The 144179-nt window shown below is 40.0% G+C and overlaps 10 protein-coding genes across 11 annotated transcripts; 6 read left to right on the top strand and 4 right to left on the bottom strand.

Annotated features, from left to right (window-relative positions):
* Positions 1-2338: 2338 nt before the first annotated feature.
* LOC137287896 (uncharacterized) lies at positions 2339-3415 on the top strand. Its single transcript, XM_067820273.1, has one exon. It carries the CDS (start codon positions 2339-2341, stop codon positions 3413-3415), a length of 1077 nt encoding a protein of 358 aa, XP_067676374.1.
* A 1064-nt stretch (positions 3416-4479) lies between these two features.
* LOC137286829 (toll-like receptor 4) lies at positions 4480-11615 on the bottom strand. Its single transcript, XM_067818839.1, has 2 exons — positions 11556-11615; positions 4480-8165 (listed from the first exon to the last, which is right to left on the bottom strand). Exon 2 carries the CDS (start codon positions 8163-8165, stop codon positions 5655-5657), a length of 2511 nt encoding a protein of 836 aa, XP_067674940.1. The 5' UTR covers positions 11556-11615; the 3' UTR covers positions 4480-5654.
* Positions 11616-15003: 3388 nt separating this feature from the next.
* LOC137286830 (transmembrane protein 135-like) lies at positions 15004-22295 on the bottom strand. Its single transcript, XM_067818840.1, has 4 exons — positions 21906-22295; positions 18757-18880; positions 17266-17744; positions 15004-16082 (listed from the first exon to the last, which is right to left on the bottom strand). Exons 1-4 carry the CDS (start codon positions 22073-22075, stop codon positions 15635-15637), a joined length of 1221 nt encoding a protein of 406 aa, XP_067674941.1. The 5' UTR covers positions 22076-22295; the 3' UTR covers positions 15004-15634.
* Positions 22296-26284: 3989 nt separating this feature from the next.
* Positions 26285-35592, bottom strand: LOC137286831 (toll-like receptor 4). Its single transcript, XM_067818841.1, has 2 exons — positions 35462-35592; positions 26285-30912 (listed from the first exon to the last, which is right to left on the bottom strand). Exon 2 carries the CDS (start codon positions 30898-30900, stop codon positions 28420-28422), a length of 2481 nt encoding a protein of 826 aa, XP_067674942.1. The 5' UTR covers positions 30901-30912; positions 35462-35592; the 3' UTR covers positions 26285-28419.
* A 4972-nt stretch (positions 35593-40564) lies between these two features.
* On the bottom strand, positions 40565-52309 carry LOC137287050 (toll-like receptor 4). Its single transcript, XM_067819161.1, has 2 exons — positions 52297-52309; positions 40565-43059 (listed from the first exon to the last, which is right to left on the bottom strand). The coding sequence occupies exons 1-2, from the start codon at positions 52304-52306 to the stop codon at positions 40565-40567; spliced, it is 2505 nt and encodes an 834-aa protein (XP_067675262.1). The 5' UTR covers positions 52307-52309.
* A 9778-nt stretch (positions 52310-62087) lies between these two features.
* On the top strand, positions 62088-64586 carry LOC137287897 (toll-like receptor 4). The gene has a single exon (XM_067820274.1). It carries the CDS (start codon positions 62088-62090, stop codon positions 64584-64586), a length of 2499 nt encoding a protein of 832 aa, XP_067676375.1.
* A 4132-nt stretch (positions 64587-68718) lies between these two features.
* LOC137286866 (toll-like receptor 4) lies at positions 68719-86843 on the top strand. 2 transcript variants are annotated; one of them, XM_067818879.1, is made up of 2 exons: positions 68719-68775; positions 84287-86843. In XM_067818879.1, the coding sequence occupies exons 1-2, from the start codon at positions 68766-68768 to the stop codon at positions 86779-86781; spliced, it is 2505 nt and encodes an 834-aa protein (XP_067674980.1). In that variant the 5' UTR covers positions 68719-68765; the 3' UTR covers positions 86782-86843. The 2 variants fall into 2 exon arrangements, with proteins under 2 accessions (XP_067674980.1, XP_067674981.1); XM_067818880.1 differs by lacking the exon at positions 68719-68775 and adding an exon at positions 69375-69445.
* A 9252-nt stretch (positions 86844-96095) lies between these two features.
* On the top strand, positions 96096-104162 carry LOC137287898 (monocarboxylate transporter 13-like). Its single transcript, XM_067820275.1, has 8 exons — positions 96096-96209; positions 97090-97342; positions 98785-99033; positions 99608-99757; positions 101255-101623; positions 102378-102653; positions 103138-103263; positions 103951-104162. The coding sequence occupies exons 1-8, from the start codon at positions 96096-96098 to the stop codon at positions 104160-104162; spliced, it is 1749 nt and encodes a 582-aa protein (XP_067676376.1).
* A 9991-nt stretch (positions 104163-114153) lies between these two features.
* Positions 114154-118084, top strand: LOC137287446 (uncharacterized). The gene is made up of 3 exons (XM_067819739.1): positions 114154-114213; positions 117170-117455; positions 117930-118084. Exons 1-3 carry the CDS (start codon positions 114154-114156, stop codon positions 118082-118084), a joined length of 501 nt encoding a protein of 166 aa, XP_067675840.1.
* Positions 118085-139008: 20924 nt separating this feature from the next.
* Positions 139009-142591, top strand: LOC137286689 (uncharacterized). The gene is made up of 4 exons (XM_067818667.1): positions 139009-139085; positions 139534-139646; positions 141614-141926; positions 142437-142591. Exons 2-4 carry the CDS (start codon positions 139584-139586, stop codon positions 142589-142591), a joined length of 531 nt encoding a protein of 176 aa, XP_067674768.1. The 5' UTR covers positions 139009-139085; positions 139534-139583.
* Positions 142592-144179: the final 1588 nt, after the last annotated feature.

Genomic DNA, 144179 nt, shown 5'->3' on the forward strand with positions numbered 1-144179 from the left:
TTAAATCTCCGCAGGGACGTGCCCGGATGAAGGACTGTACCCCCGTACTACTGATATAAAGCGTTTGCTCGTCACGCTGAAGACCCGGTTTGTATACCCATCATTGGAAAAAATAGTTCAAGATACCATCATTTTATGATCTATAGTAAGTGAGTATAGTTTTACGCCGCACTCAGCCACACCCCAGCTATATAACGGCGGTCTATAATTAATCTGGGGTCTGGACTAGACAATCCAGTGATCAAGAGCATGTGCATCCATCTATGCAATTGAGATACGATGACATGTATCAACCGATCCTGACCACCCGATCCCTTTAGTTACCTCTTACGACAAGCATGGGTTACTGACGATCAATTCTAAATCCGGTTCTTCACGGATCTTGCGATATTCAAAGAAGTGGGCACTAACGGTAGAGGTGATAAATTTTGGATATAAACTGTGGTTCAAAATGGAAGTGTAAAGGTCACCGTCATTCGAGACAGGACTTTGAAGAAGCGAACAAGTGCGTATGTAGAGAGGAACTCTACATGTCAGGCTTTCGTAACGAGGGTATTTTGTGCAATCCCTTCGCGAACTCATTTAAGTTGATGTGTCTTGTTGCCCGTAGCAAATGAGTTCTGACGACAAGTGCCATCGAGTTTGCCCTGCTTTAATATGTAGCACTATCCAGAGAGAGGTATTTTGTCTTGAGTGGACACGTTGTCCTGAGCACCCTAAGCTTGTTTCATGCTTCCATATATTGGTGAGGTGGTTAGACTATGTCAAGTGTACCCGGCATGACACTTTGATGTTGATTATCTCAAGTATATCTCTCTGATAAAGAAAATAGATGATAACCTATTTACATAGCGGTTACACAAAACTGTGAAATCGCAGAGAAAAGACATATGTTTTTTGTTCTTGGCGGAATGCTTCAAGTCTAGGAGAAGACTTGATGTTGAATGGAAGATGGTAAAAAAGAATCGTGACAGCACACTGAAAAGGAGAACCAACAATATTATTTCTGGTTGGTTTCACGCAGAGGAGATAGTTGTCTTTTGTTCTGAGAGTTCTCAAAAGTGATCAGGAGAGATGAAGAATAGGATGGCTGTGAGTACGTCTTCAGACATAACTCACATTAAGGTTGTGCTTATACATTTTTGACCTTTGATTTAGTCCGTCTCAGTATGTTACAACTTGGGGGGGATGTGAATGTGCTTGACACGTCGAGACCTGATGGGCTTGCCGCTCAAGCGGCACTGGACACCCTTGGTGGTCGGTGAGTTCTAACCCTTGTATAAGGAAGAAGATTGCTTGATCTGTGATCTGTTCTGGACGGCTAATAGGCCATGAAGTCTTACAGTCCTTACATCACCTTTCATCCCTGATGGCAGAAATGGTTATCCCAGGGAACAGCAGTTGAACACTAAATATGTTAAACTGTAAAACTGTTATCTCTGCTCATTAGCTTCAAGTCGGAGACAATGACGGTAGGTTCGATGAGAGACCATATAATGGACTGGTTGGATGAACAAGGACACGAACGAAGGCATGTTGAAGGTCAAGACTCGCCATCCAAGTCTCCCTTTGGCGTCGTTATTGTCCTGTTGATCTCGTTTTGGCTGCCTTGATGAGGCTAGTAACGCCATAGCGTGACAAGCAGTCCAAACTATTTGAACTACAATTTCTGTGTTAACACGAGGACACACGGGGAAGAAAGGATGGTTTCCCGCTTTGCGGATGAGCCGTTGCATTTACTGCTCAGGGTATTTTTTCTCTCTATTAGATTGGTGAAGGTATATAAGTGATAGTCAGCACAAACGTAGCACCTTGTGGAGAATGGGATGACTGTAGACTGTTGGAGGTGGGTATGAGATGGCTGTAGGCTGCCGGAGCTGAGAATGGAACGACTAGGCAGCTGGAGCTGAGAATGAGAGAATGGGATGATTGTAGGCTGCAGGGGCTAAGAATGGGATGGCTTTAGACTGCTGGAGCTGAGAATGAGAGAACTGGATGACTGTAGGCTGCAGGGGCTGCGAATGGGATGACTGTAGACTGTTGGAGCTGAGAATGGGATGACTGTAGGCTGCTCAGGCTGAGGATGGGATGACTGTAGGCTGCTGGAGCTGGGAATGGGACGACTGTGGGCTGCTGGAGCTGAGAATGACAGAATGGGATGACTGTAGGCTGCCAGAGGTAAGAATGGGACGACTGTAGGCTGCCAGAAGTGAGAATGTTATGGCTGTAGGCTGTTGGGGTTGAGAATGGATGACTGTAGGCTGTCAGAGGTGAGAATGGGATGATTGTAGGCTGCTGGGGCTGAGCATGAGATGACTGTAGGCTGCTGGGGCTGAGAATGAGAATATGTCGGGACTACACAGCATTTATGGAAAATCTTATCTTGAAAGGCTATGCCTATAAGATACCCAACGATAAATTGACAGTAGAATCAGGAAAGGTGAGGTATCTACCCCATCATGGCATTTACCATCCAAAGAAGCCGACGAAGATACGTGTAGTATTTGACTGTAGTGCCAAGTATGATGGAACATCACTAAATGATATGCTCCTGCAAGGACCAGATCTCACCAATTCATTGATTGGAGTGCTGACCAGATTTAGAACAGAGCATATAGCATTCATGGCTGATATCGAAGCCATGTTCTACCAAGTAAAGGTTCCGCCTCACCAGCATGATCTCCTGAGGTTTTTGTGGTGGCCTAATGGCGATTTAAGTGCAGACTTACAAGAATACAGCATGACAGTTCATATCTTTGGAGCAGTGTCCTCACCTAGTATTTCTAACTTTGTTTTGAGGGCTGTAGCTGACAGAGCAGAAAAGGTTTATGGACTCCCTGTTGCTGACACTATTCGGAACAATTTCAATGTTGATGATTGCCTCAAATCAGTCAGCACTGAGGAAACTGCAGTAAAATTAGTAGACAATTTGAGATCTGCATGTGAAGAAGGTGGATTTCAGCTGACCAAGTTCACATCTAATAACAGAGATGTTCTCAATTTGATTCCATCAGAGCATCGCTCAAAACATGTTCAAACTCATGACTTGAATTACGATTTGCTCATCGAAAGAGCGCTTGGAATGCAGTGGCATATCAGTACAGATATGTTCGGGTTCACAGTTGACTTGAAAGAAAAACCGTTTACTCGGAAAGGACTACTTTCAACAATGTCTTCATTACATGACCCTTTAGGTATTGTGGCTCCTGTCATGCTGCCAGCTAAGAAAGTCTTACAAGATCTATGTACAAACAAGCAGCTTGGATGGGATGATGAAATACCAGCAGAACAGAAACAAGTGCGTCAAAAATGGTATGAGTCGAAACGCAGCATGCAAGTAGGTATTGTTCTGATCACGGACCAAAACACACCAAGACTGCAGTGGCCTATGGGTCGAGTGATCGCAACTGAGTAAGACAAACGAGGACATGTGAGAAGCGTGGTATTGAGAACATTAAAAGGTGAACTACGGAGACCAGTGCACAAACTTGTGCTGCTTCTATCGTCATGTGAATACGTGACATGTAGTGAACAATGTTTATCACACATTAGTCTGATACCAGACATTTTGCTGTGGTATATTGTGTTAATTCTGCACGTTAGAAGTTTTTGTTAAACAGGAATGTTTAAGAGGCCGAGTGTGTACGTGCAGAACACTGAACACTCAACTTGATTTAAGTAAAGAAGTAAAGGTTTATTTTGATATTTAAAATTGTCAACACATCTGTGCAACTGCCTGTGGTGTAAAGGATTGTTCACTGAATTATTACACCAACCATTTAGAAACACGCAGTTTATAGGTTCGAATCCAGGTTGCTGACTAAACTTATTCATATTTGTAACAATTTACATCCTGGCAATATGATCACATGATCAGAAGCACATGGGCTCAGGCAGTCAGAAGGCCTCCGTGTTGCCAGCGAAACACACCGAGTCATGGCAGAACACAGATGTGAGTAACGTCTTCAATTTTTCTTCCTTCTATGTCCAAACGAGACACCAGAAAACTTATTAAACGTAATTGCTTATTTGCTTATTTTGAAATTAACGATTTGAATACATGTACATTTCATTAGGTTCAGTTGTATTGTTTACTCAAAAGGTATTTCGTTTCTTTTTTGTAGTTTTTCTGAACCTCCCGTCCACTGTTTTACAACGGTTGAACGTATGCTACAACGGCGATAAATGAAAATAAACTTTGGTGAGAGTGTTTCAGCCCAATGTGATTCTTGCCACAACATAACAGACGCCACGTCGGAATTCGTTTAGCTGAGTTTTTGCCAGAGAAATACACAGTAGTACACTGACACATTTCAGTGTGAAATTCGAATAATACCCCGACCCTGTTCACGTGCTCACCATGAACTATGTTTGAAGGACATTGGCGTGTTAGCGCGAAATTCAAAAGTCTGGAATCCATTGATCATTTTCTTAATCACATATTTGTGTTGACAAATAATATCATTCCAAAACAGAATATCCCCTATATGTGTTTATTGGTATACTTAATGTACATAAACAAGAGCATGTATGAATGTTTTCAAGTTTGGAAAGTGACACTTGAACAAGTTGATTTCCTATTACATTTAACCACCCTCAGCTCAGTTGATATTGATTCTGTTACTGCTGACGCCTTCGTTTCTTCCAGTGGACAGAGCGTCTGCTCGTAAGGTCGACGGTTCCATCCCCGATCTCTTCATACCAAATGATGTTAAAATATGGCATTTGCAGTTACCTGGCGCTAGGTAGGGTATCGATTTCAAACTCTGGCATGGCATGTAACTAAAATAACGATAATAGCCCAAAATGGTACAAGCGGGAGCACGTTTAATAAGTGCAATAACGCGGAACACGACTTTAAAACCAATTTCAACTCGTCTCTGTTAAATGTCCCACCAAATTCCTGTCTTTCCATATATTTACAGAAAGTGTTTGAGAAAGATGGAATTAATACCACGTGAAGTCGATTAAATCCAAAAACGATTTGCTTGATGTCTTGCAAGCAGACTCTTGTCTACTAAAACATTCTTTTGTACACTATCATTCCTAACTTCGAAGTCAAAATATCCACGTTAAAACTGAGGGTAATACATTCAGGCGTGAATCCGGAAAGGACAGTATGGGCACCTTTTGTGTCCCTCTGTTTCTCGATCTGATTCTTCATGCATGAGTGAGTAAAGTTTTACGCCGGTTTTAGCCACATTCCAGCAATGTTACGTCGGCGGGCACCAAAAATTGGCTTCACACATCGTGTCTATATGCGGAATCAAACCCAGGTCTTCGGTTTTAACGGGTGAAAGCCTTTACGACAAGGCTACCTCACCGCCACTGAGAATAATACAATACCCCTTGTAAAACCCTTGGTAAAACGTAAGTAGCTGTAGTAGAGATTGAAACTAATTGTCTTTGTCTATCACAACACACTGACATACATCGTTCCACAGTATCAAAACCTCAAATGCGGTTATTCTGGGAAAACAATATATGATGAGAAGCACACTTTAGGTTTATATGCGGAGATTCAAACCGAAGTCTTCGGTTTTAACTGGCGAACGCCTTTACCACAAGGCTACCTCACCGCCACTGAGAATAATACAATACCTCTTGTAAAACGTAAGTGGCTGCAGATGAAAACCTTATGTTCGAGGTTGAAACTAATTGTCTTTGTCCATCACAACACACTGACAGACATCATTCCACAGTCTCTCTTCATCGCCCCTGTACTTCCCAATGTCGAAGATGTATCTCTGCTCCACAACGTTCAGTAAGGTGGGAGGAATGTCCCCTCGTCTCACATCCTCAAACAATACCAGAACAATGCTCCCTGCGGGCATTCTCGAAGACGAATACACAACCCGGTTGACAATGAAGCGGCACCACTGGTCCTCCAGAAATGATTGGCTGAGAGCAAAAACTACATTCCAGCTGGAATCTATGCCGTCGATGATGTCTTCAGCAATTTGTCCTCCAGGGATGGTGTCTCTGTCCTTGAGGAATAGCTTAAGCCCATTCTGGTTCTCTAAGATACGCCTAACAGTGTGACATACATACCTGTAGTCGTCCTCACTGTACGCGATGTAAGCATCATTAGGAAAATCATTTCTTTTCAGTACTTTCTTTGATGTCTTGAAACCAAACATCCGTAAGATAATATTTATAAGAAGCGTTCTTTTTCGATGAATGATAAATAATAATATGATAACCAATACAATAACAGCATAACAAACAACGCTGACGGAAAGCCAAAAGCTTCCAACGCATTGCTTCCAGATTTCATCGTAATGTTCGTGTATGTAGGACGCATTTGTCACTGATCCGTCGTCCCTGGAACATGAAGAGTTCCTTGCCCTTGTCTTCACATTTGTCTTAAACAACCACACGACGAAGTCTAACGTTTTACACCCGCACGACAGGAGATTGCCATCAAGGTTTAAAGAGATGTTGTTCCTGGTGGCCAGTTCATCGAGCTGTTTCATTTCCGTTAATGAAAGTGCAGCGATTGAGTTGGAGCTGAGGTCAAGGTGACCCAGGTGTGGTGTTGTGGAAAGGTCAAAAGGTATGGATGAAAATCTGTTGTTTGACAGAATGACAGACTTCAGTGGAGCTCCTTGAAAGGATGGAGCACTGAGCAGTCGAAGATTGTTCGAGCTCACGTCTAGTGTGCGTAAGTTAGGGAAATATGATAACCCATGTTGCACGTTAGATAAAGCCTCTCCCAGGTCAAGGTTGGTATCGGACATAATCAGGGTATCAAGCATAGGGAAGCTGGATAACATACCCGACGATATACCCGCACAGTTATTGCCGGATATGTCTAAATAGGTAAGGTTACGAAGCCCACTGACTGTACTGCTGAACCTGTCAAGACCCGCATATGTCAGAGACAGATATTTCAGCGACTTGGCGTTATAGATAGTTACATTAGCAAAACAGCCAAAGTTCTTACCATTAATGACCAAAGACACCAGGGTCTCTGGAAGGGTGAGGCCTAATGTCGGGATTGAGATACCACACACCTCTACAATTTTCTGTTTAGTAGACTCCTGTGCTTTGCTGTAGGTATCTGACAAATTGAGGGAGACAAGATTTGGCATCAGGGATATTTCAAACAATATTTTAGGATCTCCGAACCAATCGTTACCAGAAAGGTCAACAACCTTAACACAGGACGCAAATAGAGACTGGTCATTAATAACTGAACTGTCAAACCACAACAGTTTACAGTTGATCATTTCAAATCTCTCCACGCAGACATCTTTCAGATTTGCTACGATGTTTTTACCTAATATTCGCTGATTCATTAATCCTATTTTAAGATTAAACAATTGAAAGATGTGATTAATTTTGATGGAAGTTATGTTTTTTCCTCTGAGGCCATACATTGCAGATACTGCCTCAGTTGGAGTTAATGTAATTGCATTTGACAAGATGACGTTCTTTACTGATCCAAGGTATCGAAAGGCATTTGGTTGTATTCTGACGAGAGGACACAGGTGAAGATCCAGGGTTTCTATGTGCGCACTGTACTGAAATGACTGGAAGGTATCATTATGTAGAAATGAAAGTTTGCACAGGCTAAATCCAAACAGAAGGCGCTTCAAACTTTTAAGCTTTGAAAATCCCGGACCAAAGGTGGTTTCGGTGAAGGTGTCAATTTTCAGTTCTTGAAGACGTTCTAGCTTCTGTAGGGCCTTTTCGGGATACGATCCTTTATCTCGAGGATCGTTGTTGTGCAGGTGAAGGATACGAAGCTCCTGTAGAGGGTGGAATACATCAACTGGGTAGATGTTGGAATCAAGCATCAACTGGTTGTCATTCAGATAGAGTTCTTGTAAATCAGCAGTTTCCTTAAACGCTCCTTCGTCAAGTTGTATTAGTTTATTAAACGATATGTCTAGATATTTTAGGTTCGGCAAATGTAGGAATTTCCCCACAAGGACTGTAATGTTGTTGTGACTCATATCTAAATGTGTTGTGTTTTTGGGAAGATTTTCAGGGATGCTTTCCAAGTTTCTGTTCCTACAATCGACAGATGTTCCATGATGGCGTAGATCAGGAGACTGGATGCAGCCAGGTGTTGATTCGACAGTCAGTGATTCATGGAGCAAGACAAATACCAGCACCAACACCCATGGGTCGTACATATTTCTTCCGTATTGCAGCATCTATTGGTTAGAACACAGATATTTATATATCTATATATGTATATCTGATTAAATAAGAAAACAAAATACAGCGTGTGTACTTAACCCTGCAAAGCTGCAGACCCTTACGGGCCCAGAATCATGAAACATTGTGAATCCTGATCAGAATGTGTAGGCCCTATATTTTAGCTACAATATACGTAATTCCCCCCAAATGAGTCAACTAACAGAGTTACAGTGGAAGCCGACAAAACCGGCATCTGTCCAATCCAGCAAGTTGTCAACACCGGTATAAAATCTTAGTCCCATCCATAGCTTGTACATTTACCATCAGTTCGACAATCCAGTAATTTGTCTAAACCGGATGATTTCTTTAGTCCCAGTGAGTGCCAGTTTAGACAGCTTCCACTGTAAATAGTTTACTTTAACTGTGTTGAGTAACTAGCGTTCATTTACAACATAATCAACATTCATGTGAAGATCCAAGTCTTTTGAAAAGTCTGTAATCTAAATTGTTTACTGCAAATGATAGTCATTTCACATACACGAGGGAAAAAAACCTAGAAATTACAGAATGATATTTGCTGAAAAATAATACTTTTAGTTAATGGGAATGACGAAGCTCGTAGAATCAACTGACGCTTTGCAAATTCTGACAACGGATCCAAACCTTGAAATGCCTCGTCTCTCATCCTTTCACGATTGTTGTCTGTCATAATATCTGCCATACATACCTTACTTGCGGTTGTATTGTGTTCCCAGTTCTTTCATTATCATCATGCATCTATTACTAAAACATACATCCTTTACCTTTTTGGAAATCTTAAATTACTTCCGGGTCTCCCTTGATTTTTAAAAAGAGAATATTGGCAGTTTGGGGTTTAATCATATACATGTAATAGGATTGTTTGGTCTGTATATAAAGATTGGCTTTAAGATTATGCTTCGGTGAAGATGAGATTTTTAGCATATATTATGATCCAGTAGGTTGCCTTATCTTAGAGCAAAAGCAAGACAGGGTCGGGTAACAACCCCTGAGTTTTTATGAAATATGCTGCTTTTTGAGATACCTTCTGCGTAAACTATACCTGAAAAAAAAAACTATGGGATATTTTGCAAAATTTAGTTTGGAACAGTTGCCTGATGTAAGTGGCTATATTTACACTGGTGAGTGTAAACTTCTGATGAGAAGTATATATTGATACCATGAATAATATGGTGTGTTGCGGGTACCTTTTTCCTTGCATATATGTTAACAAGATATTTCTGCGCTAGTGTTAATTAGAGGATCTTTGAAATAAGAAAGAAACAAAAACAAGAAACCTTTTAAGGCGTTGCATCAGTATAGCGTCAAACTCTTTGAAAATCAGATTATATTTACCTTATAATATTGTCCGAAAATATTTCATCAACACTTGCAAAATAAACGGCATGAACAAGACAGTTTCCCGGTTTACATCTAAAACTGTGCGATTAACTCCCTTACATATTGAATTTAATAAACATGACATTCTACATTAACAGACAGATGCTACTTAAAGATTGCTGCTTGTAATGAATCGACACATGCTCATTGTCTTCCTCTATGTTTTGTCGCAAACTTTTAAATAAACGTCGTGCTTTTCGGTGTGTAAGTAAATACATCTGGCCAACTTTCAACATAAATATGCATAGTATAAACCATTAGAATGACTTCTAAAGTTGAGTTTAGAATTATAAAGTGGTGTGACATGTAAAAATAAGCTTTGTTACATGTTAATAGAACTGCTGTGAATAGTGTCAGGTATCTGAAATATAAGACACTTGTGGCAATTAACATCATATTTAGTCCCTTACTTGGGTTAAGAGATTTAACATGCGCTTCACGACCGACCTTACTTCGGAGACGGTTCTATGTTTAACCTTCAGTGTTTAAAGTCCGTTTTGCTTAAAAACTCGAAAACTAATAAACATATAATACTCATAAAACATATGAAAGGTTGATCATAATTAAGACATATCTGACTTTTTTGTAGAAATAATTTGGAAAAAAAACTCAAAAGTAGTTTAACAGAAATATTATTAAAATTTTGACACAGTTCACTACTTGTTACGAGGGAGGGGTGCAGAGACAGGGACAGCCAGATGTGCGAGAGTATTCCGTGACTATTTCCTTGATATAAGCATGACAACAAATGAAGGTAAATGTGACGACTTATTCAGATACGTAAAACCGATAATATAGACTCATTTACATATTCGATTTCTGGGTGGTAGGCTAATGGTTGCAAAGTGGAGGGAAACTGATCCTGCGTATTCCTGATGAGTTATTTCATACATTAATCACTCTTAATGGGTGAAGTGTCAGCTTACCACTAAAATGACTTATTTTTATCAAGGTAATGTTCTTTCGTAATAGGACTTTGTCCCGGGGCAATCTATTTATCAATAAATGTGCTCGAGCAGGTCCGAACCCAATTACCTCCAAGCCCCGGATATGCAGTTCACAACTTGAGTCGTCAAGCGGAACGTGGCTATGTACGAAAGGAAAGTTGAACGAACACATGACACACGCTCTCGGATGGCAAAGCTTTGTCACTATCTAGGAGCGGCTTATTCATCCTTACATAGGTTACCAAACAATGTTAGTTTTCAATATGTTAGTTAGTTACATATTATTTGGTTGTTCACTCTTCGGTCTTATGTGATGTTATCAACGAAACATCAACCATTTTCAGTGTTCTTGCCGGTTTGAACCCCAAAACAGCATTGAATGATATCCGCGCTTCGGAGTTTAACAAATACAATTATAGATGATAGTGGTATAACCTAAACTTTGTGAAAATTAGAATGCGTTACCTCAAGACGTTACTGAAAACACACACACGCACGCACGCACGCACGCACGCACGCACGCACGCACGCACGCAAGCACGAAACAACAAACACACAAACACGAAGCAAAACAACAAACGCGAAGCAAAACAACAAACACGAAGCAAATCAACAAACACGAAGAAAAACAACACACACAAATACATTTATATATGAAAGTGGTGTAACCTAAACTTTGTGAACATCAGAACGTGTTACCTCAAGACGCTGCTGAACACACATAGACACGCACAGCGACACAGACAGACGCTCAGACACACAGACACCAACCACACACACACTGACATGAAACAACAAACACAAAGCAAAGCAACACACACAAGAGAACAATAGACACACGAAACAGCACACCCATCACACGTACAAAACAACACACAAAATAACACACACACACGAAACAACACACACACACAAAAACAACAACGCACACACGAAAGAACAACGCACACACACACACATTCTCACTATATATTCGTGCACGCACACAAACACATGCACAACAACAGCAAACAACATAGAGTAGATCACAATACTTACATGGATGTTACTGCAGCTGTGTATCTGGAGTCGCAGCGTCCACGGTCTAGATGTCTGTATGAATCTGATCACTCACGACATCCTGTTTACATCTGTCATAGTACACGAAGATAAGTAGCATGACTCACTAGAACGTGCAACTATCACAGTTCATTTCTATGATTTCCTAAGGAACTGCCGGCGTTTCCTAAAACTCTTAAAACCACCAAATCATTATTAACAAGACGATCTCAATGGCCGAGCGATGGGTTGGAGTGTTCGGGACGGAGCAAGTAGTATCACATTTCCTTGTAAGCAATGTCACTTGCATGAATCATCAAAAAAACAAAACAAAAACAACAACAACAACAAAAAAAAAAAAAAAAAAAAAAGGAACACAAGGAATCTCGTCCTAGTTCGATAGTTTTAAGGATAATTGCCCCCAAACCGGAAGCTGCTTAAAAGAGGTATTGAAATACGTTTACTTCTCAAACAGTTGATGAGCGAATGACCACAGTCCTAAAACATGCACAGGGAAATTAGTCACTGTAACAGGAAGTTTAAAAGTTCTGTTATCTGAAATCCACTAATCCATTTAATTTAATATTCCCCCCAAACAGGATATAGCCAGTGATAAACTGGTCACGGTAGATGTTAATTGCGGCATTATTACCATCAATATGACAACACGTTTTCACACTACCTTAAATTTGAACCATCTGCAACGTTGATACATTTTACATTTGCCTCTTACTATCTTTTGCATTTTTAAACACTGAAGACTTCCGAACCTTCCTTCGAAAATTGGCTCAGTTACTACTGATACTATATAAACAAGAGGCCTGGTGACAGGTCGTGATTTCTTCCACAGTGAAAACAAAAGTTATGTTGCATTTACACAAACGACTATCAATGAGATTATGAGTATACGAACAGGTTTTTGAGAAAAATATTCTTCGCGGTTAACATGAGGAATATCAGTAATTAGACAAAGAATGTGAAGTTCCGTGCAAATCTGTGGGTAACGTACACTCTTTGTAAACATGAGAGATATTACACAACAATTACTCTTTATGAAATGCTAGCCAGTTTTCTGTGTAAACAATATTCTGTGCTCACTGTGAACATAAGGAATATCAGAAATAGAAACAGATGCTAATAAGATGAGTATATGGATGGCAACTTCTTTCTATTGTCTAACACGACGTTTCTGGGTTACTTCTTCAGATGACATATGTATGTAAGATTATGGCGACAAGGTTTCTCGGTAATACAATCTCTGTGGTTGTGTAACAGATTACAAAACATAACACACAATAAGCATCTCTCGAAACTTGCATTTTGTTTTCCTCATAAAGGTTGCCTCTTTTTGAAAAGTGAAAATCAGAAGTGACCCTTACATGGTCACATGATTGTCATGTTTGACAAGTGAAGCCTAAATTTAACAGTGTTGTATAAGCAGGGTAGGAATAGGTATTTAGCTTTAAAAAGCACTGCCATCATATCTTTTACAGCATTTCTGTTTACTGTAATTACAAATAATTATGATATTACTAAATCAGTCATTAGATGAACCTTCTCTAAATATGGATTGGTCTTCCCTTTTACTTTAGCCTAACATTTCCACAGCTTCACATCTTAGTTTTGAGATAGGTTGGTGCTTAACTTCATATTTTCCTTATACATCATACTGAGGAACTACACTGACGAGCGTCCTACAATATTGCTATAATGTACCGTGTTTAAAGGAAATAATGATGCTGTTCTCGGACATGGAGCATATAATTCTATAGTCCCTATCGTGATGAATATTTGTTGCTGAATGGTGTATATAAATACTGCACTAAGTCTAAACCAACATTCAGTCTCTGGAATCACCATATTATACATTTATAAAACAAAAAATTATCTTCATAATATTCGATACAAAGGATTACAGAGATGTTCTTCATTTTCCTGAAACTTCGATAAACTTTACATGCATGGACTGTGCAGGGTATATTCGTTTCGGGGTCCGTATGACAGACTAGTAAACCCCTTGTAAAATTCGGTGAGGTAGCGATTTGATTAGAGTCTAATTGATAGACATACGGGGTTCTAACGTAGGAAATACGGTATCCTTAATCTGTGCATGGGCACATTGCTGAACAGCCACCAGTAAAATCGAGGGAGGAAAAATATACTTTGGACCAGGACATGAGTTGGAATAGCTCAACATTACTGACACTAGGTCAAGAACGCACATGCACATGTCTACCGCATTATATTGTTGTTATAGTGCTACCCCACTGGAATCCCATGCAGTAGTTGACACAGTGTTAACAGGTTAAGAGACACCCAGCCCTTGTTCTGTCTTCTTTCTGCAGGATGCACTGTAACAACAATGTACACCGTTTAATGTGTTTTGTAGGAGTGCATGGTAATACCAATACGTCGTCATATGCATTTCAAACGGCACGTTTAGCAATAAGTTTCCTCAGAGACGGTACATTGGGGAAAAACACATGCAAAGATTTTGCACACAATTTCATTCATAACAAATGTTTTCCTTCGTTATTCAATGACATGACGACATACTAAGCAGGGTATAAAAAAGAAACAGAATTCCTAACTATATGCAGCCTAAGTTTGATATTGCTGTTATTAGAACCAAAACATATATGTTTAGGGACTTATAATGTAGAAAATGTATAGTCATGCACAAATAGTGCCACTCACAGTCACACATATTTGATATATTCCAAATATATAACAATGCGTATAGCAATATGGGTACCTGAATCGAAATATATGGCAGTACAATTTATTTGGAAATCCTCAGCCGTGGAGGTTTGGTATAATACCTATAATTATGATAAGTCTCTAACTTGAGTTAGTCACGATATGACTGAAATACTGAGGATGTTGCTTAAAATCTTAACTCACTCAATCAGTCACTCGTATGGAACTATCGACTTTCGCTCACCAGTGAGACGCTCGATTACAGTGATACTGCCGCAGAGATTACGCGCGCGTCCAAAACACGAACTGACTTTAGCTCATGCCACCCCGGTTAAGACGCTATCCTTTGCAGTGAATATTTGGGCGTTATAACGAGGACTGTGTTATAAGCTGACAAGCCACCGTAGTCGGTCAGCCACCATGGTTATAGTGTGTAAGTGAGTTTAGTTTTACGCCAAACTCAGCAATATTCCAGCTATATGGCGGCGGTCTGTAAATAATCGAGTCTGGACCAGACAATCCAGTGATCAACAACATGAACATCGATCTGCGCAATTGTGAACCGAAGCCACGTGTCAACCAGATCAGCGAGCCTGACCACGCGGTCCCGTTAGTCGCCTCTTACGACAAGCATAGTCGCCTTTTATGGCAGGCATGGGTTGCTGAAGGCCTATTCTACATCGGGACCTTCACGGGTCGTTTGCCTGGGTAAACAACACGCCAAGACATGGCAGAGGTACTTGATTCATGAGGATGAAACTTTACATTTTACTGGATACTCACGTCATTGTTTGACCAAGGACCAAGCAAAACAGTATACTGTTGATAAATACTTGGGTAGCCCACCTTATGTTAGGTGCAAGGTAGCAGGTATACATCTCGTTCGCAAGAAGCAAAATTCTCCTCTAGTCTCATAAATATTCCGTAGAAAAGGGAGACGAGATTGAAACTGGCACCCCTAACATGGGACTGCTGAAACTGCCTTCAATCAAAGTATTATTCTCCAATGTTGGACGAGTTTAATCTCAACGATGCAACGAACGTAGTGTGAAGCAAGCAACATTGCACAGTGTGAATGAATGTACATATACAAACGTGAGAGAATGGTTCCAGTTTCAATGTATTCAAACTGATATGTACGACCAATTGCAAGTGTCTGTCAACGTGAACATAACATTCATATTTGGGCAACAGGACAATATGCCCAGCCTTCCTGAGTTACATCAAGCGAATATAAATAAGTGTTACAACACACTGACGTACACACTTCGTAGCACATTTCACTGCTGTGAATAGGACCCTTCAAGATAACAACAGTTGTTGGGACTATCAAACAAAGCCATCAAACGGTGTCATAAAGGTATAAAGCCGGAAGCGCATTACACTTTTTTAGCTTTCTTGCAGTCCGCTTTTCGCCTACCAACAAAGAAACGCAATAGTCCGTTGATAAGAGGAGTGAGCGACTCTGGCTGGCGTTCATATGCATGCATGACAACCATCATGGACATCGAATATAACATTACATAGCCGTGTGGGATCCGAGACAGGACCTTCACCTTTGACTTCACCTCCATATTGTACAGTGCATGTAGGGAATGGGGAACGAGAAACAACGCCAGCTCCTTCCGTCTACTTTCCCTCTCGAACAACACCCCGAGACCACACACGAAGCCGGCTATGATCGGGACAAAGGGAGGTAATGGAGGTGGCTTCCGGATGAAGTTACGCTGTAGACAAATGACGTACTTGGCCAACATGACCATTGTTGACAGGAAAGCACTTGACATGACCAGATTCCTTATCAGCGACAGGACGACGACCTTTGGTCTGAAATTTGAACAAGTTTTCAGAAGTGAAGTTGAAATTTGAAACCATAAAGGCAAGTTCCAGAAATGCAATTAATATAATTACCGTGAAGTAATCCCCATGTGCTAACTGTTTGACGCCGTACTAAGCAATATTCTAGCTATGAATGACGGTCTGAAAATGACCTACTCTGGACATCACCACCCAGTGAGTGACATCATGAGCATCTAAAAGGCAAATATTATCTTTAATGCATGTCACACCATTTCCAGCCTACTCCTTGCCCCTTCTGGTGAATTGTGGATGAGCGTCGATCTATAGCATACGTCGTTGAAAGCCAGATCTTTACAGAGATGTATGGCAGACTGTAACCTACAGGCGCGTGCGTGTAACATGTCGACTGTGCGAGCGCTGTTTAGCGAAAAGCCACGGAACCGTCATTATCAACAATTCAGGCCGATGTAAGGAATACAGTCTGGATCAACAGTTGCTACATGTATAATGACTTTTGCTGCTGGAGGTTTGATCAGGGTTACTGAGTATTGGAACATTCTGTCTCTGTATCCCCGCGGGAAGGCTCTTTCAGTATCATTCATATAAGAACATGTGTGATGTTATAACTTTAAAACAAAAATAAAGACAGACCTACACGCTTTTCATCTGACAAAATACCCTGGTCTTGCATTTTACAGTGAAAAGGTAGAAAGTGTGATTAAAAAGCCTCAATCGTAAATAAATATTTTACTTTACTGAAGGGCGCCATTACCGAAGGACACCCCCACCACCACCACCAAAAAAGAAAAAAGAAAAAAAAAGAAACATAGATAGGAAGATTTCAGAACATTGTTGTAGAGTGTACTGTTGTGTTTGTTGATTTACAGCATTCGGGTGTTACAAAGAGTCTTTCTGACCATCTCTTAAGATATGGATCTTATCTTTAAAATATTATGTTGAAGGTGGGATGTCGAAGCCTGTGTAGAAACATGATGTGCTGGCGGCAATGGTCCGGTCAAGACGAGCACGATTCTCATACATTAAAACAAATATTCGACAATAGTTATCCAAAGTACAGCCCATACCTCGACACAATAGCTTTCTACGTAAGAACCAGTGAAGCTGTTACTGTGGCTGATGTAATGAGGATTTTATGCCTTTATGAAAATTTATTTTATCAAAATACTGATATCAATATATAGGAACCTACTTCTCCACGATGAGGTGACGACGAAAGATGACTAAAGGGGTGACATGGATGGGAAAATACAGCTTCGCGAAAGATGATAAACTGCACAGGAAATCCCAGAATGCATGTCGGGTGCACGAGTCTGCGTGTAGACCTCCTTCCTGACAGGATATGAAATGGTCACTAGGCAACCTGAACAGGAGGTCCAGTTTCGCGTTTGTGTAGTCACGTGACCATTTCAAGACTGAGTGATAATACCCTTTGGCAAGAACACTGGGTCTCAAGGCCGTACAGTACACAAGGAAGCCACAACACAAACAGAAGGCCATTGTTTCACTGTATGGAACCTTTCGGAGGTGTTGACGGGTGACGAGGGTCGATACCCCGGCTCCTAGTGCCCGGGCAACAGCGAACAAAGCCACCACGCCTCTCCTGCTGTGGTCGTCAACGATGATGGTGAGTCCGGCCACGCCTCCTGCAAGTCCGTAGTTCCATCCATCCTGAAACACATGGCTAGTCACCATGACATGAGCGAGACAGTGGTGTTTTACAATAATTGTATACGTATTCCCGTAATATTACAACGTGTCAGTTTAATTTATGAAGAAAACCTGACGTGAAGAAGGAAGTAAAGCTGAGTATGGTGCATATGAATAATAAAAAAAAAAGCATCAAATGGTTGGTTTGTTGTTTAACACCGCACCCAGCAGTATTCCATGTACACGTATATGACGGTGGTCTGTAACTCAGACAAACCAGTGATAAACTTTAAAGGCATCGATCTACGAAATTTTAATAGTTTACAATGACGTGTGTCAGCGAGCCTGACCACCCGATGCCGTTAGCTATCTCTTTCGACAGGCATGGGTTGATAAAGACAAATTTCAGACCATATCTTTCAGCGACAAGGTAATCAACAGCGTTGCCCCTGACATCTAAGCTCCCATTGTTGCATGTCCATTATGATGCAGTGCCACAGTATAGCGACATTTACTGTTTCCCACTCAATTGAAAACGCCAATGAAACAAGATAGGTGTATTTGCAGGTCCGTGACGCTACCCTCTCCATTCGTAGAGGACGTCGGCACAAATTTACTCCCTGTAATTTGAGTGGGGGCGCACCGTGAAGTTCCGGGTTAGAATTGCAAGAATCAGCAAGGGAGTTATCTCCGATAAGATGGTCTAATATCTAATGTTATATATGGATTATCGTAATACACCTACTACAAAGAGTTAACGTCATTACTTCTCCGTTCGCTTTATCTGCCAGGCTAGCTGTTCTCGAAACGTTCGTAGACCTACGAACGTCTTAAGCCCATTCTTAACACATTGGGTACGATCAAAGTTAAGGATTCTTAGGGCTACGAACGTTTCGAGAATAAGGCCCAGATTTTCGAATCTATCTTAGTGCTAAAATAGTCGTAATTGTCATTCATTAACATTACCTTACGACAATGTTAGCGCTAAGGGAGCTTCGAAAATTTAGACCCAGGGAATGTAATGGGCACTCACATTGATTCCTCTGTATTTCTTGAGGAGGTCCACCGCAAGGTGATACACGCTGGGATACAGGCCCAGGAACGTGGAGAACCTGACGCAGTCCGAGCTCAAAATCTGTCCAGGGATCAGTGGTAGACTGGGCGAAGAAACCGATTCCATAAAGTTAGCATTACCATAGTACCAGGTATTGATGTCATTCAGGTCAGTATCAGTGATTGCCACGTGATTTATTATCAACTTTATAATGCCTTTGCTAAATGAAGTATTACTTTTCTCTCGGACATTAGTTTTATGGAACGAAATATCAGCTCAAAAATTTAGAAACTGGCATTTTATCGTATTGCATCTTATTTCATCGTTTGATATTTTACGCCGCATTTAGACATACTGCATAAGAGACCCACGTGAGCGATATTGCGAGCAGTCAGGCTATCAAACAATTCGTCTAGCCTCACCCACAGGCCCTCGTGTCACTGTGAGGATTAAGTACTTTTTAAATATAAAACTTTTGAGATGACCCCCGACTCGAAACGCTTCACTTGAAACGCTTCACAGTATAATAGACAAGGTCTAGTCGGGGAACATCTAAAATATTCATGCATATTTTTTTTAAAAAAATCTTTAATCCTCCCAATCACACGAGGGCCTGTGGTCTCGCCACCCGATCCATTCGGTGGCCTTCAACGATTGGCGTAAGTTGTTGCGGGTACATTCTAACCCATGTCCCAGGACACCACAAAATGGTTGCGATCAGCAAATCTAACACTGGTCTTCAGTGTGACCATCCAGCGCTCCATAAACTTGAGTTGGCGGTATTGTCCAGTGGTTAAAGCGTTGGCTCGTCTTGCTATACTCACTCTTTCTATCCACTATGCTAACCCACAATCTTAACAAGACGGGTATATTTTGTTATAATGTTTGTCAACAAAATTTAAAGTTGTTTAACAAACCATCATTATTTTCATTCGATACTGCAGGATTTGTGACACAGTTGTAGCAACAGCTCAGGTAACAGCCTGGTAGACGAGAGTCACGTGCGATATTGATTTCATCGGTCGGGGTGGTATCAAAAGTCATCACACTATGCTTCCGAATCGGACATGGAGTCGCTGTTGTCAGAGTCATCAGAGAGCACTCGTATGATAACAGGACTGATAGTCGCCTGTTGTAAACCGCTGTGAAGCCAGCACTGACGCTCCACAGCATTTTCAAAGTTCTCAGGTGACTTTTTTCACGTGTCTTGTCAAATCTTAGGCATGGATTCGTGGACTGGATTTGGAACATCTGTCATTGTAACCGTTGTGGTAATTTGGGGCAATGCCAGATTTGAGAATACCCCAGATCAGTTCAATCGGGTTCAAATCGGAATGATGACTATGAGTCGGTCTCCTTTGCTTATTGGCAGTCTTCTGGGGCATGCCTCTTCAGTGGTACCAACCCATTGTGTGTCTGCACGCAGTGTGGTTTGCATTCACCAAGTCTCATCAAGATAAACAGGCTCAAACCCTCTTCCCTCTTTTCACATATGCTGCGTAAAGAATTATTTCTTATTCGCACATCTGATCTTTCACTGAGAACTTGTCTCATTTCCCCGCAAACTTTAATGTACAGAAATCCGAACTTATGAGGCAATTTCCAAAATTGGTTCTTAGATAATGAGAGGGAATGTTGTTTCCATTTCTTTTTGTAATATGCGTAATATGACATATAAACTTCGGATTGTGTTCTGAACAAGCTGTTTTTGAAACAAATCAAGTCTTTCAGTTTTCGTGGATTTTGATACTGGACACTCGTTTGAAATGGGAGGTTAATAATTGCTTTAATAATGTTTGCTTTAATAATGTTTTCAATTGTTGCTCTGGAACCCCAGCAGCATAAGATGTGCGTTTAAGAAATTTATCAAGTGGCTAAAATGGTCTGCCCCGTTGACTTTCAGACTTGAAGATGTCTTTGACCTAGTAAATTAAAGCTTTCACATCAACAGTAAACTTTATTGTGTGAGACGAATCAATCGCTCAATCAGTAGGATAAACCGTCACGTGACAATTTCGTCCGTGCCTCTCGCTTACCTGGCTGTTACTAGTACCTGATCAGTTGCCTGTCGCAAATCTTGCAGTAACGAATGAAAATAATGGTGGTTTGTTGAACAACTTTTATATCTTGTTGACAAAAACTATAACAAAACTCTGCAGAGTTGGCGTAGAGTGAAGTAAGCAATGAAAATATAATCACTAAAGTATGTTTACCTGTGTGCGTAAAATACTTAATACACAAAAAGCATAAAATACCCATGCAAAACCTTGTCATAAAACAACTCTATTCTTAAATGCTAAATACCCAGTGTAATGTCAGCTTTCAGCTTCAGGTGAGTTTGATTTAAGGTTTACAGGCCGCCACTCCCACAAACTCTAAGATCACTTGTTCAGAGACCTAAAATTGTCAACTACGACTCGTTCATACCATCAGTGTACCGATAAAACTATTTTGAAAAGTGGAAAGTAAACAGATCAAAATATATTTCACCTGTTTTAAAAACATGTCGAGAATCCATAGAATTGGTCCAGTAGGTCAAGGTCAGAAAGATAATACTGGTGTTTACAGTCACAAGTTATTAGCCACACTAATCTTATCTGAACTTTGTGTTTGGTGGTCTACATTTATTCTGGTTACAAGTAACTGTGGGTGCACGGTTTGCAAAGATGATCACATACAACCCGTGCAAATCATGACACTTGGCCGTGTCTTTTCCGATTCGTGCAGGGACGATCATAGAAAACACCGCTATCTCCTGCATTTCGGCTTAAAGTGAGTGAGTTTGGTTTTATGCCGTAAAATTCAAGCAATACCACTGCGGGGGACACAAGAAATGGGCTTCATAATAATCGAACCCGGTTCATCGACGTGACGAGCCAACCCTTTAACCACTACCCTCATCACTGAGGCTGAAAGTGAACTGTACACAGACTTACAGTAGGTGTTGTATGTCAAAGCTAATCACTGAGATGAACATATCACATGGATATGTCACTCTATTTCAGTAGTGACCCAACTGTAATGTAACTCTTTGACACATTTGACATATACGTTGAGATAGAGTGCAATAGCTGGTATGCAAAAAGCTCTATTGAGGATTACACTTCTCCAGTAATCGTGTAACTTACCCACGCCGAAACGGATTTTTCGTCAGAGCCGTGACAGTTTTGAATCCGGAATACAAGGCCAAACCACTTGCAAATCCCCTGATGAAACGTCGAACAAACTTCCTAGTTCGTTTAGACATAATGACAGACTGCGATGATGTCGTATCTCGCGTCCCATCTCTCACCTCCATTTTGTTGATCACTATATCAGTGGACTACTACACCCTGGTTAGGACAGGTCCGACCATGTGACGACTGTAGGTGATAACACAGTGTTGATTTGGGGCTTACGCCCAGTAGAAGACTACACAGTACATTAGCCGTAGTAAAGCGTATAGGCTCAATAACTGTATTGTGTTTCGGGTCCCTTCTCGCGCCAGTTTCCAAACGCCCAATTCGGTTTTTTTTCGCATATGATTTTGAAAATTCTACCCAAGGCAGGTAAATCTAACCAGTTTTGCCCACAACGAAAGAGTTCACAATAACTGACGTTTGTTGCCTATTAGTCACACGGTAATAAATGTTGTCCCATATAGCTGGTTGATTGATTTGTTGTTTAAAACCGCATTCAACAATATTCCATCCATATGTCTGTAAATAACCGAGCTTGGATTATCAAACAATCCAGTGATCAACATCATGAGCATCCCTCTACACTAGTGGGGTACGATGGCATGTGTCAGCCAAGTCAGCGAGTCTGACCACCCGATCACATTAGTCGCCCCTTTTGACAAGCGTGGGTTACTGAGAACAAATTCTAAGGCAGACCTTCACGGGTCTTGTTTCATATAGGTCAAACGAACTTGGCATTCATTTCAATGTACACATAGGAATAGAATATCCTTAATTACACTGCAATGAAATCATGTTTTTTTCCTGTCAGTACGACGTCTTTTCTCGAGCAGAAAACACCAACGCTCTTTCTGCACTAAATATTTAACTGTGCAGATGTTTGATTTGAAGACAATTGTAGCTAAGACAATATCACCCAATAAGCGTTGCCAGATTTCACACTGGACACTCAATACGGCAAAACGACACATTCTGAATATTATATACGAACCTTTAGTGCAGTGTTTACAATACTTCAGTTTACTAACTGGCCATCATCCCGAACGTTAATGAAGATGAAATGACGAAACATTCCAGTTTAAAAATAGTTGACAGATAATTTACTGAAGGCCATAAGGACCTGAAACTGCCGGCCGGATACAATAACAACTGGCGCTGGGACTCCGCGTGGGCAGTTATTTCAAACGCTACTTTAGAGTATGTGTAGGTTGGATGTGTGGCGTGCGTGCGTGCGTGCGTGCGCGCGCGCGCATATGTATGGTGTGGGGGTTTGACACATGTATGTAGTTAAGGCTGAACGTTTCATGGCTTATATAAATAGTTGCGGGCATTCTTCTACAGCAGCCAAGAGCCAAGTATGCGGCCATATAATGTTATTCAGTTGAATATTTACGTTGTTCTAGGTAGACCAATGCTCAAAGACGTACTAATGTAGTCTTAGCCTCAGATCCTCATGCATATCTTTGTAATAGTTGTGCTGACCAGCTGAGGACGTCCAGGTAATCTGTATTTAACATCATACTGAAACACACCAGACAAGGCTGTCTCATGTAGGTACATATTTATGAATGTAACACAGGGTAAATATTTTACAACAATGAAATAGGCCCCCATAAGTACATGTGTCAGTCGTATCGACGAAATATTTAGAGTGGTTTCGTCTTACCGATGGGTATCAAGCTGTAACACGATAAAAGAAACTGAAACATTTGAATTTGTGATGTGACCAAAATACAAATTTCAGCAGTAGTCCAAAACAAGGCGATCAGGACGATTCGTTGGGTCACTTAAGAGAGTGTTCACTTCCCGCGGAGACGATCTATGTCGGAGCTACCCGTGTTATTGTGCTCTCTCCGTACTTGTGCTTTTTATTTGAGTCATGGAAAACAAGTGTGAGTTCATAAAGTAAGAAGGCGCATTGCCTGTAAGTGAGTGAGTACGTGAGTGAGTGAGTTTAGTTTTACGCCGCACTCAGCAATATTCCAGCTATATGGCGGCGGTATGTAAATAATCGAGTCTGGACCAGACAATCCAGTGATCAACAACATGAGCATCGACCTGCGCAACTGTGAACCGATGACATGTGTCAACCAAGTCATCGAGCCTGACCACCCGATCCCGTAGTCGCCTCTGACGACAAGCACAGTCACCTTTTATGGCAGGCACGGGTTGCTGAAGGCCTATGCTACTTAACGTTGTAAAGTTAGTAAACCAAACTAGATAACTTAAAGTTGTAAAAACTATTCAATTAAAACATGGAATTACAGTTTTTAGAAGAGTTATTTTCTGTAAGTTCTGTAACAGTTCCACGTATGCATGTTTCACACGAACAACAACAGCATTCTCTGTCCCCTATTTCATGAAGTTAGCTTGACCAGTCGTTGGTGCCATTTGACCTCCCGGGTCATGTTTATGTAGAGTAGCTCAAGTCAAGCTGAACAACCTGTAGGTGTTGTTGCGTTATGTAGGGTTCGTTCGGTGTGAAGGGGAATGAAAAAGGGCCGATCGGCTCGGGGTAAGTACATAGTGTGTAAATGGGGTAACTATGTTATGTTGCAGCAGTGTATCTCATTTGTAACCCGGCGTTATTCCGGACCGCTAGAGTGAGTGAGTGAGTGAGTGAGTGAGTGAGTGAGTGAGTGAGTGAGTGAGTGAGTGAGTGAGTGAGTGAGTGAGTGAGTGAGTGAGTGAGTGAGTGAGTGAGTGAGTGAGTGAGTGAGTGAGTGAGTGAGTGAGTGAGTGATATTGTACCAACGTCCAGGTACGGACTTTACACACTGCACCCATGGTTTCGGAGTGACCACTACGTATACTCTACCTTACCGCTCCTCCGAGGCATGGGACACTTTCGACTGCTCCATGATCATACAGTATAAATGATTTGCACACTGAAGTGGCATTGCCTCGTGCAGCGTTAACACGTGAAGATTGGGATTAAAACTGATAATCAGTAACGTCCTTTTTACGTTGCTTCGGGAGGTGAACTGGTGTTAAATGTCTCATGGCCCGCCTATTTCCTGTCCTACTTGGACTTTGGCTCCAGGATTACGTTGCCTACACGGACGGTGAATCATGATATATGCACAACTAGGCCAGTGATTACTCGGGGACAATGTGTCATGTTGTTTTATTCACCTCTTATTTTGATACGGTTTATACAATTAGGTCCTTTCAGTCTTGCGTGTTTAGTGGTGGACATGTACAGTGTCCCAGACTCAACAGAACAAATACAAAAGTAAGTCTGGACTGCTGCAATTCTGGACATTGTACTTTCCTCTTTCTGGATTCTACCCGTTTATGTAACTATACATGTTTTAAATACATGCAGGATATTTCTGAAGCGAAATGCCAGTTTATACTAATGGTACTAGGGTGAGTTTTCTGATACATGTGTACAGCCATATTCATAAAAAGACTGAGAAAGAATAATGTTTTTCCTTTCATTATAGACTCTCATTCAGCTTCTACTTGGATCAGAGAGGCTAATCTACAAAGTGAACCCGTGTTTTAGGATATCTTATGTGCGGGAATTACTATAAAGAGAACCTAACCGACGTTCGTCACCGTTTTCATGTGGACGGTATGTGCAATGTAGAGGAACAAACACGAAACAACGACGTTGAAAACATTCTGTAAGATGAACAGTGTGTCGTTTCTCCCGGACATTAAATGTTCACATCGATGGTACGTTTTGCCTACAAGCTTAAGGAATCTGAATTTCAAGTATGTTACACGTTGTATACGCATATGTATCCCTTTGAGTAATGAGTGAGTGAGTGAGTATGCTTTTACACCAATGTTAGCACTATTTCCAACAAGATTGTGGCGGGGGACACCAGCATGAGGTTCACACATTGTGCCCAAGTGTGGAATCGAACCCTGGTGCTAGGCGTGATGAGCGGACGCTTTAACCGCTAGGCCACCCCATCGGAACCATATCTCTTTGACAACATGTTGGTGAAACACGTAGACACATGTTTCGCTTTAGATACACTTTCACTCCAACCTTGCTTATGCTGTTTTTGTCCAGCCCCCTGTGACGTCTGGATGACATGTTTAGATGGCATCCTGGAACTTGCAGTATTATAACTCAATTAGTGGCATTATTGCTTTGGCGGTATCCCAAAACAACTAACGACAAGAGGGTTATCTCCCTCGTTACATGAAACGCACGACAAAATAAATGCATGTGACTTCCTACGCCCGATTTGATTTATTGCACTCAAGTGCCCCGATAATCCATCGGTCATCAAAAAACTTCACAGGATGTGTCTAATTATGATCTATGTATGATCTGGTACGTGTTGAACAAAAATAACGATAGGTTATCAAAAATATATTTTTAATTAGAGTTTTCGTAGTTATAATATAGCTTTCTGCACTATTACATTTAAAGCTCTTTTACAGTTTGTCGTTCAGGCTAAATATACAAAATTATATACAAAAAATATTTTAGAACGTCATGGCATAAGTGATTTCAGCTGTAGTTCGGTCATTAACCTTGGAAGTAAAAACATCAAAAGCATCTGACCACAGGGTAGATTGTACTTTTCTATTACATGAGCATGCATTCATAATAGTGAGTGAGTTTAGTTTTACGCCGCTTTTAGCATTATTATAGAAACATTACGGCAGGGCATACTAAAAACGGGCTTCACACATTGTACCAACGTTTATAAATAACAATCAGTTACTTGCTTGTTCAAGTATTGGCACCTTTAACAGCCAGTTGTTGTTCCACTGAATAACACAGGAACAGTCAAAATATGGAACTGCATCTGACATACCTTTAATGCTGCAAATGCCTTCCACATGTCTACCAAAATCTTGAATGCTTTACTTAAGCCAAGATTGTTGCAACCTTGACCAAACGATAGCTAGAAAGTTATGGAACACTGTAAGCTTTACCTGGTGGAATATGACTCAGTATTTATACTTCGATCGAATTGAAACACACGAGTCAGTATCACTGGACCTTTCCCTAAGTTGCAAACTAAAACTGGTTCTTCTTCAAACTTTTGTAATACTATTAAACATTACGTGATACTCATTTGTTCAACACACGAGAAAAAAACAGTTTCCACTCTGACAATCTACGAATACATGACACGGTTTATGGATAACAACTTCTTGTTATTCTTTATATGACGTTTCAGAGCTAATTCTTGCTCCTTCATCAGGTTATTGCATTAGTCCGGATGAAGCAGCAATATTTAGCTATGAAACGTCGTGTAAAGAATAAAAAGAGCTGTTATCAATTAAACGTGTCATGGATTCATGTTCGTTCAGCTTCTAAACGCCTTTCAAAAATTTCATTTGACAATCTATGTCCAACTAAAAACTAATTCTACCGAGACAACACCGAACATTTTTTATTCATATGGCTAAAACGTACATTGACACAACTGCCTGAGTTGCCGTCAGTCATGTGGACAGAAAGTTACAACGGGAACCTACACCCATTGCACATGTACTTTTTGTCGACACAAAATCTCAACGATTGTTATATTTAGATACATGTATTCACAAAGAAGTGCACCACGACCTTTTGTGATAATGTCGAATGCATCTACACTGTCAAGAAATAATGTTATGCGGACATGTCATGGAAACACAGATGCAGACAAATTAAGATTTACAAGACTTGTGTCAGCAGTATTTCTGTTTTATCATGGCTACCGCTAAACACCCATGGACCTATAAACCAATGGCTGACGACACGGACAACAGTTCACTCAATCACGTGACCTTTCACCCAAGTTAGCTACATTCGTCCAGCTGCAGGACAGTGCTCACAAACGTTTCCGAACCAGATCCTAATCAAGTATAACGTAAATGAACAATAGTTACAATGAAACCAATCCCATGCTCCCACAAACGTGATATTTGACAACGGTAAATGATGATAAACATGAATTCACAAAACACATAAATCAGATACAGTCAGCTGCGCCTCCCCTCAAACTGCCGTCATCACACTAACACATTTAATATACAAATCCAGTTTCCATCTTAATTTTGATTGGACATGAGCATGTTTATTTCTCAGTAATTCAAGTTCCCTGTTTGAACAGATATATATTCGCTTTTATTCCTCATCCGTCTTGGTGCACTTGCTGACTTAATCCAAAACCCTTCCTTCACCCCCCCCCCCCAACTCCCCATATCTATCCACACTGAAGATGTGGATACGACGAAGAGGAACCACTTGTTCTCAACAAATGCCTGGGTGAGATCGAGGTGCGAAAACACATCAGTACATGAAACAAGCAAGCACCCTATCATCAGTATTTATAATTCGTTGCGTGGACCGTACGTGAAGGGATACTCTTATTAGGTTGTGCTGCAAGTGAGCACAGGTCACAGTTGTCAACTTTTCAAAAAATATCACACATCCCCGAAATAGAATCAAAGTTTGTTTTCACTTATTTTATCTCTACAGGTCAGCGAATAACCGTTTTCTCTAAGCTTCCGTTTCATTCATGATACATTGACTAACGTCTCTCCAAAGTCTGCCCTGGTAGTCCACATATTTCCCCACACTGAAGATATGTGTTTCCTCCACAACGTTCAACAGGGCCGGCGAAATGTCCCCTCGTCTGACGTCCTCAAACAACACAAGCAGGACACTACCAACTGGCATTCTGGTGGAGGAATACACAATACGATTCACGATGAAGCGGCACCACTGGTCCTCAATAAAAGACTGGGTGAGAACGAGGACCGTCTTCCAACTGGAATCTATTCCGCTAATGATGTCGTCGGCTATTTGTCCTCCAGGGATGGTGTCTCTGTCCTTCAGGAAGAGTTTGACTCCGTGTCTGTCTTCCAGATGTTCTCTCACGGTGTGACAGACATACTGGTAATCGACGTCGCTGTAACCGATGTAGGCGTCATTCGGGAAGTCAACCCGTTTCAATGGTTTTGCAACATTTACAAAACCAAACAACCGCAATAAAATGTTGAAAAGGAGAGTCTTCTTTCGATTTATTATATACGCGAGAGTAAATAAGAAGAACAGTGTTGCAAAACCCGAAACGCAAACAGAGAGCCAAAATGGACCCGAACAACGTCTCCATATTTCTTCGTAGTGATTATAAACATACGACGGAGACTCAGTGTGTCCATTATCTAGCACGCAGATATAGTCGTCTAGGCTTTTCACGGTTGCCTCTGTTGAGAAAAGCCACATCACAAAGCCAATACGTTTACAGCCACAAGACAGAAGGTTGCCATTCAGGTTCAGCGAAAAGTTATGTCTGGCTGCCCGCTCATCAACAAGGGTCATCTCTGAGTCTGATAGACCAGGGAGAGAGTTGAAGCTGAGGTCAAGGTCACGAAGGGAAGGTATGGTTGCCAGGTCGAATGGAACAGTCTCAAAGCGATTGAATGATAGATCGATACTGGTTAGCGGATTATCAGAAAATATCTTCCGATCCATGACTGTGAGGTCATTGTAACTGAGAACGATAGTTTTTAACCTAATTAAGGGACGGAAAACTTCATTTCCATGATCTAAAAGGAAACGTTTGTCAAATCCTATTTCAGACATCTTCAGAATTTCAAGGCTTGGGAAGTAGGTCATAGTGTTGGGTTTCATTTGACCGAAGGAATTTCCCGAAAGGTCAAACTCTGTAAGGTTTTCTAAGCCATAAACACCATACTGGAATGCTTCAAGTCCATTGAAAGCAAAGATAAATCTCCGGAGCGATACTGCATTTAAAATCACGATTTTACCATTCAACTTCCCTATGTCACTTAATGTACCGTGGATGCACAGGGATTTTAAAGTTGGGGGAAACGAGAACCGTAAAGTTGGTGATGGTGTAGAAAATGCGAAATTTGGCATCCTCGAAATCAGCTCGTTTTTCCTGAAATGGTTTGAAACGTTGACAAACAAAATACGTGGCGCAAAGGATAAACTGAATATTAACATCCTATCCCCTAATAAGTGATTATCAGACAAATCAATATGTTCAATACAGTTGGAGAAACGAGAATCAGGCTTTAAAATAGAGGTGTCAATCCACAGTATCTTGTTACTCTTCATAGAAAATAATTTTACGCACACGTCTTTCAGGTTTTCTAGTATGGCCTTCGTCAGGATCCTTCGATCCAGGTTGCCGTAGTGTAAGTCGCTAAATGGATATATACGATCAAAGTAAACTGACGTCATGTTGAGGTAACTGAGACCATACATAGCAGTCACTGCTTCTTTTGGTGTAACCTGCACAGCGTTAGAAAGGATAAGATTTTTAAGTTTCCTAAGATGTATGAAAGCCATTTTGTCTAGATCCGTGAAGGGGCAGTTCACAAAGTCAAGGTCTTCAATGCTACTGTGCCGAAATGATCTGAGTGTGTCATTTCTTAGGGCCTGAATTTTACAGCCAGTAAAACCAAAGATAAGCGTTTTTAGATTTGTCATGTTTGCAAAACCAGATCCGAAAATGGGAAGTTGAAATGTGTCAATTTTTAATTCCTTTACACTTTGGAGTTTTCCAATGGCATTCTCAGGATAGACACCTTCAAGGCGAGGATCGTTGTTGTGTAGATGAAGCTTCTCAAGCTGCTGAAGCGGAAGAAAAACATCATTTGGGTAGGTGGTGGAATCCAGCATCAGTCTGTTATCATTTAAATATAATTCCTGGAGATTTCGTGTTCCTCTAAATGTGCCACTGTCAAGTTTTGATAATCTGTTGCTTGATAGATCCAAGCATTTGAGATTATCCAACGACGGGTAGACTGGGAAATTCAAAACGACGATATTGTTTTTACTTAGATTTAGTGATGTTGTGGAAACAGGCAAACCTGATGGAATGTGAGAAACATTGGTGTTAGCACAGTCAGCATATGTCCCTCCATATACGTCGTCATGACGGAAAAGGCATCCACTGACGATAGAGGCATTTACAGAAGCTACCAGAAGAATCACAGTTGAGGCCATTTTGCTCGAAATCTGTAAATTAAAAAATAAAAATAGTGATTTAATGAGGGTGAATGGGAGTCAACAGGTGACTTCATGACAAACCCAACAGGGAATTCAAAACAATGCGGAAGGTTGAGATCTTCCTATAGAAATTATGGTGTGATAATTTTCTTGTGGCATCCAAAGAAGACGGAGACAATCCTATTAGGCCTTAATTACCCTTTCTTATCACAAGTATGATATTTTGGCTATCAGTTTTTCGTTGGTATACAGTAGAAACCATGACAATATTAATTTGAAAACGTTAGTTTTGATTTTATTTAAAATGAATACAGGTGGTACATATACTATAGAACATTTACTATATTACTATAGAATTAAGGTGGGAAAAAGCTTTATTTATTGAGAAAAACTGAAGTCAAACATATCACGCAGCCTCTGTGAAATATCAGAGGTCAAGGGTTGTTTGGTGCCAAGTAACCAATAAAGGAAATATGTAAAATCTTCGAGTTCGATTGTCAAGTTGTAAGTTTGCAATTTAGAACTAAACGATTTGAAACAGAAGGCCAGAGACCGATTTACATGGGGAAGCTAATCTTATCATCATAAAATCAGTCAAAACCACAATAGATACATGCATGAAGGGAAAATTTTCACGACACCAAAATCTTTCAACGCAGTGGCCTGTGTACAGATACAGAGAGAGAGAGAGAGAGAGAGAGAGAGAGAGAGAGAGAGAGAGAGAGAGATTAAGTATTGATATCCGTATTCGTAGTATTTGCGTGTACGTGTGCAACTACCCGGATGTTCACGACTGACCTTGTGAGATCAATATAGTCTAGGACTATTTCCAAGGAAAGATAACTCTGAATTTCCAAGCTACATAACAAATATCAGTGACAAGATACTTTTATAATCATGGACATGACAATGAAAATGGATAGTCAAGAAACTACATGAGCTCATTTCACTATGCGCGATTTGGTTGATTTGCCAAGATTCTTAGCAAGAATGGCGTACCATACAGGTACGAGTCATCTGGTAGGTCACGGAAAGAGATGACTAATGGTTGAATGTGACTTGTAAATGAACCAGGGGTAAGCATAGAGGTGCACATTTCAATGGTCTTTAACAAAATAGGGGAGGGTTGGGAGAAAGAGTATATACGCCTATGGTTATGTCCCTTTTTTCTCCGCGGTTATTTGTTGTCGCTACATGGCTGAAGTAATGCCGATGCGCCAGATAAACTGATTTTCGTTATTTATAGCAAGCTATTTTTCGCATATAATGTGTGACAGTAAACAAAGCACACTAATTGCGCTTTGCGTAGTTATGTCAGTCAGATTATGAAATTGTGATACTGCACATCCTTGTGTAGTACTCGGTGGTATACTCTATGTATCGCGAGCTCAGTTCTCTCACAACATTTACTTCCATGAACTTAGGAAAGCATGCCTTAATGCTAAGGGTAGGAACGAGAAGTCTGTGTGGATTTTCAAGTTCTTTATTGTACAATAGCGGACGTTTCGGTATTGATATTTACTCCGTCCTCGTGCCTGAAAACAGTATAAGCGTTTTTACCGAGACGTCATTATTGTACAATTGAGAAGTTGATCATCCATGATGATTGGTCATTGCTGTTACTTACAACTTCTGGAATACCTCTCAAACCAACTCTGAGTTATTGAGTGAATTTGGTTTGAGGCAGCAATTAGCAATATGCCAGCAGTATCACTGCGGAGGACACAAGAAATGGACTTCATAAATTGTACCCAAATGGGAAATCGAATCGTGACATCGACGTGACGAACGAATGCTTTAAACACTGGGGTATCTGACGATTATATTTACAAAATAATTGAGTACAACTATTTCTGCTTGCTTAGTTTAAATAAATTTCAACATCCGCGAACCAATAATGGTCAAGAACGCGATACATATGAAATATATGACATTGTCACGTTTAAAGTACCATGATGCTACAATTACGGCAATGCCACTGGTGACCAAAAATGGCTCCTTGTCCGATGGTTAATGTTCTAATTTTTGGGGAACCGCCACCATATAGCTACAATATTACTGAGTGCGGCGTAAGATTAAAGTCGCTAAAACAGTCTTACGTTTTGGAGAAATCATGCAAGGGTGACACCTCGACGATGCACCTTTCACGACCCCACTGTAAATGCTCCGATAGTCTCGTACAGCACGCCCGGGAAAGAAACGCGTGTCCTGACGCCGATTCAAGAATTTGTATCAGTTTGATTCATGTTACATGGTACTTGTAGCATGGCAAGCTTATAGCGATATTCGTTTTGATGCGCTGGTGTTACAAAAGGGAACATGTATGTTTAATAGTTCACCTTCCGGCAGGTTTTGACGCCTTAATGCAGGATGCGAATTTCGAATACAGGATTAATGACACATCGTGGAAAATGTGAAAAGACACCGCCAACGGGAACTGAATGCTGCGTGTTACACATTAGAATGATTAGACACAAAAAATACGAACTATTAAAGTTCTTCCTTCCCGCTTGAAAATTAATTGAAATACAAACTCTCACATGAAAAAAATAAATTGCTTCCTCCTTGAAACATTTTGTGTATGTCGCTTTGCACATTCTTTAGTGAATGTTAGAAGCAGATCAGTCAGCTAAGGTGCTGCAATTACTGCTTGACAAGTTTTAGATGAGCCGAAAAAAGACCCCAATTTGCATATATGGGAACGCCCTCCAGAACATTCCATGTGAAGCAAGAGGGAAACAGGTTGTCGTCTAAATATTGAACAGTTCAATTTCCTCGTGCGAGTCATGTCGTGATGGTGTTTTGCAGAACTAAATCAGTCTACGAGACCCGAAACCAGTCCACGAGAACAGTGGCGGTATTGATTACACGTCACGGTCAGCATGTATTCCACGTGCTTAATCGCCAATCTGCCTGTAGCAACAAGGTGTATTCGTCCAGATTAGTTGCCCCGCCTGGTTGTGAAAAACGCGTTCACTGCGCTGGCTCATCTAATACGTGTTAAGCAGTAGCTGTGCAGAGTCCTGTCCCTTGGCCACGCTAGAAAGCTTTGATTGTACGCTCGAATCTGATGTTCACCCCGACCATGTTTCTAGATGCATGAGCATTATAACTGTTCTTGTGCATAACGCAAAGAGATAAACACTCCAGACCTGCGCTACTTCGGGATTTCCTCCCAGTTAAAAGCTGATGCGCCATGATATAACTGGAACAACGTTCCAAGAGGCGTAAAATACTACTCACTTATTCTGTTTCCTAAAACATCACAAGCAGATGAACCTCCGTGAGGAATGAGTTTAATGCTCACACGTCATTCTCTTCTAATGATTACTTTTCCATATTAGCGTTTGAACCCCATATTTCAGTCACCAAGTGTCACTTACTCTGTGAGCAGACAGTCTCTTCGCTAATTCTTCAACAAGTGAGTGAGTGTGGGTTTGCACCTCCTATATCACTGTTCCAGCAATATCTCTAAGGGAGGCTCCAGAAATGGGCTTCACACATTGTATCTATGTGGGGAATCGAACCCGGCCTTCAGCGTGACGAGCGGACGCTTTAGCTACTAGGCTACTCCACCACAATCTCTTCCATGTAAATGACGTGTATTATTCTGGGGTGAATATTGATCAATGGAAAAATGAGGTATATAACGAAATTATAATAGCTCTAAATTTGATTTACAACCGAACGCAATAGCGTGGGGTTTTAAATACAAAATTTAGAGCTGTTATAATTTCGTTATATACCTCTGATTTTCCAACACACTCTTTATCTCCATTCTGTTATAATTTCGTTATATACCTCTGATTTTCCAACACAATCTTTATCTCCATTCTACCATAACCGTGTTATGGACGTCGTTTTCAACAAAGGGACCCCCTGTACAGATCATGGCCCAGTCGGAAGCTGCCTTACACGAAGAATGGTCCTGTGAGGATCAGGAGGCTGCCAGGGGTTATGAGGAGGAGTTCAATAATTCAACAGTCAATAATTCAAGGAATTACATGTAGAAATATTGTTTTGTATGCAATTCATTTTAAAAAAAAAAAAAAAATAAGCAGTTATCACCATAATATCAACATGATTCCAAACATTTGGCCGTTTTTTATGAGTCAGATCATACGGGTTAGAAAAAAATATTTTTTCCATCGAGGTCACCACAAGGAGTTTTATGTACAGTTTGAAAATCTATCACTGCAAAAATACACGGGGAGCTCAATTAAATTCTTTGGTTTTTGATGGTTCAGTTTTTTTGTTTTTTTTAAAAAATGGAACCTCCCGTGTCCCGCAAAATGGTGGATCATGCACTTGTTTATTACGTTTATACGTTTATTACGCTGCAGCGGGTAGTTGGCGGTTTTTACGGTTGTCTGGACCATGCTGCGGCTATCTCTCATGTATGATGAAAATACACTGAAGGGCATGGTCCGTTGTTCCCTGATTTACCATTGGCAATCACTAACTGCTATAAATGAGTAACACATAACATAGGAAGTTTGTAACCGGCACTGATTCAGAATGGTAGCATGAAAGCATCGAAACAGAAATGAACACTTACTTTGATATGTCTCGCCGTATCCAAGTCTCATCACAATAGGCCCTTGAAAAAGGAAGTTTATTCAGGCATAGATGAATAAACTGTTGCTCCAGTTGCTCCCCTCACTAGGGAAACTGACGCTCGGGTCAGCTCGACTTTTCCGTTACTTCCGACAGCACTGCTGCAGTGACATCAGCCTGAGACTTTACATGAAATCTGTTCCAGTAGTGTAGCGTACAACTTCCGGTGAACTCATCCTATTGTTCAATGTTCACTTATCCCTTTTCAGCAAAAAATAAACAAACCAAAACCAAGCACCCCCCTAAAAAAAAACAAAAACAAAAAACAAACAAAAAAAACCCAAAACAACAACAAAAACACAAAAAACACACACAAAAAACCAACAACAAACAAAAACAAATAAACAAAAAAACAACAAAACAAAAACGGTCAGTAGCATTCAATCTTCGCACACTTTTTCATCTTAGTTCACGTAGTAAATTTTGTCATGAAATATCGATTTTGGTTTGGCCTGTGATAATCGATATGACAACGTTTTCAAAACCTTTTCGGGATTCGTTTGAGAGCAGTACACAACAGCCACGACATGATTAACGGGATTCAAACAAAAGAATTGTCTTTATTCTTCTTTCGAAGAGTGCAATATGCACATCTCTATACTTCCTCACCATTCAGTGCTTCGCCTAATTACATCAAAACCATATAGAAAATGATTTACAAAAAGGGAACAGATTCCATGCTACAGACATACATTACAGAATGCCTATACATGGTCATTAAACATTTCTCTCGCAGTACATGATAAAAATAGGATCATCTGGCTAGAACTCCAGCTAGCCAGATGATCGTAAACGATTACGAAATTGGCTGATTAAGAATGGGTCCTATAACCAAGTACTGCACTATCAGTTGCTGTTGCAGTTGCTGTTGCAGTTGCTGTTGCAGTTGCTGTTGCTGTTGCAGTTGCTGTTGCAGTTGCTGTTGCTGTGACAGTTCGATTCCGCAAATGAAGCATCAAATGAGGTATCCAGATGTATCTGTTCGCCACTGCAGTACTTATACAAGGTCTACCACTTCAACACCGATCTTATGTGGAATTGGTTTGTTGATATCGGTTCTCTGGTCAACACTGAGGTGACATGCGACTGGAGACTGAGACTCCCCAGCCTCCAGATGTCCAGTTGTAATGTTTCGATTTACAGCAGACAGTCGCGGCATATGAAGATTTTTCGTTTTGCTGTACAAAATACCAATAAAGCAAATCTGCCATATACAGGCAACGTCTCTGCTCACGAATCATCAGAACTACGCGTGCATATTAATAGCCACGTTTTCTCCATGACATTTTCATGTAACTTGGTACATCCCAACCTAGACGTGCATTAAGTTGCGCCACTGCGCTGTCCATTAATGGTATGCGCACATAACAGCATCATCATAAAATTATGACACAATCAAATAGAACAAAATCCTTTCCACATGTTGAAGAAAATTCTTCAAGAAGCTGTGTCGATCGTACACTTTTGACATTATCATGAGTATATGCAAACAGTAATTTTATAAAAGTTGAAATTTCATGTATCAATATCATTTAACCGTCTCATTTTGGAAGGAGCATATACCAGCGTGTGTGACGTCCGTATGTTATTGTGGCCCATTGGTGTTGATCGTTCCACCAAACCACTTTTGAAGCGCTGACACTTTCACTTATCTTACCTCACGCATGAATGTCGCTTTCTGATTTCTAAGCGCTAGTCTATTACTTTCTATGTATCCAGCTTACAGGCGATATATTATTTTCAGTATACACCGCTGGGAATTCCGAACTCTTCCTGTGCTTCATGGTAGCACTTCTTTGTCTCGAATACCACTGAATCACACATGAAGCACGGAAATCACCGATGCTTTGCGACTGAAAATCGATGGAAGGGAGAGAACTCTAAATCTGTTTACATTGTGTCTGTAAAATGGCGATTCGCCTCGCACTCAACAGAAGTGCTACAAACAGTTCAAAATTAAAATTCAGATGTTCGGTAAGATAAGTATGTTGTTCACTGGTCCCTCGGGGTCCATGGGCTCATGTACCCTCGAGGTTTGTTTATGTTATGTTATATAAACAAACCTCAAAGGTAATTGAGCCCATGGCCCCCTCTTGACCAGTGACCAACTTATATGATACGACAAAACAAGAGAAATACGACAGTGCATTCGATAATGAGCGGATCTAAATGAGAGAATAACGTTTTGGTTGATTCACAGTTACACTCGTCGATCTTTTGGGGATATCATTGACACAAGATGTTGATGTTAGGTACATAAGAGAAGTCTAGCAGCTTGTAAATCTTTAACGTAACACTTACAATCACAGTAAGCCACACAAACGGCAGTTAACTGAGTGCACACCCATTAAGTTATCGGCTGAAGTCTAGCGGGTATCAATAAGATCCTTTGTTAGAACTGGTCTTCAGCAACCCATGCCTGTCGTAAGGGGCGACTAACGGGATCGACTGAACGACTGGACTCGCTGACTTGGTTGACACAAGACACCGTATCCTAGTCGCTTAGATCAATGATCGATGCACTGGCTGGTCCAGACTCGATTGTTTACGGAATACTGCCAATATAACAATTACGATGCACTTGTAGGTGTGTGTGAGTGTGTGTGTGAGTGTGTGTGTGAGTGTGAGTGAGTGTGTGTGTGTGTGTGTGTGTGTGTGTGTGTGTGTGTATGAGTGAGATGATTGAATTGAAATGTGTGTGGCTGTCTCTATAATTCGAACGAGTACACGTTGCTTATGTTCGGTGGCTCTCTCAAACCTCCTCCTACTCTTAGGTAGTCATTTAAGATTAAGTTTGTATGCTCTGACGCTTACGTCGTTTCGCCATTTAGTCCTATTTAGCTATCCCCCTTCTGTAATTTTGCCAACACGTGTTAGCATATATTGTTTCCGTTATGACTTCCATACTATGGAAACTTCTTTCAAGTGACATTTTGAAAACTGCAGGAACTGTTTTTCCAATTGATTTATCATTACCGTAAGCTTGACCTTATGTTACCGACAAAAAGATAGCTAAGCATAACTTACTGATACATAACCTTTATGACTTGAATGGTGTTAGGAAACTGCAACAAGGATATAGTGAATAGTGAGTAAGTGAATCAACATTTAAAGCCACATCAGCAATATTTCAGCCATTGCGGAAATAAGTTCTAAATACGATAAATACATTCACTTTGTATGTTTTTAAAAATTGTGGGAGAACCTCAGTCTAAGTAAACTTAGTCTCAGTGTATTTCGTTACACTCGTAGTGGAGTGTAACGACAAGTACGGAGGCTAAGTTTACTTAGACTGGGGAGAACCTAAAATTTTAATTTTGGATAAACATTTGCGTTAACAAACATTTCAAACAGATATCTCACCACCATTCTCTTTATCACCACATCTAAACACAACGCATAGGATGCACGTACCCCACGCAGCAGTCGCACACATGTGCATGGGGTGGCATTCATGATTTTCATGGATTTCATGATAAATCACTGGAGACCACAGGGGCTTGTATCGTTGAAAATAATACTTCCTGGGTCCAACAAGCCTACACTGAAAACCATATACATATAAAGAAGAAAAGGGATGTAAATCGCACAAAGTTGTCAAACGCCCCACTCTTGATTATGGGCGAATTCTCAGTGGGGAATTGTTGAATATACAGCCACAATTCTTACTGAAATACAGCCACATAAATTCCCTTTCGAATAAATCCAGAATTATCAAAATCGGTGCACTATGTACCGAGTAACGTTGCTTGAAACTAGGAAAAGACTACTTTTTCATTTGTACGCCAAAAACCTGCCTACGAAAATCATCGCATCTCGGAAAAGAAATACTTTGTATTTCACTTAAAAACACCCAACGGCGAAAAACATAACCTTTTCGAAATCGGTAGACATTCCGCTTTCTTTCTAAGACCTCTCAAGTGAAATAGGTTATTCTTTTACCTGCAATACACGACTTAATTGGAAAATTAGCGGTACTGAGTCCACCATGTTTGTCCTTCGCCCTCAATATGCTTGCACAAACGACGAGCTGCTCTTCGATTGGTCAAAAATAAAATACCATTATCATTTATATTTCGTGGCACGATATATCGTGTTGGTGCAAGCCTACTGAGGGTGAACGGGACACTACCAAATAGGAAATCAACATGTAAAATGTTAGTCAACTAACACACTTTATATGGACTACGGGCCAGCTCCTTTTTAACAAGTATCCATATTCTGACGACCTCTGGATTCGATCACCGAAAGACACTGTAATTTCCACCACCGAGATAGCTGTCTGTAGCGAAAATTGAAATTCCACTGAACATGCTTGCTGTTTAACTTGCTATTCTACGAGCAAGTGCCCTTCACCCTACCCCTACCCTCGTAAAATAGCGAAAAATGACCACAAATTAATAATTGTGTGTGAAACAACTTATTTATTCCGGTGTCCAAAATTATGAGACAACTCATTAGAGTTGGTCTGTCGATTTTCTGTGATTGTGCAATATTTGGTTTGTTGCAAATAAAGGATTTTGTGTCAGTGAGCAATTCATCGATCACAAATGAAATAGAACGGACTGAACTGAAGCCTTTTCAATTAATCCATGAAGTGACCTTGACATCATAAAGCCGAACATACACTGAACACAAAATGTAAGAAATATGAATAGTTTCTGCGGTTTTTCACAGGGATGTTGTACAATTAATACATGACTGAAACCAACGCTACCCCAATTTGATTTGAAATTCAATATATTTTCTTCTGAGACAGTCGTAAGTTCGACACGACAACACTTCGCATTAGCGTGAATACACGTCATTACCACATTATTAAACAAGGAAGCAATTAACAAGCTGTGCAAGCACACTGTAGTCAGTAATTACAATTCGTAGTGTGGTCTACACGTGAAAAGATACCCAGACCAAGTTGCAAGTGAGCACAGGTCACAGTTGTCACATATTCAAAAATATTAAACGATCTCCGATATAGAGTCAATGTAATTTTCAACTTATTTATGCGACAGTGTCATCTCTCTACAGCGATTGATCGTTTTCTCTAAACTTCCGTTTCATTCATGATGCGTTGACTAACATCTCTCCAGAGTCTGCCCTGGTCGCCAATGTAGTTTCCCACACTGAAGATATGTCTTTCCTCCACAACGTTCAACAGGGCCGGCGAAATGTCCCCTCGTCTCACGTCCTCAAACAACACAAGCAAGATACTACCAGCTGGCATTCTGGTGGAGGAATACACAATACGATTCATGATGAAGCGGCACCACTGGTCCTCAACAAAAGACTGGGTGAGAACGAGGACCGTCTTCCAACTGGAATCTATTCCACCGATGATGTCGTCGGCTATTTGTCCTCCAGGGATGGTGTCTCTGTCCTTCAGGAAGAGTTTGACTCCGTGTCTGTCTTCCAGCTGTTCTCTAACGGTGTGACAGACATACTGGTAATCGACGTCGCTGTAGCCGATGTAGGCGTCATTCGGAAAGTCAGTGCGTTTCGGCGCCTTGGTGACATTTATCAACCCAAAGAACCGGTGAATGATGTTTAAAACTAAAGTCTTTTTCTGGTTTATCAGGTATATCAAAATCATGAATAAAATAATCAGTGCAAAAGCAGAAACAGATAAAGACAACCAAATTGGTCCTGAACACCTTCTCCAGGTTTCATCATAATGATCATAAATAAACGATGGAGATGTAATTACACCATCATCAGATACGCAGGTATATGTATCTCTGCTTTCAACCTTCACATCTGTTTGGAACATCCACATCACAAAGTCTAAATTCTTACATCCGCAGGACAGAAGGTTGTTGTTAAGGTTCAAGGTAAGGTTATTTGTTGTTGCCGAGGCATCGAGTAGACTCCTCTGTGACTCTGATAATACAGGCAACGAGTTGTAACTGAGATCAAGATGTCGCAGAGATGGGGTTGTTGTGATGTCAAAGGGGATACTTTCAAAGCGGTTAAAGGACAAATCAATGACTGCTAGTTGATTCCCAGCAAATATCTGTGAATCCATGACTGCTAAATCATTGTGACTAAGAACAATATTTTTCAGTGCACGTAATGGCAAAAACATCTGACGTCCCTCTTTAAGTAGAAAATCTTTTCTAAAGCCCATTTGAGACATTTTAAGAGTTGTCAAACTTGGAAAAGTTTTCATGATACCAGGATTCACGTTGGTGAAGTAGTTTCCAGAGACATCGAACTCAGTGAGGTTCTCTAACCCATAAATATTGTGTTTTAAGGCATATAATCCGTTAAATTCAAAGTTGATACTCTTCAGCGATACTGCATTTGTAAATTCAATATTGCCGTTTACGTAACCTACCTCACTCACCGTACCGTGCATGTAAAGGTACTCCAGTTTGCTCGGAAGTGTGAGCTGAAAAGTTGGTACTGACAATTGGGAGTTATGTTCAGGTAACGATGTTGGGAGAAACTCGTTTCTCCTCAAGGTATTTGAAATATTCAGAAAAACCAACTGAGGCGCGAAGACCATTTTGAATAACATCTGCCTGTCTCCCAGGAACTCATTACCAGAAAGGTCCATGTGTACTATGCACTGGGAGAAACGCGAACCGGAGTTTAAAATCGATGAATCAATCCATACTATTTTATTGTTTTTCATTGAAAACTTCCTCACACAAACGCCTTGAATATTATCCAGCACTTCATGTGAAAGAATTCGTGGTTGAATGGCACCATACCGAAAATTAAGGAAATTGTACATTTCATCAAGTATAATACTTGTCATGTTTGAACCATTAAAACCATGCATAGACCTAACAGCATCCACTGGGGCAACGAAGGTACTATAGGAAAGGTTTAAATTCTTTAGTCTCTTTAAATAAACAAATGACATTTTATCTACAGTCTCCAAAGGGCAACTACTAAGATCAAGATCTTCAACTGGGCTGTGTTCAAAAGATCGGAACGTGTCGTTAAATACTGCTTCAATCTTGCAACCATTAAACCCCAAAAGAAGGCTTTTGAGACTACTCATGTTTGCAAATCCAGATCCAAAGAGAGTGATTCTGAATGAATCAATTTTCAATTCTACAACACTCCTCAGTTTACCGAGAGCGGTTTCTGGATATTTACCGTTAAACCGTCGGTCATTGTTGTGTAGATGAAGCTTCTGAAGTTTCTGTAAAGGTAGGAAGACATCGTCTGCGTAGATGTCAGGAGTGAGAAGAAGATTATTGTTTTGCAAGAACAGTTCTTCTAAGTGTGAAATGCTTTCAAATGTCCGCTTTTCCAGCTTGGCTAATTTGTTGTCGGAGATGTCGAGGTATTTGAGTGTATTCCAGGAACAGTTGGGTTGAGTGTGCAACACGGTAATGTGATTGCTATGTAAACTGAGCGATGTTGTATTCAAGGGAAGATCATTTGGTACAGAGGATAAGTTGTTGTTGGAACAGTTTGCAAATACTCCTCCATACGTCACATCATGGTGAAATGTACATGCCCAGATAACTTCTCCACAGAGACAGACAAAAAGTAGTAGAATGCTGATTGTCATTCTGATGTTATCTGAAATAGAACAAACAATATTGTCAGTATTCTACACACTGTATGGGCTCTAGGGTTTCACGGCCGGCAATTTGGTCCAGCTTTCGTTTATCTTTGCCCTCTTCATTTTACCCAAACGTTCTTTCCCTATTTTGTGTTTTGTCAAATGTTGCAATAAACATTAGTAATAATAATTTTCTCTAAATAATCATGTCAGTACCAGACATACTGATATAAACTGGTCAAACGTAGAAAAAAAATGACATTTGGGATTACACTTTTGCAGTAAAATACTAAACTACTACTTTTGGACGTTGAGAATCGGTGATTCGAACCCACGCTCTCAGAGTCAGGCACCTGTTCCTTAGCATCCAAAGTTAGCGGTCCACAAATAATGGAAGCGTGACAAGTAGGTGTCTAGATCATCTCTGACCAGTGTAAATTGCACGACTCTCAATGCTGAATGCTATCATAAGTAGAAGGCCACCGCCAAGGAGTACGGTGACATGCAGTTTAATCAACAAGCCCTTGAGTCTCACTGCCTGGCCCATTATCCACAGGGTCTAACGAGTCCATGGAATCTATTGTAATTCTACATGCAAAAAGACGACTGGTTCATCTTTTGTACATTTACCCGTGAAGATCCAGGGAAGAATTGTTTATCAGTAATTCATGCTTGTCGTAGTGAGTGAGCTTCGTTTTACGCCGCGTTTAGCAATATTCCACCAGTATCACGGCGAGGGACACCAGAAAAGGACTTCACACATTGTGCCCATGTTGGAAATCGAACCCGGTCCTTCAGTGTGACAAGCCAACGCTTTAACCACTAGGCTACCTCACCGCCCTGCCTGTTGTAAAGCGATTTACGGGTGGGGAGGAAACGGATCGGGTGGGGAGGAAACCTGACTTTGGTGACATACGTCATCGTATTCCAAGGGCGTAGATCGGTGCTCAAGAATCGGCAAAACAAACATTATGAATTACTTGAAATCCAAGTAAGATGTCACTGCTGGCATCATTACACCCCCATATAAATTCAAATTGATATTAACTCAGGATAAATTACAGTTTATTGGCCGGAAGGCTTCCTCATCTCATACTTTTAATAGGACATGTGATGTCATTTATTGCCCAAAATGTTTTCCTTCGAGTGAAGTGTTACTATAAAAATACTCCGATCTTGAGACCACGTAAATTTGAAAGAGAGAAAACAATATCACAACAAAGCACTAGATTTTGAATTTCTGTAAATAACACGACCTAAGATTTGTTTAACTCCTCTGGCTGTAACTTAATAAATTTTGATAGGACCTTGTTTGCTTTGGTTATTCAACCTCGACGCTCATGCAACATTTGGAAAATATATACATGTATTGAACAATAAAAGAAACTTGATGAAATGAATTACATTGACGCACGAGCCCATTTCAACTGTGGTGAATCACTTGGGGTGCACTCTCTTGAGCGAATTCATGTGCTACGACACAGGATTTGTTCAACTCCACAGAACTCTTCATGGGACCTTCCCCGCTTTGGTCATTTAACCTTACTTCTCACATTACATTTGGAAATATATGCTGAGCAACAACAACAACAACAATAACAACAGAAAAACTTGGTGGAATGAATTACATTGGCACATCAGCTCGTTTCAACTGTTGTGAATCACGTGGGTGAACTTTCGTCAGTGAAAAAGCGCACCTGAGCGAATTCATGTGCTCATTTGTTCTCAGAACTCTTTATGGGACTTTCCTTGCTTTGGTCATTTACCTTTACTTCTCACAAGAATGGGCTTAAGAAGTTTGTAGGACTACGAACGTTTCGAGAATAGTTAGCCAGCACGCCATCACCTCCTTAAGAATGCACTTCTTGGACACAGTTCCGCGCTAGTCTTTCTTCTCTGCGAGGCACCCGTGGCGAGCCACCTCCTCGTGGTGGGTGCTGGGTAACGCCAAGAGCTCGCCAACACCCCCGTTGTGGACCCGGGGTATATTTGGTCCACCAACCCGTTTGCCGTGGGTTGCAGCCCTGTGTCGGTGGAGGAGGGGATCCTGGTGGTTGAGGGCAATAGGAGCCTGCAACTGTGTTCCTATTGCCCAACACACCACTTTGGCCCTAACTTCACCTAGACGGGTGGTAGAACTGGCCCGGTTCTATCAATCGGCTGGTCACGCCATGCCCTGCGCATGGACAACATTATTAATGCACCTATTGCATCTTATTGTGCATTTTTCTGAAACTGACTGTTTTTGTATTCGAACTTATAAACTATCCGTTTGCCTAGAGTCCTATGCCAGAAGGCGGTGGCTCATGGGCCAATCTGGCGATGTTGACCGCTGAATACTCTCTGTTTCTAAATAGTTGTTACGGGTAGAACCAGCCTGGCAATCGTTTTAGTAAACAAGTATTGCTATTCAAGTCATATTTGCTGGAGTATAGCAACCCTGTATCCCTGGTGTTTGCATGCTGGAAATCCGATGCAGTTAGACACCGTCCCTGTTGACACTCCATGGTGGGTGGGGAGCAGGGTTGTTGAATTTATATATATGTCACCATGGCTCATAATCACACTGGTTCAAAACGCAGGCATCTAGAATCAATTTCTTCTGACGAGAGTATTACAGATTTTGATTCCTGGGCTCGATTCATCGTGATAGAAGCTGAAGACCACTTACCAATTAAACTGAACCCCTTTGCCATTTCTAAGGCTATTCATGGACATTGTGGCGAGGTGAAGAATGTCACCCGGCTGCGCTCTGGCTCTTTACTGGTAGAATGTGTGAGGAAACAACAATCCCTCAATCTGTTATCCATCACTACATTTGCCAATATTCCGGTGACTGTTTCTGAACACAGGACACTCAACTCCTGCCGAGGCATAGTACGTGACCGGACCCGTTCCTTGTCTGGTATGTCGGAGCAGGAAATAACTGATGAATTAAAACAACAAGGAGTGTCTTCTGTTAAACGTTTTACTCGGAGGAAGGAAGATTCAACAATAGAACCAACAAATACGTACTTGTTTACGTTTGCCAGATCTTCATTACCACGCTCTATCAAAGCTGGTTATGTCAACATCGGAGTGGAGGTGTATGTCCCCACTCCACTCCGATGCTTTAAATGTCAGAAGTTTGGCCACGGATCAAAGACTTGTACTCGCTCCGTAGCTTGTCAACGCTGTGGCGATAATCATGATTACACCGACTGTCAACAAGCACTGCACTGTACAAATTGTGGTGGCCAACATATGGCCTCATCCAAATCCTGCCCTGTTTGGCAAACCGAATAAAAAATCTTAAAACTAAAATGTGAGAACAACATTACTTTTGGAGAAGCCAGGAAGCTATTGACTTCTCAACTAGGCTCTCAATCCACATCTCAGTCCACACTCACATATGCTAATGCTGTTTCTCAGGCGGCTCCAACTTCGTCTGTTTCATGTCAGACGGACTTCACTTGGATCATTTCGGAACAACCTGTTGTAATACCACCTGTCATCATGGTTGATAGCCAAACATCGACTTCATCTTCTACTGCTCAGGCTGAAAGTCAGACGCAACCAGTCGTGGAACACCCATCCAGTGGAAAAAGCACAAAAAGTAATAGAAAAAAGTTAAATAGAAACCAATCTCCCAGGAATCCCGTTTCATCCGAGGTACCTGTCCACAACACCTACAGTGCTATGGACATGGATGTAACTCCATTATCACAGAGTTCTGTGAGGAGTTCTGCGTCATCACGCTCACGTGAGAGATCACCCATTGAACCTCCATGAGTCATTCATCTAATATAGTCCAATGGAATTGCAGAGGACTTAGAAAGAATTTTAATGAGATACAGTTGTTAGTCCAGGATTTTAAACCTTCGGCCTTCTGTCTACAAGAGACCTATCTTAAGCATACCGATTCATTTGATTTAAGGCAGTACATGAGTTACCATTCATTTTCTCCTCCAGGAGATAAAGCGACTGGAGGTTCTAGTATATTAGTAAGACAGAATATCACCCATAGTGCTGTTCATCTAAATACTAATCTTCAAGCCGTTGCTATTCGACTGACTTTGCATATTACACTTACACTGTGCTCTTTATACATTCCACCATCATCTTCTCTAAAACAATCTGATCTTCAGACGCTGTATGATCAGCTACCGAAGCCTTGTATCATCATGGGCGATTTAAACGGGCACAACCCTCTATGGGGCAGTACAAGTGCAAACAATAAAGGCAAGGTCATTGAAGATTTTATTTCTGATAATAATTTATGTGTGTTTAATGATGAATCCAGCACCTATTTACACCCTGCCACTGGAACCTATTCTTCACTTGATCTGTCCCTCACAGATGCGAATGTTTACACCGAATTTGAATGGTCTGTACATGATGACCTTTGTGGAAGCGATCACTTCCCTACTCTCCTGGAATCTATAACACCAGATGACAATCCACCTTCATCGCGGTGGAATTTCGCTAAGGCAAATTGGCCTGTGTATGAACAATTATGCGTTGAAAAATTAACACCTGATCACTTCAGTAATGTACCAGATCCCATCCTGATGTTCTCAACACAACTGAATGAAATTGCTGATGAAACCATTCCTAAGTCCTCTGCAACTCCTCATATTCGTAAACCATGGTTTACTGACGAGTGCAAACAGGCAAGAAAACGTAGGAAGAAAGCAGAAAAATATTTTCGCAGACATCCTACTGTTCATAACTTCAACAATGTTCAAATCACTACTGCGAAGGCAAGACGCACGTATAAGCAAAACAAGCGCCAATCTTGGAGGAGCTATGTTTCAAAAATTAATTCACGTACACCTATGTCTAAGGTGTGGAACATGGTTCAGCGAATAAAAGGCAAAGGTTCAAAATCCGCTGTTCACCATCTTAAAGATGGTGACAAATTAGTCACTAACAAAGCGGACATTGCAAATAAAATTGGCGAAACTCTTGCAAAAAATTCCTCTTCGGCAAATTATGTCCCTGAATTTCAGAGTTACCAAAAACAACAAGAAAAGACAAAAGTTAATTTCAATTCCACTAATGGTGAGGACTATAATGAAGTGTTTTCGTTACATGAGCTACATACTGCTCTTGATCAAGCCCGTGACACTGCAGCGGGTGATGACAATATTCATTACCAACTATTAAAACACTTACCTGAACCATGTCTGGTCACACTTTTAGATATATTTGACAAAATATGGATGTCTGGAATTTTTCCTCCTTCGTGGCGTAATGCCATTGTTGTGCCAATACCAAAACCTGGCCGGGATCACACGGATCCATCAAATTACAGACCGATATCTTTAACCAGCTGCGTCTGTAAAACCATGGAGCGAATGGTAAATAACAGATTAATTTGGTATCTGGAAACCAATAACCTCATTACCAATATTCAATGTGGTTTTCGGAAGAATCGAAGTACTATTGATCATTTAGTGCGTTTAGAATCCTTCGTCAAAAATGCTTTTATCACCAAACAACACGCAGTATCTATATTTTTTGATCTTGAGAAAGCCTACGATACTACGTGGAAGCATGGCATTTTACAGGATTTACAGGATTTTGGTTTGAGAGGTCGTTTGCCTCTCTTTGTATCTCAATTTTTAACCGACAGGCAATTTCAAGTCCGCGTAGGTTCAACCCTGTCTGCTCATTATAATCAGGATCAGGGTGTTCCACAAGGCAGTATTTTGTCGGTCACTCTATTTAGTATTAAAATAAATAGTCTTTCAAAGTTTTTAAGTGATTCAATTGACGGATCATTATTTGTGGATGATTTTAATATTTCTTGCCGTGGTAAAAATATGCGAACTATTGAGAGACAGTTACAATTGTGTCTAAACAAAATTCATAAATGGTGTCTGGAAAACGGGTTCAAATTTTCTAAAACTAAAACTAATTGTATCCATTTTTGTAGGAAATACAAACCCCATAAAGACCCCGAATTATCATTAAATGGCACACCCATCAAAGTTGTGAAGGAGGCTAAATTTCTTGGTCTCATCTTTGACTCACATCTGACCTTTCTGCCTCATATTAAGTACCTCAAAGCCAAATGCCTGAAGGCGCTCGATTTGTTAAAAGTTGTTTCTAATTCAAAGTGGGGAGGAGACCAAAGTACCCTCCTTCACTTATATAGATCTCTGGTTCGATCAAAACTTGATTACGGTTCCATTGTGTATGGTGGAGCCTGCAAAAGCAACCTAAAGCTATTAGATTCTGTACATCACTAAGGTCTGAGGCTATGTATTGGATCTTTCAGAACATCTCCCATTGACAGTCTTTACGTTGAGGCCGATGAGCCGTCTTTGAAACTTCGCCGTATCAAATTGTCTTTACAATATATTACAAAGTTATATTCAAATGAATCCAATTCTGCTCACAACTGCGTTTTTAATCCTCTGTATGAGGATTTGTATAATACTAAAACTTCACTTGTTCCTCCTCTTGGGATAAGAATCCAACAATACATTTCTGCTGCTGGGATTGAGATGGAGAATATATCTCATTCCCGTCTTCTTTCTTCTCCTCCCTGGCAATTAGTGAGGCCGCAAGTTGACCTAACACTGACAAAGTTTAAAAAATCAGAAACAAATGAATTACAATATAAACAAGAATATCATCAATTACAAAGTAACTATAACACATACAAATCTTTATTTACAGATGGATCCAAGGATGGTGGCGCTGTGGCTTGTGCCACTGTCATTGGATCCAGAACAATATCTTTCAGATTACCAGGTAACATTTCTATTTACACAGCAGAAGCAAACGCTATATTAACGGCTCTTAAATATATTGAAAAACATCCTACACATAAACAGTATATTATCTATTCCGACTCTCTTTCTTGCCTTCAGGCAATTAAGAACCTGTCATGTAAACATCCACTTTTAATAGAAATAATTGAATTGTATAATAATCTTGCAACTGGCCAATACGACATCGTCTTCTGTTGGTTGCCAAGCCATGTAGGCATTTCTGGCAACGCAATGGCTGATCTTGCTGCCAGGGCAGCACTCAACAAATCTGTGACTCCACTTCTTATTCCATACTCTGATTATAAAGCTACAATTCGATCCTATATTCGTGATCTGATGCAAAAGAAGTGGGACACCCAGGTGGGTATAAATAAATTACATGCAATAAAGCCTTATATTGGTTATACCCACTTGGGTTGTCAGTCCAGATTTGAGGAGGTCATTTTACGGCGATGTCGTATTGGCCATACGAGATATACTCATGAATATCTTTTGAAAGGTGAGGATCCTCCGTTCTGCATCCCTTGTGATGAAAGAATCACAGTCAAGCATATCTTGCTTAACTGTGTTGAGTATTCCATCACAAGGGATCAGTATTTTAATTCACAAACTATGAAGGATCTTTTTAACAATAACAGTGGTCATTTAATTATTGCTTTTTTAAAAGAATTAGATTTGTTAAATGAATTGTAAATATATAAATATTTTAAAATTGGAAGATTAAATTTGTAACTCAAATCGCTAGTGGCTGTACCCTCAAAGGGGGTTGAAGTACCGTAAAACAATTGTCCCCTTGAGAGGGTACATTAGTCCTCAAACATTTGGAGTAAATTTCAGTTTTCCAGCTTTTTAATCGTAGAATAAGTGTGTTTTTACTTTATGGCTAGATTTGTCTCAATTGCTAACATCTGAAGGGATGATGTAAACCCAACTAGGGTCCTTGCAGGAAGCAAATGTACTGTAAGTCCCCATGGTCCTTAGTATGGTGATCTACCTTCAGTTGTTAGCAACCTATAGCTCATTTTTATATTGTACTGTCCTGTATAGATGCATTGTTTTAGGTCTATTCACTAGTTTTAGATTCTACTCTGTGATATTCTAGTTAGTTTTACTGTCCTTCGTTGACAGGGTTTTACAATGTATGTGCTATTAATGTATTTGTAGTATTATAATTACTTGTTCTCGTCACGATATGGCTGTAATATTGCCGATGTGACGTTAAATCTTAACTCACTCACTCACTCTTCTCTGCGAAGGTACACCCATCATTAAGCAGCATGGTTATTCGACCTCCGTCTGTATAAACCACTCACTGCTAATTTCGTACAAGCCAGCGACCTACAGTCCTTGCCCACTGTAACCTACCACTATAATGTTCCTGGGTCAATGCCATTACCCGTGGTTCTTATATCTGCTACACGTAGACGTCGTAGAACGGTACGTCAACTGATGACATGTTCTAGAGCCGTTGCAGATGCAGATGAAGAGTACGCAGATGGCGGTCTTCCTGGTCGTGTCCGGTCATGGGTGCTGCCAGTCTGCCTCTAGCGCTGGAATAGTACCACGTGTACAGTTCAGGGCCCTTGCAATGCGGCTGTTGTCATCTGTCTCTTACCTATGGTCCCCTTAGGCGTGGCATAATTTCGGTGGATTTCTGTCAGCTGAGATGTATGGCCACCGAATCGCTGTCTTTGTATACCGACAAGCATTTAATAAAGTCTCCGAGCTGCACGTTTTGCCATTTTTCAGGTGCTTCTACACAACCAGCATGCTGCGTTTGGGCGCAAAATTAGTCAGTTTCGGCCTACAAAGATTTTACTAACTTGAACATTGCCAAAACTTCAAAATAAAACGCGTCCACTTTATTTTTGCGCCGCAATATTCCACCTATACTCTATTCACTAGTTCCACATACATGACCACATAAATACACACTGCCCTTGCATCCATACATTATCCAGAAAACACAAGTGCTCTACTATTTATCACACACAACGTACCATCGTTACATTGATATCCCTTGCTTGTAGGGGCGGTGGGGTAGCCTAGTGGTTAAAGCGTTCGCTCGTCACGCCGAAGACCCGAGTTCGATTCCCCACGTGGGTACAATGTGTAAGGCCCATTTTCTGGTGTCCCGCGCCGTGATATAGCTGGAATATTGCTAAAAGCGGCGTAAAACCAAACTCCCTCCCCCTCCCCTTGCTTGTAGATTGATTGCAAGCATATTCTCAACTTGTTAGCTCACGGGTCAATGATTAGTATACGCTGTTGTCACTAGTCTGTGTGCTCCAGACTCGATTGTTATTGGAAGCCACCGGAACATTGCTGGAACATTGCTAAATGGGGCATAGAAACTAAATCACCCAATTCAAGAAAGTGATATAGCCTGACACCTGCAGGACGTCAGTTGACGTATCCTCTTGTCTCTGGAATAAGATTCAAGCGGCGTTAAACCATGTGTCACAGTTTTATACGTTTAACAATACTTACATATGAACATGGATCTTCATGTAACACATGGTGTAAATAAACCCCGCATGTGACAGATCCTCGGTTGTTCGAGTTAAGTCCTAATTGCGACCAGGCGTAACGTTTGAAGGAAATTAGCACTGTGACAATGTGAAACTCGATAAATGTAGCCTGGAAGGACATACTTATTATCACATGATCCGTTATGTATGTATGTTGGTTGGTTGGCCGTTGTTCAACGCGCATTCAGCCGTTATGTATGCACACACACACACACACAAACACACACACACACACACACTCAATAATGCAGAGTGTGGCAACAATTCATACATTCATACGGGAAGGACAATGGAATGCAGATAAACAATAATAGAAGACAAATAGGATGACACAGCTTGTGAATAGATGTTGACTGAGATCGGGTTGAAGATAAGCAACGTTTGGCGCGGAGAGTCATTGGATGTGTGACGGTGTTTGGCTGTGAGTTTCTTGGGCCTCAGTCCTGCCACACAACGAAGCACGTGTGTGGTCTCACTTTAGGCAAGAGTATTTGTTCAAAACTGCCTGTGTTCACCCAGCAGAAAATGGGAATCCGGTTGGATAAATCTCGTGATTTTGATCCCCTTAGCAGCTTGGGTTATCCGGGGTAATAATCAAATTATATTTGTGCACTTTGATCAGGATATCATGCCTGGATAACCACGTTATAAACATTCTTCAAAAGTGTGGCAGATTCTCGTCCATATGTACACACTTACTACCCCGGAGGTACGTCCAATGTCTGGTAAGATTAGTAACAAGGGTTGCTAGAATTTACACTCTTCAAAAATAAAGAAACGCAAAACCCAGATATCAGTAAAAATTTGGTGTTATTCAAGGATTTGTAGATCAGCGGAAAACAAATATACATGAATGAAATGTTCTGGAGTAATGCATTGCTAACTTGTCCATATTTCATAACAATAACAGTCATCACAGTCATTACTGCTGTCCACGAGATATTGTTGAAGTCAGTACCTCGTATGTCGACCTCCAGCTGCTACCACTGCCCGACACCTCCTGGGTACAGATCGAGTCAGTCGTTGGGTGTTTTGCTGTGGAAATCCTCTCCATTCCAATCTGGTCGATGTATCGATTGGCCGTCAGATTACCTTGGACAAGCACAAATTCCTATCTGCGGGTGTATTAAGATCTCCCTCCACACCAAAACATTTTCACTACCGAATCTGTCCACCAGCCTGATGCAGTTAGAAGCAAAACCTTCATGACGTCGTCTGTAGACACATACTCTACCATCACGTCGCCTGAGGAGATAACGGGTCATCGTTAAACCATATGCGCCTCCAGTTTGCCAGGTTCCATGGCAGCACCGTTTTACGCCATCTCACTCGTCGACGTCGATGTAGTCGTGTCAAGGAGGGGCAAATTTTGGACATTTGGCATGTATTCCTACTTCTCGCAGACGGTTCCTGGTTGTCTGATCGGACACTCTTCTGGCTTCAAAGTGTTCTTGTGCTGTGTCCCAGGCGGTACGATGGCGGCCACGTGGGGTGGGTTACCCGGATGTACCGATCACGAAGTGTTGTGACTCTAAGTCTTTCTGACCTTGGACGGTCATTTGTCGAATTTGTTCGACGAAATCGATCCCACAATCGAGTTATAGTGCTGGGATGAACGTTGGGCCCATGTTGTCACCTCACTCTTTGATTCGCCAGCTTGCAATCGCCCAATTGCCTGATATCGATCGGCAGCGTTGAGACGTCCCATTTTCGTGTACAGTACTTGTTGTGTACAGATTGTGGATGAAATTGTGAGATTCATTTGAGTGTTTTATAGTCACATAATGTTACTCATGCCTTGCACGTGAGAAACAATCATTGTGCCTGATATTCGTGCTGCATGACATCCACGTACATCATGACAATCCTGATTGATAAAACCGTTCAAAATCATTTTTGTTTGCGTTTGGTCAAGCATGATCTTCTGAAACGTGCCAGAAACAATGTCCAACCCTTAAAAAATGTTTGAGTTTACATGTGTACAGAACTGTAAGTATAGTTTTTGAATCTCGCGAACTACGCACATGGTTTATGCATATTCCTCATTGTTAAGAAATATAGTAGTGACAGAAGTGCCAACATATAAAAGCGTTCGGGACTGTCAGAATCAAAATGCCGTGGAACAGAGGACTTTTGACTCAGGTTTTTCAAGCAGCAAGGTGTTCCTTTAGGGTTACACAAGTCTACATTTTAATCAGCAGCAAGCAGTTAATCCTCCATTATCAACTCAGGTCCCAAATGTGTCTATGTCTACATGCAGTATTACAGGGAATGAGGCTTCCTTTAGAATAGTTTCAAATGCAATGGGGTGGTACAAGTGATTTCATTGGATTTATCAAAGCGAACAAGGTGATGGTTGCATGCCTGGGTATTCTCGATGTGGTATACGTGCCTATTCCTGAAAGGTACAGTCTATGGAGACCTTCATATTATGGGTTGTATCTCTGGAACCAAACAAGGATGGCGAAGACGGTAATATAAGCATCGAGCCACATCATCATGTCGCTCCACATACTGTTTGTACAACTACCGCTGGATTCAACAGCTTTACAGCTGAAAACTGAAGGCTGCTTCTTCCAGTGTGTAGTCAGTGGACCCTTGCCACACTCACAAGTGCCCCACCAAGTCTTATAGATCAATTCCGTACGAAAATTGTACTGAAACAACGTCTTCTTTCATAGAAAGTGACCAGTAAAGAAAATACAGAAAGACGGCATTCAAGCTCTCTCCAGTCAGCGCTGGATTGATTTGAAACCCACAGATGAGTGATACGATTTTTACACACTACACCGGTCAAGTAATGTGGAAACTGAAATTTAAAATGTTCCAAACTAATCTCAAGAAATTTAATCGAATGACTGTTAACTCTAAAAAATAATACTGAACTTGAATCGACAAAACCACGCTAAACAATTGATTGAGTGGCTGCCTGGTGTCTGTTTATGAAAAGATCTTTCCACTTCCAAGTGCTTCACCGATAGCTCTCCCGATAGCACTCAACACTCACGCAATCTACGAAACAAGTATGTTTGCTGCCTAATGTATAAGGGACTGCGGCCTGGAAACAGCCGAGTCATTAGTTTGTTAAATGTCTGAAAACGATATGCAGCCTAGTACACCAATATCGTATCTACCTGTTAACTTCTGTTCACTTTACTATGTCACTTAATATGAATTCCCGACGATATCATACATTTTCACAAAGGTATGAAAGCGAAAAATTTAAATCTATTTTAAGAGTTTTGCACCAGTAAATAACAAATGTTAATGCCGTCAATTGAAAGATCACTCTGACTGATCTAGGATTCGAACCTAGAATAGTGGATTTAGGCGCTGTCTGGCACGGTGATTTGCATGATATGTGATCAAATTAGTAATGCTATTGTTAGCCACACATTTTTTGTAACCAGTCATTTCTGTTTATAGTACAAGTGATATAGTCGATATTTTTACTTCCTTAGTAATTTTATAAATTGTTGAAGACACAAATAATGACCTGGCCCCGATTTCGGGAAACAAACTTTTAACTTAAGTTTGAGTTTTTACTCAAATGTGAGAAAAAGCATTTCACAGAACGAACTGAAATTGGTATAAAACTCAATAATAGTAGACAATTTTGAGGTTGGTGGATAGAGATTGCTTAAATTGTTTAGGCTTTTGTATTTAAAAATACAGTTGAGTTCAAAATTCAGCTGTTTCGAATTGTGAAACTCAGTTTGTGATTTGAGTAAAAGCTTAAGTTTGTTTCGAGAAATCGGGACCTGGTTAGTAAAATCTGAACAAATATCAGCTAGTAACATCTTTGCAGATAGGTTGCTGTGGGTGTCTTCTTCATAAGCTGGTTAAAGTAATGAGAGAAAGATTTTCCAGCCTCTTCATGTTAGACACACGTGAAAGTCCTGCGTAGAACAGGCCTTCAGCACCCCATGCTTGCCATAAAAGGTGACAATGCTTGTCATAAGAGGCGATTAACGGGATCGGGTGGTCATGCTCGCTGATTCGGTTGGCACATGGCATCGGTTTCCAGATCGATGCTCGTGCTGTTCATCACTGGACTTTCTGGTCCAGACTCAATTATTTATACACCACTGCCATATAGCTGGGATATTGCTGAGTGCGGTGTAAACTGAACTCATTCACTCAGGCTAGATATTGAAGTCCGGATAATTTTTCAGTTGTCAAGTCAGGATAACAAGACTTGTTGAGTAATCTGTTTCAGGTCTCTGTCAGATAATGGAAGGTAACTGACAAGGGAAACCCACGAGCTGATCAATACTTTCCTCGTTGGAGACCCGTGGCTAAACAGTCCGAAAACGGCCGTATTTCCATGTCGTTATCTTGAGGTGGGCACACGCACTGCAAAGGTGAGTTTCCGTCGAATATGGAATAGTGAGGGTATTCCGATTTGTAAGTACAACGTTTTTCAAGTTTGGTTGTTTGTTGTTTAGCAGTTAAATACTGGAATATGCGTCACCAAATTCATGCGCCTAAAATGCACAATGAAATTATTACGAGTAGCCCTGCTTTTGAGACAAAAAACTGATGAATAAAACCGACCAACCTGAACATATGGGAAGAGCAGTGTCAAGGTCCATTTATTTTATGAGTGTCGTGTACATATCATTGTTGCTAGATGTGTGTGATTTGCGATCTCCGAACAGACCAACACTTTATCACAGATCAAAGTGTCAAATAATGGCAGTAATGTAGAAACAGTTCTCAGAAATATCAAAAGAATTGAATGTATTCGTTTTTCTAGGTTATATAATGCTAATACATTGCATTTATTCTGATCCAACGTTTCGTGGTTTGTGTTGCTCAACTGATTAATAATGATGTCTTTCATGTATTCAGCGATAGATATGCTATTGTACTAACACTTTCTACATTTGAATCAGTTATGGCATGTGAAGAAGAAGTGACACATATTTGTTCAAACAATGTCTATATCAAAAGCATGAAGTAATAACTCACTATCAGATCAATTCGTGAAATTATGAGCGTATCCCGACCCATCGGGTAAAAATAATCTACAGGCGATAAATCTGTGCACGCATTTTTTAATCGGGCACTCCTACGTCCAGCTCTGATATGCTGACACCTCTGTCAGTGATACATTTCGCAGCAATGAGGAATATGCTTTCATAACATGAAAAACATGCGTCTAGTCCGCGAGATTTTACTGACGTTTTCCGTGAGATCTTGAGCCCCATATAAGGACGTTTCACATACATCACTAAATGTGAGGATACTTCCTCTCTCCTTGCTTTCAATGTATTCTAAAAATATCCGGGGAGTTGAAATAGGCAATAAAAGTACACATTTTCAAGTCCCATGATCTCGATTTTCCTCGACAGCAGACCAAAATGAAGCATAGAACTTTATGGATGACAAGTTCTTGTTAACTTTGTGGATGACAAGTTCTTGTTAACTTTGTGGATGACAAGTTCTTGCCATTCGCATTCACATCACCAAAACCTCCTTAGAAACATATGTGTAACTTTGTCGAGTTACGGTAACTTCTCAAAGCAGCCTCACTAATCTCACCAGACACTGGAATTACCTCCTGTGGGTAGAAGGTGTGAACAAATGCCACCCAGATACTGATAAATAAAATCAACACTTACTCACTAAGTTAAAAACTTACTGTTTCTTACTATATGCTGTATCGTTTTATGTGTGTGCTATTGTTTGTTTATCTGTATGATAATGCATTGTGTGATTGTTGATTAACGCGGCGCACGGCAATACTGAACAAAAAACCCCACAAAGCAAAAAAACAAAACAAAAAAACCCCAACAAAATAAATAAATAAAATAAAATATATAATGATAATTAAAAAAAATTTAAAATATAAAATAGATAAAGCAAACAAACAAAAATAAAAAACAAAAACAAAACAAAAAGACTATGAAAGATACCGCGGACGGTAATACCATAAGGGAGTACAACAAATATGTTTGTACAGATACTATTGAAGAATAATTATGCAAACACAAAGAGATTATGAATGTTGAATGACGGTGCGCGACTTAGACAGCCAATGTCTGAGGACATTTATTTCCAATGAAATTAAGTACGAAAAGTATTTTTTTTATGGATGAGAATTTATTTAATATATTATTGTGAAACGTCGCATCAAAATATAACAAAGGTGTTAAGTACCGGACCTTTCTGACAACTCATGAAATGCTAATTAAATAGTGAGTTAAGATTTGAATATATTCTAACACACACGCACACACAGACACACACACACACACACACATATATATATATATAATGTGTGATAGGAAGACCGAGGATACATAAATTCATCCTAATATAATCAATCTCTCCTCTCAGCAAAATCAGGGCAGGGGAAACCAGATATGAGCTTCACGCGTTGGGGAATCGAACCCTGAACTTCGACGTAACGAGAGAAAGCTTTAACTACTGGGCTACCGCCCTCATACCAGTGTGTGACCTTTGAGTGACCTAATCCATTTTTGACTGTTGAACCCTTAGGCCCCACCCCTTCCTGCCCAAGTGTATCTGTGACCTGAGATGTAGGATCACCTGCGACAGGAATATCCGCTACTTCTGCTTCATTACACAGTTGTGTTATCAAATAAAATGTATGTTCAGTTCTAGGTGTGATTACAAAATGGCCCATGACTCCACCAGACTCAATATAGAGGGCCATTCAGAAATTCTGTTTTCAGTTCTTGTTCAGGTAAATTATGAGTTTGCTGACTCGAGTGTTCACAAAATCAAGTAACATCCACCAGTTCGATTTATCATAAGTAATGACATCCTCACGTTTATGACGGGACAAGTCATGAGCCCACATATATTACTTGAGGCATGAAAATATTGAAGCATGGCATCCCTTCTCGAAAAGGTGAGACTGCACGCGGACATGTTGACTGCATGGTGGTCCGAGAGAGTGAACTCCAGAGATGTCCACAGACTGAATTGGCCTTCAGTTGGTTCATAAAGTTTAACAGGACCAAGGCATACTCTTCCCACTGATCACTGACTCTAACTAATGAGTGAGTGTGTGAGTTTAGTTCTACGCCACATTCGGCAATATTGCAGGTATATGGTGACGGTCTGAATCCAAATTATATAAACAGTATGTGAAGACTCCACTATACCGGTATAAATATACTCTTTATTTTGATTTATCGTCGATATTCACAAACAAAAACATGCAGTATTTTATGTTACACACTTAGTTACAAATGTGAATCAGCATGACTACTCTAGTCGGCCACCATTTGTCTCGAATGAAGTCCATTCAGTTTTGATTGCACAACAACTGGCATGTATTAGAATATACTTTTGAATTTGATTTTATTCTGTTCAAATGCACCGAACACCGGGTCCGATTTCCCACATGGGTACAGTGTGTGAAGTCCATTCCTTGTGCCCACGCCGTGATACTGCTGGAATATTGCTAAAAGCGTCGTAAAACTAAATTCATTCATTCAGTCAGTTCAAACGTTCATAGTAGATCATAGCAACCAAACAGGGATCAGTATTACTAACATACGTGTCACATGGTGTAAAATAAGTGTCATAGTATTCATGGAAATATAATCGTTATTGGTGTTTGACAGCCAGTTCAACTTTAAAATTTTGAACTGGAACGTTTCACAGGGATATGAATGTAAGTTTGTTTTCAATAATGGCAAATGTCCACTGTCCAGCTACGTATGCAACCACATGACACCTTACTTGAGCTGTTCACTCACCATTAGTCCTAACTGCTTTCTATTTCCTTTTTTTCATTCCGGTCAGACAACTTGTCTTCCGACAGAAGGGAAGTGTGCCTTGTGTACCAAAATCATAAGCGTATTTTACACTGCCCGCCCTTTGAAATTCATCTCATACGCATTGTGTCATATGAATTCTATGCGATTCAATAAAGGATGTTGCCGTGTGAACTCATACTCCTGATAACATAAAAAAAAACAGGAATTGAAAACAGAAAACACAACTGTGTGATGAAGCAAACTAGCGGATATTACTAGATTTTGTGAACCCTCGAGTCTGTAAACTCATATCTTAACTGGACATGAATAAAAAGGTACTAGAATTTCTTAATGGACCTCTTATTGCGCCCTGTTTCTGAACATTCAGGGGATGACGTGTCAAGGCACGAAGACTTCTTCCAAGAACATCCCATACGTGTTCATGGGATTGAGATCAGGCGATCTCGATGGCCTCTCCATGATGTCAATAACACAAGACAAAGTAGCCATCTGCAGGTAGATGGCGTAGATATCCACTAGGGTTTACCTGTGTCAGAATCGCAGAATGGCAGCGCTCAAGCGCTTTGGTATGGTCCGGGCCTCGTTTCGTTACTGGATGATGATCAGCAAATGATGTAGCCGAATTTGATTGTCTTGAGCATGTGATTTCAATGGAGGTCGTCCTGACCTGTGCCTATCGTCGGGTGTTCGACCGGAGTTACAGGCGTTCTTAGGCCATTTTCTATAAAGATAAAGGGTATAAACTGGATTCCAACACTACAGACTTTAGGTTGCCTTGGTAAACATTTTACAAGTGTTTTAAATAACTTAACAGACTGAATAGATTCTTATACTTTAGTGCATGAACTTTTACACAAGTTTAGAAGGAGGTAATGTCTATGCAAACAACCAAGTGGATACTTTCGATAACGAAGACGTTGAGCGCGGTGGTGACGACGTAGCACGACCCCGTTTTATGGTCTCGACAGATACCATGTAGACGATAGTGACAAAATATAACGGTCAGTTTTCACCTTTATCTTTTCGTTTTCCCCCGAGAAAACAAACATTGCCAAAATTGCAAACAACTACTCAAAATGTCAAGTTTGAGAAGTTCAACCACGCGGTGACATCTCCGTTTTCCCGTCAGCTTATCAGCATCCGTCAACATCCACAATGAGAGCGAGTTTTGGTCTTTTAATTCTTTTTTTTTTTAAAACAAATTCTAATTATGAAATTTCTTCAATATGTCAAGGTTTGAAACACAATAGTTTCAGAAATGGCGATAACTGGTCTTGTTTGTTGTTCGGAAAGCACAATCTACACTACCGCGCTTCCTGTTGACCGCGTTTCGGAGAAACACGATCGGCAACTGTAAACAAGCAGAAAACATCGGTGAATAGCTGATCTATCATCATGACATTTTATATTCCATTATGTTATGAAATAATGGAGCAAATCGTTAAAAACCGCTTAAAATGGCGATAATTGGTCGCTAGCCAGTACCTATTTTGCGTATTTTGACGTTTGTTTGAACACAACAGGTAATCAATCCATTTTTAAAAAATACAGATCGCTTATGCGTCTCTTTTTCGGGATAGCACATAAGCGATTTATACCAGCATGGGTTTGAATCACAGATTGTACTCAACCTCCAAAAGTACTAGTTTCGGTATGTGACTGCAAAAGTCTTTAACAAATTTAACATCTGTTACATTAGACCACTTTTTAGAAGACAGTGTATGTTACTAACTGTGATGTGTGGTCCAGACTTGATTATTTACATGTAAATATAGTATTATTACTAGTTAGTGCAATGTTTAACGAAACATAAGGAAAGACCACTTGGGTAAAACGAGTAGAGCAAAGTGAAACGAAAGCTTGACTAAATGCTGATTTGAAAATTATGTGAAAATGTCAGTTGTAATTGTCGGCCATGAAACCCTAGAGCCCATACAATGTGTGTGTGTAGGATACTGACAATATTTGTTCTATTTCAGATATCTTAACTATGAAAATCAGCATTCTACAACTTTTTGTCTGTCTCTGTGGAGAAGTTGTCTGGGCATGCACGTTCCACCATGATGTGACGTATGGAGGAGTATTTGCAAACTGTTCCAACAACAACTTATCCTCTGTACCAGATGATCTTCCTTTGAATACAACATCGCTCAGTTTACATAGCAATCACATTACCGTGTTGCACACTCAACCCAACTGTTCCTGGAATACACTCAAATACCTCGACCTCTCCAACAACAAATTAGCCAAGCTGGAAAAGCGGACATTTGAAAGCATTTCACACTTAGAAGAACTGTTCTTGCAAAACAATAATCTTCTTCTCACTCCTGACACCTACGCAGACGATGTCTTCCTACCTTTACAGAAACTTCAGAAGCTTCATCTACACAACAATGACCGACGGTTTAACGGTAAATATCCAGAAACCGCTCTCGGTAAACTGAGGAGTGTTGTAGAATTGAAAATTGATTCATCCAGAATCACTATCTTTGGATCTGGATTTGCAAACATGAGTAGTCTCAAAAGGCTTCTTTTGGGGTTTAATGGTTGCAAGATTGAAGCAGTATTAAACGACACGTTCCGAACTTTTCAACACAGCGCAGTTGAAGATCTTGATCTTAGTAGTTGCCCATTGGAGGCTGTAGATAAAATGTCATTTGTATATTTGAAAAGACTAAAGAATTTAAACCTTTCCTATAGTACCTTCGTTGCCCCAGTGGAAGCTGTTAGGTCTATGCATGGTTTTAATGGTTTAAACATGACAAGCATTATCTTTGATGAAATGTACAATTTCCTTAATTTTCGGTATGGTGCTATTGAACCACGAATTCTTTCACGCGAAGTAGTGAATAATATTCAAGGCGTTTGTGTGAGGAAGTTTTCAATGAAAAAAAATAAAATAGTATGGATTGATTCATCGATTTTAAACTCCGGTTCGCGTTTCTCCCAGTGCATTGTACATTTGGACCTTTCTGATAATGATTTCCTGGGAGACAGACTGCTTTTATTCAAACTCGTTTTCGCGCCTGAGTTGGTGTTTCTGAATTTTTCAAATCACTTGAGGAGAAACGAGTTCTTTCCAACATCATTACCTGAACATAACTCCCTATTGTCAGTACCAACTTTCCAGCTCACACTTCCCGGCAAACTGGAGTACCTTTATATGCACGGTTCTTTGAGCGATGTAGGTTACATAAACGGCAATATTGAATTTAGAAATGCGTTCTCGCTCAAAAGTTTCATCTTCGAATTTAACGGTATGTATGCCTTCAAACACAATATTTATGGGTTAGAGAACCTCACTGAGTTCGATGTCTCTGGAAACTACTTCACCAACGTGAATCCTGGTTTCTTGCAATCTTTTCCAAGTTTGACAACTCTTAAAATGTCTCAAATGGGCTTTAGAAAAGATTTTCTACTTAAAGAGGGGCGTCAGATGTTTTTGCCATTACGTGCACTGAAAAATATTGTTCTTAGTCGCAATGATTTAATAGTCATGGATTCACAAATATTTGCTGGGAATCAGCTGACAGTCATTGATTTGTCCTTTAACCGCTTTGAAAGTATCCCCTTTGACATCACAACAACCCCATCTCTGCGACATCTTGATCTCAGTTACAACTCGTTGCCTGTATTATCAGAGTCACAGAGGCGTCTACTCGATGCCTTGGCAACAACAAATAACCTTACTTTGAACCTTAACAACAACCTTCTGTCCTGCGGATGTAAGAATATAGACTTTGTGATGTGGATGTTCCAAACAGATGTGAAAGTTGAAAGCAGAGATACATATACCTGCGTATCTGATGATGGTGTTATTACATCTCCATCGTTTATTTATGATCATCATGATGAAACCTGGAGAAGGTGTTCAGGACCAATTTGGTTGTCTTTATCTGTTTCTGCCTTTGCACTGATTATTTTGTTTATGATTCTAATATACCTGATAAACCAGAAAAAGACTTTAGTTTTAAACATCATTCACCGATTGTTTGGACTGGTAAATGTCACCAAGGCCCCGAAACGTACTGATTTTCCGAATGACGCCTACATCGGCTACAGCGACGTCGATTACCAGTACGTCTGTCACACTGTTAGAAAACACCTGGAAGATAGACACCGAGTGAAACTCTTCCTGAAGGACAGAGACACCATCCCTGGAGGACAAATAGCCGACGACATCATCAGCGGAATAGATTCCAGTTGGAAAACGGTCCTCGTTCTCACCCAGTCTTTTATTGAGGACCAGTGGTGCCTCTTCATCGTGAATCGTATTGTGTATTCCTCCACCAGAATGCCAGCTGGTAGTGTCCTGCTTGTGTTGTTTGAGGACGTGAAACGAGGGGACATTTCACCGGCCCTGTTGAACGTTGTGGAAGATAGACATATCTTCAGTGTGGGGAAATATGTGGACGACCAGGGCAGACTTTGGAGAGACGTTAGTCAACGCATCATGAATGAAAGTGTAGGGAGAATGGTTTCTCGCTGACCTGTAGAGATGACATTGTCGCATAGATGATTGGAAACTAACTTTGATTCTTTTTCGGGGATCGTTTCATAATTTTGAAAATGTGACAACTGTGACCTGTGCTCACTTGCACTACAACCTGGTCTGAGTATCCTTTCACGTGCATTCCACACTATGAATTGTAAATACTGATGATGGAGTGCACGTGCATGGTTGTTTGATTTCCTAATGTGTATTCATGATAATTCAGACTGCTGTGTCGAACTCATGACTATCTCGAAGTAAAACGATCTTCCTTGCCTCGGACGTACATGAGTACCTTCAACTTCGACAAAACGGTGTCAGTACTTGATATGGAATCGCTATGTCCTCTGAAAGTTAAAAAGAGCGACAAAACAGTGTGCACAGCTAAGAAAGGAAGGTGTGACCTTAACCATTTCTGGACCTGCCTTTTATTGATAAACCTCGTGATGTATTCAGCGTGTCTAGAATTGATCCCTCTTTTCACCATGTTCACTGCAACGACAGGTATCTCAAATAAGTGATATTTGTACTGTACTGTTCAACGTCTTTCAAAGATTAGTAAAATATAAATTTATGGATAAAATTCTAATTTATTAGATTTAGTGTCATTTCAGTATACACTGCATGTTAATTTCGGTAGCAGTATTTTTGTCGTTTAGTTTAAGAGTCCAGGGGAACTATACCACGAAAGATCACTTGAGGATATCCTGTGCGAATCTCACGCCACATATGTCCTCATCGTCATGACATATTAGTACTGAAACATAGCCCAGATGTTTCAGGATGTTACACACATGGTACTGCATGCACTCTTAACCCTGCAGTTCAGGGAGTTAATATTTTCGCTGTAAACATTATTGCCTTACTTTGAACCCTGTTTCTCTATATATCAGTGAAACTTTAAGCATAAGTAACGGTATATATATTTAAATTTCTGAACGTTATTTGAACCAGGATCCTTTCGTACAAAACATTTGTATTTTTGTCACAATTTTAAATGACGTTTTTAGAAATTGTGTTTCCGGAATCTTTCATTGTGTCCTATGTCATAAATCGACATGGTAAACAACTCATTATATGTAGTCGTGGATGATTTTGTACTGCAACAATATGGGCAATGTATGTTTTTTCACCATTAATGCCATTAAAGAAAAATAAACATTTACTAACATTTGACATGTCAAAATGTGTTTGTCATAACGTTCACTTTAAATGGGTTAAACCAGACGCTGAAAATATTGGTTTGGGCAGTATTCAAGAATGTCAGCTTGCGGAAATGTTAGCTAATGGTAACCATGTCAACAGCAACCAAAAATCGTATATACAGTAGGTCAAATATCGGTGTTATATGCGGGTATTCAGAAGATGATAGATCATTGTCAGTGACTAGTGTATTTTGTAAGTCCCACCAAACCTTAAACAGTACAGCCGTTGTCTGATTGGTTAAATCTGGTTAGCCGTGTCGTATTTGATTGGACGGTTATGGGTCGCTCAAAGGTTTACCTGACGTGACCTCCTAGTAGGTTTTGTTAGACCCAGTGTAGGAGTGTAACGAATAAAAGAATGAACTTCACCGCATACCTGTGCTATTGCAGTTATAGTATATAATAACAATACAGGGGTAATATCACTAAAGGTAGTTATAATAATATTTATTTGGCAGCAACATCGGTTACAAATAAAGTCCTTCAAACAACGAGTCGTCTCGACGTACTAGTAATTTGATATAAGGAAAACAGTATATACCAACACACGTTGTTGAAAACAGCCTGTCGACCTGAGAACAATGAGAATGCTATGGAAGGGAGACAACTCCTTACGACTAATTGAGCGATTCGGAGCGTCAGCTCGTACTTCAAAATTAACTTACAGAAATCCCCTTTGTCTTCTTAAGGGTGGCAGGAGGTTGGAGAGAGACCGAACATAGGGAATATGTAACTGATCTTAGCAGAAACAGCCGAACACGCCTCAAGAATGAAGTGCATCGTAACTTTGGTTGTTTGTTTGACGTTTAACGCCGCACTCGGGAATGCTCCAGCTATATTCGCAGCGATCTGTAAACAATCGAGTCTGCACCAGACAATCCGGTGATCAACATTATGAACATCGTTCATCGCAATTGGGATATGATGACATGTGCTAATCAAGTCATCTACACTGACCACGTGGTAGTTTGGTTTAACTGTACATGGATGTGTTATTTTACATTGTGGTTGGGCTGTACATTGTGGTTGTACCAGGAGAATGTCACCTGTGTCGTCTGTTTACAGCGAAAGTGTACCGATAATTTCCTTTTAAATAACAAAGTAAATCGAATAAAGTGAAACTAAGATTGCGAATCTTCATAATTTTACCTTGCCAACTCAACATTTAAAAGTTGTTTTAACAAATGACCATATTTTTAAATCGCTTTATTTGTTTGTATTTCAAAGGGGAATACACGGGAGTATTATAACGACCCTGCTGCCAAACAGATTACAAAGGAGTATTTAACGACCCTGTTACTAAACAGATTACACAGGAGTATTTAACGACCCTACTGCCAAATAGATTACACAGGAGTATTATAACGACCCTGCTGCCAAATTGATTACACAGGGGCATTAAAAGGACTCTACTGCCAAACAGATTACACAGACGTATTATAACTCATCTACTGCCAAACAGATTATACAGGCGTATTATAACGACTCTACTGCCAAACAGATTGCACGGTAGTATTGTAACGGCTCTACTGCGAAACAGATTACACGGGAGTATTATAACGACCCTACTGCCAAACAGGATGCCGTTCTAGTAACCTTTGACGTGAAATCTGTATACTAGTATACGTTGTAAGCGGTGCAGTTTCACAAATACGTTGATCATGGAATCATTGAAATGTATTCTTGAAAGCAGTACGTTTCATTTCAACAACAAGTTTTATAAGTAAATAAACGGTACAGCCATGAGAACTAAAGTAGCACCTACATACGCCACTCTGGTGATGGGATATGCAGAGGAATTGTTATATTCCAAAGTAGCAAATTCGATGGATGAAATGACAGCAAAACCTGTCCGTGAAATATGGAGAAGATATCCGGACAATTGTTTTCTTATTTGAATTTCAGTTATGGAAGAGTTACATTTTGTAAGTATTCTTGTTTCGATCCATCCTTTGATTTCTTTCACCATGGAATTCGACCAATATGAGATTTCATTTCAGGACGTAAAAGTTATAAAGCAAGGCAACCAACCGAAAAGGGATATTTACTACAAGCCAACGAGACGCATCAAAATCTGCAATTCAGTTCATGTTACCCGCGGCACACAAAAATAAATACTCCATATACAATGGCAAGAGGAGTATGTACTATTGTTTCGTATGTGGACACAAGAAATGTGAGATTAGAAGAAGTGAAGACACATCTTCAACTACAGGCATATCCATGTGGGGTAGTTGAAGATGCTGTTGATAAAGCAGACAAAATTCAGAGAGAGACCTTTGGAAAACAAAAGAAACAAATACAGAGATGGACAAACGTAATAACTGTAAAATTATGCTCAACATAAAAGCCAATCTTCCAATTTTGTATATGTCATGCTATTAAAAAGGGTTTATAAAAAATAAATTTATACGTACCACTAGGCAGCCTAAACATCTAAAACCAATCCTGTGTATACATGTATCTAAATATTCACCAGATACAAACACTTCGTGCAACAAAACGTCACACACCTCGATGTGAAACTTGTTTAATCAACTAGTATTTGAATTCAAAAACAGCTTAACCATACATGACACGACATGATAAAAAAAGCTATAGATCACCAACGGCTGAAGCTGATCTATCTGTCTGTCTGTCTGTCTGTCTGTCTGTCTGTCTGTCTGTCTGTCTGTCTGTACGCCTAATACGAGAGCTCTCTCTCGCTCTCTCGATTCCGGCGCAGCGTTAAACATTATGACCATTATATCCGCCAACCAACATACAAAGCGGATCGTGTGATATTAATTATGTCCTTCTAGGCTATACTTACCGAGTTTCACATTGTCACAGTGACGATTTCCTTCAAGTCCGGATCTCAGTGGGACCCTAATCCGAACCTCGATCCAGGCTCTGTCACGTGGAGCTCATTTGCGTCACGTTAGCTGCAACCACAACCGCAGACGCCTGCAGTCGTGTTAAATGAAGATCCATGTTGATATGTAAGTATTTTTAAACGTATATAAACGTATGACAGAGCGAATTTGTATTAACGCCGCTTGAAGCGTATTCCATTCATATGACGACTTGTCATTTTTATATGGGAGAAAGTTGGAAGACAGGCGTATAACACTTTGGTGAAGTGAGTGAGTTGGCTTGTATGCTGTTTTTAGCAATACACCAGCAAACTCCATGGGGGGTGGGTGGGGGTGGGGTGGCGGGAAACCAGATGTTAGCTGCACACATTGGGAAATCGAACACCAGAAATTCGACGTAACCAGAGAAAGTTACGTAAACTACTGGGCTACCGCCCTCATACCAGTGTGTGACCTTTGAGTGACCTAATCCATTTTTGACTGTTGAACCCTTAGGCCCCACCCCTTCCTGTCCAAGTGTATCTGTGACCTGAGATGTAGGATGACCTGTGACAGGAATATCCGCTACTTGTGCTTCACCACACAGTTATGTTATCAATTGTATGTTCAGTTCTAGGTGTGATGGGCCCATGACTCCACCTGACTCAATATTAGAGGGCCATTCAGAAATTCTGTTTTCAGTTCTTGTTCAGTTATATTATATTATATTATCTCGTTTATGACGGGACAGGTCATGAGCCCACACATATTGCTTGATGCACGAAGATATCGAAGCATGGCATCCCTTCTCGAAAAGGTGAGACTGCACGCGGACATGTTGACTGCATGGTGGTCCGAGTGAGTGAACTCCAGATATGTCCACAGACTGAATTGGCCTTCAGTTGGTTCATAAAGTTTAACAGGACCAAGGCATACTTCCCACAGATCACTGACTCTAACTAATGAGTGAGTGTGTGAGTTTAGTTCTGCGCCACATTCGGCAATATTGCAGGTATATGGTGACGGTCTGAATCCAAATTATGTGAGCAGTATGTAAAGACTCCACTATACCGGGATAAATATACTCTTCATATTGATTTATCGTCGATATTCACAAACAAAAACATGCAGTATTTTATGTTACACACTTAGTTACAAATGTGAATCAGCATGACTACTCTAGTCGGCCACCATTTTTCTCGAATGAAGTCCATTCAGTTTTGATTGCACAACAACTGGCAATGACAGTGTTGTCAACTTGGTAATGTCTATACACATCCATGATATCACATGAAACTGCATTTTCGTGCAGAATCCGTGCAGAATTTGCCACTTATCTGCCGCGGAATTTGCTTATTTTAAAAACTGTGTGAAAGCTGACTGAGAGCCGAAATGAAAAGTAGAGTTAATGTTAAAAGTAGGATTACGGTTACTGACATATTTACCGTGACAATACTTTCAAAATAATCATGATTAAAAATACTTTATTAATAAAGTAAGTTTTAGGCATCTTTCAGATAATATTAGATGAATGTGACGTTGCAATTACGTTCTCAAAATCCATCATTTTGGAAACTGAAATTATTTCAGATTTCGTTCAGATATAAAATTGTTATTTGCATGAAACATTTGCATGAAGTTGTTCGTCTGCATCAAAGTTACGAATGAGAGGAGAGAAATAACTTTCAGCGAGTGTTTACTTCTCAAACACAGAAAAAGGTGTTGGTGCTTTGTCATCAAACATACTCAAGATGTGACATGTACGGTGGACCTAACTTTATGTCTGTGTTTGAGAATTGAACTATGGAGGTCTGTATAATGTTTTGTTGTATTTTCTAAATGTTTTAACCGCAGAATGTTTGGCAGAATATTGAAAAATTGTAAGCAGAATTTGCTGATATTTGCAGCTTAAAAATGTGCCGCGGAATCCAGGAGAAACTGATATTCTAACATAAGAAAGACAGCTTATTGAGAGGAAAATATACAATTACAATAAGTGTAGTTAAAGTGAAGTTAAAGTGAATGTATCAGGTCATTATCATTTATCGTTTGGTATGTCAAACAAATTGAATGAAGTACAGAATTGTATGTATTAGAAAATAACACGTCACAATTTAATTCTGGACTCACAATAGTCCAGAAACTCTCCGCACTGTGGCCACTCTCTCACAAGAGATTTGGCAAAAATAAACATGCAACTTTTATGAATATGTGCTAAGGATGAAAAATTGAAAAAAAAAATTTTTCGAAAACTGAAAATTTAAACTCACTCGCCCATGGGCACGCCCATGGGCGAACAGCGGTCCATGGGCAGGCCCATGGGCGAGAGTGTTTGATTTCGTCCAGAATAAATGTTTTGGAGGTTGTAAATGAATGAAAAAATGTTAATAAGTATCATGACTCAAATTTCAGCTCGATTTGACTTGACTCCGCTAACTGACAGCGATTTTTAAGAAATCTCGCCCATGGGTGAAAAACATATTGGCCCATGGACGAGAATATTTACTTTCACTGAAAATACATGTTTTTTCCATGTTTTGCAGTTTGTAAATAAATGAAAGTATATTTATTAGTGTCGTGACACGAAAATCAGCTTATTGTGACTTAATTCTGATAATTTAGACCGATTTCAAAATATCATTTGGCCCATGGGTGAGAATATTCACTTTTACTCAAATTACATCTTTTTGCATGTTTTGGGGGTTGTAAATGAGTGAAAGTATGTTCATAAGTATCATAATACAAATTTCAACTTATTTTGACTTAATTCCGTTAATTTAGAGCGATTTTTAAAAATCTCGCCCATGGGTAAAAAACATTTTGGCCCATGGGCGAGAACATTGCCTCTTACCCCAAATATATCTTTTCACGTGTTTTGGAGGGTGTAAATGAATGAGCATCATGATTTATGAGCATCAGGACAGAAATTTCAACTCATTTGACTTAATTCCGCTAATTGAGAGCGATTTTATAAACTCTCGCCCATGGGCGAAAAACATTTTGGCCCATGGGCGAGAAAATTTGTTTTCACTCAAAATAGATCTTTTTACATGTTTTGCAGTTTTTAAATGAATGCAAGCATATTTATAAGTATCATGACACGACATCCAACTCATTTCGACTTCATTCTGCTAATTTAGAGCGATTTAAAAACAATCTCGCCCATGGGTGAGAATATTTCATTTTACTCCAAATACATCTTTTCCAATGTTTTGAAGGATGTAAATGAATGAAAGTGACTTTACGAGTATCATGACACAAAATTCAACTGATCTGATTTAATTTTGCGAATTCAGGGGGATTTTAAAAAATATACGAGAATAATTACTTTTACTCAAAATACACCTGTTTCTGTGGTTTGGAGGTTGTAAATGAATGCGGATATATTTATAAGTATCATGGCACAAAATTCAACTCATTTTGACTTAATTCCGCTAACTACAAAAATCTGCACTTCCACTCCAACTACATAGTTATTTTTATTGTTTTAGAGGTTGTAGATGAATGAAAGTGTGTTTATAAGTATCACTCCTGTCTTAATTCGACTAACCTCGCTCGTGGACGAAAATATTTTCATTTGCTTGTTTTCTTTATTTTGCAAGCATATGGTTAAAATTCAGATGAAATTATAATGAAAAATAATTTCAGGTTAATTTAGTGAGTTTAGTTCTACGTCGCACTTAGCAATATTCCAGCAATATGGCGGTGGTTTGTAGATAATCAATTTTCGACCAGACAGTCCAGTGATCAACAACATGACCATCAACCTGCACAGTCGGGAACCGATGACATGTGGCAATCAAGTTAGCGAGTCTGACCACCCGATCCCGTTAGTCGCCTCTTACGACAAGCATGGTCACCTTTTATGGCAAGCATTGCTTGCTGAAGTCCTGTTCTACTCCAGATCTTCATAGGTCCTGAACGCAGAGCTATGAAATTGAAGTTATTTGTGAAAGTCCTTACTCCAGTGACACAAAGACTATGCTGGGACACATTAATAAACAGCGTTGTGAGATTTTTAAGGTGTTTTGAATATGTCTTGTCAACCCCACTGACATTCGCCAATAACCACTTAAATATAGAATATATAGTCCGTGCTCCTTCAGAACAAATAAGTAATTAACGATCCCCAACTGGGTAATTAGTAAACAACTCAAAATATTGTCACTTTCTGCCCAGGACATCACACGTCACCAGTCGTGAGCTAATGACCTTGTAAAACCCCTCACAAAGGAAACACAAAGCACCAAAACTGTATTTCTTTCTAGGTGACACACGGTATGTTGTCAAAATTTTCGGTGTGGAATACATTCTATAGTGGGCAAAACCTTACGCTTGGAAAGTGTACCTACCCAGTTTAGCATGTTTCGTTTTAATATTGTGGGATCCACTTTTAGTAATTCTCGTTTGCCCGTCCCAGGTTTTCTTCGACCGAGGTTTTATGGGGCATTCTCCTATTTGTCAGACCAGGAATAATCTACAACAGTGATAGGTCACTCGCTTGCTTTCTTTACCATTTGTACCAATTAACATGTTCCTCGTCATGCTCCAGCGCACACAGTGACTTGGTTCGTTTCCAGCGCAACTTCGGCTGCGTTTAACAGTACTTCAGTCGAAATCTTACAATGAATGAATGAATGAATGAATGAATGAATGTTAATAAGAATTAAGAGCAAGATGTATGTGCGAATGAATGAAAGAAATAAAAGAAAGAAGTACTTATGGGAATGAATGAAAGAATAAATGATACACCACGGTCATACCTTCCTAAACATGCTAAATAATGCAAAACTATCGTTAGATCACATGTGTTGACATCAGTTAATTATAGTCTCCCTTGTCAGACATAAGAATTTTCAGACAGGTTTAAACAACAAACTATCTGCTTGACTGCACAGCTGCCTGTTGACGTAGTATACCCACCTCACCTAATTTGCCTGCGTAATCTTCATCTACATCACCATAAGCAGAGAGCACAGAAGGCCGAATATCTGTAACCACTGAACCGTGGCGTCTCACTGGAACAAGCTAAGTTCCCAAGTGCGGGTGTCCTTCTCTACCTTTTCCATTAATCTTTAAAACATCTAACAAGCTCAACGCATGCAACTTTTAACTAAAATGTGAGTGATGTTATACATATCATAAAAGTAATTTTAAGGTATTATTCAGTTGATAAATTATCATTTTATGATGCATATATGTATGACATGCTGGACGAGTATTGGGCATTTTGTGATAATTTACCATTTTCATAATGCATAAAAAAGACACTCATTAATCTATCACTGAGTTTTGTCATTCTTTCACTCCAATACGGTCGCTAAATCCCTTCTGATCATAGTATATGAACTCTCCCATACCCATTTCACCTAATCCTGAGAAATCAACCAGACATGACATACCCAGATCACCTAATTAATTTTCTGTATCTATCGATAAAAAATTACATAAAATGAGAGGACACCCTGTTCACTAATGGGAGTGAGCCTCGTTGGGAGTACCCTCACTCTCACAAACCAACCGACTGGGGAGAAGCTGCCGTGTTTGTCGGGGATTCTTCTGGCTTTGCTAAATAAATCGTACATAAACATGTAAAATATTTTGCTTTGATTGTGTAACTACCCACATTAGGACATTGAGACCATTCTGATTTATCGAGTAAAATACGATTGTATGGTTTAGAGTTTGAATCTTGGCATATCTTACCGGTTTTGCTACTTTTGCACTCTACCTTTTTACCTGGGGCGAGCATGTTTTGGCGGTTTTTTTGTATTTCATCTATTTGTTTAGATTTATTGATTTATTTGTTTTATAACTGTAAATTCATTCTTACGTTTGACGAGGTTTGTGAAGTTATCATGTATGTTTTGTAATTATATTATTGGTATGGAGTGGCATTGATATGCCTGATTATTCTTGCCAATCCAGTCACGATTACTTGAAGAGATTAGTTTAAACTATAGATTAACGTATTATACTGTAATGTGTAATCTTTATATTGGGCTATGAGGAATACGTAAAATATTCAAGATTGATTTTGCGTTTACCTTTCTACCTTTTTAAATTTTCGCTATTTTTGCTACAGTCGAAAAGATTTACCGTGGCTTCGTTGTGTACAGGTCCATGGTTGTGGTCTCTAAGTATGTTAGAAATTATGTAGTTGAGACTGTTGGAACTGTTGATCTGCAGTCTTTCAAAATTCATTTTCACGAGATACATTCTCCATTTTTACTACAAAAAAATTCTCACAATGAACATATAACCGTTTACACAAAGGTGTCTTCCCGTGAAATAAGTAGGAGGAAACGCAAAGTACAGCAACGCATTTGCCATCACTGAAGTTGTTAAAATGATAAAGAAAACTGTCATTTCCAACATTCACATTGCAAGCAATTTTATTAAGAAACTGAATAACTCATTACTAACGGAAGGGGTGAACTGAAAGTTCATTTTATAACTAAAGTCACTGAGTGAACTCGCTAACATCGGTTCAATTACATTGGCACACGTGTCTTATTTCGTTTCCTAAAGAAACACATTTTATTTTGTTTTTTTTGTTTTCGAAAACCAGTGTCTAGTCCCTTAAAACAGCACCGTTGTCACTACACCAAACGATTTTGACCTTGACGACCCAAAACAAAGGTTTAACTTACATAACTACCCCGTAGACACCATTTGCTTGAAAACGAGTTTAACACCTACGCAGAAATGCTGCTTACATTAGAAGAACTTCTATATCCATATAACTTTCTCTGTTTTTCAAATTATCGTAACCTGAAGAGATATTACTTTGTCAACGACTTCATGAGAGTTTTTCAAGTTTTAATCGACACACTGATTTCCACTTTTTCATCACTCTGACTTTTATCTTAATTTGTTGAGTATTTCAGCATAACTCGCAAAGACAAGACCACTGAGCGGAACGATGACGTTTTCTGTCTCCGCGTTCAGTTACGCAATTTCCGCAATGCGCCTGCTACAATTTGCGCGTCGTGTCTCGCCCGCTGGTCTTGTGTATTGGAATAAACCAGCTGCCGCTTTCAAGTGTATTTTACTTGTCATATAGACATCTCATCCATGGATTACTCTAGGTCATTAGGTGACACCAGCTTTGAAATGAACAGGTGTTCGTGAGTGTATATGGATGAAAAAGACTGACTGCGCATTCAAGTATCTCACTTTCAAAAGAAATCTCGAATTAATTGTTTTATAAGGCGTCGAGCTGACCAATTGGTTTCGGTTTTGTGTATAAACCTCCTTTGCCATGTGAACTTGCCATGAGTCTAAATACATTGTTGTTTATAGTGGGGATGCATGCAGGCCTTATATATACACATGAATAATCTCGAATTTCGACCTTTTGTAAATTCTATGTGCATTAAATTTTGCTGTAAATATATATGGAAATCAATATATATGCATGTATGTGTGATTGAACAATCCTAATTACTAAAACAGGGATGGGGACTTTGTCCTTCTTCAAGACCATTAGTCTGTGAAAGACAATGGCATTTATGTGCATGTACTCTGGAAAACCTTCTCCTGCACGATATTCTTTTCAATTTAGTTATTGTGTGCATGCTGTATTTCAATTTTGAAAATGTAGTAAAAACATATTTTGATTCTCAAAGAATCTCGTTCGTTTAGCAAGCAAAATATTGCTTTGATTAATACTTCACCAGTACTATACAATATTACAGAATGAACAAAACCGGATACTCAATGCCGACAAATTGTAGCATTGTGGTGAAGGGTATACGGGGTTATAGTAGTCCCTGTTTATCCACCGAGCCAAATTGTCGCTGACACGGCCCCACAATCCTATACGCCCTTGTGGGGTGTGGATTCGGGGGAGGGGGTAACGGTGGAGATGACCAAGCCAAGGAAGACACAAGTACTCCATACTCTATCATGGTTTTCCTTACTGCTTGAAGATGGACCTTTTCTCACCGTGGTCTGTGAAACAAAGAACTTATACACTGTGAAAACCAGAAAATAGTTGAATCCGTCAATGATTTTATCATGAAAACACAAAGCTTGTTTTTTTTTACAGAAAACTAATTATCTTATCAATAACCTTCTCACAATTGTTCAGTGTTTCTACAAAGAGCTAGTCAGACACAACAAACCGTAACTCTCTTTTTTATGTTTACTTATATGATAGATGTGTATTTGATGTAATGATATGTATGCATGTGTTATTATGTGATAGTTCATATGGATGACGACACATGCTGCATTTATATTTTGTATTATATGTTGTATGGCTGAAGTACTGATAAAAACTGTAAAGCTTGTTCACCAGTCCCAATCAGTGTTTAAGAAACACACAAAAACACAACATCTTGGAGATGTGTTGAGAAAATAGAGACATATGGAGAACAGCAATGTCATGACTGAACAGAAATCATTCCCTCTATTGGTGAAGGCCGTGTGGGATTAGTTAAACAAAGAAACCTAGTCGACCATGCCTCATAATCCTCTTACTTCGTAAATAAACAAACGCACCTGAGCTGTCGAAAATTGAAATTTTGTAAATTCGATGTTTCGGCCAATATGTAAGGAGGCAACCCGACGTTAACACTATGGCGTTAACACACCGGACAAGAAGGTAAACAAAATACGTTAACAGTACATGCTTTAATGTGGCCACTATGAACGAGGTAGACCGTCTGATCAGCACAGCTTATTATGGAAATCTCTTGTCTCTGAAGCTGGTCCTTGACACGCTGAAACTTTCTGTCTTTTTTACTGTGGCCACTTTGTTACAATATGCAGTTTATAATGCTCGCAGATTCTTCATTCACGATGATGCCAACTTTTTCGATTACTGTTCGTGCGACGACTATCATTCAAGAATTGTTTCCACAGCTCCTTCTTTCACCGATGTCTTTGTGTATGTGTTCTCCCTAGTTAATTAGAGTGGAGCCGAGTCTTATCCTATTCTTAGGCGCAAGTTCTCCAAGGCAGTCGACGCTCACACTCCGCTGCTTCTCGACAGTCCAGTTGTGTATTCGATCAAACAGTTGACAGTCCAGGTGTGAACCAAAAGAGGATACTAACATTCGGATCGGTGGATCACAATGCTACACCGCATTTACCATAAATCTCACTTTATGTAAATATAGCATCAAAACAAACTGAAATAATGTATTTTATTAACATGGTACTGACTATAGTCGATTCGAATCACTGCTTCACGGTTCACTGACTGACATGGATGCTTGCTTTTCCCCTCGTGGCGGGGTAAAACTGATATATTCTCCCTCGAAAGGTCACGTGAAGCAATCAGAAATGGACATTCTTAAATGGAGTAGAATAAATGTGCCCTCTACGTGCTTATGAACCTTGAACGCGCAGTTTCATTTCTAGTATAATTTTATTTTTCAAAACCTTTAGTCTTAAATATGTATTGATGCAAAGCCCCATATATGTTCTTGTTCATGTCCCTCTCGTCAAGTGTCAGAATAAACTTACAGTTATCAAAGCAGACTCACTCGCTGGGCAACTAGCAGTAAAAAACACAACAAAAACAAATAAATCAATATATCTAAACAAATAGATGAAATACTAAAACCACCAAAATATGCTCGCCCCAGGTAAAAAGGTAGAGTGCAAAAGTAGCAAAACCGGTAAGATATGCCAAGATTCAAACTCTAAACCATACAATCGTATTTTACTCGATAAATCAGAATGGTCTCAATGTCCTAATGTGGGTAGTTACACAATCAAAGCAAAATATTTTACATGTTTATGTACGATTTATTTAGCAAAGCCAGAAGAATCCCCGACAAACACGGCAGCTTCTCCCCAGTCGGTTGGTTTGTGAGAGTGAGGGTACTCCCAACGAGGCTCACTCCCATTAGTGAACAGGGTGTCCTCTCATTTTATGTAATTTTTGATCGATAGGTACAGAAAATTAATTAGGTGATCTGGGTATGTCATGCCTGGTTGATTTTTCAGGATTAGGTGAAATGGGTATGGGAGAGTTCATATACTATGATCAGAAGGGATTTAGCGACCGTATTGGAGTGAAAGAATGACAAAACTCAGTGATAGATTAATGAGTGTCTTTTTTATGCATTATGAAAATGGTAATGGTAAATTATCACAAAATGCCCAATACTCGTCCAGCATGTCATACATATATGCATCATAAAATGATAATTTATCAACTGAATAATACCTTAAAATTACTTTTATGATATGTATAACATCACTCACATTTTAGTTAAAAGTTGCATGCGTTGAGCTTGTTAGATGTTTTAAAGATTAATGGAAAAGGTAGAGAAGGACACCCGCACTTGGGAACTTAGCTTGTTCCAGTGAGACGCCACGGTTCAGTGGTTACAGATATTCGGCCTTCTGTGCTCTCTGCTTATGGTGATGTAGATGAAGATTACGCAGGAAAATTAGATGAGGTGGGTATACTACGTCAACAGGCAGCTGTGCAGTCAAGCAGATAGTTTGTTGTTTAAACCTGTCTGAAAATTCTTATGTCTGACAAGGGAGACCATGATGTCAACACATGTGATCTAACGATAGTTTTGCATTATTTAGCATGTTTAGGAAGGGATGACCGTGGTGTATCATTTATTCTTTCATTCATTCCCATAAGTACTTCTTTCTTTTATTTCTTTCATTCATTCGCACATACATCTTGCTCTTAATTCTTATCATTCATTCATTCATTCATTCATTCATTCATTGTAAGATTTCGCCTGATACAGGAAACTGGCTGAAGTACTGTTAAACGCAGCCGAAGTTGCGCTGGAAACGAACCAAGTCACTGTGTGCGCTGGAGCATGACGAGGACCATGTTAATTGGTACAAATGGTAAAGAAAGCAAGCGAGTGACCTATCACTGTTGTAGATTATTCCTGGTCTGACAAATAGGAGAATGCCCCATAAAACCTCGGTCGAAGAAAACCTGGGACGGGCAAACGAGAATTACTAAAAGTGGATCCCACAATATTAAAACGAAACATGTTAAACTGGGTAGGTACACTTAAAACTACTGGGTAGGTACACTTTCCAAGCGTAAGGTTTTGCCCACTATAGAATGTATTCCACACCGAAAATTTTGACAACATACCGTGTGTCACCTAGAAAGAAATACAGTTTTGGTGCTTTGTGTTTCCTTTGTGAGGGGTTTTACAAGGTCATTAGCTCACGACTGGTGACGCGTGATGTCCTGGGCAGAAAGTGACAGTATTTTGAGTTGTTTACTTAATTACCCAGTTGGGGATCGTTAATTACTTATTTGTTCTGAAGGAGCACGGATTATATATTCTATATTTAAGTGGTTATTGGCGAATGTCAGTGGGGTTGACAAGACATATTCAAAACACCTTAAAAATCTCACAACGCTGTTTATTAATGTGTCCCAGCATAGTCTTTGTGTCACTGGAGTAAGGACTTTCACAAATAACTTCAATTTCATAGCTCTGCGTTCAGGACCTATGAAGATCTGGAGTAGAACAGGGCTTCAGCAAGCAATGCTTGCCATAAAAGGTGACCATGCTTGTCGTAAGAGGCGACTAACGGGATCGGGTGGTCAGACTCGCTAACTTGATTGCCACATGTCATCGGTTCCCGACTGTGCAGGTTGATGGTCATGCTGTTGATCACTGGACTGTCTGGTCGAAAATTGATTATCTACAAACCACCGCCATATTGCTGGAATATTGCTAAGTGCGACGTAGAACTAAACTCACTAAATTAACCTGAAATTATTTTTCATTATAATTTCATCTGAATTTTAACCACATGCTTGCAAAATAAAGAAAACAAGCAAATGAAAATATTTTCGTCCACGAGCGAGGTTAGTCGAATTAAGACAGGAGTGATACTTATAAACACACTTTCATTCATCTACAACCTCTAAAACAATAAAAATAACTATGTAGTTGGAGTGGAAGTGCAGATTTTTGTAGTTAGCGGAATTAAGTCAAAATGAGTTGAATTTTGTGCCATGATACTTATAAATATATCCGCATTCATTTACAACCTCCAAACCACAGAAACAGGTGTATTTTGAGTAAAAGTAATTATTCTCGTATATTTTTTAAAATCCCCCTGAATTCGCAAAATTAAATCAGATCAGTTGAATTTTGTGTCATGATACTCGTAAAGTCACTTTCATTCATTTACATCCTTCAAAACATTGGAAAAGATGTATTTGGAGTAAAATGAAATATTCTCACCCATGGGCGAGATTGTTTTTAAATCGCTTTAAATTAGCAGAATGAAGTCGAAATGAGTTGGATGTCGTGTCATGATACTTATAAATATGCTTGCATTCATTTAAAAACTGCAAAACATGTAAAAAGATCTATTTTGAGTGAAAACAAATTTTCTCGCCCATGGGCCAAAATGTTTTTCGCCCATGGGCGGGATTGTTTTTAAAATCGCTCTCACTTAGCGGAATTAAGTCAAACGAGTTGAAATTTCTGTCCTGATGCTCATAAATCATGATGCACATTCATTTACATCCTCCAAAACACGTGAAAAGATATATTTGGGGTAAGAGGCAATGTTCTCGCCCATGGGCCAAAATGTTTTTCGCCCATGGGCGAGAGTTTTTAAAATCGCTCTCAATTAGCGGAATTAAGTCAAATGAGTTGAAATTTCTGTCCTGATGCTCATAAATCATGATGCTCATTCATTTACACCCTCCAAAACACGTGAAAAGATATATTTGGGGTAAAAGGCAATGTTCTCGCCCATGGGCCAAAATGTTTTTTACCCATGGGCGAGATTTTTAAAAATCGCTCTAAATTAACGGAATTAAGTCAAAATAAGTTGAAATTTGTATTATGATACTTATGAACATACTTTCACTCATTTACAACCCCCAAAACATGCAAGAAGATGTAATTTGAGTAAAAGTGAATATTCTCACCCATGGGCCAAATGATATTTTGAAATCGGTCTAAATTATCAGAATTAAGTCACAATAAGCTGATTTTCGTGTCACGACACTAATAAATATACTTTCATTTATTTACAAACTGCAAAACATGGAAAAAACATGTATTTTCAGTGAAAGTAAATATTCTCGTCCATGGGCCAATATGTTTTTCACCCATGGGCGAGATTTCTTAAAAATCGCTGTCAGTTAGCGGAGTCAAGTCAAATCGAGCTGAAATTTGAGTCATGATACTTATTAACATTTTTTCATTCATTTACAACCTCCAAAACATTTATTCAGGACGAAATCAAACACTCTCGCCCATGGGCCTGCCCATGGACCGCTGTTCGCCCATGGGCGTGCCCATGGGCGAGTGAGTTTAAATTTTCAGTTTTCGAAAAAATTTTTTTTCAATTTTTCATCCTTAGCACATATTCATAAAAGTTGCATGTTTATTTTTGCCAAATCTCTTGTGAGAGAGTGGTCACAGTGCGGAGAGTTTCTGGACTATTGTGAGTCCAGAATTAAATTGTGACGTGTTAAATACTTTTGAATTTGATTTTATTCTGTTCAAACGCACCGAACACCATTCCCCACATGGGTACAGTGTGTGAAGTCCATTCCTTGTGCCCACGCCGTGATACTGCGGGAATATTGCTAAAAGCGTCGTAAAACTAAATTCATTCATTCAGTCAGTTCAAACGTTCATAGAAGATCATAGCAACGAAACAGGGATCAGTAACATACGTGTCACATGGTGTAAAATAAGTGTCATAGTATTCATGGAAATATAATCGTTATTGGTGTTTGACAGCCAGGTCAACTTTAAAATTATGAACTAAAAAGTTTCACAGGGATATGAATGTAAGTTTGTTTTCAATAATGACAAATGTCCACTGTCCTACGTGTGCAACCACTTGACACCCTACTTGAACTATTCAATCACCATTAGTCCTAACTGCTTTCTATTTCCTGTTTTTCATTCCGGTCAGACAACTTGTCTTCCGACAGAAGGGAAGTGTGCCTTGTGTACCAAAATCACAAGCGTATTTTACACTGCCCGCCCTTTGAAATTCATCTCATACGCATTGTGTCATATGAATTCTATGCGATTCAATAAAGGATGTTGCCGTGTGAACTGGAGCCGGCAAACTCATACTCCTCATAACATAAAAAAACAGGAATTGAAAACAGAAAACACAACTGTGTGATGAAGCAAACTAGCGGATATTACTAGATTTTGTGAACCCTCGAGTCGGCAAACTCATATCTTGACTGGACATGAATAAAAAGGTACTAGAATTTCTTAATGGCCCTCTTATTGCGCCCTGTTTCTGAACATTCAGGCGATGACGTGTAAAGGCACGAAGACTTCTTCCAAGAACATCCCATACGTGCTCATGGGATTGAGATCAGGCGATCTCGATGGCCTCTCCATGTCAATAACACAAGTCAAAGTAGCCATCTGCAGGTAGATGGCGTAGGGTTTACCTGTGTCAGAATCGCAGAATGGCAGCGCTCAAGCGCTTTGGTATGGTCTGGTCCTCGTTTCGTTACTGGATGATGATCAGCAAATGATATAGCCGAATTTGATTGTCTTGGGCATGTGATTTCAATGGAGGTCGTCCTGACCTGTGCCTATCGTCGGGTGTTCGACCGGATTTACAGGCGTTCTTAGGCCATTTTCTATAAAGATAGAGGGTATAAGGGTGACGACGTAGCACGACCCCGTTTTATGGACTCGACAGATACCATGTAGATGACACTGACAAAATATAACGGTCAGTTTTCACCTTTATCTTTTCGTTTTCCACCGAGAAAACAAACATTGCCAAAATTGCAAACAACTACTCAAAATGTCAAGTTTCATAAGTTCAACCACGCGGTGACCTCTCCGTTTTCCCGTCAGCTTATCAGATCCGTCAACATCCACAATGAGAGAGAGTTTTGGTCTTTTAATTATTTGTTTTTTCAAACAAATTCTAATTATGAAATTTCTTCAATATGTCAAGGTTTGAAACACAACAGTTTCAGAAATGGCGATAACTGGTCTTGTTTGTTGTTCGGAAAGTACAATCTACACTACCGCGCTTCCTGTTGACCGCGTTTCAGAGAAACACGACCGGCAACTGTAAACAAGCAGACAACATCGGTGAATAGCTGATCGATCATCATGACTTTTTTATTCCATTATGTTATGAAATAATGGAGCAAATCGTTAAAAACCTGCTTAAAATGGCGATAATTGGTCGCTAGCCAGTACCTATTTTGCGTATTTTGACGTTTGTTTGAACACAACAGGTAATCAATCCATTTTTAAAAAATACAGATTGCTTATGCGTCTCTTTTTCGGGATAGCACATTTATTCCAGCATGGGTTTGAATCACAGACTGTACTCAACCTCCAAAAGTACTAGTTTCGGTATGTGACTGCAAAAGTCTTTAACAAATTTAACATCTGTTACATTAGACCACTGTTTAGAAGATAGTATATATTACTAACTGTAATGTGTGGTCCAGACTTGATTATTTATATATAATTATTATTACTAGTTAGTACAATGTTTAACGAAACAAAAGGAAAGACCATTTGGGTAAAACGAAGAGAGCAAAGTGAAACGAAAGCTTGAACTGAAGCTGAATTGAAAATTACGTGAAAATGTCAGTCGTAACTGTCGGCCATGAAACCCTAGAGCCCATACAATGTGTATGTGTAGCATACTGACAATATTTGTTCTATTTCAGATATCTTAACTATGAAAATCAGCATTCTACAACTTTTTGTCTGTCTCTGTGGAGAAGTTATCTGGGCATGCACGTTCCACCATGATGTGACGTATGGAGGAGTATTTGCAAACTGTTCCAACAACAACTTATCCTCTGTACCAGATGATCTTCCTTTGAATACAACATCGCTCAGTTTGCATAGCAATCACATTACCGTGTTGCACACTCAACCCAACTGTTCCTGGAATACACTCAAATACCTCGACCTCTCCAACAACAAATTAGCCAAGCTGGAAAAGCGGACATTTGAAAGCATTTCACACTTAGAAGAACTGTTCTTGCAAAACAATAATCTTCTCCTCAATCCTGACACCTACGCGGACGATGTCTTCCTACCTTTACAGAAACTTCAGAAGCTTCATCTACACAACAATGACCGACGGTTTAACGGTAAATATCCAGAAACCGCTCTCGGTAAACTGAGGAGTGTTGTAGAATTGAAAATTGATTCATCCAGAATCACTATCTTTGGATCTGGATTTGCAAACATGACTAGTCTCAAAAGGCTTCTTTTGGGGTTTAATGGTTGCAAGATTGAAGCAGTATTAAACGACACGTTCCGATCTTTTCAACACAGCTCGGTTGAAGATCTTGATCTTAGGAGTTGCCCATTGGCGACTCTAGATAAAATGTCATTTGTTTATTTCAAGAGACTAAAGAATTTAAACCTTTCCAATAGTACATTCGTATCCCCAGTGGATGCTGTTAAGTCTATGCATGGTTTTAATGGTTCAAACATGACAAGTATTATACTTGATGAAATGTACAATTTCCTTAATTTTCGGTATGGTCCTGTTGCACCGCGAATTCTTACACACGATGTGCTGGATAATATTCAAGGCGTTTGTGTGAGGAAGTTTTCAATGAAAAAAAATAAAATAGTATGGATTGATTCATCGATTTTAAACTCCGGTTCGCGTTTTTCCCAGTGCATTGTACATTTGGACCTTTCTGATAATGATTTCCTGGGAGACAGACTGCTTTTATTCAAACTCGTTTTCGCGCCTGAGTTGGTGTTTCTGAATTTTTCAAATCACTTGAGGAGAAACGAGTTCTTTCCAACATCATTACCTGAACATAACTCCCTATTGTCAGTACCAACTTTCCAGCTCACACTTCCCGGCAAACTGGAGTACCTTTATATGCACGGTTCTTTGAGCGATGTAGGTTACATAAACGGCAATATTGAATTTAGAAATGCGTTCTCGCTCAAAAGTTTCATCTTCGAATTTAACGGTATGTATGCCTTCAGACACAATATTTATGGGTTAGAGAACCTCACTGAGTTCGATGTCTCTGGAAACTACTTCACCAACGTGAATCCTGGTTTCTTGCAATCTTTTCCAAGTTTGACAACTCTTAAAATGTCTCAAATGGGCTTTAGAAAAGATTTTCTACTTAAAGAGGGGCGTCAGATGTTTTTGCCATTACGTGCACTGAAAAATATTGTTCTTAGTCGCAATGATTTAATAGTCATGGATTCACAAATATTTGCTGGGAATCAGCTGACAGTCATTGATTTGTCCTTTAACCGCTTTGAAAGTATCCCCTTTGACATCACAACAACCCCATCTCTGCGACATCTTGATCTTAGTTACAACTCGTTGCCTGTATTATCAGAGTCACAGAGGCGTCTACTCGATGCCTTGGCAACAACAAATAACCTTACTTTGAACCTTAACAACAACCTTCTGTCCTGCGGATGTAAGAATTTAGACTTTGTGATGTGGATGTTCCAAACAGATGTGAAGGTTGAAAGCAGAGATACATATACCTGCGTATCTGATGATGGTGTTATTACATCTCCATCGTTTGTTTATGATCATTATGATGAAACCTGGAGAAGGTGTTCAGGACCAGTTTGGTTGTCTTTATCTGTCTCTGCTTTTGCACTGATTATTTTATTCATGATTTTAATATACCTGATAAACCAGAAAAAGACGTTAGTTTTAAACATCATTCACCGGTTCTTTGGGTTGGTAAATGTCACCAAGGCGCCGAAACGTTCTGACTTTCCTAATGACGCCTACATCGGCTACAGCGACGTCGATTACCAGTACGTCTGTCACACCGTGAGAGAACATCTGGAAGACAGACACGGAGTCAAACTCTTCCTGAAGGACAGAGACACCATCCCTGGAGGACAAATAGCCGACGACATCATTAGCGGAATAGATTCCAGTTGGAAAACGGTCCTCGTTCTCACCCAGTCTTTTATTGAGGACCAGTGGTGCCGCTTCATCGTGAATCGTATTGTGTATTCCTCCACCAGAATGCCAGTTGGTAGTGTCCTGCTTGTGCTGTTTAAGGATGTGAGACGAGGGGACATTTCACCGGCCCTGTTGAACGTTGTGGAAGAAAGACATATCTTCAGTGTGGGGAAATATGTGGACGACCAGGGCAGACTTTGGAGAGACGTTAGTCAACGTATCATGAATGGAGCGGAAGTTTAGAGAAAACGGTTAATCGCTGACCTGTAGAGATGAAATTATAGGTGGAAACTAACTTTGATTCTTTTTCGGAGATCGTTTAATGATTGTGTAAATGTGATAACTGTGACCTGTGCTCACTTGCAACGCAACCTGGTCTGAATATCCTTTCACGTGCATTCCACACTATGATTTGTAATTAATACTGATAGAGTGAAATGTAATTAATACTGATAGAGTGAAGTGTAATTAATACTGATAGAGTGCACGTGCATGCTTGTTTGATTTCCTAATGTGTATTCATGATAATTCAGACTGTTGTGTCGAACTCATGACTATCTCGAAGTAAAACGATCTTCCTTGCCTCGAAGGACGTACATGAGTACCTTCAACGTCGACAACACGGTGCCAGTACTTGAGATGGAATCGCTATGTCCTCTGAAAGTTAAAAAGAGCGACAAAACAGTGTGCACAGCTAAGAAAGGAAGGTGTGACCTTAACCATTTCTGGACCTGCCTTTTATTGATAAACCTCGTGATGTATTCAGCGTGTCTAGAATTGATCCCTCTTTTTACCATGTTCACTGTAACGACAGGCATCTCAAATTAGTGATATTTGTACTGTACTGTTCAACGTCTTTCAAAAAATAGTAAAATATTAATCTATGGATAAAATTCTAATTTATTAGATTTAGTTTCATTTCAGTATACACTGTATGTTAATTTCGGTAGCAGTATTTTTGTCGTTTAGTTTAAGAGTCCAGGGGAACTATACCACGAAAGATGACTTGAGGATATCCTGTGCGAATCTCACGCCACATATGTCCTCATCGTCATGACATATTAGTACTGAAACATAGCCCAGATGTTTCAGGATGTTACACACGTGGTAGTGCATGCACTCTTAACCCTATAGTTCAGGGAGTTAATATTTTCGCTGTAAACATTATTGCCTTACTTTGAACCCTGTTTCTCTATATATCAGTGAAACTTTAAGCATAAGTAACGGTATATATATTTAAATTTCTGAACGTTATTTGAACCAGGATCCTTTCGTACAAAATATTTGTATTTTTGTCACAATTTTAAATGACGTTTTTAGACATTGTGTTTCCGGAATCTTTCATTGTGTCCTATGTCATAAATCGACATGGTAAACAACTCATAATATGTAGTCGATGATGATTTTGTACAGCAACAATATGGGCAATGTATGTTTTTTCACCATTTATGCCATTAAAGAAAAATAAACACTTACTAACATTTGACATGTCAAAATGTGTTTGTCATAACGTTCACTTTAAACGAGTTAAACCAGACGCTGAAAATATCGGTTTTGGCAGTATTCAAGAATGTCAGCTTGCGGAAATGTTAGCTAATGGTAACCATGTCAACAGCAACCAAACATCGTATATACAGCAGATCAAATGTCGGTGTTATGTACGGGTATTCATTTGTGGAGAGATCATTGTCACTGACTAGTGTATTTTGTAAGTCCCACCAAACCCTAAACAGTACAGCCGTTGTCTGATTGGTTAAATCCGGTTAGCCGTGTCGTATTTGATTGGACGGTTATGGGTCGCTCAAAGGTTTACCTGACGTGACCTCCTACTAGGTTTTGTTAGACCCAGTATAGGAGTGTAACGAATAATAGTGGGACTAAGGTTACCTAAAATGAACTTCACCGCAATTAATAACTGCACTGTGAAATTAAGTAGGTTTACAAACCAATATGAATTACTGCAAAGCTTTAACGATGACAACGTCAGTACAAAAGTGAAAATCTGTGCTATTGCAGATATAGCATATAATAACAATACAGGGATAATATCACTAAAGGTAGTTATAATAATATTTATTTGGCAGCAACACCGGTTAGAAACAACGTCCTTCACACAACGAGTCGTCTCGACGTACTAGTAATTTGATATAAGGAAGACAGTATATACCAACACACGTTGGTGAAAACAGCCTGTCGACCTGAGAACAATGAGAATGTTATGGAAGGGAGACAACTCCTTACGACTACTTGAGCGATTCCGAGCGTCAGATCGTACTTCACAATTAACTTACAGAAATCCCTTATGTCTTCTTAAAGGTGGCAGGAGGTTGGAGAGAGAGCGAACATAGGGAATATGTAACTGATCTTAGCAGAAACAGCCGAACACACCTCAAGAATGACGCAGTCCCATAAAGAGTGCATCGTAACTTTGGTTGTTTGTTTGACGTTTAACGCCACACTCAGGGATGCTCCAGCTATATTCGCAGCGATCTGTAAACAATCGAGTCTGGACCAGACAATCCGGTGATCAACAGTATGAACACCGTTCAACGCAACTGGGATACGATGACATGTGTTGACCCTACTGCTAAACAGATTACACGGGAGTATTATAGCGACCCTACTGCTAAACAGATTACACGGGAGTATTATAGCGACCCTACTGCTAAACAGATTACACGGGAGTATTATAGCGACCCTACTGCTAAACAGATTACACGGGAGTATTATAGCGACCCTACTGCTAAACAGATTACACGGGAGTATTACAACGACCCTACTGCTAAACAGATTACACGGGAGTATTATAACGACCCTACTGCCAAACAGATTACACAAGAGTATTATAACGACCCTACTGCTAAACAGATTACACGGGAGTATTATAGCGACCCTACTGCTAAATAGATTACACAGGAGTATTATAACGACCCTACTGCTAAATAGATTACACGGGAGTATTACAACGACCCTGCTGCTAAACAGATTACACGGGAGTATTTTAACGACTCTACTGCCAAACAGATTACACGGAAGTATTATAACGACCCTACAGCGTTACCGAACAGCGTTAGTGCTCACAACCGAGTACTAGTACCTGCACAATGTGCACCAATTTGAGTGAAATATTATACCTGACAACAGCTGAAGTGTTTTGGCATGAAGACTATTGCTGGACATGGATGTTTACACATTAAATGAAACACCGCGAACACCCTTGGTCGAAGTGAACGCTCATCACGTACCGGACGTGCATTTATTTGACTGTTCCAACTTCTTCGCTTATCCCATTGAAATACGAACAAATAGTAATTTTTGGAATCGTTTTATGCGAAGTTGAATAAAATCCTGAAATTTAAGTGATCAACTGACAAGGTAAAATTATGAAAAATCGCAGTCTTGATTTCACTTTGGTCCATTTACTCTTTTGTTTAAAGTGAATTCATCTGTAAGCTTTCACTGGAAACAGACTATAATAGCAAAGGAACCATTGGACTCTGACAGTAAATGAAACGCATGACTGTAGACTCTGGCAGTGACTGAAACAGTGAAACAGGAGATTGTTTGCGTGTTTTGGGAATTTACGTGGACAATTTTAGATTAATGGATATTAACATACATCGATCATTTCCTACAGGGGATATTAAGTACTACGTAGGAGATACTATGACCTACGTGGAAGATACAAAGTTATACGTACAGATACTATGTTTTTATTTGAAACGTTAAACTACCTGGTCCTGTGTCATTTTCTTGGCAACTGTCATGCCTCCAGGGACCCCTGTAGGTCCCGGGGTAGAATAGGCCTCCGGCAACCCATGCTTGCCATAAAAGGCGACTATGCTTGTCGTATGAGGCGACTAACGGGATCGGGTGGTCAAACTCGGTGACTTGGTTGATACATATCATCGGTCCCCAGTTGCGCAAATCGATGCTCATGCTGCTGATCACGGGATTGCCTGGTCCAGACTCGATTATTTACAGACCGCCGCCATATAGCTGGAATATTGCAGAGTGCCGAGTAAAACTAAACTCACTCACTCATGCCTCCAGAAAAGTTCTTGTCCCACTTCAGCTTGTGTGATGTCGTCCAAGTGGTCTTATGTCCTAAAAGTAAAGATAAATCATGTTAATTCACATTTTATTTACTGAACAGATTATGGATGCGAAAAGCATTTGCTGATTCGATAAATACAAGTTGCGACATGAATATTGAACTGAATAATTGCAATACCATAATTTTGTTGGGTGAGGATGCGCACCTTCCAGACACCTCGAGGAGACCATTTCCAATTGATAAGAATTAATTATAGAATTTTAGCTGTTATGGACAAACATGCACTGGACACACGCATAATGGCAGCTTTTTGCTGCTTCGACAGCTAGCTGGGGTTTGGGTTGTTGTATGTATTTTAGATATCCGTAGTTATCTATTGAATGTTTAGAGTGGAATCGGTTGGTTCCAATTAGCATACCTTTTCTTGTGAGTATTATACCATTTGTACCATTTGCCAAGATTAGTATTTTCATAGCACGAAAGGTTCGTTAACATTGACATATGTTACCTATTTCTCTGCTTTCACGAATATATAGTCTGGTTCATAATTATTGAGAATTTTTCTTCTTACTTTGAGCTATCCTAACACCTCAACTGATTCACTGATACTTAAAACTAAGTAATGGTATAAGGGAGGTAACTCATCTTGGCCTACTGAGTATAATACAATTAGAGTTACCTCCCCTGAATTTGTAGCAGACGTCATTTTCCTCAGCACTGTCAACAATGTCTGCTGAAGATAAAAGAAGGTTGATTTTTGAGTTGTGTAATCAAGGAATTGATGATGTAAATACATTGGCAGAGAGAACAGGAACTCCTCTTTCTACTGTGTATAGGATTAGGAAGAATTTTAAAGAGGGAAAGTATTTGGGGCACCAGAAAGGAGCAGGGAGACCCAGAAAATTGGACTTCTCAGATCGCGTCCGGCTGGGAATTTTAGCGTCTAAAAAGCAAAGGGCAAGCATCTCCAACATCAGGTATGAAATGATAGAAAGGGGATCAACAGTTGTATCAAAATCTACAGTTAGAAGAAATTTGATTGATCTTGGATGGGAGACTGGAATTCCTTCTCCTCTCATGAAACAAGAACATAAAGACAGGCGTGTTGAGTGGTGTTTGGCACATGAAAACTTTGACTGGGAAAATGTGATTTTTACTGATGAAAGCTCAATATGGGTATATCCCAATAATGTGAAAATATGGACAAAGTCTGCGTCAGCACCGTTGTATCGACGACCTAAATACAGCCCAAAGTTTCATGTATGGGGAGGGATATCCTTATTAGGAACGACCCCGCTGTGTGTGTTTGAGGGAAATCTGACAAGTCAACGCTACACTAACATATTAGATAATTTTCTCCTTCCAAGTGCACATGTGTTTTATGGAAATGACTGGATTTTGCAGCAAGATAATGTTCCTAAACACACCGCAAAACATGCCAAGCAGTGGTTTCAGGAGAAAAATGTGACTGCATTACCATTTCCTGCATATAGTCCTGACTTAAATCCCATTGAGAACATTTGGGGGATGATGAAAGAATGTGTGAATCAAAAGGGATTGACAAAAATTGAAGACATGAAGAGAGAAGTGGTCCGATACTGGGACAGCATAACTCACGAAACACTAACCTCTCTGATAGGAAGTATGCCTACCCGTCTTAGACTGTGCCGTGAAGCTCAAGGAGACTTGATAAAATATTAAATTGTTACCTACACAACATGAAAAGGTCAGTTCACTTTCACAATACATTAAATTTTATCTGATTTGTTCTCGTTTAATAATATGAAATGCTTTAGCTATTCTCAATAATTTTGAACCATACTGTACTTATTTCCAAAAGAAACGAGTCATGCCCATTTGAAATAAGAACTATTATCCCACATACGTGTTCCCAGTCACCATGTGCTTTATACAGCACACACAAAAGAAAGATATAATAACAACAGCAACGTCAGTGAATTTAGGATCTGATGAAATTTGTATTTCGCCTAACCTGATGAGAGTACATAATACACGTTTTCAAGCTTAAGCTAATATTCGAAGATATCAGCACCTGGTATGACCATGGTTATTGTTTATCACATGAGTATACCGTCTTCCCATGGATATAAACAAACGTCAAACGAAAGCATAGGGAATGTTATTGTACTCATTCAACACTGCGTTCTCCAACTGCCGACGGTTTTGTGGAGGAACTGGTCTTTGACGAAGGCGTCGGCCAATCTTCCAAATGATGTTCTACTGGATTTAAATCAGGACTAAGCCGTGGCCAAGCCATTGTCTGGATGTGGTGATTGGCCAGGAATTGTCCTGTGATAATGCAATGTGGCGCGGGCATTATCGTGTTGGAACAGCAACAGTCACTACAAAAATAAGCTGGTTTCCGGAACACTGAAACCGAGAAGAAACGTCATGGAAACCAACAGTTAGAGAGTTTCAGGGAATGGAAACAAACTGGATTCCGCAGATTCTCGTCTGAGAAAACAACGTTCTGCCACCGTAAATATCTCCAGTTCTGATGTTGGCTAGCCCATGCTAAGTGCAGACGCCGGTGCCCTGGCGTCAAAATCGGTCTAACATAGGGTCTCCTTCAGTGTAGCCTGTGTGCTCTGAAACGTCTATGCACAGTGTTTCCTGACATTGGTCTGTTATGAATCCCAACTGTCTGACGTACTGTAATAGTAGCTGGCAGAAAACGGTTGCAAAGATGTGACGTAAGGAGTACGGTCTTGCCTGCGAGATGTCGCTCGTGACCTTCCATCTCTAGGTCGATCTTTCACAGAATCTGTTTGATTTTGGAGTTCAATCAGTCAGTAAATTGTCGCCCGATGTACTCACACATGTTGTGCGGCGTTGACAACACTGGAATCAGCAACAATTATCCAAAAAGCACGTAGATGTTATGATTATAAAATAGATGTAATAATCATGGAAATTTAAAAAACCAACATAAATGTAGCGTTTCTTTTGGAGCTAAGTATATATTCATTTTTTCTATATAGATGTGCTTTACGGACATGTAATGTGATAAATAGACATGAATCGTTAAGCATAGGTGGGGTAAATATATATTATTATCAAAATGTCATAGGCAGGCAGAATCTAATTCTATAACAAAGGTCGTGTCAACTTTTCAAATTGCACCCAGAAATATTTACTAAACGTAATATATATAAATGTATGTATGTATGTATATATATATATATATATATATATATATATATATATATATATATATATATATATATATATATATATATATATATATATATATATATATATATATATATATATAAACACAATATATATACATATATATATATATATATATATATATATATATAAACACAATATATATACATATATATATATATATATATATATATATATATATATATATATATATATATATATATATATATATATATATATATATAACACAAGTGCTTCAATCCAAACATGCTATAGCTATCTAATGGTAAATATATATTATTATCAAAATGTCATAGACAGGCAGAATCTAATTCTATAACAAAGGTCGTGTCAACTTTTCAATTTGCAACCAGAAATATTTACTAAACGTAATATATATAAATGTGTATATATATATATATATATATATATCTATGTATGTATGTATGTATGTATGTATGTATGTATGTATGTATGTATGTATGTATGTATGTATGTATGTGTGTGTGTGTGTGTGTGTATATATATATATATATATATATATATATATATATATATATATATATATATATATATATATATATATATATATATATATGTATATATATATATATATATAACACAAGTGCTTCAATCCAAACATGCTACAGCTATCTAATGCATAACCATCTGACATTTATCTGTGCATTAATTAATCATCGCGATTTCCGTTCTATCTGGATGAAAACATTATGATGTTAAATAGCATTGGTTCACCATTAATCCTTTGGCTGCCGATCGCACCTACCCTCATTGCGGTTTTATGAGCTTGTATTGTTTGCCTTGCTAATGCAGTGGTAGCTGTCGTATGTCAGCTGCATACAGCGTGTCTCATTGATGAACGACGATGGTGGCCGGCAGGTCGGTGTTCCACAATAATATCGTTAAGGGGATGTGTATAACTATCTGAGGGCTCCCGAGTAAGCTAGGGCGATGGGTAGATTAGTGTTTAAAACGCCGAAGCACCGGGTTCGATTCCCCAAATGGTTACCGTGTATGAGTGTGTGAGTGAGTTTAGTTTTACGCCGCACTCAGCACCATTCAAGCTATATGACGGCTGTCTGTAGATAACCGGTTGAGTCTGGACCAGACAACCCAGCGATCAACAACAGGAGCATTGATCTGCGTAACTGGGAACCGATGACATGTGTCAACCAAGTCAGCGAGCCTGACCACCCGATCCCGTTAGTCACCCCTTTCGACAAGCATAGTCACCTTTTATGGCAAGCATGGGTTGCTGAAGGGACCTTCACGGGTCGTTACCGTGTATGAAGTCCATTAATTGAATATTGTTGAAAGCGCGTAAAACCCACTCACTCCAAATTAGCTACATTCATTTGTCTGTATACAGTGGAATGTATTAAAATGTATATTTTATTAGAGCATATGGAATGTGCACAAGGTGTAGCTGTGACAGTCGACATTTTCTTTTATTTGTATCACTCCTATGATCTAATCTCCCTCCTGTGAACTGAAAATTCCTTTGTGATTCCTTCTAACCTGTGATGTGGCAACGATTCATTGCATCTTCTATCATATGCGTGTGCAAACGTACGGGTACCTGAGATATTGGTGTTTAGTTGCTGCACGTTCATCGAGTTAGTGAATATGGTTTTAGCAATTTAGCAATTGAGCCATGTTAAAGGATGATCACGACTCAGTACTATTCCAATGTGATATTTGAAATTTAGGTTTACATTGTTTTGATAAAGAAAATGCGTTTTTAATTCTTTAATTAAATCCAGTTTACAAATTTATACCATATTATGCCCGCCTATTTTTTTTTTTGAATCCTACAGTTTCTTGTGATTGTACAAAACGTATTGGTTTCATCAATAGTTACACAACACAGCTTATTAAGCGGAACTGCCAAATCGGATATTTAAAACCCTTAATTATAGAATCACGACATCATGTTTTAAGATCTAATGGGTTGCTGCTATATCGATGTTGACAACAAAACAGTTGGTCGTAAAGACGTAAATTCAGACGCAATGCATGGCCATTAAGTTTAAATGAAAGAGGACCTTCAATAGCATGGGCAGATAATGCTCTGGCACTGTTAGACCACATTATTAATGAAGCCATTTTCCACTGGGGTGCATAACAGAGTCTAATTGTGCAAACAAGAGTTGTGAAGTAGAAATCAATAATGGATACAATATATGTCAGGTACATACCAAAGCCATACCACTGAGAACGGAGCAGCGTGACAGTGTGTTAGAGGTACTATTGTATCTGTTCCTGGAGAAAAATACACCACGAACAGATGAAGGAAGAGAGTAAAGCATCATTTGACGTAGCTTTGTCTGCAGTAGGTGGTCAGTTCGGTCATTCCGTGGAAGGACCATTCGGAGTAATAGAACAGCATGAAGCCTTTAAGGTAATTGTACAGTTTGAATTTGGTGGTATCAGGAGCACATCTTACTCTGGAACATGAAAGGTTCGTTGCCAGAGCGGTTAATATATAAGGCATCTCCATGTATATATCTGTGTTATGACAAACATAATTACTAATTCCTGATGTACTTCTGATATGACAGGTGTCCCGCTGTCTTATGCGTTTTCTGTCTCTTTGTTTAACTAGTGGATAAGCATCACTTCAAAGGAAAAATGAAAGTATGACTTTTCTCAGAGAACAGATTGACACGCTGAGTATAAATGAAATGCCTTTCACAGCGGCGTATGTCACACCCGCTCACTCATTGTCAGAACGATTTGTCCATGTCATACAATTGTCAATTGTCAGTTTCATGTATATAATCTCTGATGTTTTGTGTTTATAGCTCAATTTCACACGCATCTGGAAACAGAAATACATACACATACAAGATAAGATACGGGTTAGAATTGGTCTTCAGCAACGTGGGCACATCCTGTTGTGACTGACGGTATTGACTGGTCGGTGACTTGCATGCCATCACACCCCACATGTTGAGATCATCTTCACTTGAATCACTGAAATGATTAGTTCAGACTCGACTTTTCACAACCTTAGTATAGTTGGAGTATATAAACAAACAAACAAACAAACAAACAAAGTTGTCCCTAATTAATTTAAACATCATTTAATTCAGTGAGAACTTTCAGTGAAGGTGCCAGTACTTTATATCAAGCGCTTGCACCTTTACCGAAACATCGCTTTGAAAGCATGAAGAATTAATTCATATGGCCACCGCATTTTCCTATTGAAACGTATTAATTGTGCTGTTCTTATGCTAAGTGAATATAACATATGTCCTTGACCCCGTTCACGTCCACAGAACCCAGATGAAAGTACAGTCACACCTGCACCGGATGGAGGCAGAGGTTGGATAATCTTACTGGTGGCCTGTCTCCTCCTGTCTGCCACATCCATATACAGAGCACTTCAGCCAGCGTCAATATCAGTTCCGCAACGCCATGAAACAACTACACAGGCAATCACCACATCCACTGTCAACGGAGACTTGGGGCTGCAGCCAACATCCGCCCCTCCCGATGGATCTCCGGGGACAGGAGGTAAATATGTGCCACGTAACTCTCGATTAACTCGTATTGCGATTTTGATTTTTTTTTTCACAAACAAGGATTGCTATCAAACAAAGAAACCAATCAGGGGTACAAATTTTTTGTTCAACAGAAAAAAGCCTTTCCTCGTGATGCCGAAGTTCGGGGATTGGAATACCCTTATGGGTGCAATATGCGAAGCCCATTCCTGGTGTCCCCTGCAGTGATATTGCTGGAATATTGCTAAAAGTGGCGTAAAACTAAACTGATTCACTCACTCTATAAATCACGGGGATTAATCATACAGGACGAAATAGGGAATAGCATCAGACATAACGTTTGTCACAGATGCCTCAAATTTGGAAATGTCATCCATATATAGACCTGTTCATTCATTCACATTTTAATTGTGGCTAACCATTCCTACAGTCCCCTGGGAGCTGAAGGGATGGTGTAAATCCAACTAGAGTTGCAGGTAGCAAAAGTACTTTAAGTGCCTAGTATGGTGATCTAACAGCAGCTAATATATAGGCGATCTATAACCCGTTTTCATATTGTATCGTCCTCTAGTTAAACTGTTTTAGATTCAATTACTAGTCTTATGTATAAGCAAGTTGTTTTGCTGTCAATCGTTAACAACTGTTTATAATTTAATTTTTAATCATTAAAAATCTATAACTTTGTTTTAGTGATGTTATGGTTGAAATATTGCTAATGTGACTTGAAAGCTCATACAGATGTTTTCCTATGAACAATGCAATTAATGTTTCATTCTATTGTTCATCAAACACATTCCAGTAAACTCTTCGGTGGAGTCTAAGTGTCGAACAGACACTTGCAGAGTAAGGCACCAGGTTCCCTGCAAGGATGTCCAACAACTGATAATCAAGATGACCTGTTTTGCACATCCCTAGGATAAATATGAACTAACACAGCTCAAATGGCCGAAAACCATCATGATGATAAGACAATCTTTTTAAAGGTTTATCGTAATGTCAGTTCTAAGGGATTCCTAAATGAATTTGTGCTTCGTCAACAAGTGTCCAATCTATATAAACACAAAGACCTACATGTAGTCCATTTCTTTGCTCTAGTATTGAAGACACGTGAATGTCTAAGTTCACGTGGATGCTTTAATGTGGAAGGACATGGCGTATTCTGACATGGACATTCATTTCAGTACATATTCATATGTCTTTACGTTCCTCTCATATCCGCATTTATATAGATAGTTAATACTGCATTGAACACTTGTTCTGGTAATTTGGTGGTGGTGTGTTTCGGGATTCGAACGGATTTATTTCAAATGTTTTGCATTCTTAAAATGCTTCCTTAAAACCTCCATCTACACCTTCATAGAACAAGTGGCAATGTTATTGGAGAGAACATTTATGATAAGGAAACTGTTTCAACATAAACTGTCTTCTAAAGTTTGTGTTCTGGAAGTATCAAAATATCTCATCTTTCAGCGTCATCAGGCGGTGGTTTGATATCCAGCGTTGACCTGGTACTGATGGTAACAAATCTGAATCAGTTAATGAATATGTTCAATGCTGGAGATAACAGTATCGTTCAAAACATCACATCAATCCTCTTTGCACTGAACAAGCCCGACTTGGCAGAGAAGGTTCTCGAAGTCTACAGGAATCGCCTTGTCCAAACCAGCCCTGTTGTAACAACTGTCGTTGCCACGAACGGCGTCTTCTCGTCAGTATTTGGTAACTATGAAAGAACACCTCCAATGTTGTATAACCTCACACATGAGATGTTACCCCATCCGTTTTCTTCTGGTACCAGGACTGTTTCTAGAACCTATAAACCTGGACTTTTTAACTCAGACCAGGTGCTTCCTTCTTAGAATTTAGAGACCAGAAACCCTCTGTGTACATCCAGACATTCCGGCTACGTTAAGACAGTAGGCAAGGAATATTTCTATATCAGAGGGTTCAGCGCTCGCTCGATCGCTACACCGGGTGGTCAGGTTCGCTGACTTGGTTGACACCAGCTGTCCTTGAATCCCAGTTGCGTAGACCGATACTCCTGCTGAAAAAGATGATCACTGGATTGTCTGGCTCAGAATCGATTATTTATAGACGGCTGGGATACTGCTGAGTGTGGCATAAAACTAAATTCAGTCACTCACGTCACTGTAAAGCTGTAAAATAATTGATACACTATCGTGACCCAATGAACCGAATTTCACTGACTAATTTTTTTGCAGGGTTACAAAGTGCAAAGTCACAACAATGGCCCTGTTACCAACACGGTTACTGATACAATTTTTTCTTGCAGGTGTATTTAGCAGTGCACTGATATTGGTGTTTGGCTATCGTTGCACGGCGGTGGCGGGGAGTCTGGTTGTTGGACTTGGGATATTGGGCAGTTACTTCTGTGATCACTCTAACGTTGTCCTTATTTCGTTCCTGTACGGTGCTCTGACAGGTATGTGCCCTTAATTCTTTAGAGTGTAGAAATGCCTATTACCATACATAACCATCGTCAGCACTTGACGAATTTGAGAATTATCTTCTGAATTCCAGGTTCCTTCAGTGAAACCACAAACTGTCTCAACCTCGTAAACGCGGATCACAGGCTTGAGGTCATCTGGATCCGTGCAGATCCGGGTTAGAATTGATTTTCAGTAACCCATGCTTGTCGTATGAGGCGACTTGTCATGTCACTTTAGTCTGTTATGTAAGGTCTAATTTCATATCTTGATATTACATTGAAAAAAGGGTCAAAACCATCGCTACTTCCAAAAAAAAGAAGAAAAAACAAAACAAAAACAAAACAAACAAACAAACAAAAAAACCACAAAAAACAAAAAAACAAAAACAAAACAAAAAAACCCCAAAAAAACAAAACAAAACAAAAACGTCTGATTTGATTGTCCGTTGTCGTCTGTCTCATGAGCATGTGTTTATGCATCACTTTAATCAGGTACTTGTGAAAAGGCGGTACGGGTCATAAGCACCTGCTAAGGCTGATCAAGCACTGTTCACCTGTATGATATACGTAATAAGGAACTGAGTTTGTGTCCATGATTCACACATCACATATCTCTATCACAGGTGGTCGAAGCGTAAAGTGTCCACAAATCGATAAGGAAAACTGACAATGGTATTTAATGAATACTGTATATAACACTTGACCTTCTATAACACTGGACATTTTGTAACCATTGGATGTAAAGGTGGTCCCATCCAATGTATACATACAGCTATGATAAGGTTGCCCTTCCAACTTCTTCTGCAAACAAACAGTATTGTGATACCGATCATTTGTATGCCAGTTCATGTGTCTATGGTACAATTGGTATCGTAAAATTTATGACCATATGCACCAATGGGTGAATGAGTTCAGTTTTACGCCACACGCCGCAATACTCCAGCTATATGGCGTCGGTCTGCCAATAATAGTCTAGACCAGCCAACCCAGTGATCAACAGCATGAGCAGCAACCTACGCAAAAAGGAACCGATGACATGCGTCAACATGCCACCAGGCTGACCACCCAATCTCGTTACTCGCCTCTTACGACAAGCATGGGTTAATGATGGCCAGTATTCTAACCTGGACCTTCATGGGTCCATATGGCACTGATGGATATTCATTTTTGGCGGTCACTTCCTTTTTAGTGCGAACTTTCACGAGATTTCGAAAATGACCAAACGTAATACATAATATCTGAGTTGGTTGTTCGATTCCGACTATATCATGGATACTTGCATAGGAATAATTATTCATTGATGATAGTACTAAACGTTCGGTGGCAAACGTCGCAAACAAAAGTCAATCACCCACCTTGAGAAATTATACCTCAACATATGTTACAAGCCGATATATATATTATAGTAATATAGCAGGTCTTCTTAAAGATGCCTAACATGTCACCATACTTGTGAACTGAATATCTGATGCATTACCCTTTTTATACCAGGAATTGGACAGAACATGATGTACGTCTCCAGTTTTTCGGCCGTTTTGGAGTATTTTAAACGAAGAAGACTTATTGCACTGGCACTGGTATCCATAGGAAATTTGCTGGTTATTGTCCCGTTTGTGGTCCTGATGGTGCTGGTCTTCCCGTCGGCGGGTATGGCCAACAGCAGATCGTACTTCATCATGCAGTTTGCAGTCACTGGCTTACTAATCCCAGTCAGTCTGATGCTGAAACCACTACATCTGAGGATGAAAGGCCCAGTAGGTGGAAGTCTGGTTTCACGGCAGCTGGGAATTCAAAACCTGACGATCTACAAGAAACCAGTTCTTTACACTGTCACAGTGACGTTCTTCTTCTGGGAGGGAGGTAACAATTTCTGCAAAAATTAGCTATCCGACATGTCATCCAGCATATTAACTTTTCGTCGTCTACTCATAGCAGTTTAGGTTGATTAGGCGCTCATGGTCATGATAATGAGAGTCTAGCTGATGATATTTCGTTTTGACAGCACTGTGAAGATTCACATGTATGACTACTACGTCCTTCTGTGAACATTGCCAGCCAATGTGCCTACAATAATAGGTATAAGCTTTCTTTGTTTCTATATACACTGATGCCCGATCCATCTGCAGAACAAGGACCCCACCCCCGGAAAACAAACAAAATGTGAGACTGGGTTACCTCTAGGCATTGAACGTGAACTATGTCACAGCGTGTCAGCTTGGTGTGCGAGAAGATATGCGATCATCCAGTCGATAATAGTTACTGCATTATTACGGTACTGACTGATTTAGGAGAGTTGAAGACTGGCAATTGACTTTGCCCCCAACCCCAACCCCTCTTCCACCCCCTATTGTGAAATGAAATAATGCAATAATTACTGTAAATAGAGTTTACTTACAAACATGTTAATGCATGTCTCTTCTTCAAGTGGCATTTCGAAGTTGATATGTTCAAGAGTAACACTTGTAATAGTTTGACAAGTTCCTAATTGTCATGGACACAACGTTCCGGTGCTAGCATCTACGCTTGATACCGTTGCAAAAAGTCGTTGTCAGTCCATAAAGATTGTTCTTCTTTATATCAAGTGACGTCAGAATATTTTGTCCAAAATTGCCAGGTTACGAAATCATCAGCAAGAAGCTTCCTGGCTTTAAAGGCTTAATCTCCATCCCGAATATGGCCGATGGACTGCTATTGACCCTTATTCTGAGCGTCGCCGTGCTGTTGGGCGTCTGTATTGCCTTCTGTGCCGGCAGGTGCATCCGACAGAGGTCCGCCGTCATCATCTTCTGTGTAAGCTGCGTCAGTATATGTTTCTGCAGTTTCCTCGCAAGTCAGATGAACAAGGAAATCTATGCTACTGTGTATTCCGCTGTGGTCGGCCTGTTGAAGGGTGAGAATATATGCCTGTATATGTTGATCCAAGGGTTGTTTCACTGATAAAAGGGTCAGACGGGAAGGGATGTGAGGTGTCAATTAATGAGGTAGAACTTAGAAACCATGGGTGTTTCGACAAGCACTGACAAACTTCCATCCATGAGGGTACTACATGTAACAACGTTGGAAGGGATTGCCTAATTGTATGCTAACAACATTCTGAAATGCGTTAGTTATATGCTAACACATGTGAGTTTAATGAAGAAAATTAAACAATATTTGAATATTTGGTCATCTCAGACAAAGTTTTCGGGCCACCGGAAGTGATGCATTTGTCAAAATATCCGAGTCAAACTACACATTAGACTTCGTGATTCGTGGCTTAATGACACGCGAGTTCAGTAGTAGTTACACAGTCTAATAATATATAAGCGACAAAGCAGGGTCGATAAAAATAGCATTTCACAGTTGACAGCCATGACATGTCTCTTCTTTTCAAGGGTTTACAGATCCCATAATTCTGTTCACCATCCCCATGTTTATTGGAGACAACAACATAAGCATTGGCATCGGCATGGTAACGGTGGGACAAGGCCTTGGGAAATTCCTCCTCCCTTATCTATCAGGTGGGTGTAACATGAGGCAACTGTATTATTGTAAAATACCTGCAAATGTTTCAAGTCTTTAAACGAATGGTTAACGCCTGGATCGATGACACAACAACACCTAGCACCTATTCATTTCCATCGAAAAATCAACTTCCTGATTTCCATGAATTCTTGAACAACTTAAATCGATCCTAGTTTACTCTAGTGATGTTTGGGGTTTTTAGTAGGTGCATCCGTTATGTCCACACGGTTTTATGGTCGTCGGCAATGGGAATTCTATGCACTGAAGAATGGCAGATTCATTTCATTAAAACTCAGCAGAGGATTGATAACAGTCAATAATATTATCGTAACATTTCATGGTTTCTCGGGAGAGTCACAAACACAGTCAAATCTTAAGTAGGAGAAGTGTAATCTGGTAATAACACAGATGAGATACATGCTCTATTATCATCACGAGGTCCTACGCACGACCTCATAATGAGAGTATGTGTGATTTGGGGACCTCATAATGGGGATAAGGCATATTTATTCCACTAAAACTCAGCAGAGGAATTTCAGTATCTAGAAAATACATGATTCAGTCGAAAGCCGATCTAAAAAAGCTCTATCAAACACACTTATACATGACTACGGAGAAATTGACTCACTCTCATTCATTCCTTTGTTTAATGTAAACATTAAGTTTGTAACATTGTTTATCAGATGAGATCGAAGGAAGAACGGAGAAAATGGACACACCCTTCTACCTTGTGGGTGGCCTGTATCTGATGAGCTGTGCGACTATGCTTGTGACCTACGGCATACACAAACGGGCAAAGATTGAAGATGCATCTCGGACGAAGTCTGACGGGAAGGCCGCGGAACCATCAGCAACCACCTCTGCCGTGAAGGTCGAAAGTCCCTCAAGAACCTAAATATGCACAAGAGACATTGATAACAATGAGCCTTGTCCAACAATAATCATACAGCGGAGTTTGGTTTACAAGTGGGAACTAAACTTCGGACATTGAAAAGATGAGTTATAGAGGGCATATCAGACGAACAAACATATTTCTTTGAACTGATGGTTTGTTTTGCCAGTGTAAAACATCATATTTTTGTGTCAGATTGTGTTGCCGTGTTCTCCCCGATCGATGACACTCAATAATATTATCGTACGTGTAGCAATCTCATGGTTTCTCGGAAGACTCACAAACAAATCTAAAGTAGGAGAGATACCCCACATGAGGTACATGCTCTTTTATCATCACGAGGTCCTATGGGCGACCTTATAATAGAATATGTGTGATTTTTCCTGAATAATAATGATCATAAACCAGGAGTCTTCTAAAGATTATCCTTGGTTGTTTAATAGACAAATTTCTGGTGGTGGCGTGTGATCCTTTGCATAAGACTCGGATCACAAATCAGTTCACAAAACGTTGAGAGTGGAGAGTCTTTTGATGGGTGACTTGATTCATGAGTGCGTTCAGGACTTCGGTCCTGTCCCACAACGAAGCACACGTGACTTATGTGGTCTCACCTTAGGCAAGTGAGTTTGTTTAAAATTGCCTCTGTTCTCCCATCAGGAAGCACATACCCGATGGGAAAGTCCTATGACTAATACAACTAAAGTCACTCACTCAGATTCACACATGTCCAGGACGTTTCTGAGCCTGACGCGTCGTTATTTGACAGGGATTCATAAACACATGCTCTAATAAAATTCGTGCAATCAACTCTGCTTTTGGCAGATGAGTTTTGTCGCTTTTATTCAGACAAATACGTGTGACGTCATTCAGAATCCGAAAGTGTCTTGTTTGGTTATCTGTTTTAATATCAGTCATATTTGTGTATGAGTATAAATGCAGTGCAATTATTGCTTTTCCATGTGCAATGCTGTATCTTAGTTTCGAAATAGACTTGCGCTCTGAAGCGCGGCGATTTTCCCATGCAGCAGATTTAAAGACATTTTGTCAGATTTGCAGGATGTTAGTTATTGAATCTAAACACAGTCAAAAAGCTCAGTGTTAATCCATGGTACTTGATATCTGGAATTTAGCTGCACCTTTTCAACGCTGGGTGTAGCGGGTGAGCAATCATTGCATTATATTGTCAGATATTATTATAATATCATTACTGCTGTGTTGCAATTTCGGTATTTTGACTAAGAGGATATTACTTGACCATTCGCTCTATTTACACCTTCTTTCACAATAAGGTGTTACTTTTTCACCCAATCTTTGCGCACATACCATCAATTGGTAACTAAAGGCTGATTGTATTCACCCACAGGCATACTGTAGCGCGAATGCCATAGAGAAAATGACCAGTCTTCTTACATGCGAGCGAACCGAGCAAAGGTTGGCAACGTACTTTCCTCGCTTCGGTTCAAAAAATATTTTTCACGTCAAAATAAAATATCGCCACCATCAAAAGTATACACCCATTTCTTCACGGGATTGTGCACTCACATTTCTAATCCTATGTTGGACAATTACTCACGTGAAATATTTTTAAGCAACATTTAAGCGCAGTTTACAAATACGTACGCACACTTATGCAGGAACGCACAATCTGATTAGCAGTTTAGAAGTTTATGAACAATATGAAAGGTATGACAACAACGTCTTTATTAAACTACGACATTTCACAACAATATAATAAAGATATTATCCATAAAGATGTTGTGTTTGCATGTACTTCAACACACCGATTACGTTGTAACGATCTGTCGAACTATCAATGGACTGCAATTGTTGAGTCTCCGTTAGGAATAAATCGATGGTAGAAACGAAATACTATCAACGCATCGATAGTATGTGTGACCATTGATAGTCTTCAAAGACAATTCAATGAGAAGAAAATATAGTGTTGCAATAGTCTATCGATGTCACAAGGCACCCGTGGCGAGCCACCTCCTCGTGGTGGGTGCTGGGTAACGCCAAGAGCTCGCCAACACCCCCGTAGTGGACCCGGGGGGATATTTGGTCCACCAACCCGTTTGCCGTGGGTTGCGGCCCTGTGTCGGCGGAGGAGGGGATCCTGGTGGTTGAGGGCAATAGGGGCCTGCAATCGTGCTCCTGTTGCTCAATACACCACTTTGGCCCAGACTTCGCCTAGACGGGTGGTCGAATGGGCCCGGTTCGACCAATCGGCTGGTCATGCCAAGCCCTGTGCATGGAGTATTGTTATATTTTTCAATGCACACATATCATTTAGAATTGTTATAACTTTGGACTTGGCTATATTACCTAAAACATTTTTGATTTTGACATATGTTGTTCTGAAATTTGCCTAGAGTCCTATGCCAGAAGGCGGTGGCTCATGGGCCAATCTGATGGAACTATTAATCTTTTAATTTTTCTGCTGGAGTATATCATCCGGGTATCCTTGGTGCTGCAAGCTGGAGATCCGCTTGTTTTTAGCATTGTCCTTAGGATACTCCGTGGTGGGTGGGGATCTCGGATGATGAAATCTCAACACTAAATATGGCTTATGAAATCCCCACAAAAAAAACCAAACGTCCTCTTGAAAATGATGTTGATGATAATGACCTTCGACCGTCCACATCAATTGAGTTTTGGCCACGCTTTCTTGTTATTGAATCTGCTGATAAAACGCCTCTAAAATTGAACCCGTTCGCAGTTGCCAAAGGTATTCAAGGTATTGCCGGGGAAGTTAAGAACATTAAACGGTTACGTTCAGGTGCACTGCAGGTTGAGTGTGGGAAACGGCAGCAGTCAGTCAATTTGATGAGCATAGAATCGTTTGTTGGAATTCCGGTTACTGTATCTGCTCATAAGACGTTAAACACGAGCAAAGGGATCATCAGAGACCGTGATCGGTTGTTTCCTGACATGACAGAACTTGACATCATGACTGAAATGAAAGATCAAGGTGTGCTTGACGTCAAACGCTTTTCAGTCCGTAAAAACAATGAAAGTGTTCCAACCAATACTTATCTGTTCTCCTTTTCATCTCCGACAGCTCCAAAATCATTGAAGGCTGATTACTGCAACATCAAGGTTGACGTGTACATTCCGAACCCGCTGAGATGTTTTAAATGTCAGAAGTACGGCCATGGTGTAAATACTTGTACATTGTCCGTTGTGTGTGCCCACTGTGGTGAGAAGACACACACAACAGAAGATTGTACCAGCGATTTTAAGAAATGCACCAACTGCTCAGGCGACCATTCCTCATTTTCTAAACAATGTCCTGTTTGGAAAGAACAAATGGAAATAAATAAAATCAAATTCACTCAAAATATCTCTTTTGTCTGAGGCCAAAAATATAGTAAAAAGATCTGATCTTCCAGAAGGTTATGCTGCAGTAGCAAAAACAACATTGGAGTCACGCTCCAAAATAACAAAATCATCCACAGGCTGCCAAACTACCTTGACTTGGGTAAATTGCGATTCTCCACAGCTTTTGTACCCTGCTATATCATCACAGACTGAGGAACCACTCTCTAGTACCTCAAAGTCGTCTTCTGATCACAAATCATCATCATCTCAGTCACATTCAAGGTCTCAATCAACATCTGATCAAACGGTGAAAAGTAAACCGAAGCCAAAGCCTGATGCTTTAAAACAACACAGTAGCAGAGCTCCTAAGGGGTCACAAAATAAAATTCAGTTGTACAATAAATATGGGTCTCTTGAAGATATGGACGTTTCTGAAAACGTCCATTCTAGGGCACATAGCTTGTCGCCCTCCAAAAGAGTGCGGGGTAGATCCCCAATAAATCCACCCAAAAGATAGTTTATTCCAATAATATTGTACAGTGGAACTGCAGTGGATTGAGGACAAATTTACATGAATTACAGCTATTAGTCCAAGATTTTACACCTTCAGTGATGTGTCTCCAGGAGACATATTTAAAACAAACAGATACATTTGACCTTCGTCATTTTAATGCATATCATTGTTTTTCACCTCCGGGTGATAGGGCCACTGGCGGATCATCCATTCTAGTCAAACAAAACGTTATTCAAAGCCCTGTTTCACTTAATACTAATATGCAGGCTGTTGCAGTGAGAATTACTTTACATGTAGCGTTTACGCTATGCTCTCTTTATATTTCACCATCTTCGGCTTTTGCCAAAACCGATCTTCAAGCTCTATATGATCAGCTCCCGAAGCCCTGTATTATAATGGGAGATTTAAATGGGCACAACCCACTCTGGGGTAGTGTAAATACAAACACTAGAGGTAAATTGTTGGAGGACTTTTGTTCTGACAATGACTTATGTATTTATAATGATGGTTCCAACACATATTTACACCCTGGTACAGGGACTTATTCTGCTCTCGACTTGTCATTGACAAATTCAGAACTATTAAATGAATTCGAATGGTCAGTCCACGATGACCTCTGTGGAAGTGACCATTTTCCTACTATATTAAAAGCTGTAACTCCATCTGATGCTCCTCCATCATCAAGACGGAATTTTAAAAAGGCTAACTGGGCTTTATATGAAACACTGTGTGCTGAAAAACTAAAACCAGAACGTTTTATTGACGTTCCTAATGCTATTAAATCTTTTTCTGATGAACTGAATTCCACAGCTGATGAGTGTATACCAAAGTCCTCTGTAGTTCCACACATAAGAAAACCATGGTTCAACGATGAGTGCAAACAAGCTAGGAAGGCAAGGAAAAAGGCAGAACATTATTTCCGTCGCCATCCTATGGCGCATAATTTAAACAAATTTAAAATTTTAAATGCTAAAGCACGGCGTACTTTTAAACAAAACAAACGCCAATCTTGGCAAAATTATGTGTCCAAAATAAATTCTCGGACACCCATGTCCAATGTATGGAACATGGTCCAGAAAATCAAAGGTAAAGGTACTAAACCTACTGTCCATCATCTTAAACATGGAGATCAATTACTTACTGATAAATCAGATATTGCTAATAAACTGGGTGAAAACCCTTGCTAAACACTCTTCCTCTTCAAATTATGTACCAAAATTCCAGCAATATCAAAAACAATTCTGATAATGGGGAAGATTATAATGAAACTTTTTCTATTCATGAACTCCATACTGCCCTTGATCAAGCTCATGACACTGCTACTGGAGCTGATAACATACATTATCAACTCCTGAAGCACTTACCGGAATCCTGCCTAGAAACTCTTCTCAATATTTTTGATGATATTTGGACATCGGGTAACTTTCCTCCTTCATGGCGTGACCCCATAGTAGTACCAATACCTAAACCTGGACGTGATCATACGGATCCGTCCAATTATCGACCTATTTCACTAACTAGCTGTGTTTGCAAGACCATGGAACGCATGATAAATAATCGACTTGTTTGGTACTTGGAAACAAATAATCTTATCACAGATATACAATGTGGTTTCCGTAAAAACAGAAGTACTGTCGATCACTTAGTGCGACTGGAATCATTTGTGAAAAACGCACTCATTAATAAGTGCATATGACACAACCTGGAAACATGGTATTTTGAGGGATTTACATGACTTTGGTTTGCGAGGTCGTTTGCCTCAATTTATTGCCAACTTTTTAAATGACAGACAATTCCAGGTCCGTGTGGGTTCTACCCTGTCTGATCATTACAATCAGGATCAGGTTGTCCCTCAAGGCAGTATTTTATCTGTCACTCTTTTTAGCATCAAGATCAACAGTTTATCAAAGTTTTTAAACGATTCAATTGATGGATCGTTATTTGTGGATGATTTTAATATTTCTTGTCGTGGTAAAAATATACATACCGTTTGAACGGCAATTGCAGTTGTGTTTAAACGAAATAGATAAATGGTGTCTTGAAAACGGCTTTAAATTTTCCAAATCGAAAACTAACTGCATACATTTTTGTCGTAAATACAAACCCCATAAGCACCCTGAACTGTCTCTAGATGGGACGCCCATTAAAGTTGTCAAGCAAGCCAAATTCTTGGGCCTAATCTTTGATTCACATTTAACTTTTTTACCACATATTAAATCTCTTAAAACTAAATGCCTGAAAGCACTTGACTTGTTGAAAGTGGTTTCAAATTCAAAATGGGGAGGGGATCAAGCTACCCTTCTACATCTATATCGATCACTCGTTCGTTCTAAACTTGATTATGGCTCCATCGTCTATGTTGGAGCCTGCAAAAGCAATCTTAAACTTCTTGATCCTGTCCATCACCAAGGTCTAAGACTTTGTCTTGGATCCTTCAGAACTTCACCTATTGACAGTCTTTACGTTGAGGCCGACGAACCATCACTTGCACAACGCCGTATTAAATTATCTTTACAATATATCACAAAACTGTACTCTAACGAATCTAACCCTGCATATAACTGTGTCTTCAATCCTCTTTATGAGGATTTGTTTAGCAAAACGTTTTCTCTTGTTCCACCTCTTGGGCTCAGAATAAAGCCTTTTATTGCTGCTGCTGGTATTGAGCTGGACAATGTAGCTCCTTTCCGTCTTCTTTCCTCTCCCCCCTTGGCAGTTGGTTAGGCCACATGTTGACCTAACATTAACTACATTTAAAAAATCAGAAACGAATGAATTACAGTATAAACAAGAATATAATCAATTGAAACATAAAGATAACAATTACAAATCCTTATTTACAGACGGGTCCAAGGACGGTGGTGCAGTTGCTTGCGCTACTGTCATTGCATCCAGAACAATATCTTCTAGATTACCAGATAATAGTTCTATTTTTACAGCAGAAGCTAACGCCAACAGCTCTCAAATATATTCAAAGACACCCTAAACGTAAACAGTATATAATATATTCCGACTCTCTTTCTTGCCTTCAGGCGATCAAAAATATTTCTTGTAAACATCCACTTTTAATTGAAATTATTGAACTGTATAATACTCTTGCTACTGGCCAATACGACATCGTCTTTTGTTGGTTACCCAGTCAAGTAGGTATTTCTGGGAATGTGATGGCCGATCTTGCAGCCAAGGCAGCACTCAATAAATCTGTGACGCCACTTTTTCTTCCATATTCAGATTACAAAGTTAGCATTAGAACGTATATCCGTGATCTGATGCAGAAGAAGTGGGACACTCAAGTAGGTATCAATAAATTACATGAAATAAAACCGTATATTGGCTACACCTACTTGGGTTGTCAGTCCAGATTTGAGGAGGTCATCATGCGACGATGCCGTATTGGCCACACAAGATATACACATAAATATTTGCTTAAAGGTGAGGACCCTCCGTTTTGTATCGCTTGTGATGGAAGAATCACAGTCAAGCATATCCTGCTTGACTGTGTTGAGTATTCCATTACAAGGGATCAGTATTTTAATTCACGAACTCTGAAGGATCTTTTTAATAACACAAGCTCTCATTTAATCATTGCATTTTTAAAAGAATTGGATTTATTGACCGAATTGTAAATAGAGAAATATTTTATTATTGGAAGTTTAAATTCATAACTGTGCTTGTTAGTGGCTGTATCCTCAAAGGGGGTTGAAGTACTGTAAAACTATTGTCCTCCTGAGAGGGTACGTAAGTCCACAAACATTCAAAGTAAATTCTAAATTTCCACCTTTTTAATCGTAGTATAAGTGTTTTTATTGTATGGCTAGATTTCCCAAATTGCTGACGGCTGAGGGGATGATGTAAATCCAGCTAGGGTCCATGCAGGTAGCAAAGGTACTGTAAGTCCCCATGGTCCTAGTATGGTGATCTACCTTCAGTTGTTAGCAATCTATAGCCCATTTTTATCTTGTATTGTCCTCTGTAGATAAATTGTTTTAGGTATAGTTACTAGTTTTATATTCTCATCTGTGATATTCTAGTTGTTTTACTGTCCTTCGTTGACAGGTTTTATAACAGACATATATTTCATTTCAGTATTAAATGTTCTCGTCACGATATGGCTGAGATATTGCCGATGTGACGTAAAATATTAACTCACTCACTCACTCACTCGATGTCACAATGCTATGTTGCAATAGGCAATCGCTATCGCAACAGCCATGCCCCCTTCAATAGTCACCCCAATAAAGTATTTTTCATAGTTTATTACTGACAAACATCATGGGGAACTTTGTTCTGTTTCTTTAGCTCAGTCCTGTACATTAAGAGCTTGGTGTTCGTACAGGAATTGAAAACAGTTGACAGTTCCTGAAATCTGAAATGTCTGAAATGAATACCTTTGATAATTCCTAACACATGAGTATTTAATGCCAATATAAACAGAAAACTTTGTAACCTATTCAGCATAGACTGTTCTAGGTCTCACTGGGCCCAGTATATCTAATGAAATGGATAGAAACGTACGTTAACACACACTTGTTTAAATCGATCACATTAAGCGTAGATACAAATACACAGTTGATTCACAATCGATTGGTTCATAGTGTTAATAATCCTGGTTTTAGCGTTCTGTGTTGGGATGGGTTCTGATACCGGTACTATATCACGGACAGATTTTGGAATGGAAAGTGATGACCTCTCGACAAGATTTCATTCGCATAAATATGGCTTGCCCAAATAGGGAAACAAGCGGCATAGCAAAAATGTTCTGGAGGCTATTTCCTAAGTATATCGGGGTTTGTAACTCTTCACTCTGACATTACCCCTCAAGGTGGAGGAAGATCAGCAACTGTATGTGGAGATCATTCTTACTCTGGATCCTCAGCCAATTTTGGAAACCATTGTTGCAGCGAGGTGAATATTACCATATCTGTCTTTATTGCTTTAATCACTGCTTATATACTATAAAGCATTTGGATTGTCACTGCCAATCTACTTTACTTTTGCATGCCACTGTAATATCTTAGCCGTGATTTAAATAGGTTAGTTATGAGAAATTTGAATATTTGATTTGGATTTATAATGATATCCGATCTCATAGTTTTTTATGGGTTTCATTTCGAGTTTCATTACGTATGAGCACGTCTGGGATCCAAATTTCACATATGAGTACCGTATTTACGTGTGTATTTCCATCCACAATCAACCATCCACAACCAACAGACGCGCGCGCGCCCTGTGTGTGAGAAATGCCAATGGCGTATTTGATGGAGAGGTAGGTGGATGAAACAGTAATGTCCCAGCAACACACATGATGAGATAGTAACGGATCTCGTCTCTAGCCGGTAGAGGTCCATGGAAATCTGCCGAACTGTTGACATCGGTATCTCGTGTATCCGCTTCGTATCTGTCACCATGTGCGTGTGCATACATGCATACACTATCTGCCATTACTGTTCCAATTAAAGTCTTCTCTTTCACTGTGTACCTGTGTAATGGACGGAGGTTTCATATTCTTCAACGGAATGGCGGAGATACTGCTTTTCAAGACATGAGTTTGTAGCATGTTTAACACGCATGTGGGCTGCTCTGTTGCAAATCAGGTCAACTGAAATCTCGTTTTTCACAACCTGAAATGTTCTGCTTAACAATGGCATCATTGACATACCGTCGTCATCATCATCATCGTCATCATCATCATCGTCATCATCGTCATCATCAATAGCTACATAATCATGATGAAATGAGTAATTGGCGTAAATGGCGTACGTTTGGTTGGGAACTGTAGAATGATCAATACCACTCTTAGATATTTGATAAGGACTGTTTAGAGACTGAGAAGGATCCACCTGTAACTCCTTGGTCACAGGGGAGTACATTGTATGTTTGGGTTTTTTTAAACGATAACTATAGAGAAGGAAATCCACTATATTTGTGCATAACTACCTGTGAATTAATTCACAATGGAAAATAAAGAAATTCCATATCACAACTTTACGACTGAGTGTATCAAAACTGAGGTAATGCCGCACACAACATGTGCAGGATGCTCTATATATTGCTACTCTGCAATCTTTAAACAATAAATGCCTTCTTCTTGAAATAGTCAACAAAGCAGGTAGACAAGCCGATACCCTATCGTCCATGATGACCTGTGAAGGGTCCCCTAAGATGAGCGGACATGACGACCACAAGGACCAAGGTTCCCCACCAGATGAAGCAGGGAAAAAGGTAGGCGTGTCTATTCTATAATCAACGGGTTCACGTTGTCAGTTCCTATGTCAAACTAATTTGTGGAACAACTAACTATAAATATAGCTGCGAGCAAAAATAAATAAATAAATAAATAAAAAAAATGAGACACTTACAAAAGGTTTTTTGGTCGCCGCGCGATAAATTCGAAGTTGTTTGGGTAATATTTTGCTCCACTGACAACAGTGTGACGTTCTCGGCATTCTCTACCCTGTCGTTGGGTCACGTGATGACGCAGTTTTTCAGACGATTTCCTAGTTACCGACGTCATGTCGAAATACTATGCGATTTATCGACTTCCGCTATATATGAAGCAGTGTGCAAGTCAGAACAGAAGTTACGGAAAATAATAGGGCTTTCTCGGAGTATTATTTACCAACATATTGCCAGGATGGCGGGATTTACGATGTTCTCTTAAACTCGGTGGAAATGACAGGCGGCGACGCGCACAACTGGCAAGAGTGCATCCAAACTGGTCGGCTAAACTGTGTGAGCGTGCCACGGTTTTGGGGGGGGGGTATACGAATATCCGAATGGACTGTACGGCGGAGTTAAAAGAATCAGGTATCATGTTGAATGTCCCGACAAAGGTTCCGTCGATGACGAAAGAGTTAACGCCGCTTCTGGAAATTACAGGCCGCTTTGATTTAAGGAAGTACCGTGAGCTTTTGCAAGAGGGACTGCTAGATTCATATTTCGGAGACAGAGTGGACGTCCCTATGTAATGCAACAAGATAACGCCTGCGTGCAGACGCCCGCCCACACCGAAGCGCTTCGTCGGAACTGCATTCAGGTAGTGGAATTTTCGGCCGCTTCACCAGATCTGAATCTCATCGAAAATGTCTGGCAAATCATCAAAGACAAAGTGGAAAAGTTGGAACCGAAAGACATTGCAGACTGGAAACGAGTGATTCACGAACGTGGTATGAACTATCTCAGGAACTCATAGACAGTCTTGTAAATTCCATGCCCCGGCAGATTGAACAGTGTTTGGAGCGAAATGGTGGAGTGACTGACTATTGACTTATTGGGAACAATTTAACAAATGAATGCATTGTCTACATGTTTGCCAATTTTCATAAATCAATTATTAAGTCAAGACATAGAATCCAAACATGTCTCATTTTTGGGGCTCGATTCTATATTTGACTTCACTTTTGACAAATAACATAATTACCCTGGAACACCTATAATTTTATACTCGGTAGCTTGTTGTGACAAGCATGGGTTGCTGAAGGCCTATTCTGCCCCCGACCTTCACAGGCCAGTAAAGTAAAGAACAAAACTGCTTGAAAGAACGACTCACGACCAAGCACCTGTATTTGATGGAAAAGAACAAGAATCAACCGTATTGAGTATTGATAAACAGTTCTTAATGCTGCTTTGAAACGTGCTCAGAAACAGATTCCACTTAATGAGTAAATGCCTCAGATTTAAATCAGGAATTTCAATAAACAAAAATCTGAAACTGGAAAATGTATTTTGATGGTCTTATATCTTTTCTCGCAGAGATCCTTCCCAAAGGAAAGTTTTCTTACTTGGCTTATTTACTAAATATGGAAGGTAAAACTAAATGTTTTCCAACGTGGATTTAGCCATTTATGTGACGTTGCCTTTTGTACAATGGAAAGGAATGGAATAAACCCATTCTTCCCAAATTAGTTGTTGCGATTTCAGGGCAGAATTATAGACTTAAGTTTGCGATCCTCGTCAATGAGCATGCTTTTGGCATTGTCCTGCATTAATTTCTATTGCAATAAGCATGATTTAGAGAATCCACCCTTTGCTCACTAAACCTTTGTTCTAACAGGATGTGTTTGTGAGTAGTCGTGCATGCATTAAATATCATATTCATGATGTACCGTGTGCATCATTTATATACCAACCATGCTGATATACTACAGGTGCAACGTACCTTCATGGGTAAAATGTTTTATTCTATTTTGAGTGAGGCTTTTCGAAATTAGTTTTTATACGGTTGTCAAGAGCTGTCTTGCTTGAACACGGCATGAAGGCCTCTATCGAAGCGGCTCACCATAAAAGAATACAGACACAGATATTGTTGACTGTGGCCTAAAACAACATTCAATCACAAGTTCATAGACTCAACGATTGTTGAATCCTATACAATGTGCTGCATCAGACATCGAACAAACACTTGATTACACACATTGTGTGAGCGGCTGTTGATGCAATTAGTGAGGGCAGTCATCATGTTCCTCTTTTTTCGCGAAAACTTGGTACTGTGACTGACTCGTGAACATTCGGGGTAGATTTGGTCTTCATTAATCCATCTTCGTCGTAAGAGGTGACTAACGCTTCGGGCTTCCCGACCTGCCCCAGATCACTGTATCCAATTTGTACATCATTGCTTCTGTCACTGGATTGTCTGGTCCAGACACGATTTTCTTACACGCTACCGTCGTGTAGCTGGAATATTGTGGTGGCAAACAACGTCTTGTTGTTGTATGCCCACGTTCTGAGCAATCTGAGCCAAGGAAAGATCATCATAACTTTACTTGAGAATATGAATAATCAATTCTGTGTTCAGGAGAAACACGAACCACATGATGTAAGTGTATTTGGTTGTGTATTTACACCAAACATTCTGTAATGCAAATTTACTTTAGGTAACTCAGTGAGAGTGGACTAACATGGAATTGATCATATACTCTGCAAGAATGCTTGGTTGTGTTTAAGGAATGTCCTGGTAACTGGGGATCTGTGTGTGAATAGTGTCTTGAAACGGCTGGGCAGAGATACAGCTTTGGGGAACTAGTTTGCCTAATCTCCTACACGGATTTAGTTACCATTATCGTACAACATCTAGGATCAGATCTTATGAACATGGACCCATTGACACCAGTAAACTATGTCAGTTCAGACCAAACTTTCACTCACTGCCTCCCTCCTGAGCTCTTTATGTTTATTTCAGGTATTTACCATGGACTATGGAATTGGTCAAGATCTGGCCATTCCGACAGCAGATGCGGTTGAAAATCACCTTCATGGGCGGAAGGCTTGGTGTTTAGCATTCGTTGTTATTATTGTAGCATGTTTGAGGGAAACATTCATAGAGCTTCTGCCCCAAGTTCTGTTGTTTATGGGAAGTACAAACAGCTCATCATCTGGATACACAGGACAAATTGAAATTTTCCCAATACTGCCAGTGGAAGCACAAATAGTTGATACCACTTATAAGGCCGTGTATTCAGTGTCAGGTAAGATGTGAACGTACAGAATTTAAAGAGTTAATATGATCACAAGTTCAGGAACCAGATCTATTCTTTTTGAAAAGTATCTCATTTGCAGGCGACGGAGGACTACAAAAACCCGTTATTACAATTTACCTTACTTTAGATGACTCGTTATATATATGTACTTTATCGGGATTTATAAATGCTGGTATGCTACTGAAGAATATTGCAAGAGATGTTGGTTGTTAGCCTGTAACCCGACTGGCCAGAAAACATCTGCACATGAATAAAGGATTGTCAGCCTTCAGGTCGACCATGAGTGACTTGTTGGGAGGATACATCCATAGTCGGTATAAAAAATAATCATTCGGTGTTGTAGTTTGTTCCATGTATATATAATACTTGTTTCGACCACCAATAATAACACCATAAAACAAAGAATGTCTACTTTTATCCTTATGTTGATTTTTGTTAAATATTTCATCAATGGTGTTGCAGTAATAACAAGTTGTATTCTGTCTGTCTTGACTGGTTACCGGTGGATGACGCTGATCGGAAGTGTTCTGATGGCAGTGGGGTATCTCGGGGCTGCTTTCTGTGACATTTCCAACGTATATCTCATCTCCTTCCTGTACGGGGCACTACCAGGTTAGCTTTATCTATCCACAATGTCCGTAAAGTCACAGCCGGAAGGTTTATATCACAAAGTTTGTGGTACATGGTCAAGTATATTCTGAAACTGGTATTACCTGAGACGACGATATTCAGAGGGTGCCAGTAAAGCTACAGACTGAGGTTTTAATAGTTTGCAGTACATTATTAGGTATTAGTTAATGTCACGAAACTGGTATTACTAAACACATTCCTAAATATAGAAGAATGTTTCTTTACTAAAAAGGCATATGTGGAATACAACCGTTTAGGCCACACGTATGCACATTTGAATTCAATACAGATGTATCTTTGTTTACTTGCCCTGATTGTACCCCTCCCAGGTATACGGGGATTTCACAAAAACTGTAAACGTACATCATTTGTTCCAAAAGAGAACTATATAGATTTGATGATCATGCAGAGTTCATACGTCATACTGCAGGTGTTGGGCACAACTTGATGGAAGTGGCAATACTTACGGCGGTACTGCAGCACTTCAGAAGGCACCGATTGTTGGTTCTCGTCATCTCCGATGGTGGCAGTGCTCTTCTTGGAACTTTGGCTGCTTCTTTAATGTCAGTCTTCTTTCTTGGATTCCCTGGCATCAACATCTGGAAGAGTTATCTACTCGTCCAAGCAGGAGCTGCTTGTGTTATGATTCCGTGTTGTCTTATTCTGAAACCCCTGAATACCCGGATGAAACGTCAACCCAATCAAAGTCTACTATCTTATATGATGGGTATGGATGAGCTGAAGGTCTTCCGGTCTCTACCACTCTACTTCTTCGCGGCGGTCTGCTGCTTGTGGGACGGAGGTAGGAAATATCTCGTACCGTATTATACTCTGAACATGAGCGACAAACATGCTGATATAAAACTGAATAAGTGCATGAAAGAATTTCTTGGTGTTTAATCTTAAATACTAGTTTGTGTAACGTATACGCTTCCATAATATAATATCAGGTTTGAAATGAACCCTTTTCTTTGCGACACTTATTAAACACAGAGAATGTAAAAAGTAATGGAATCATGAATCATTAATAGTTTTACCGTATCCGGTATATTCTTTCTTTAAAAGCCTTTTTTTGTTTTCCTCCTTAAATCTACCTTTATCATCAGGAAGAATTTAGGTAATGGTATAGATGTACAAAAATACATCTGGTCAAAGAAATAGTCTTTGTTTCTTTGTAAAGGTATCAGTGTCATTGAGGCCAAACTGCTGAATTTCAAGGGGCTGTTCTGGATTTTGCCGACTGGTCAGGTGTTGATGGCAATTATAGTGCTGGCCCAGCTCGTGGGCAGCTGCATCTCAGCGTGTATCTGTAGTAACATCCGTCTGAAGACTGTGGTCATTGCGCTGGCTGTCTTCAGTGGAATCCTGTTTGTACTCAACATGACGGCCAGTCTGTTGTATGACTTCAACTATTCTATCTCCTATTCCGTACTGATTGGACTGTTCAAAGGTAAATACTTCTGAATCATATGAAGTTACTTGTAACAAAGCCCATGGCCCTGTCTTCTTGGAATCGCATACATAGTTATGTCTTATTCTAATCTCCCGAAGTACGATCAAAGGTTTGTCTGCACCAACGCATATTTAGAGCTGCATCACTTTGTATTTTCGCCCCGCATTAAGCAAGTATATTGTGACATATACCCCAACCACTCACTAAATACACATAGAGACTATCTGAGTGATGTGAAAGAGGTGGTATTTGCTAAGTGGTTATCATAAAATAACAGCATTTTATCATTTATCATATATAGATACGCTGGCCTAATCGGCTCAAATTGTGAAATGCTGCAGAACTTTCAATTTGGCTGTCAAGCCATGATAACACCGTTCCGAGTTGAACCATTGACTCATCGTGACATGAATAAAACTGAAGTATCGTTTGCAGTGATTAAACCGATGGTCCGTTATTCCTTTTGAGCCAATCGCCGTCTTAAGGTCATATCTAATACCGATGCAGCAGTAAGTCAGTATAGAATACGACACCGTGCTCTCAAGCTGATTTCGTACATTTTTTCCCCGTAATCCGCAGATGTTACTGATATGAATATTGACATGTTTGAAATCACTCGAAAAGAAAATATTTGCCATGCCACAGGTTTTGGAAATCTCTTACTGGAGTATTCTTTGCCGTTGTTTCTCGGGGAGGAAAACGTTGCCATCGGTGCAGCCATAATGACCTCGTTTCAGTCCACTGGAAAACTGTTGATGCCAGCCATAGCCGGTAAGCACTTCATAACTACTAATATGTGGATAGAAATTACATATCGGCAGAGTTGTTTCAAACTACGATGTTGCATCATGGGCATGTAGTGTCCTATACCTGTGTTTACAGAGGAATATATGACAATCGAACTCTTCTGATTAAAATGTTTGACACACCAATACCTCCTCTGATTGACGTAATTCAAGTGATCACATCAGTTGTTAGGAGCAAGTAAAACCGTACGAGTCCTACAAATCAGTTTCTGTAAATTGTTGTATTAATGAACGATAAAACATGACAATTTCACCAAATATTTGATGGTGAGACTGGGCTTGTGATGGTGGGGAATTTGAAAAACAAGCATTTTGTTCTGAAAAAATGCAAACATATAATGACTTCCCTTACCTTGACTAAAATGTCAAAACGCGATGTGAAAAGGTTTGCTCCTTTTTCAAGCTATCATTTGAAGATTTATTAACATGCAAGTTTAGTGCAACTGCAAGAAAATACTCTGAAATATCATGTAAAGAATGAAAAGAAGTTTTCCATAAAACATGCAATGTGTTCATGTGCGTCCAGTTTCTAAATGCCTTTGAAGAACTTGTTCCATATGTAGTTCCATTTGTAATACTCGTCGGATTAAAAATATAACTTTATTATGTACTACCGGTGGTATTTCTTATCGTGAAGTATTCTTCATATTTAATCTTCCAGATGCAATCGAAAACTCGACCAAAGACGTAGCCATATGTTTTTACTTTGCCGGCGTTATCTTCATCCTGTCAGCTTCCGCCATCGTCTTGGCCTACCGCTTACACCTGCGTGAGACCAAATGGGTGGTAGACCCGGATAATCCAACGCCTATCCAGGAACCAGCGACTACTGGGGTGGTCACAGAAAGATTCTGATGACAGCAAGTTGAGGCATATCTTCTGGAACGTATTTCACAAACCTGACCAGGAATGTTAGAGAGCTTTATTTTTATTTTTGTATTATTTTTGAAAGTACCGTTATAAAGATTTTCTTAAAAGAAACACGCAGGAACTGTGTGTTACCTAGGAGCAATATATAGATCTCTCTCTTCGATCGGGTGTTTATGGAACGAATACAAGAGGATAATGGACATTTTATCAACAAGGGAGAAGCTGGCATGGCCGATGTGTGGTTTGGGAATACATCCCTTTGGTTACCACAAGGGACTTGCTATACCACTAGTACCACATATATTGGTCAAACAATTGATAAACTTACCTAGCACATAATAGTTATGTCATTTGTGTCCATGTGGAAACACCTGCTTCAAATATGACAGTTCAAATTACTTTAAGTGACAGATGACTGGAACAGGATATGTGCTTCCTCTTTTTTAGTTTGTGAATCAGATATATGCACACTGACTCTGAAAGACACTCAACAGGATCATCATCCCCTTTGTTTTTGCATATTCTTCAACACTATCTGTACTCACTGATTTGCTGTGATCTCTGTTCCGAGAAGAAACTCTTCGATATTTTCATAGTTTCAATAACTGACGACCGTGGTTATTGTCAACAGAAGAGATGTCACCAGTTACTACATGACCAAATTGTTGGTAGGAGCAATCAGTGGAATATACATTATTGGGCGACCAAGTTTCTGGTTTTTCAGCTTGTTCCTCTAATTCAACATCTTGCCTGACAGTTTCTAAAGTCTGAAATACTGTCCGGAAAAAGACGTTCTAAAATTTGGATGTTCTACTTGTAAATCCGGCCGACCTCATACCTTACATGGCAATCATACTTCTCTTTCTCCATAAAAAGATAATTATCAAAACATACATTGATTGGGCGCATCAAGTCATAGCCATTTGGAACATTAAGAGCATATCATAACATGCCAAGTTATCATTTCAAGTGTATTGTACATATTGTTGGACATGAATATCATTACGGGAAAAGGGAGCGAGACCTTAATTATTTGGCGTCAGTATTTGCCTTGTCATTGGCACACCGTAATCTATTACTCTGACCTACACGCTCGTCCAGAGTGGGTTCAGCCACAGTACATATCACACCATCATTTACAGAAGCAATGTGTATATCATTTTGTTCGTGCTCACTGCGCGAGTTATTCCTTTTCTTGTTTTAGTCCATATTCAGTAACATTCCAACTATGCTGCAACTAGAATGGGTGGATACATTTGCTTTAGTCATGGGGTACATTGTCAGAGGCTGTACTACCTGCAGCGTTGATTAACTATCTGCTTGTCGTAGCTTTAAGTGGGCTCAAATCCCATATTTACAATCTGCTTAATGGTTGGTAGTAATCGACAAAAATAATCATTTCGTACGTGTTCTCTGTGGACCACAACAGGGAACGACAAGCCAATATATTTAACGAATTTGAAACGGAGACACGTATACGTCACCATGGTTTAGCTGTTAAATACACAGAAACCTTTTTACCTTATCCAAGCATCGTTTGTTCAAGGTCTGGTAGGAATCGGCATCTCTAATGAAATGATAATAAAGGTACATGAACACACAATACTTAAATCGGTCACACTGGACATATATACAAATACCCTGATGATTCAATGGATTGCTTCGTGGTGTTAGCAATCTGGAATCCATAGTGTTCTCATAATCGTACCCTGATTTCTTCCCTGTAGGGATTGATACCATGCTGGGATTGATATAACGGTAAGAGTGTGTAATGTGTGTCTTTTGAAAGTCTTCTTAATTCATTAGCAGACAACTGACTTGCCGAAATATGAGTCAAACGTCATTTGAACAGATCTCATCCATCAGGATAAAAAATGTTTGATGGGGTAGCCGATAGACAAATATACTGGGAAGTAAATGTTTCGGGTTTTTTATCTTTAGATTATAGTTTAAGTAACATTTGATTCAGGTATTTGTATTTGTAAACTTGGAAATATTTCCCTTAATTTCCTTTCGAAATATTTTATTGTCAAATACAACCATATTTACTTCATGGCTCCAAAGATGAGTATTCCCCTACACATACTTTATCAAACTGGATGCTTAAATTAAATTTTAGCTGTGTACGTATAATGTCTGCCGAAAACCGTTTACAAAATAATTTTACGTTCAGACAGTAAATGATTTCAAACTTTAGAAACATTTTTTTATCCCCCGCAACGCGTTTTGTCGGTGTGAGAAAATGGACTCCGTTCGTCCGTGTAAATTTGTCTTTTCAGGGAAATTATTTAAAACTGTTCAATATTTCGTCACCAAACTTGGCACATATATAGATCTGGTAGTGTACTAATGCCTTTTGATAATTTAGGTATTCTGAATGAAATGTTTCCATGGAAACAGATTTGTCTTTGATGAGAGTGGTGGCAGTGTTCTTTCCAAGAGCAGAACCATTCTACGTTTCTTCACCAAACGTCTTCCAAACAACAGGTGTCTTTGCGTACTGGTGCTTTTTGGTTTTGAAATTCTGAATTAAATATTATTGCTACTTCCATGCAACAAGTTTGACTTTGAATGAAGTTGGTGGTAGTGCTATTTTCCTGGGCAGAATTCTAAAACTATTCAATGTTTCATCACCAACATTGGCACATTGATAGGTGTGGTGTGTACCGGTGCCTTTAGGTAGTTTTGGAATTCTGAATTAAATATTTCCTCATCAAATTTCATACATGCGCATATATAGAGGTGAACTTGTGCCTTTTGGTAGTTATGGAATTCTAATTAAGACATTGTGTTGTGTTACCATGGCAACAAGGTTGGTTTCAGCTGAAGTAGGTGATATTACTCCTTTCCGAAGCAGAACATAAAAACCTTTCAATACCCTCCTTGCACTTTGCTATATACACTCCAAAGCATTTGACCAATCATATCTTGTAGACATATTCAAGAAGACTATTTTGCACGTAATATTGCACGTGATATTGGTGACTTTGTCTTCTTGTTTCCTGTGGTCATGGTATTGTCCGGTTGTCCCAGATAGTCAGTTATGTTCATGTGTATCATGAGTTGTGGGAACCTGTCATACATATATTTTGTTCCAAACGGACATTTCCATTTAAATGAAAGTACACAATGCGATCATATAAACCGTTTAGAAGTCTCGATGGACTTACAGCATACCCTGACGTACTAACGACCGTAAAACATTTGTCAGATTATGAAGTATAGTCACTGAAATCCACTAAAATGTTTGTCCAGCTAACTGCAAAACGATCTTCTAGAAAAGGTTTGCGCCTGTAGACACGTGTCCTGGTGTCGACTTGGTGAAAACGTATACGTGACACATTGGTGACGAGAACTCTTCTCCATTGCAAGTGTTCCACTAGAGATATTGGCGTCGATGTTCTTGGTGTCTAGTTGTATCGCCTATTCAAGTAAACATTGTTGGTAATTTTTATTCGTGCAAAAACGAACAGCAACTACTTAGTTTCGAACTATTTTTAACTTTTTAACACACCCTTTCTCTGGTTCGAATCTCAATATTTCATTCACAGCGGAAAATGAAGACATCCCTGTCACATTAACCTTTGCCTCTGACTATATATCGAAACGTAGGCAGCACTGACCGTAACGTTTACAAATTGCACTATGTATTGTTACTCACTATGTATTGTTACTCACTATGTATTGTTAGTTTTACGCAATAAAACCATTCTCCTTGAAGTAGCCTGTATTGTTGGAAGTCGTATGGTTTAGAATCATGTCTAATGTTAAAATGAAACAAACAGATGGACAAACTGATCCTGAAAGACGTAACCCGTTATCCACAGTGAGAGAGTTTTGACACGTTACCAGTGAAAGGTCGCCTGAGATGAGTGGACAGGACGAGAAGGAAAACGGTCCCAAAATGGCAGGAGAGGAAACAGGAACAAAGGTAGGTGTAACTGTGTAACCAGTGATAAAATGATTCGACACCTCTGTAATCTTTTTTGACAGCTACAGGGACCAGAAATGTACTCTATTGGGATCGGCTGCCGGCACAAACATCCGAAACCGACTGCTAGCTGCTCTCCGTCGTGTTCGACGACCATATCGCGGAACCATTTTGACGCCACTGCATCGACACCAGCGTTTACTGTGAGCCCGACAATACCTCCTATGGAGTCAAGGAGACTGGAATCGAGTTGTCTTCGGTGATGAATCAGTATTTACCGTCATTCGCTGATGGTAGGATGAAAGTGTTGAACGTGAACGTTGTAATTACCCTTGGTGTTGTGTACAGGAAGCTGACATGTGGGGGCGAAAGTGTCATGGTCAGGGGTGCTTTCTGTGGGATTGCTTGTTTCCGACCTCTGGTTGCTCGTGGGAACTTCAATGTTGCAGTTTACAGCAACCAAGTGTTAGCCCCGGAACTTATTCCATTCATGGCAGCCATTGGTCCAGGTCTGCATTTTGCCAGACGATGCCAGAACCCATAAAGCCGACTTGACCAGGAATTACATGCATAACGCAGGAACCAACGTTCGTGACTCTCCGTCAAGGTCATCTGACGTGAATGCAAACGAGGACATCCAGGATACACTTGGTAGAGGTCTGCACACTCTCGGGAACCAGCCCCAGAATTATTTGCAGGGTCTTAGTGTTTGCTTGACAGGAACGAATGGCGCCGCCTACTCACCAGTAATGTGTTTACGTATCAGACAGTGCGTGAGATGGCGTTACTTGTCAGTTGTGAAAGGGTGCCATAAACGCTACAGAAGGTCAGGTTTTATTTCTTGTGACTTGACACTTTGTTTACGCCTTTTATTGTAATTTCTGTACCTACATGGATTTTGGGCAATGCGATGATTCTCTGTTCATCCTATCGACCTTGATAATCAATGATAACTACTATACCACATTATGTGTCCTTTCTTTTATATAGTATTTAATAGATCATTGTGAAGTTTCTAGTGTGACTCAGTATATTTTGCATGAATGCTTGGTTGTTTTTGAAGAATTTTCTGGTAATTGGGAATTGTTGTTTCATCATACAGACACCGGTGAAGAGGCAGATCAGATCTTATGACCAGGGACGCTATTCAAAAATACAAACAGCGCCAGCTCAGATTACCCTTCCACTGTCTAGGAGGTTGTTTTTGTGCATTTCAGGTATTTCCCATGGAGCACCAAACTGGTCAAGAACTGAGCATCTCGACAGCTGATGTGGTTGTAAATCCCCAAGATGGGGGAAAGGCGTGGTGCTTAGTATTCATTGCTCTGATTTTAGCATCCTTAAAGAAAGCATTCATCGATCTTCAGCCAAAGGTTCTTTCGTTTATGGACAGTACAAACAGCTCATCATCTGGAGGAGTAGGGTTCGCGAACGTGAATGTGGAGGCAGAAATAGTTGATACCACTTATAAGGCTCTTTATTCAGTGTCAGGTAAGCTATGAACCTAGAGTATTAAATCCAATCATATAAGTTCAGCTACCAGTTATATAGCACTATTTTCATACACAATGTCAACAGAATTAATTGCCACACTGCTCAGTGAATTATTTGGACCAGATTGTGGAAAGTAATAAGGATTCAAAGACATTTAGCTCATGTCCCGTAGTACCTAGTCTGTCTGTCCAAGTAGTGTTTCAAATTACTTTTCTAGCACGTTTAGAGCAATGACATCACTTATAATTCACTAATAAAGGGTGCATGTTACTAAAACGATTAATGACCAATGATGAGCCGGGAAAACCGCCTAGAATTGTCTGGGGATTCCACATGTGTCCACGGACATTTGAAGGCACTTAAGCAAGTCTACCATCAGGACAGGTGAAGCCTGCCATGATGCTTTAGGTTTCGTCCTCTCCCTACCTTTCCATGACCGTTTTATCGCAATTGCACTGGCCATGCTGAATGAACCTTGATGCACTACTAAGCGTGTGTGATTAGCAGTTATATTTATGCTAATCATTGACTCATCCTGTTGGTTTCGACCAGTCGCGTCCGCTCACATGCACGGCTGCTAGCGTCAAGTTTTCAAGCTTACCATTGTTCAGAATCAACCTTACGCAATATTTATACAACTAATCGTACGCGAGATTATTTTCAACCATGACTATGCAGATTGTTTCAGAGAATATGAATGCTATGAAAGATAACACGATGAAGCGAGATAAGCGATGAAGTTTACGTTTCTCCTGTCTCTCACATGGAGTACTTGTATACTTTGACTATGACCACCAGGTCTCCAATAAGGTTACCAGATTTAAACCTGGGCCAGAGTTATCTCTGCCATTCAGTTTTAATTTGGATAATATTTAGACGATGTTGATACCCTCTGGTAACACTTATTCAATTCTGAACATTAATTTAGATTTACTACATTTACTTTTAATTTACTATATATTATTTTATCATCATTTAATTAATTTCATCGACACTTACAGGAATCCTAAGCGGAATTCTAACTGTCTTGACTGGTTACCGGTGGATGACGCTGATCGGAAGTGTCCTGACGGCCGTGGGGTATCTCGGGGCTGCTTTCTCTGACATCACTAATGTCCATCTCATTGCCTTCCTGTATGGAGTAGTCCCAGGTTATCATTGTCCAATACTATACTACTCAAAAAAAAAAAAAAAAAAAGAAGCGCATAGCTGGATTTTTCTTTATCAATTTATACACTTAAGTTTCAGTAATACAGGGCAGTCATGAAGAATACTTGAATGAACATTAACGGTCTGCAAGAAAATGTACGTCACAAATGACGAGTGTTCCAAGGTCAAGGTCGCTGAGCAGTCAGTATATTTCGGATGAAATGCCTGGGAATGAGTTGGTACTCATCCCTCAAGGCCACAAACAGAGCAGGTGACGTTAGTGGATGAGGGTCACGCTCGAAGTCGTCCCACAAATGTTCAATGGGGTTAAGATCCGGTGATCGTGAGAGCCAATCAAGAACCTGAACGTTGTTCTGGGCAAGGAAATCCCTGGTTATTCTTGCTGTATGCGGCCGAGCGTTATCACGCTGAAAAATGACGTTCTGGCGGTTTATGGAAGGAAGGACATGAGGTGTGATGATTTCATCACGGTAACGTCAAATTGCACTGCACCTGTATGAGATCTGTCCTGCCACTGTATGAGATGTCACCCCAAAACATGACATTTTACCACCAAATCTGTCCACTTCCTGTTGCACAATTTGCAGCGTAGCGTTCGTTACGACGTCAATATACACGTGGTCTTCCTTCGGAGGTCGCAGCATGTAACGTGACGCATCACTGAAGATAACAGTTCTCCACCTTTGCAATGGCCATAGGAGATGTTTGCGACCACCACTGTCTGCGTTGTTGCCGATGTTGACGTAAGGACAGGTCCTCGCAAAGGTCTTCTGGAACGAATACCAGCCTCACGTAAGCGGTTCCTCACAGTCTGATCAGAAATTGTTCTGAGCCCTGGCACTATCGATATTGTGGAGGGTGCTGTGGTGAACCTGTCCCGCAAATGTCGAAGCCGGATAAACCTGTCCTGTGGTCACACGGGGTCGACCTGACCTGGAGCGATCACGTGTTGACCCATGCTGCTGGTAGCGTGTAGCTATGGTACTCTGTGACACATGCAGTTGCCAATCGCAGACTGAGACTCCCCAGCCTTCAAATGACCAATCGCATTGTTGCGCTGAGCCTCAGTAAGTCTAGGCATGATTTAAGATTGTCAACTTTCGCAAGACCATTGAACCAATCCTACTATGATATGATGACATAATAATACTATGCGTTTCTTTTTAGAGTAGTGTATGTCAGTAAAACTACAACCCGGGGGTTAAATATTATGAGTGAGTGGGTTTAGTTTTAAACCGTACTCAGCAACATTCCTATATGGCGGCGGTCCGTAAATAATCGGGTCTGCTCAGACAATCCTGTAATCAACAGCATGTGCATCGACCTGCCCAATTTGGAACGGAAGACCACCCGATCCAGTTAGTCGCCCCTTACGTCAAGCATAGTCGCCATTGTATGGCAAGCATGGTTTCCTGAAGACCTATTCTACCCCGGATATTCACAGGCCTGCAATATTATGAAGTTTGTAGAACATTTTTATACATAGGCTGAACGTACGAAACTGGTAATACTTCAGTAGACTTTCCTAAATGCAGGGGATCGATGTTAGAGATATTTTGGTATACGTTAAACCATACACATCACATATATGCTAATATAAATTCGATACCTATCCATTTATTTTCCCTAATTTACCACATCAATACATCTTTTTCAGTTTCACCAAAGCTGTTAGCTTAAATCATTTATTTTAAAAGATAGCTATAGATTTGATGATGAGCATATTACTTAATATATTCTGCATAATTGTAAAATAGCCCTTTGTCATATTTCAGGTATCGGTCACAACTTGATAGAAGTGTCAATCCTTACGGCAATTCTACAGTACTTCAGCAGGCGCCGACTGTTGGCGCTATTCATCCCCAGTGTTGGTATTGGGCTGGGAGCTGTGGCCGCTTCTTCAATATCAACCGTTCATCTGTTACCTGGCATTAACAGCTGGAAGAGTTATCTGCTCGCCCAAGCGGGTGCCGCTTGTGTTATGATTCCGTGCAGTCTCTTTCTGAAACCCCTGAATACCCGGATGAAACGTAAAGCCAATCAAAGCCTACTATCATATCTGATGGGTATGGATGAGCTGAAGGTGTTTCGGTCTATTCTACTCTACGTATTCACGGTGGTCTGTTTATTGTGGAATGGAGGTAAGAAATAACGCGTAGTGAAATGAACTACAGTCAATGTCAGAATGAGTTAGCTAGAATTTTATCTTACATAGGAATGTGTGTAAACTTGCGTAATTGTTAAAATGATAAGTTTCATGCAACCTCCATTAAAGTCAGAATTTAAATTCATGCTGACAAGAGGATTTAAATTTGTTCTAATATTATGATATGTTTAATTGTTTTACTGTGTAGTAGATCTCCATGTGGATCATATTCTCTCTATTACAATCTAGTCCGCGAAGATCCGGGTTAGGACTGGTTTTCTGCATCCCACGCTTGTCGTAAGAAGCGACAGATGGGATCGGGTGGTCAGGCTTGCAGACGTGGTTGACATCGCAACCGATCGATGCTCATGCTGTTGATCAGCGGATAGCCTGGTCCAGACTCGGTTATTTACAGATCGCCGTCACATGGCTGGAATATTGCTGAGTGCGGCGGTAAACAACCCAACCAGCTGTATTGCAAACTGTTTGTTTTTTTTCCTCAAATCAACCTGTGTCACTAAGGACGGTGTAATCATAAAGAATTAAGAGTAGATATAAAAATTACAACTGACAAAATCGTGTGTTTTCTATGTACAGGTATCAGTGTCATGGAGACCAAACTACTTGGTTTCAAGGGTGTGCTCTTGTACATGCCGACTGGTCAGTTGTTGGTGTCAATCATAGGAGGGGTCAGTGCTGTGGGCGCCTGCGTCTCGTGTTGTATCTGCAGTAACGTCCGTCTGAGGGGTGTGGTCATTGCGATGGTTGTCTTCAGTGGAATCCTGTTCATCCTCAACATGACGACCAGTCTGTTTTATGACTTCATCTATTCTATCTCCTATGCCGTACTTGCTGGAGTGTTAAAAGGTAAATACCTTGTGTATGGTCAGTTATGACCTGTGGCATGTGTTATATTATGATTCCCAAGTTGAAACTTAATAGTTTACCGGGAATTGGTCCATTAAAGGAATATGTGCGAAACATCCCAACATGATGTGATTACGAATTGTGTTATGAACGTACCAGTCACTATCACTATCAGTAGAAGACAGTTTTGCAGAGGCATTATAACAGGATCAGTGATTATTAGCACTACAGACAGTTATGGTAATAATGGACACACGATGTCTTCATAAAGCTGACGGATCGTTCCCTGCGGTTAAAGTGTTAAACCTGCTCTGTAGGGCCTACTTTTAGAATAAAGCACCAGAAACTTTAAAAACACGCCATAATACTCGTTTGCGTAATTGTAGGTGATTAGGGTTAGTGTTGGGGTTGGGGTTAGGGTTAGGTTAGTGTTAGGTTAGGGTTAAACAAACCCCAACGTCCTCACGAGAAGTTGTGGTACTGTATTCTAAAGGTGCGGTTGTTTCAAAGTGTAATCTAAAAATGATTCAACTGTACAGTATCCAAAATAATAAATGAAACGTCTTACATTCCTTTTAGAGTTAATCTGATTCCGTTGTCAACAGACTTTTCCCCATTACATCATTATGAAAGCATCATCTTTACTACAGAATGCGAGACATCTTGTAAATATCATGTCACAGGTCTTGGAATTCCATTCCTGGAGTATTTTATGCCGCTGCTACTTGGGGAGAACAACGCTGCCGTAGGTGCCGCCATCATGACCTGTGGTCAAGGCATTGGAATACTGTCGATGACAGCCATTGCAAGTAAGTACATCAGAACTGCTACCATCTCTTGTGGAATTTAAACAATAGCCCTACACATAATTGTGAGTATGACATCGCACCTCACTGTCAACCCATAACAGAGATGTTTCAGAGCGTGAAGCTACATTATGGCCATGTAATGTTCCATATATATTTATGGTGACCTACCCCAAACTGTGGTTAATTTTACATGCTTTCAATGTCATCCTGATTCCAGGTAAAAACTATCCACGGATTGTCGACGCTAAAAAATAAGATACTCCTGTGCAGTAAAATACTAACAGGTCTTAATACACTACCTCAATATCTACCATCGCAGGTATTTCCCACACTGATGTTTCGTTCCTGTTTAATGTTACAGACGAAATTGAAAAGTCCACACAAAAAGTAGACGGATGCTTTTACTTTGCCGGGGCTACCTTCTTGCTGACAGCTTCTTTCATCATCTTGTCATATTGCTTACATCAGCGTGAGACCAAATCTAATGTAGACCCGGATGACCGAGACGACACGTCCCCTCAGGAACCAGAGAGTGCTGACAGGGAACGCTTCTAATGACAGCAAATCGAGTCAAATCATAACTTGTGAAACAAAGCGAAATCGGGAATTTTATTGAGCATTACATGCTGACTCTTCATTGAATCTAGTGAGGAAAACATACCCGTGCTTGTTATTTATGTCCAGGTTGTATGTTATACGTTTTGGAATATTTTGTGCAACCAGGAATATGTTTCTGAAGCCAAATCCATACTTGTTATTGTTACATTAAATATACATCTACGTTCCCATGTGTTTTGACATTGCGTATTGAACTTAAGTGGTCCATGTCCTACGAAATATTGTAGAGATTGTTTTCTTTAGTCTTTCTGTGATATCACGTCAAACGAATGTCACTGACAGTCACACTGAAGATTTTACGTGTTTGATGTTTGCCTATTTGAATGATTACATAAACTCTTTATAGCTCTGCGGACAAAAAATGACACCGATATGTATAAAAGTGACATTCTACATATAACCATGTTAATGTGGACGCTGATATAGTCTATTTACATGAAAGGTCTCGGGCCCTTACACACGGGCCATCCATAAATTGTCATGAGAGAAAGAACGTGACAAATAAATATAATTACAAAGTGTGAGTAAGCTATCCTATTTTCAGTGATCCTGATTATCTGACGTTTAATCAAAACTGAATGATATTTTTGACGACTACAGGATCTCGTAAAGGGGAATTATCCAAGGGGTGAGTTCCGGTGGCCTTTCCATTGACAGGAACACGTTTTCAATTAGAATCTAAACTGACGATCAAATGAAACTACACCGATGAATCTTTTCATATTTAAGGAAAGGTGAATAGAATTAGTTTATTCTTTGAGCTCAAACATTTTTCCAGTATTGTCAACAACGAACAAAAAAAGTACCCGTAAACTTAAGCCACTATGCTCATTACAAGTCAGGTGGGGTAAAAACGTAATTTTCAAGTAACAGTTATGACTGTTCAACAGATGATAACTTTCATAAATGTTGAATACCGAGCTACTAAATTCACTATCGTGTATGTTCACCATCTGCATTTACGCAGGCATGCGTTCGACGTTGTACTGTACGTGTCAGAGCGTCTGGTGACGTCAGTCGGAATCGCTCGCCATTCCTCTATCAATGCTTGTCCCAGCTGATTTCTGGTTCTTGGAGGATTAGGTCGACGACGGATTTGTTTATCAAGGTGGTCCCACAAGTGCTCCATAGGGACAAAGCAGGTGAACAAGGTGGTCCCACGAGTGCTCGATAGGGACAAAGCAGGTGAACAAGGTGGTCCCACGAGTGCTCGATAGGGACAAAGCAGGTGAACAAGGTGGTCCCACGAGTGCTCCATAGGGACAAAGCAGGTGAACAAGGTGGTCCCACGAGTGCTCCATAGGGACAAAGCAGGTGAACAAGGTGGTCCCACGAGTGCTCCATAGGGACAAAGCAGGTGAACAAGGTGGTCATGGCAAAACGTTAACATAGTTGGCATTAAGAAACTGACGTAGAGCTCGAGCCACTTCAGGTCGTGCGTTATCATGCTGAAACAATGTACCATTATGATGTTGCAGGAAGTGGATGACAACTGGGCGTAACACCAGGTCACTGTAACGTTGAGCATTCAAATTACCATCAGTTATAACTAGGTCTGTCTTCTCATTTCCACATGATGTTGCAGGAAGTGGATGACAACTGGGCGTAACACCAGGTCAATGTTACGTTGAGCATTCAAATTACCTTCAGTTATAACTAGGTCTGTCTTCTCATTTCCACATGATGTTGCAGGAAGTGGATGACAACTGGGCGTAACACCAGGTCATTGTAACGTTGAGCTTTCAAATTACCATCAGTTATAACTAGGTCTGTCTTCTCATTTCCACATGTCCCACCCCATATCATTACACTATCGTCACCAAAAGCTACAGTCTCCTGGATACAACACTGCGCTGCCCTCTCACCTAGACGTCGATACCCATGTCTTCTGCCAACAGCTCTGAACGGTTGGAACCGACTTTCATCTGTGAAAATCACATGCTGACAATTCTGAATCTGCCAGCGCTGAACTTGACGTGCCAAGTGTAGACGTTGACGTCGATGTTGCCTGTTCAAAAGCATCCCTCTCAATGGGCGAAATGCTCTGATACCATGCTCATGTAATCGGCGATGTACTGTGTGACGACTGATGTGATAACCTAGTGCTTTTGCGGCCTATTCCTTCACCGTGACGAATCGTTTTCGCAGGCGAAGAACCCACAATGACGATCTTCATTGAGTGTGGTCACAAGTGGTCTACCACCCCTTGGCAAGTCTGCTGTACTGCCAGTTTGCCAGTAGCGTTTCATGAGTCTGGTGTTTGTCCTGTTAGTACACCCAATGATTTTCCTACATGAGCGTAACTTGCACCAAGCTCGGCCATTCCGGTGGCTGTTTCTCTTTGAACTGCCGTCAGTCTTGTTATCTCCAAAGGTGTTTTCTTGTGGAATGCAGGCATGTGTGATGCTTTATACCAAGAATCGCACATGCATCACGATTTTTTCACCTTATCAGTGTTTATCCATTAAAGTCACTTCCACGTCGTGATTGAGCTAAAATGCATTTAGACAAATATTTTCATGCGATTTCTTGACTTAAGAGTTATATATATCTTGCATTGCAATAACGCAAGTAATATGCATGTTTTTTAAAAAGAAATTATCGGTATAGTGAAACGGGGTGTTAGTGAGCTAGACTACTGGTTACAGCCTTCACTGGTCACGCCAAAAAAACCGGTTTCGTTTCCCAATATGGTTAAAATGCGCGAAGACTACTTCTGTTGTCCCCCGCCATGATATTGCTAGGATCTTTCTAAAAGCTATACTCACTCCATAAACATAACATATCGTAAGAGAACTTGCCCGTACCCAGGGGATTTGCCACTCTGCATCCACGTATTGAAGTCATATTCTGTTACGTTTCAGTGTCCAATATACACAATAAAAATATTGTGGGTTTTGTTGTATTTCCCATAGAAATAAATTCTTACCTAGACAGTGTAGAAATCCTCATGGACAAAACGCGATTCTGCATAGAACATTATTTTGTAAACATTAACCTCGACTTAATATTTCTTTCCTTTAAATTTACCACACGTGGTGCAGGTGGGAGTATGCACATATATGTATTTACACGACAAGAGGCTTCATCGGGAAAATGGTTCTGTCCAATCCCTTAAGATGCTCCAACACCGACGTGATCCTGATGTAAAAGCACTTGGCTGAAGGTGGAAAACCTTACCAATGCTGATGACTTCTTTGAGTTGCATTCTAGAAGTTGGAGCGTACTGTATTGAACAAATTCTATCGATATCAACTTCTTTCATTTCATAAGTGCGACGTTTCCATGAAGATTCTTGTGCCGTTGTAGGCCAGGAAAAACACGACAAGAATCTGTATCGAATTGTCGCCCTCACGAAATAAATAAGTTTTTAGCTATAAAGTTTGTTTAGTATTGTACTCTGATGATGTTTGCTTCATCCATAAGTGAACCAACAAACCATATTTTTGGATTTTAGGAAAGTGAGGCGTCATTACCCACACATCAGTTACATCATTGTCTGCGAATACGCTCTGTGCAGCTCTGACAGAGTATGGTTCTGCAATAAAGCAATAAACGGTGTAGCGAATAATACCGAGCATAAGTTTACTTAGACTGAACTATAACGTTTCTGGTCGATTCATCCATAGAAAGACCATTTGAAGGACCGTTCCTAATTTATTGTTTGGGAGGATGTGTGTAAATGTGTAAAGATGATTTAAAGTAAGTGCGTGTGTGTGTGTGTGTGTGTGTGTGTGTGTGTGTGTGTGTGTGTGTGTGTGTGTGTGTGTGTGTGCATCCATCATATTCTTGAGAGGTAGGGAGGAGCAATACACTCTTCAAAAACAAAGAAACGCAAAACCCAAATATCAATGAAAATTTTGTGTTATTCAAGAACGTGTAGATCAGTGGAAAACAAAGGTACATAAATGAAATTGTGTGGGGCAATGCATTGCTATCTGGTCCATATTTCATAAGAATAACAGTCATCACAGTCATTACTGCTGTCCACCAGGTGGTGTTGAAGTCAGTACCTCGTATGACCATCTCCAGCTGCTAACACTGCCCGACACCTCCTGGGTACAGATCGAGTCAGTCGTTGGATGTTTTGATGTGGAATCCTTCTCCACTCCTCATGCAGCATGTAGAACAGCTGCTGAAGATTCTTTGGTGGTTTACGACGTCGAAGTACCCGTACCCGTCCGATCTACGGGTGCATGAGATCTCCCCACACCCTAACACTTTTCTCCACCGAATCTGTCCACCTGTCTGATGCGGTTTGGAGCAAAACGTTCATGACGTCGTCTGTTGACACGGTCTCTACCATCACGTCGCCTGAGAATATAACGGGATTCATCGCTAAACCATATGCGCCTCCAGTTTGCCAGGTTCCGTGGCAGCACCGGTTCGGAGACGGTTCCTGATTGTCTGATCGAACACTCTTCGGGCACCAAACCATTCTTGTGTTGTGTCCTTGACGGTACGATGGCGGTGACGTGGCTGGGTTACCCGGATCTACCGATCTTGGGCAGGTGTGGTGACTCTAGGTCTTCCTGATCTTGGACGGTCATTTGTCGAATCTGTTTGACGAAATCGATCCCGCAATCGAGTTACTGTGGTGGGATGTACGTTGAAGATGACGTTGCCACCTCACTCTTTGATTCGCCAGCTTACAGTCGTCCATTTGCCTGATTTCGATCGGCAGCGTTGAGACGTCCCATTTTCGTGTACAGTATTTGCAAAGATCGTGGATGAAATTGTGAGATCCATTTGGGTCTTTTATAGTCACATGCTGTACTGATGCTTTGCAGGTGAGAAACAATCATTGTGCCTGATAATCGTGGTGCATATAATCGTGCTGCATGGCATTCACACACAGTATGACAATCCTGATTCATAAAACCGTTCAAAATCATTTTTTGTTGCGTTAGATTAAGCATGATTTTCTTACACATTCCAGAAACAATGTGCAACCCTAAAACAATGTTTGAGTTTACATATATGTATAAAAAATTAGAATTCATTTTGCGTTTTCTTTAGAGAGGGGTCATACAATTTAAGGGGTGTTGGTCGGGTCAATCACAGTGTACATGCGTCTCCATCAACATCCCACCCCACCCCTTCCCAAGTCATAAATTATCAACGGTCCCTTATGATGATATATTCTGCAATCAAGATGTAGACCATTCGCATAGTGGGCCAACCTACCATGTCACGAACGATGGATTCGAAGCATGTACCTGCGACATAGATTCTAGCCTGGAAGCAGCTTTTACAGTCCGTACCTTAACTAGCATCAGAGGTGTATCTGACAAGTCAACGATGTCAACGCCTCTGCCTCTATCGCATTCGATGTCGGGCATTGAGCAAACCACATCTTGCTTGGGTTGTGCAGCAGTAAGCTTTATCTTAATGGGAACAATGTCAGTGTGTTACCCTGGCCCACAAGATCCCCTGATGTACCACCCATCGAATGAAATGAATTGAGAGCAATATCACTGTATTTTATTCCTCGTTTTGGTCGTTAAGGTTCAACACTGAATCCGTTGTTTGGTAGCGTTTTTTTCCCTTTGTGTCACTATTTGCAGGACCGGGAGGGGAGGTGGGGGATGGGGGTGGTGAGGTGGGGGGTAATTTCTCATACTGTGAGACACGACATACTCCTCCTGTAACATAGGACACTGGGAATAACCTAGCGGTTTCAGCGTTCGTTCATCAAGGGAGTTTCTTTATCCACATGGGTGCAATAAGTGAAGCCCATTTCTGTTGTTGCCCGCCGTAATATTTCTGGAATATTGCTAAAAGCGGCGTATAACTAAACTCACTCACACTCAAACTGGTTTACTCCCTTCAAGCAACGCATGGCTAATATAAATTCAGTATATATCACCTGTAGTGGTGTAACTACCAGCTCTAGTGGATTGATGGAGGGGAGCATTTGAAAGAGTTTCAAATGAGTAATAAAATTTTATTGTATTTTAATAACATTTCTGATATATACTACCGAGCAAAGGTTGAGACTATCTTGCGTAAACGTAGCCACTTACTCCAGACAACTGTTTCAAAGAGATTTGCAAATTATTCCATTCTGTTTCAAAGGTACAGATGAGCTGGTATATCGCAAACAAAATTCGTAAAAATTTTGTCATGAGTAAACGTAAATGGAGAAATTCACTTAAAAGTGGAGAATTCTTACCAAAATTTTACTGAAAAACGCAGCTGTTCACATGCACGGTGTTTGCACATGCTTTTCGGTAATTTGATGCATGATCCTCGTGCAATTAATCTGCATAAGACTGGCAGTTTGTTCCTGTAAGAGGAGACGTTCATCTTCGATGGAACCACATATGCATATACATAACACAGAGTGAGTGCTTTCGGTGAGTCTAAACTTTTGATGGGTAACATAATACGGTTCAGCTTAATCTCCGTTCACAGCTTTGGTGAAAACAACGACATACATGCCCAGCTACTAGCCAGTGTGACATACCTCGCCTCTGTCAACAACATCAACCAACAGCAAGCTATTACGCTACGCGGTGCAGAATCACATCAATGACAGATGCAATTAAATCAAACCATAGTTTTACTCTTTAAAAAACGCGAAAGTAATGAGTTATGCAGGACTCTTTGTTCCAGCTATAATTAGAAACATATGTAATGGTAGGCAACACCAAGCAGCTAAATATCCTCATTGATAAACCATTAAACACAGGGAGCAAATCACACTTTCTACACTAATAGCTATTCTCACATCCAGGTGGTTGGAACGGCGGGTGCTTCGTACTTTTGTGATATTACTAAATGGGAATACGTCTAAATATTACTGCACTTCCTGTACTACGGTAAGTTTGCTTTCAATGGACTTTCTTGGCGTTCTTGGGGAAACAGTCCTGTATCCATAAGCAAAACTTGGCGATATATGGATAATAGAACATTTCTTAATCTCCGACGCTGGATTATTTGATAAAATATTTCTAAAAACAGTTGGATTGTGTTAAAATATTCTAGAAACTGTTGGGTTATGATAAGATATTCTAAAAGTGTCGGATTATGATAAGATATTCCATATAATGTTGAATTCTGATAAAATATTCTAAAAACTGTTGGATTACTTCCAAAGATCGAATCGCGCAAGATGGTAGCTACACGACGACATTAAGTAGCATGAGAATGAGAATCTACATTGCAGAAAATTCACCTGTTGAAATGAAACTAACCGTTTCACAAACTGTCTTGCGCCTCTGATGACGCTGGACAACATGTACCCACATGTGAAGTATTCCTCTCCAGCTAGATACTACTAACATCGGGTTCAAACTGCGTTCAAGGATTACCCCGCTATGAGTGGACACGAGGACAAGGACCAAGGTCCTCCAAGGGCAGAAGCAGAAGCAGAGACAGAAGCAGAGATAGAAGCAGAGATAGAAGCAGAGGCCGAGGTACACTCCTTGAAATGTTTGTTGTTTAATACCACACTCACTGTTATGTCTGCCTCCTAGGATTAAGGTTCACTTTAACAAATCTCTCTATTCCATTAACACACCAGTCATATCCAGGAAGGCTTTCTGCAATGATGTTTGTCTTTATCTTTATAGTCTCAATTAATAAACAAAAACAAAGCACAAAAACATGAAATGTTTATCTTTTATCAACATAACCACGGCATTCCCTCCAGACAGTCCATTACAGAACTGAAATGCTGTTAGTTTTGGCGTGTCACTTGCGAATGATGTTTTGCTCAGTGCAGACGGATGATAATATTCATTAACGTGTTTGGATCGTAGGGTAGCCTAGTGGTTACAGCGTCCACTCGTCTCGCTGAAGACCCGGGTTCGATTCCCAACTTGGGTTCAATGTGTGAAGCCCAAAACCTTTACTCCCTCAGTCACTAATGTGTTTGTTTATAAAATATTGACACTAAACATGGGTTAAGGTCGTATTGGTTTGGGAAATGTTAGAGTAAGTGAAACACATTGATGTCTTTAATGCTTCTTAACTGTTTTAATTATTTGAAACTGCTCAATATTTTGTCACATCGGCGTTAACTCAAACCCACTATCTACCAAAACAGTCTTGAGCAGCAGCTACAGATGGCACTGTATATGCTGCGTATGTGGCGTCAACTAATTTTAGACATTTCGTCACAAAAGCATGTGACTGCATAACACAACTTTCACACTGAGCACTATGCGTTAATGATCCGGCTGAATACATGTGATGTAAACGTAATTATGTAAAGAGCTTTACATTATACCATTTCCACAGACTAATGCATCAGGCTGTTGTGTTAGATTCAGCCTTTCAATAATTGTTCTAAGCGCCACTGGCGTGTTGTTCTGTGATGTCCTCTAATGCCAGATCTGTCTACCTGTAATTGCTTCGGTGATAAACGTGATTGAGTGGGTCCGGACATTCACTGACATGACCACGACGGAATGTGTGTAGTCCGCGACATATTACAGACATAGGATATGGCTGTCTGTAATTCATCCCATACATTATATATTATGTCTGTGTACTTTCACGTTTGCTGTTATATTATTGATTAACGTTGTTTACTGAAGGATAATGACAACAAACTAACCAGGTAAACCAGTCACATTGATCAGCCAGCAAGTAAGCACTTTGAACATCAATTTGTCAAAATGATGAGCTCCAATTATTCAAGTGAATGGGTGAGTTTATTTTTACGTCGCACTCAGCTATATTCCAACTATCTGACGGTCTGTAAATAACCGAGTCTGAACCAGACAACCCAGTGGCCAATAGCACGAACATCGATCTACGTAACTGGGATGAAATATGTCAACCAAGTCAGCGAGATTTGATTTTCAGCAACCCTTGCATGTCGTATGGTCAAACACAGTGAGTAATGACGAGCGCCCTGTGTCTCGGTGGAACGGATCGTTATATATTCCAGTAATCGTGCTTCTGTCAAGCCCACATCTGATGGCAAAATGTTCCCTTAGGAGCATTTCTCCCTAACCCTTCGACTTCAAAATATATATGCACACATACACATACTGCCACCCATCCCCACACCCCTACACCCCCACACCCCCACAACTATATCAGGTATGACACCCCCACAGCCCTTCTCCAAAATCCTGGATTCGCCCCTGAGGTGATATATTTCTGTTGACTATTGTTGTGACCGTGGCATAGCATGGCATTTATTCACACCCTTTTAAATTCATATTCATTTAGACTGTACCTCAATGTTGAACGGTACCCCAATTCTCATTCTAAGGCATGTCCAGATAATCACGTTGTGTGGCAAGCAAATCCTGGCAGAGCAGTTTGATCATGTCCAGAACAGCGAATTACACAGCGGTCGTGTTTTCTGATGAAAGTTCATTCTATTTTTCAGGTGTTTACCATGGACTATGGAACTGGTCAAGAAATGACGATCCCGACTGCTGATGCGGTTGTAGATCCCCCAGATGGGGGGAAGGCGTGGTGCTTAGTATTCTTTGCTATGATCTTAGCATCTTTTAGAGAGGCATTCATCGTTCTTCAGCAACCCACGCTATTCTTTATGAAAAGTGTGACAACTACAAGTACTGATAACTCATCTGGAGGCTTCGGACAAAGCCAGGGGTTATTTCTACCAACCTTAGATTCCCTGTCAGCAGAGGCAAGAACAATAGTGGACACTCACAAAGCTCTGTTTTCTATATCAGGTATGACTTGTAAACAACAGCAAGATCAAAATGTTTGCATGCTCGTTTGGGAATTTTTTAACACCATTAAAATATGACATTGTTCAACGATGTGTATTCTAAGGATTAGAGATTGTTCAAGGTAAAATATTTTAAAGACTAGATTTCTTTCCGGTTCAAGTATTTCAAAGATAAAAATTAATCCAGGACAAGTATTTTACAGTTCAGAAATTGTTCAAAGTCAATTATTTTAAGGATCACAAACTGTTCAAGACCAGGTATTTAAAAGATAAGTTGTGCAAGAACACCATGCATGTATTTATATTCTCGCGGAGCCTGTAAATGTTTTTGAGAAGGCATCGCTCGGGGTAAGGTAACAATACAAATGCCTGTGAGATTGTTACTGGTTCTTACATTTCACGAATGTTTTGTTGTAAAAGTGTCTAAACAGGTCACGTTGTGCTTGTTTCTGTACTGACATCATCCGACATTAGTTTTGGATCGATCACAAGACAATTGTTCGCGTTATAGGAATCCTGAGCGGAACTCTGACGGTCTTGATTGGTTACCGGTGGGTGGCTCTGATCGGAAGTGTCCTGACGGCCGTGGGGTATTTCGGGGCTGCGTTCTCTGACATTTCTAATGTCCATCTCGTCTCCTTCTTGTACGGGGCATTACCAGGTTAGCAGTGCCCAATAGTGCCTCAGTAAAGCTTGAGGATCTAATATTTTCAAATTTGTGGTAAAGGGTTTTGTGTGGGCGTTACAGAACTGGTATTGCATTTGAAAAAACATGTCGAGAACCCGTGAGCGTGAGGTGTGCAATATAGCCATACAACACTCACATGTGTATATTTCAATTTAATACAGACGTATCTCCTGTTCATTTGCGCTGAGCATGTTTCTAGATTTGTCACCTAAAGTCACTAAAGCTATAGGCTAGACTCCCTCATGATCTGAAAAGTCTGGATATAACTCAATGTTGAAAACAGTGAAATACGAAATCAAACAGGCCAACTCAGTCACGCATGTTGTGAATAATAATTTAAATTTTAGATATTCATTCCAATATTGTACAGAATCGGTTAGATTTTAAATGCAAAGTTTCACTCTGAAATCTCATATATTACTCTTGTCCTACTTCAGGAATCGGGCACAACTTAATCGTCGTGGGATACATCACGGCAATACTGCAGTACTTCAGAAGGCGCCGTCTTGTAGCTCTACTCATCCCCCATGTTGGTGCCATCCTGGGTTCTATTGCTTTTTCTATCATGTCATTTCTCATTTTGAGATCCTTCGGTATCAACAGCTGGAGGAGTTATCTGCTCTTTCAGGCGGGTGTTGCTGGTGTCATGATTCCTTGTAGCCTCTTTTTGAAGCCTCTGAATGCCCGGATGAAAGGACCAGCCAATCAAAGCCTAATATCGTACATGATGGGTATAGATGAGCTGAAGGTGTTCCGATCTGTTCTACTCTACGTCTTTGCGGCGGTCTGCTGCTTTTGGGGCGGAGGTAGGAAGTGACGCATGACGAAATATTTTGTGATACTGTTTGTTTGTTGTTCAAAGCTACATTCAGCAATATTTCAGGAATATAACGGCGGTCTAAATACTGCCAAACGAGAGATCGTATAGAACATTAGATCACATAGATCATACTAAACTTACATGGTGTATAAATCGTAGAATCGTAGTTAAATTGTGTGTTTGCATTAATAAACTATGAACATGTAAAGGGGCATTTTCTTTCCGAAAGCATCTACTTTTTAACATGTAAATGAGCCCACGAAAGAGGCAAAATTTCAAAATGTCATAGATATCTGACTGAACTATTACAGACATTAATATATTATTTAATAGTATAATATGCAGATTTATCTTTCAGTTAGGCCCATTGTAACTGGTGTTTTCCCAATGAAATATGTTTTCTTTCCCCAGAAATTCTCCCACCAGCTCATGTGAATAGTCTTTCGAATTTTGATTATTTGGTGATGAAAAGCCAGAATGGCATTTGATGAACAAAAAGGTGTTTCCTATATTAAGGTATCAGTGTCATTGAAGCCAAACTACCAAGTTTCAAGGGTCTGCTCTGGTTCCTGCCCGCTGGTCAGTTATTGGTGTACGTCATACTGTTGACCAGTCTTGTGGGCACCTGCGTCTCGTGCTGTATCTCCAGTAACATACGTCTGAGGAGTGTGGTCATTGCGCTGGCTGTCTTCAGTGGAATCCTGTTTCTTCTCAACATGATGGCCAAAATGCTGTATGACTTCATC

Source organism: Haliotis asinina, chromosome 6 (genome assembly GCF_037392515.1).
Source record: "Haliotis asinina isolate JCU_RB_2024 chromosome 6, JCU_Hal_asi_v2, whole genome shotgun sequence".
Classification (NCBI taxonomy): domain Eukaryota; kingdom Metazoa; phylum Mollusca; class Gastropoda; order Lepetellida; family Haliotidae; genus Haliotis; species Haliotis asinina.

Bases quoted from the DNA above. Each gene is read 5' to 3' on its own strand.
- LOC137287896 (XM_067820273.1), top strand. From the start codon at position 2,339: ATGAGAATATGTCGGGACTACACAGCATTTATGGAAAATCTTATCTTG.
- LOC137286829 (XM_067818839.1), bottom strand. From the start codon at position 8,165: ATGCTGCAATACGGAAGAAATATGTACGACCCATGGGTGTTGGTGCTG.
- LOC137286830 (XM_067818840.1), bottom strand. From the start codon at position 22,075: ATGGAGGTGAGAGATGGGACGCGAGATACGACATCATCGCAGTCTGTC. The intron at 18,881-21,905 runs GTAAGTTACACG...TTCTTCGCCCAG, and splicing joins AAAAATCCGTTTCGGCGTGG to TCTACCACTGATCCCTGGAC. The intron at 16,083-17,265 runs GTAGGTTCCTAT...TTCAAATTTCAG, and splicing joins CGTCACCTCATCGTGGAGAA to ACCAAAGGTCGTCGTCCTGT.
- LOC137286831 (XM_067818841.1), bottom strand. From the start codon at position 30,900: ATGGCCTCAACTGTGATTCTTCTGGTAGCTTCTGTAAATGCCTCTATC.
- LOC137287897 (XM_067820274.1), top strand. From the start codon at position 62,088: ATGAAAATCAGCATTCTACAACTTTTTGTCTGTCTCTGTGGAGAAGTT.
- LOC137287898 (XM_067820275.1), top strand. From the start codon at position 96,096: ATGAAGGAAGAGAGTAAAGCATCATTTGACGTAGCTTTGTCTGCAGTA. The intron at 99,758-101,254 runs GTATGTGCCCTT...TTTTTATACCAG, and splicing joins CCTGTACGGTGCTCTGACAG to GAATTGGACAGAACATGATG. The intron at 101,624-102,377 runs GTAACAATTTCT...CAAAATTGCCAG, and splicing joins GTTCTTCTTCTGGGAGGGAG to GTTACGAAATCATCAGCAAG.
- LOC137287446 (XM_067819739.1), top strand. From the start codon at position 114,154: ATGAGCGGACATGACGACCACAAGGACCAAGGTTCCCCACCAGATGAA. The intron at 114,214-117,169 runs GTAGGCGTGTCT...TGTTTATTTCAG, and splicing joins CAGATGAAGCAGGGAAAAAG to GTATTTACCATGGACTATGG. The intron at 117,456-117,929 runs GTAAGATGTGAA...ATGGTGTTGCAG, and splicing joins GGCCGTGTATTCAGTGTCAG to TAATAACAAGTTGTATTCTG.
- LOC137286689 (XM_067818667.1), top strand. From the start codon at position 139,584: ATGAGTGGACACGAGGACAAGGACCAAGGTCCTCCAAGGGCAGAAGCA. The intron at 139,647-141,613 runs GCAGAGATAGAA...TCTATTTTTCAG, and splicing joins AAGCAGAAGCAGAGACAGAA to GTGTTTACCATGGACTATGG. The intron at 141,927-142,436 runs GTATGACTTGTA...TTCGCGTTATAG, and splicing joins AGCTCTGTTTTCTATATCAG to GAATCCTGAGCGGAACTCTG.